The sequence below is a fragment of the Artibeus jamaicensis genome, unplaced genomic scaffold (genome assembly GCF_021234435.1).
Source record: "Artibeus jamaicensis isolate MK-2021 breed Jamaican fruit bat unplaced genomic scaffold, CSHL_Jam_final scaffold_916, whole genome shotgun sequence".
In the NCBI taxonomy this organism is placed as follows: domain Eukaryota; kingdom Metazoa; phylum Chordata; class Mammalia; order Chiroptera; family Phyllostomidae; genus Artibeus; species Artibeus jamaicensis.
This window is the reverse complement of record NW_026522059.1, coordinates 13,650,051-13,794,229: the sequence shown is the minus strand read 5'-3', so window position 1 is coordinate 13,794,229 and position 144,179 is coordinate 13,650,051. Positions and strand designations below refer to the sequence as shown.

Below are 144,179 nucleotides of genomic sequence, written 5' to 3'. Positions count from 1 at the left end.
AGAAACGAAAGAAATTATGGCAGAAAAAAGGCTGAAGCTTTAGAAGGAAGTACATAAAAATAGCTGCTACCATCACACCAGCTTGGGGTCAGTGTCTCTGCAGGGTAGAACTTTTAGTAGAAGTGATTGAGAGAAAACTGGGCATATGAAGAATATGCAGAATTTCCTTGTTGGTGGAGAGGTAGGAAGAGAGATATATAGGAAAATCCTAGACTTTGATGATAAATTTTTTACCATGAGGACCTGGTTCATCCATAGGTTGCTAATGGTAGATGTCCCCAACAGGCATTAATGTGCATTAAAAACAACCTGCTTGGTTGTTTTTTTATTAAGTTATTCTAATAGGAGAGGAGAATTGAACCACATGAGAAGCAAAGAGTGCTTCTTGGTACATCTCCAAAGAGGAAGCTTTCTCAGCATGGCACAGAGTGAATTTGCCCATCGTAGACCTCAGAAGATCCAATGAAGCTATGGCACACTTAGGGTTCCAGCTTTGGTATCCAGAGGGGAGCCTTGGAGTATTCACAACCAATAGCTCTGGAATCTAGGACCAAGGGAAAGAGGTAGCATTGTAGTTCTTAAAGAAACAGGAAGTAGCACACGTGACCTTGGCACTCCTTCCTTAACAGACAGCACCATCATCCAAAGTGACTAAGAGGACATACAGAACACCCTCAGGGACTCCCAGAGATGACCCGGTGAGCTCAAGTTCCCGAAGGGCAGTGGGGCACCAGAGATATCTGAACCTTACAGTCAATGTGACTCCATTAGCAACTCGCAGACTGGTGTGGCCTAGACAATGTGGGCCACAGAGGGAGCACGTGTACTGAGAAACTTTATGTCTCTGCCGGAAAGAACATTATGTTTCCATAGAGGAAGTTGAACTAAGAAACATAAAAGGAACTTGAAAATTATGCCCATGTTTCATATCACACAGAAGTACATTGAAGGTGAGTGTTGTCGAGGGAGAATAAGACAAAGGGTCCGTGCGTGTGTGTTTTCTGATGTAAGTGATTCAAGTATTCCACTTTCCCCCATGTTATCTTCTTCCTTTAGTTTTATTCCTATTCAGTTTGATTCCATAGCATGCCACACTAATATCCTAAACTCCCTTGCTCTTTTGGCTTCTCATTGCACTTCAGTGACAAATAGTCAACCAATAGCCAGGAATCCAGCTACCCTTTGCTTCTGTGACTCTACCTGGGTAGGTAAATACTGCTGGGGAAAAACACATTATTGGGCAAATGGGCACCACTGTGACTTTGTGTTCAGCTTTCTCAACTGAGCCCTTAGCAGGGACTGAATGGCCTGCACTATTATTATTATTTTTTAAAGGACTTTTTTTTAAAGATTTTATTTATTTATTTTTAGAGGGGAAGGAGAGAGGGAGAGAAACATCAATGTATGGTTGCCTTTCATGCATCCCCTGCTGGGAACTGGCCTGCAGGGAACCAGCATGCAACCCAGGCATGTGCCCTGACTGGGAATCGAACTGCGATCCTCTGGTTCACAGACCTGTGCTTAATCCACTGAGCTACGCCAGCCAGGGCTGCACTATTATTATAGTCATTGTGTGCATCCCCTTGTTACAGTAATTCTGTTTCTGCACTTCTCAGACATTTCATGTCTCCTTATGCCCACTCTCTCTCAGCAGAGCACCTCAAACAATCCCCCAAATTCTCAGAAAAGTAGAAGCCATTAGATGAAATTTGCCTCAACTTCTGATCTTGAAATCTATAAAAATAATCAAATCTACTCCAAAATCTTACCATTTGATCATTATTATGACTTTCTCAGAAACCTAACATGTTTAGTTATTGTATCTCTTCTCCATCATCTGTCAAATATATACACATGTTCTTTGCATGTATTTGTATACATGCATGTATAAATGTATGTATGTATGTATTCTCCCTCATGACTAACTACCATGCCAGTTACTATACTAACTTCTTTTTGACAACAAAATTTCACAGATTGTCTATATTCACTTTTCATTCACCGCTTAGCTTTCTGCTTCTACCATCCCACTGAAATCGTTCCTGGCAGGCCACAGATAATTTAAACATTACTAAAAATATACTTTTAAAAGTAAACCTTCCTAAGCCAACATTTTGTCTGACCTCTTAGTCCCAGTGAACAGCGAGGATTTTTCTTTTTTGAAAACAATTGTTTTCTTTGGCTTCCTTGATCTTCCCTTCTCTTGATTTTTTCCTTCTATTTCTCTGGCCTCACTGGTCTTCACATGGATCACACTCCTCCAACTGGTGATGTGGTATTGGGGTCCCTTGGGGCTTTGTCTAGCGCGGTCTTCCTGAGCCATCACAACACTCTCAGAACTCCCCTTACTCCTCGTGACTCCCACCCAGATCCGTGTCTGAGCCCATGACTTACCGAGCTGTCTGCTCACACAAGCACCTACAACCGGGCTTTCCCAAAGGATTCCTGCACATCCTGTTTCTCCTGGGCAAGCCAGAGAATATGTATGCATTTGTCCTCCATCCCCGCCTTCCCTCATCCCTTCGCGCAGGGAGTCAGTCATCCAGCCCCTGGTGGAAACCGTGTAGTACTCGTCTCCTAGGTCTTCTGGGTAGAATAATGTAATGACAATGCATTATCCTTCTGATTGGTCTTCTGCATCTAACATTGCCACTCCCCTCATAGCAGCCAGTAGGATCTCTTTAAAACCTTGATTGTGATTAATGAAACTGTTCTGTTACAGCCCTTTGACAACTTATTATTTTTAAGATTAAGTCCAAAATCCTTAATAATTTTTAAGACCGCGTAAGAATCAACACAGACCTACTTCCTGCTCTTTTCATCTGATTGTCTTCTCAGCCCTATGGTGCTCTCTCGAGACCCTTTGAACACACAATGCATGTTTTCCTGAGTCAACACACAGGCGGTTGCTCCTCTTCTCCGTATTGACATCCTCTTCACCTTCCAAATGATCTCCACTCAGGGAAGTCTCCCTGGCCATCCCCACTCCCCCGGATCACAACTTATGTACCTATGTATCCTGGTGCATGATCAGAGCTCAAAAATATTTGTTTACTGACTTTCTAATCCACTCTTGGTTCCTCAGGCCTGAAAGCTACTAAACTTTGATGTGACTCAGGAGCAAGCAAGGACTCCTCACCCTAGCTTGTGTCCTCGGTCAGCCATACCCAAGGGAGATATCGCAGGTGGAAGTGCAAAGCTCCATTCCACCCAGCTGTCAAAAGAGGCCCATGGTAATTTGCAATATGGCCAATTGCTGTCAAAATGCTCAGCTTCTCCTTCTACTGTGATGTGGTAGCTAGGCAACCTCAATAACATTTGGATTCCAACCCACAAGCATCTCACTCACTCCAACGTGGAATAAAATGTCAAAAGCAGTCGGTTTCCCTTGAGAGACACTCTCTTAAAGCCATGGGTATGGGCCAAATGTCTGCAAAGAAATTTTATAACTGCCTAGATTTTAAGTGTGCACAGGTGTGTTTTATTGACTTAATTATGTAACATCATATACCTGATACAATATGTGAAAGCATTATATTTTCCTACTGTAAAATGAAGTCCATGTGTAAATAATTACCCTGTTGGTATAGCATTTATTTGAAAAACGGACTGTATATTGCAACATTGTAAATTTAGCAAAACAAGCAGATATTTCAACAGGACTTTTCCAAGCATAAAATCCTTGCTGGAAGATTTGTCCTGTAAATAACAAACTTAAATGAAGTAATAAATCAAATGTCTTGTGTATACACACTTTGACTGAAGAAAAAGGCCTCAGCAAATAACCTTGCCACATAGTGATTTTAAGATAGTAGCAACTATTGCAACAGGCTTATTTCAGACAGATCTTTATCTTTTCACAAATCTAAATTAGCTGGAGATTGGACATTTCCACTAAGGGAGTCCTTGAATGTCACCAGCACTAATATGATTGAGTTATTATAGATTTTAAAGATGAGAAATGGCAACTTAATGTTCTCCCCCCTCAAAATTCTCTAGTGTGAAGTGATTAAGTGCTTCCTTTTATTTTTTTTGACTTGTAAATGTATATTTAAAACTGTAATGAGAAAGTGTTACGCCTAATGATATCCATTCCCTGGTCCAAATAGTGTTTTAATACATAATTAAAAATTCCCATTTGGAGAATTGCAATGATATGGTTGGTGCAGCTGGATGAATATGGAGGATTCATTTTTCTCTAGTTATTTATTAAGCAACCTTGGTAAACAACTAATTTTCTATTTCTCAATTATAACCTCATTCTAACTTTCCTCAAAACTTTTGATTAATACCAAATAAGTGTTTTATTTCTAACAATATAATAATATTTTGTTCCTTCCTAAATCTATCCATCAATTAAAACAAAACAATCTCATTGTCTTATATGATTATCCTTAGCATCTAATGGATTTTTAGCCCGGGATTTGTTCAATGAAGCAAACACATTGCTATAAATGTAATGATTATATATTTCTCAGATCACATAAAATATACTTCCATACTGTATATATAAATATCTAAAAATATAATAAAATATCTTAAAATATAATAAAGTATCCAAATATTTAGAAATAAATTTAACTTCTTAAAATTCTTCTCCAATTTATTTATGCAAACTTCACAAACAAAAGTTCCACTTCGTTCTGGCATACACTTCAGCTGGTTGTCAAATACAGGTATTTTGCTAAATCAGTTGAACGTAGATAAGTAGCACGAGTTAAATTACCAGATGGAAATCGAGGCACATCTATCAGTTATCACACAGCAGAATCCTGTCCAAGTAAAGTTGGTTGCCAAGTAATTGAGCAACTGCCTAAGTGCATTTCAGGCTTTGATTTCTGAGCAATTGTCAAGAAGCTCAGTCCTGGACCAATTATACAGTATCATGACTGGGAAACAGTAAAACTCATTAAGAGGACGTTTTACTGTCATTTGTAAGATATCTCAGTCAGCTCACTCAAGGACAGACAAGGCGTTTGCTGAAGTAGCTGTATTGTACTAGACAGCAGATAGTCACAAGAAACGGGAATAGATGTTGGCTTTCCTGTGTACTACTCCTGTGTAATCATTTACTATTCCAGTCATTTAATGTTCCAGCCTCAATTTTACAATCCTTCAAAGAAAAGGACTGTAGTACCCACTTCAAAGGATTGCAGTAATACTCATGTACAATGGTAAGGGAAGGTTCTCTGTCTAAAGGACTACTCATCTAAAAGATGATGGTTATTATTCTCCAAACGATAGTCCTTGATATAATGTTAGTGAATTTATAACCTTGACTGTTGAGTTCTAAAGGCCCACTGAAAGACTCTATAACCTTTTCTTCTTGATTGTAGGTAGAATGAATCAATATATAGAGAACATCTGAGAACTGTTAACATAGTAATCTGGAGCGGGGTAGGTTTATGTCCAACCTTTGAACACTTACATATCATCTACAGCAGACTAAACTACGCGATATTAAATACATTGGACAATTTTCTTTTATGCTCACAGGTTTGCTTCCTTCATGTAAGAGATGGATCCTGAAATATTAAATACAAAGGGGCACATATTTAACTATTAATATTTTTGGAAAAGGTTGTTACTTAGATTTAAAAATGCTATGGTAAGCCCTGGCTGGTGTAGCTCAGTGGATTGAGCGCGGGCTTGTGAACCAGACAATCGCGGTTCGATTCCCAGTCAGGGCACATGCCTGGGTTGCAGGCTAGTTCCCTGCAGGCCAATTCCCAGCAGGGGACGCATGAAAGGCAACCATACATTGATGTTTCTCTCCCTCTCTCCTTCCCTTCCCCTCTACAGATAAATAAATAAAATCTTTAAAAAAAATAAAAATAAAAATAAAAATGCTATGGTAAATCTTTTGCAAGAGAAATAATCCTTCTGGCAGAAAAATAATGATCTTGCAAATTTGAATTTTTATATGCCTAGTATTCTAAAAGTGGGAATATAACTTCATCAGGATCTTCTTCTGGACTTGGGAGCCTCATTCATCAACTAGAAGAAGGCCAGCGTTGGATCCAGAGACAATACAAATGAAGAATTACAACCTGTCATTTGAAAACTCTCTTACCAAAATCATTGTCTTGGGCAGGGTAACACTGTCCATACCCACACCACCCATTCAACAGCACCTCTCCCTTCTGCAAGTGGGGTTGCACGCACCCATTAATTGGAGTTCTGGCCTCTGTGTATCAGTACCTGAACCCAGACCATCAGCATCTGTATAATAGACACTGCCTCTTAATAACTCATCCTACCCTGTTTGCTCTATCAGAATCCAGTCGCAGACTCTGGCTTTTGACTCCTTTATGTGTATGTGTGTTTGTTATTTTTGTCGCTTACTCTCTGATTGTGCCCCTAGGGGTTAGAAGATTTATATGGATGGCCTCTTAGTTCCCAATTTTTCTTTGTCCCTATCCTCAGTCTCTGACCATTAAGTTCATCTTAGAGCCAGGTAAAAGCAACATCCACTCCTGAATCAGCCCTAACTCTAGGCTCTCTTATTTGTTCAGATACTAGAATCTCCTGTTGGCCCTGGAGTAAGGATTTACGGGGTCTTGATTTTTTTGTGAAGAATTTTCTAAGTCAGGTTTTCTTCTAGTTAAAAGTGACAGCAAGCCAACAAGAAAACTGGCTGAGCCATAGTTTTCTCAGCTAGAAAAGTAGCTGAGCCATAAAAAAAGGAGGGGGGATTTATTGGAAGGCTTGAAACCGCAAGAAGAGTAAATATGGCCCAGAAAAATACTGTATGTCTTCTATGCACACGTTGGCTTCGTTTTCTTAGGACGGGTTTTCCCACCAGCAGTAAATACAGAATCTGGCAGCAGCTCCCTCTTCAGTCTCTCATTATCATCGCCAGGAAATGACTGACTCCTGCTGGCTCTTTTTCCAAGTTAAAAAACGAGAGAGAAGATGTCCAGTTGATCCCGTTTGAGTGAAGAGTTCATTCCTGGACCAATCAGCTAAGGTCAGACAGTGAGCTGTCACTCTGGACTTATTTATTCCCCTCAGATACTAAGTGTGGCCAGGACTTATAGGAAGTGGAAGCTCCCATTGAAACTAGGTGGCTAAAATGAAAAAAAAAAAAAATTTCCCAGAAGTATGGAGTAAGAGTGGTGAAACAATTTCCAGAAGATGGGAAGGATGACTGGCCGGGCAGAGTGATGACTGTTCATTGGAGTATTGATCTTGTTGGCCTATTTCCCTTTGACCTTTTGGTTTTCCTGTTTTCCTCATTAACCCGTTCTTTTTGGTTCTTATTTTTAAAAATTTAATATCAAGGTGACTAATAGATAGTAAAAGCAAATTAATTTTTAAAAAGATTTGTAGAAGAATGAACACTTTTTGAACTGGCCACATTTCAGAAATATCTTGTATAATCTTTTCTTTCTTCCCCTAAACACCCCTGAAATGAACTATCTTAATTTCCTGATTAAAAAAATCAACACTTGGTAATAATGAATAACCTCTTCGAGATGATAGAATTAGCAAGGCCTAAGCTAAAACTGAAGACCTGTGTCTATTCCATTGGAAAAGGGAAAATGCAGTGGAGTTGGCAGTTTTAATTCACGATGACGATTGTAAGGAAGTAGCTCATCTTTACACCCCAACCCCACGAAAGAGATTTACTGCTCTGCAGGGACCCCATCCAAGAGCAACTCAGGCCATATTACTGGATTGTTAGTACAAGAAATTTAAATAAAGAATTGTTCTCCTTTCTTCCTGGGAAGATCTGTTTTACTAACCATCATAATATTAAGATGGAAAGTTGAGATTAGGGTGTAGATCTGGAGAAATAAGGCCAAGGAGACAAGGTGTCCTCCTGACAATAGCCTGTCTGAAAAGGATTTCTCATCACCTTGTGTGATAGAAAGACTATATCAATACTTGGAGTTAAGTCTTTAAAAAATAAACAGAATGATCCTTGCTAGAGCATCCTCTTGGTATAATGCATTTTGAATAGGAGGCGGTAGCCAGCTGTTAGAGAATTCCTGGGACTTGGGTTCTTGTCAAATACAATTGCAACACCAATAAGAACAGACAAAATATGCCACATATACAGGCATGAAAGCTGAGAATATAGTCACTCTGTATTCACAGAACACAGCTGAAGTCCTTCCTTGTATCTGATTTTGTTGTATGGGCGAACAGAGATGTGTCCCTTGCCTCAAACTCACAGTCATGTGGATGTGCTTTGATGTATTCCTGAGTTCAAAACTGTAAATGAATTCTCAAGATAATTTTGTGGTGTGAGTACCAAGTATGTGGAGTGCTAGGCATAGATTACAGGCCACCCTTGCAATGGGTTTAGACAGCCATGAACATCACTTCCATGTCACAGGTGAAGGAACCATCTGAGAGACTGAAAGACACATACGATGAGTAACTGGCCAGGCCAGCACTCGAGGCCACCTGCCCAGCTCTGGAGCTCACCTATTATCCCACCCTTCCATGCTCCCCTCCCTGAACTGCAGCTGGAGATGAAGTCTTGTCTTTCCGGTTCCCCTCCTCTCACCTCACATGTAGAGCAGAGGCCTGGGAAATAAATCTGGACGTGTGTTTACTGATCCAAGCGTTGACAGCAAGTAGAATTAATTTGCTTTTGACACTTCACTCCATATTTATTCAAGCTTATATTTAATTCATGATAAAATTGTAGAAGAGCAGAGCCTGGAAATTTGAGATAAAATTAGAAATGTTTGCCTACCTAATTTTCAAGCCTGAAATTACAACCAAATCCAAAGAGTCAATTTGGTTACTAAAAGAGTTATAAGATAGAAAAATATCGCTCAATTGAACAGTGATATGCAAAGAAATGGCTTTGACGTAAGAACAACTTCTTGATTTTAGTCTTTTATTCTTGGGTACACTCTATTTTAATGAGAACAGAGAGCGTTCATCCACCCAGCACCAGCATAGCCAAAAACTAGTCACTGAGAATTGCAGTGAAGAACTATTGGCTATTTTATTCAGTATTATGAAGGGTGTCATCAAGAAGAATGGGATGCTAAGGCCTAGAGGCCAACCCCCCCGATGGCAAGTAGGTTACAGATGGTATAGGGTAAAATCACAAGACACTGTGGATTAGAAGGTTTGAGGTCTGCTGGGAGCTGATTGGTCGCAAGCAAGGTAAGACTAATGTATCATTTCTTCAGGTCTTAAGGGCAGATCTGAGATCTTTTCCTGAATGTTTCTGTGCAGTCTCAAGGGCAAGTAGCCAGGGAATCCTTCTACCCTACAGCTCAGGAGCTGAAACATAATTTAGGTCAAGAAGTTATCTTCAGCCTGCCAGAGCTCTAGACCCTGTGACCCTGGGTTTGGGCTACTGTGCCCTGCTTCCTCCAGGACTGCTAATTATTTGGTTAAGGGCCAAGTCTAGGAGGAATATAGACAGAAAGCCAGGGGGGAGATAGAGAGAGAGAGAGAAAAGAGAGTAGAGATGATTTCTAGAACTATGATTTAAAACTAAATTTAATCAAAGTCTTAAAAACTCTTGGTTTCATGGGAACTTCTCAACTTCCTTTTACTATATGAACTCTCAACTTTTTCTCTTTTCTTCAGAAAGTCTGATGTTCCCTGGTAGTGTTTTCGATTTGCAAACCCTAAAACACTTGAATACAACTATCATCTTCAATTTTAGCAAAGCCTCCTGATTCACTTCTGCTTGGCCGACAACATATTATACCACCTACTTGGATTATTTACCTTTTATACAAAGTGAGTCTGTGTAACCTTCAGTAGTTTCAAAAGAATTAATTCTTTCCTCAAATATTAAGATTTCCCACTCTCTAAGTGAATGCAGGGCTGATTTTGAAAGTGGTATATGAACAACAGCAGCATTTCCAAAACATGCTTGCCTGTGGGACAGCCGTACCTTGAGGTGATTACTTTAAGTGACAATACTCATTAACCTGGATATATCCTTGGATACTTACTTAAAATAAAAATTTGCAGGAATACAGAGAGAAGCTACTATAATTTACTTTTATTTGTATTCTTATGCCTTAGTCATTAATTTGCTCATTAATTCAATACATGTTTATTGTTTTTATATTAGCATCTGAGCTGTGTGCTGAGAACAGAACAGAAAATAACTAACAACTCATGCCACAGGTAATTCAAAGCCTGATAGTTTTACTTGAATAGTTTGCAGATTTATATAAATATACATGTGAATTAAAGTGACTTAAACCACATTTCTGGCAAAAAAAAATTACCTACCATCCTTGATTCTCCTGTATAGTCTAAGAAGCTTTAATTCTCCAATGAAAGAAAATAATAGAAAGGGAAGATGAAAAAGTGTTTCCCACATATTATGTATTCAAACCAGAGAGAATGTCAGGGCCAATCCCTGCCACAGCCCCTCAGTGTATATAGCAGCAAGTGCTCAAGGGGGGTCAAAATAAAAACACCCGAATGGCTCATGCCTAACTGGGCCTGACTCTTCAAAGAGCTATTGAGGGGGATCATCTTTGTCACAGATTCTTTTTTTTTTTGAGCAACCACGTTTATCAAATTCTGAGTATCCTTCCAGCATGCAGCCTATCTATACATTCCATTCCCTTCCAAACTTATTCTTTTGTTTTAGAGAAAGCCACACCATGTGGGATGGTCTATTCTAACCCCATATATTGGGCTGATGTTTAAGATCTTCACGCACTGCTTCAGCTTGGTCAATGGCGATAGTAAGCATAGCTATGCTGAAAATTAACCTCCAAATTTTAGAGGCTTAACCCAAAAAGGTTCATTGTATGTCAGCGGAAGGCTTCCTTTCACCTGGTAATTTAAAGACTGTACAATATGGGTGTCAGTGGCATATAGATGGTACACATACTGGGGGACATTTAAGAAAAGGTAAAGAAAATAATCACAAGATGGCAATAGGGTGAGGGAAACCACAAAAATATTGCAGTAGCTCAGGGGTAGTAACAGTTGGCTGAACCCTAAGACCTGAAGGGGTTAAAGGTGGGAGAAGCTATTGGAATTTGGAGAGAGAGTGTGGAGATGGCTACCTATTAGGATCTGTGACATATGTTCAAGAGGCGCTGAGCTAGCCTCCAGCAACTTCCCAGGGAAGAAGTCGGTAATAAATAATTTGACCTCACAGTGTTCCCCTCTTCAGTTCCCTAGGGGGTGCTCTGTAAGCACAGCATGAAGCCAAAGAGAAAGGGTAGCGATTATATTGAGTAGCAGTTACAGACCAGTCTCCTTGTTGCAGGGCAAGGTAGATGAGAGACGGGAGGGGTGGGGGGGAGTCTGGAGGGGCAAATAAAAATAGTGCTGGAAACTGAGCTGACCAAGGCTCTGCTGTCACCTCTTGGTGGCACATGTTCTTTGTGCCACAGGCATATTCTTTGAAGCAGGGACTGAGAATCCAACTCTACACTGACTCCCCTATATTCATCACAGTGCCTGGTATATGACAGGGGCTCTAGAAATACATGTTACATGTCCATTGAGTTAATTATTTGGGGCTTTTGCTTAAAGAAAGGCACGGAGCACCTACACAATAAATATTTATCAAATTCACTCATTCAAGTGAATTTCCGAGCATGGACTTTGTCCACAGAAGCACACCCCGACTAAGCTCCATTCACAATTCCAACCTGCAAGTATAATAAATGTGCACAGGTAGCCCTTTCGACTTTCAATGTGCTCCAGAAGAAGAGGCTGCATAATAACAATCATTCAACAGCTCTAGTTATTTGCAGTGGCTATCCATGTGTCTTGTAAATAGCTGGCTTTCAACAAGTACTGCTGTTGACAAAATTGAATTGAAAGTTGCATTTAACTTACACAGAGTTACACGTATAGTTAATGTGGATCCCCAGTGCCCCTCACCATCTGTCTCATTTCTGTAGTGATAAGGCAGGAAATTGCAAGTGGGCATCGCAATGAGGTCTGAACGCCAGTGCTCCCCGCAATGATAAAAAGGATATTACGCCGTGGTAAAGCACACTGCAGGAGATAAGATATTGCAGATTCCCTCACCTCTGCCGTTTTCCATTTTCCATGTAAACATGCTCTCTTGCTGCTTAGAATCTCAGCTAAATACACCAGAATAAAACATCTTAGACAGTTACATCTTCAAATGTTGACGATGTGAAACATACCAGAATCATTAATTTAGTCTCAGCAGGCTAAACCAACAGCTGCCATTATAAGAAAAACCCCAGGTTCTCAGCTCGTTGCAAGTAAGGCAGCGATATATCTACCGTCATCATTATCCAAAACTCACCTGACATAGTTTTGCTAAACTTGTTCAATTTTACAAAATGAGAGATCTCAGGAAACTGTCTTCAATATACAAATATAAAAACTTGTTTATGATAAGCCAGATGTAAAAAGGCAACCACCATGTGGTTAAGACTTGTTTGTAAAATCTAAAAAGTCATCGCCACAGCACCAGAGAGTAGAATGGTAGTAACTGGGGTTGAGGGCGGTTGAGGAGATGAAACGCTGGTCGAGGGGCACAAACCTCCAGTCATAACATGAATGTGTCCTACAAATCTCATGTACAGTGTGATAACTAGAGTTAATAATACTGTATGTTATTGAAATTTGCTAGGAGAGTAGATCTTACGGGTTCCTACCACAAAAATAAAAACAAATAACCATATGAAGTGATGATCACCTTTTTCATTTTATTTTTTCAATTTTTATTGTAGTTCTTCCATGATCACTTACTCTCCTTGTGCTCCCCTCCCCGCTACAATCACCCCACTGGTGTCCATGTCCATGTGTCCCTTTTCTCTTTGCTCAATCCCTCCACCGACTAGTCTTCCCTCCCCTTAGCTGCCATCTTGCTTATTTTGATTGAGGTTATCTTTTCACAGCTGCACACATACCGAATCATTACACTGTACACCTTAAAAATATACAATTTTATTTTTAAATATTTTATTTATTTATCTTTAGAAGGGAAGGGAAGAAGAGAGGGAGAGAAACATCAATGTATGGTTGCCTCTCATGGTCCCTCCTGGGAACTGGCCTGCAACCCAGGCATGTGCCCTGACTGGGAATTGTACCGCGATACTCTGGTTCACAGACCTGTGCTCAATTCACTGAGCTACACCAGCCAGGGCTAAAATATATAATTTTAATTGTCAGTTATACCTTAATAAGCCTGGGGAGAAAACAAACCTTTCGAGGGAAACTATTCTAAAAAAAAATCATCTTGATAAGGAAACAATAATAGTTTGAATTTGTTAGTTTCACCCAAGTATTATTAGTGCACCAAAGAAGCTGTGCATACAATTACTCTGTTTTCAGACAGACCCATTCTCTTCACCCCTTGTTTCCTTGTGTCCCTCTGAATCGTTTAAACCTACAGGCCTTGCCAAATGTCAGTTTTCTGATATTTGAAAACTATCACTGACTATCAGTTAGTGATAAGTATTAGCTCCCATGCTTGCAGAAAACAGGACTTACTACTTCCTTTCATGAAACTTGAGGTATTAATGCTCCCCAGCCCACACACGTTTCTCATGCGTTACCCTGAGCTGCTAATACCTCTACCAGACTGGTTTCTCAAAGGGGGTGGAGGGCGGGGTTTGGAATCGCCCTGAGTTTAAATCTCAGCACCACCACCAGCAAGTGACATGGCCCTGGACAAGCTACTTAAACTGTCTCAATTTCCTTGTCTGTAAAGTGAGAATAAAATAGCATCGACTAATAGGGCTATTGCAAAACACTTATATGGTGAGATCCAGACTCCTGTTCTTTGTCTTATAACACTGAGTTTGCTCACATTCAGTAATTCAGAGTAGCTATTGTATTTACAGGGAACGAAGTTACCAGAAAAATAAATGGCTTCCAGCAGGGGGCGCCTCACCCACATCATCTTCACAGCTTCCATGCTTAATTAGGGAGCTGAAGAGGCGGGGATGAGGTTCAGGACCAGCCCCTGACACTTAAAAAACTCTTCTCTATAAATGTTTTTATTCAACACACTTTTATGAAGAACCTACTAGGATGAATCATATGAAATCGCTGATGGTCTACCATGGGTAATTGCTCACATTTGAGTATAATATCGTGCCCCAGACAAAGGTTAAGGAAGCCAAGATGAACAAGACAGATGTGGACTCCATCCTCACAAAGCTGATGATCAGGTGGTGAGGAGGAAGTCAAACGACATACTAAGGGGGAAAAGGAAGTGAAGAGGGTTCTGGCAGCAAACAGCATCGACCCATGAACTAACCCAAAGGACAAGAGGCTGGGAGTGTTCAGAAAAAAAATCTCTCTTCATGGAAACCAAATGAATGGGTCATAGTGGTTAGAGGGTGTACTACTGTAACAAACGACCACAAATTGGGTGATTTAAAACAACACATATTTATTCTCTTACAGTTCTGGAGGTAAGAAGTCCAAAATCAGGTTTATTAGGCAAAATCAAGGTTTAGAAAAAGTCAAGCTCCCTCCAGGTAACAATACCATCAGATCAAGTTCACAGCATATTGTGGCTCAAACCTGAAAAAGTGGCATTTCATTCAGCAGAAAATACCACTAAGTGAGAAGCTCAAAAGAACCCCTTGATAAATGACTAACATAAGACATTGAAACTGCTCTCAGATATGATAACATTATTAATCATTGTTATTGTGAGTATTCATCGGGAGCCTAACAGCAAAATTGAGTAGAAGGTCCAGAGATTTCCCATGTGCTCCTTTGCCCACACAGGCGTGGCCTTTCTCACTACCAACATTCCCCACCAGAGTTGCACATTTGTTATGATGGAGGGACCCACAATGACACAGCATTGTCACCCAGAGTCCACAGTTTACATTAGTGAGTGTCTCTTTCAAATTATGGGTTCTACAGCAGCTAATATATAGTAGATTCTTAGTAAACACATGTTGCATTAAAAATACAAGGTTTTTGACTTGATCTGCCACACTACTTCTTGGGCACAGCTAAAGAGGGACATCGTGCCAAGGGAGTTTGTTATTGGTGTTTGTTTTTCTTGAAGGTAGAAGAGACCTGAGCAAATTTGAATCCTAATTGGACAAAAGAACTACGAAAGGGTAAAAGTCAAGATGCGCAGGAGAGGGACATCTGATGAAGTAAGGTGTCTTGGGAGAGGCCTGCTGGGGGAATGCTGAGGCTGCAGGAATGAATTGACCTTCAGGACAAAAGTCACTGTGCTGGCGGTAGAGACAGGGTGGATACACACATCAGAAAAGGATGGGCGTGGCAGTGGTTAAGGGGCTTGAGAGAGACATTGTGGAGCTTTCGGATGCAATGCACTGTATCATCCACGTGATAAAGCTGTTCCTTCACATCCTCCAAGGATCTTGGTGTCAAAAGAGGGAGACTAATTTTTCAATAACCCAACAGACTATCACACTCTCGGCTTCAAAAAGGCTGAATGGACTGAATGGATATGAACTCGCATAGAAGAGTGTCAACCTTTTCTTTGGCGATGTTTTTCCTTCACATACAAGAACTCCAGGATATAAGCGAAATGGGTGGGTCTGCACAGAACCCTGGAAACGGAACATTTCACTGACATTAATAATAAGAATAACATTAAGTGGTTACCTACCACTTACTTACTGCTTGTTATGTGCTAGTATAATGTTAATATTTCACTGTATTATCCCATTTGAGCTTCATGAAAACCTCTAACATTCTGAGTCATTTTAACATTTTTTATAATTTCAATAAGCTTTTATAAAAGCAGATGCACACATACGTCCTTGAATATGTAAGTGTGACTTTCTAATGGCACTTCATCACCTTATAAAGGCTTTGTTTTTGGCATCTGCACAACTTTAAATTGTTTTATTCAAGGGTTACTGATGCTCCAAGATGTGTTTTATTATCACCAAAATTGCTTTGGATTATTGTTCTTGTTGTTGGAAAACATTTCTCTCAATGTCAGTTTATTCTTTAATTAATTTAACAAGTGTTTGCTTGTTAAATTAATAAAAGCAAACTGGGATATGGGGTGGACTGGAGACTTCTTCAACATCCACACAGTTTTGTGGGGGGAAAATAGTAGTATACAGATAATTACTGCACAGTGTGATTTTTCTGCAATAGAAATAAATACTGGAAACTACAGAAGCATATGATAAAGAAGATAGCCCAGTAGTAAGAGATTCAGGGAAGACTTCCTGGAAGAAGTGACTTCCAAACTAGGATGTAAAACATAAGTAGGGCTGTGGAAGGAGAAAAATAAGACAGGACTGGTGAACATAATTTATAAAAACCCAGAGAGATCATGGGATACTATTGGATCCTTAAATGGTTTAGTTCGGCTTCAGGCTAGTATGGGAGTGGTAAGGAAGTGAATGAGGAGGCCACACACTATGCTAATGGTAGATCGTGACCATTTATCCATCATATTAAAGAATTTGGATTTTATCCTCGGGGTGCTGGCATGTGTCAGAGAGAATATGGATCACTGAGGGTTATAACCAATGGAATGACATCAACAGAACTTCATTTTACAGTGGGAAAGTTATCTTCATCAATACCCCCTTGTAAGCCCACCCTAAATACCATATTATGTAAGTAAAGACAGTGTACTTGCTTTGCAAACACAGCTTCTAAACCGTTCTCCTATCTCTCCACACCTGCTGCCGTTGCACACAAATGCACCCTTCCCACCAGCCTGCCATCTGCTCCCAGAAGAAACTCCATTCACAATGGAAATAAGGTCAAGGGATCACAAACAGAAACTGACTAGGATTTCTTTTTAAGCAGTAAGTTATTTTAGTTCAAAATAGAAAGTTACCCACCATCCTGTCCTAACAGGAATTTCCCGCTGCTGAAAGCCACCTCTGAAAGGAACCAACAATTTCAATACACTTTTCCCTGTCCCTGGCAAATTCCCAACCCTGGGTCAGTTTTTCAGTCTTTCTCTCCTACTCCTCACTTCCCTTTCAAGCTACATAAACCCCTGATCTTTACTGGTTCTCATTCTTCCTGGTCTCCTGCCCCCGCTGAAAGTAAATATGGAAGATCATTATCGAAAAGAAGAAAAAGAAGCTAGTATTTACGCAGCACTGATTAAGGCATGTTAGGTATTTCCTGATACCTTGCCTACATTCATTGATCGTGTCCTTATGTCGACCCTGTGGGGCAGGTGAAATCCCTGTTCTGCACCGGAGACATTGAGTCTCAAGGTGATTCATTTCTCCTGCCTCTGTGCCAGGCACTGGGGCACTGGGCTAGGAGTTCAGGGTCACAGGGCGTGGTTGGGGAGGAATTCCAGGGCAGATTCTTTTGGCTCACGCCTTCCCACCTACATCATAAAACAGGGCTTGGTCCCTGTTATCAAGGTCTTTTGTTATTGGTGCCAGCACTCACCCAGTTTGCCGAGTTTCTGGTTCCCTGGTTTTCCCTGCTTGTGATGCTCTCAGTGTATGACTACCTGCCCTTTGAGGCTTCGGAATCCTCATATCACTTCCCCCTCGGGTGCCTGAAGCCTCCTGATTGCTGGCGGCTCACCTGGACCTACCCCCTTTCCTCTCTGGTCTGTGCCCAGCTCCAAGCCCCACTCTGCACCCCCCAAATCCCTCTCTGCCAAGCATAGGCCTAGATCTTTCTATTTTCCAAGCACCTGTAGGACTCTCCAACCCAAGGCTGCCAACCTATTTTTATCACATCCTTCAGTAAAAGATCTTTACACACTGCTGTTTCCTGCATCTCCTACCATTGCACATTTAAAAAAAATTGAGTTACTTTTCCAAATTCAGTCATAAAGAGCTGCACAATGAAGTAGTAATGCTCTTTGGTATTGATCTAATTAAATTCAGTTACTTCTTACAGACTAAATGCAAATGAGCAAATCTGGTCATAGAACATTGCTAGGAAATCACAAAGCTGTGAGATATCTGAGTGGCCATTTAGCCTATTTTTAACCTTCAGGTAGAAATATGGCTCAAGTTTACAGGAGAGATTGAGAGAGAAAGAATGGCATTGATACATTTTTTTGAACTTCAGGGGATGATCTAGTTAGGATATTCTTTACCTAGAGCCATTCATACTGGAGCTTAGCAGGTTTAAGAAAGAGTCTTAGCTACACAGAAAACAGGGTTTGATTAATTTTTATAAAGGGAGTCTTTCCAACAGCAGTTACCCAACTTGTAAAAATCAGTATGTAGTAGCCCAAACTCAGGACATAGTTCTGGTTGGCATTTAAAGAAATGCATAGATGAATTTTTAACTAATAATAATAATGTATTTTGTGATCCAAGGCAAGATACCAATGATCAAATCTCATGCCTCAAGCTACAAAGTAATTAGTGCAGCGTTCCTTTACCTGTGTTTCAGGAGAGGGGGTGGGGAGAGAGAGAAAGAGATTGAGAACCTTGATGCGCACTGGGCGAACCCATCCTCCCTCCCTGGAACCTTGACTCACTCGGATTTCCCAACCACACTGCCCTGATTTTGAAGCCAAGGTGATATAGCTTAGCCACAATATATAAAGCTCTGATTTCTGCCAATCCTTTCAAAGTCTCCCCTTTATTTGCCAAGATTAATCTCCTCTGTCTAAATAAAATAGAAGTATTATTTTGCTAGTTAATATAAAGAAAAGAACTCAATGCCTGCGTTAATACATGACTTGTTTTAAGCAAGAGAAGCCTGGTGCAGAGGCTCTTGTTTAAAACTGATTATAATAACTTCACAGCAGTGCAGGCACCATGCCAGGTGGCACTGATTTATACCCCATGTTTAACTTAGATTTGTTATATCAATCATGGTAATTCAACACACAGCGAGTTCATTGGATTTCTTTTTATTTCTTAAGATTGCATTAAAACTACAATACTAGAGCAAAATACAGGTGCAAAAACTGTAGTGTTGGGGTTTTAATTTGACAGTCATAGATTTAAGTGATGACTTTCCTATTGCTAGTTGCATGGTATCAAATAAGTGATTTAATCTGAGTTTCTGCTGCAAAAAATTAAAATAGAAAATATTCAAAAAGCAAAAAGAGGACACTGACTACATAGTGTTATTGGGATAATTTAAAGAGATAATAGGCAATATCCTGAATATAATAGGCATTTTCAACAAACGATATTATATTCCTGTAACTAATATAATGTTTTTCTTATCTTTGCACTTGGATTTAGAAATTAAGAGAAATTCATATACTGTTTTTACATAAAATACACATTTTGGTGAGTAGCATATTCAATAAATAGGAACCTTGACATAGAAATTCAAGACTGGGTGCCCTTATCATTTTGTAGTTACTTAAAAATTAGACATTCTTACACCATTGAAATCAGAATCCTTGGCTGAAAGTAAGGTTTCTAAGTTCTTATAAATCAAAGGGAGTTCAGAGAATCAGCAGCAGTAGTGGCATCTAGCAGCTTGTGAAAATTTTAGAATCTCAGGATTTCCTAGACAACTGAATCAGAAAAAGCATTTAACAGAATCTTCAGGTGATTCACATGAAGGTTTGAGTAGGATGGTTCTCAGACTTTAGCATGGCACGTACCTGGAGAACTTGCTAAAATGCAGAGTCGGCCCCAACCCCAGAGCCTCTGATTTAGTAAGTCTAGAGTGGGCCTAAGATTTTGCATGGCTAACAAGATGATGCTGATGTTGCTAGTCCATGGACCACACTTTGATAGTGACTAGGGCATTCAGCGGGGACTATGGAAGGGTCATATTTTAACAGTGAGACTAAGTAGACCTAGTGTAAAGACTACCCTGGACCTACTCTAACAAGTTTTAAGAATAGGACTCGGAAGTGTCAAGTCAACCTGCAAGTAACCAAACTACCTGCCACCAAAAACACCCAACATTCTTTAAAGGAAAACAACAAAATCCAAACAGTCAACAATGTAACATTCAAAATGTTGATCACCTAATCAAAAATTACTAGCCATGCCAAGAAGCAGAAAAATGTGACCCACAAGCAGGAGTTGATCAACAGAAACAAACACAGCAACGAAAGACATGATGGATTTAGCAGATAAGAGCATGACAACAGCTATTGTATGTATACAGGTTTCATATGCTCAAGTATTTAAAGAAAAACACAAACCTAAAAGGAGAAAAATGAAAAATATACTAAAAAACTAAATGGAATTTCTAGAGATGAAAGTTACAAATAAAAAATTTACTGTATGAAATTAACATCACATGTATATCTAAGAGAATTAAAAGTATATCCACATAAAAACCTGTATACAAATTTCCAAAGGAACATTAATAGACAAAAAGCAGAAGCAATTCAGATGTCTATCAACTGAATGGATAAATAAAATATGGCGTGACTACACATGAATAGTATTCACTCATAAAAACAAATGAAGTATTGATACAATATGCTACCCATGATTGAACCTTTAAAATATTGTGGTAAATAAAAGAAGCTAGTCCCAAAGCCTGTGTTATATGATTCTATTTGTGTTGAATTTCCAGGATAAGACATTTAATAGAGACATAAAGTAGAATTATGATTGTCTGGAGATGGGAAGTTAAGCTTCAGAGAAAATGAAGAATGTTTGCTAATGGATATGGAATTTTTTGTGGAGGTGATGAAAAGGGTCTAAAAGTAATCATGAGGATGGTTAGATAACTCATTGAATATACAAAAAACATTGCTTTGGATGCTTTAAGTAGGTGAAATGGATGATATATGAATTATATTTTAATAATGTTATTACAAATAGAAAAGAAAAAAGTTAGAATTGGATCTTACACCTAGGAGATTATGAATGATCTTGGCTTGAACAATTTTGGTCTGAGTTGGGAGATAAAATAGAAGCCATGTTATGTTGCATGTTGTGAAAAAAAAGGTGGGTAGAGGAAGTGGTAATATGTAAACAATGACTAGAGACCTCTCTCTTAGGCCTAGCTGTAAAGGGTCAAAAACACAATGTGCTGGACAGGAGTTCATGCAAAATGAAATGAGGGAACAGGAGGTGAATAAAAAGGAAAGACACGAAGTTGGGGTGGGAGAGAGAGTGACTGCCTTCTCTGCCCAAGGTTTGAGAAGAGACTGATCTTAGAGAAACAAAAGGGATGAACTTCCTTATGAGATCACTCTTCAATTGATAAACAAAGAAAGACATAGGAACAAACACTCTGCCCTTCAGTTACCCACTTAGGGTAGCAGCTTGGCCGTCTGGCTGAGAAGACATTGCTCAGAGATCTCTAAACCTCTCCAACATTTTCATTCTAACCTAGGGTGGTGGTGGTAGTAGTGGTGGTGGTGATATGTGTGTATGTAGGTGGGGGGAGACTGTCCTTCTTAATGAGAAAGTAATGGTTCCCACAAAGAAACCTGACCGTTCTGAAGGCACAGCATCTATGGGGGATGATCAAGTCAAATCAGAGATTTGAAAACAAGAGTTACAAACTTAACTGCCTGCAAGGTCCAGGCAGTTAATAATAATAATACCCAATGTTTTTTTGAGCACATATTATGTGCAGGCACCGGACTAAACATTTTATATTTGTCAATTTAATTCTCACAACAGCTGAATGAGGTAGGTATTCTTGACCTACTTGACAAGTACAAAGAATATCAAAGTACACAGAGGTAAAGAAAATCACCAAGGACTCAGGGTTAACAAACTGGTAGAGCTTGTTTTTGCAGCCAGAAGACTGACTGAGCGCACATGCTCTGAAGCATGAAGTTATACTGTCTTTCTTTATAGGGATATGAGCAACGCAATGGGGTGGGCCTACAGGGACAGAAGAGAACACACTGGAGGGAGCAGCTGAATGGCCAACCCATTCCTAACACGCCAAAGTGTGGGCTCCGTGTTCTCAGATCACAAGATGTTTTCAAAATGGAAGGTAATATCTGAACTTGTAAACAAAATCTAACAACTTATAAACACAGACAATTTACTTTTAAAAGTCTATATATTCATGGCAAACATGTCCCCAGGCCAAGTACGGCTCACAACGAGCCAGAGCATGTCCTCTGCTTTAAAGGGACCTATAGGCTGCTAAGGTGTCCAAGAGGAAGAGACGTACATACAAATTATGAAGTTTGATAACTTCAGAAGTTCTGTGTATCTACAAATGGCATTTTAAATGTACAGTGTAAAGGGGAGATATACACATATCTAGAAATAAGCAATCACACAAATATGCATCAAGAAGAAAGTTAGGTGGTAACAGTCCAAAAGCAAAGTAGAAGAGAGGGCAGGCATTCTGTTATTGCAGAATAACAACCACCATAGAAGTGCTGAGCTACGGTCATTGACAAAGGCAATCGGGATCTCTAGCTGTAAAATGCCTGTCCCACTTACATCAGGCCTCCTGGACTCGGTGAGATATAAACTGGCAAGGGGCAAATCTGTCACTATCGCACAAGATCATTGGAAGAAAAAATGAAGAGCAGATAGGTGTTGGCCCAATGCACCTGATACAAATAGGTGTGGGCCTAAATCCATCCTTAAAATATATCACTCAAAAACTGTCAGACTTCTTCTTAGGCAGATACACCCATCAAATGTAAACAGCTCCAAAAGCTCTCACCTCCAAATAGCTTAAAAGTAATGTTTTCTTACTAAAGGCTGAACATTTTTCATCTGGTTATTAGACCATTTCGTTCTTATTTTATGAATCATTTCTTCTTACTCTTTGCCACTTAACTATTTAAAATACAATTTTGATTATTAAGTTAGCAATTTTTGGAAAGCATTTTGATCTATGTATCAAGACAGTTTCACATCTTTCTGCTTGATAATATCACTTTTAGAAATATATGCTAAGAAATTAACTTGAAAGGCAAAAAATGTTTTATGAGCAAAGATGTCCAAAATAAGAGATATTTATAATAGTGCAACACTAAAAACAGCCTACAAACCCACCAAAAAGTAATCTCTTATGAGTTTTTTTAATAGTATAGGAAATGCTTATGATATCTCATAAAAAAGAAGGCTATAAGTTGTTTAGATGCTATTATTCCCACTATGCAAATATGCATAGAAAAATGACTAGAATACAAAAATACATGTATTGGCTGATACAGTGATGAATCATTTTCTTCTACCCTAATGTGTTTTCTATATTTCAGCCAATGAATAGATATCATTTTTAATCACACACTTTCTATCATGAAACCCAAAATGTCATCATTAGAAACACATTCCTCTAGATCTTGAAGAATTTGACTGCAAAGGCTCATGTAAAGGTGACTTGATGGTCTCGGATGGATGCCTGAATGACAGAAGAGCTAAGTGGAAGGTGGTTGCTGGCAGGTAGGTTACAGAATGCTTGTCCTAGAAGACATATCCATTGAGAATCTTATTTGCAATTGAGAGAAATTCTCTCATGTTAAACATAAAATAGTATTCTTAAAGGCTATTGAGTTGCTCGGGGAATCTCCAGGAGAACCCAAGAATAAAGGTGGGAAGCAGTGCACCTCAAAATAACACCAGAAGTCATTCCCAATCCTGCTGAAGACACGGTTGCTGCCTCCACTGGGCTGGGCCATGCATTTCACTCCACGGGTAATAGAAGCTGCTCCTACAGCCACTGTCACCACAGCTACAGAAAGTTTCTCAATGTTTATGCTACACAGATGGTCGCCCTCATCAGCACAGACTCTGTGTGGTCTCAGCTTCATTTCGACACTGGCTTCCGTGTCAAAGCCTGAAGTGGGCACCTGTGATACACTCTACATAACATACCCAATCTAAACTGCAGGGGAAATCAGAGAGGATCTAGCAGCCTTAGCTTCTGCACTGGGAGGTAGGTCTTCCTCAAGGTGTGGAGGAGGCCCTGAATTTAGAAAGGAGATTCTTGTACTACTGACAAAAATGATGACAAATGCTCACTAGAAAGTATGCATCACTCTGGATTTCCGAGGGAGCGGCTCCATTGTGTGCCCTGGAGAGCCCACATATGTCTGTATAGGCAATGGCTGGAGTCACAGCTTTTCTGCATCTTGGAAGAACTTGAGATTCTCTAGAAACACAAGAAAACAAAGGTCTCTAAGAAGCAACTAGAAAGCGATCAACCAGTTGCCCATCTGTCTCTCTTCTTTGCATCCTGGATTTCCAATCAACTATGGGGCTTTTCTCCACCCTCCTCAGAAGCTGGTAGAGATGTGGAATATAAACTATCTTAGCTGGCATCTAGCACGGGCTGCTCAGCAACAGGGCAGCCCACAGCTTGGGTTTCGTTCATCTGGCTCCTTTTGTTTCCATGCCACCCTTTTTGGTGTGTGGGACATGGACCTGGGAGCTGGCACCTTTGGTGTCCTCTCCTGACTGCTCTCTGTATAAACAATACACTGTCTAAACCTGAAAGTGGTCCACTGTGTCTCCACCGGTCAAATCGTCCAGGATTCGGCCTTGGCTTCACTTTGTCTTAGATGTATGTCCAACCCACCTGCTCAAACAGAAGGAAATGTATTGACCCATGGAACTGAAAACTGGCCTCAGGAGCTCAGACAAAATGATTGTGATGCAGTCTTTCTTCTCATTACAGGCTCAGTTTACCTCTCTGTTTGGCTTTCCACACTACCAGCTCCACAGGTTACTTGCTGGAGTGACCAGGTTCACAAAACCCTTAGGACTAACAATCCAGCAGAATCACAGGTTCTCTCTCCCAAACAAGTCAGCAGCAGCCATGGGACTGAATCTCCCAGGACTGGTTTGGTTTGTGATTAGAACGTGGAGCTCATCCATGGCTCTGCTCTGTTCTTACCCTTGGAGGCAAGGATGGAATTACCCACCCAAGCTTCCTGAACTAAGATAGGGGAGTTGTGGCTTATTCAAGGAAATGTAAAATCTTAAGAAAGCCAGAAAACACTGACTTTGTGATCATTCCAGTATCAGGCCAATGTACCAGTCACTCCATGAGGCACATCTAAGAGCCTACCTGGTGCAGTTAAATGGGTAGACACTTGAGAAACCAGGAAGAAAACATGCACCAGATAAACATTTGTGTGAGATGCATTATTATCTATGCGTACTTGGAACCTCGGTTAAACGCAGATTCTGATTCAATAAGTCTGAGGTAAGGCCAGAGATTCTGCATTTCTAACAAGCTCCCGGGCAATGCTGTGGCCACTTGCCCACACTGGTAACAAGAATCTTGGAGGCAGAAACTTACGGTGGTCTAGGCACAGCTGCCCAGGTTGTGTAAATCCAACCCTGCTTTTCGTTGTTGCTGGTTTTGCTCTCTATGCCTGGAAGCACACATCTAATTGGTCAAACTTGGATTGTATGTTTACCCCTAAGCCAAGGAACACTGACCTTTGCACTGCTGGCAGAAAGCAGTTCCCAAAAAGCAAAATTAAGCTGCTGTTACCGTGAGAAAGGGCAATGAATGCCACATGGTCCTGCAGGGACACGGGTAGGCAGGCACACAGCTGGCATCTGAAAACAGATGGCCAAAGTCAGAACACTTCCACAGCTACCCAGGAATTCCTTATCTAGAGTGATGTATCTAAATCAACACTGTGCAACCCGTTCATGGCCTATTTTATAACACTCCTGCCTGCGCTGAAAAAACGAAGGGCAGAAACGGATGTGAAAGTAGTCAGCAACCATTACAACACAGGCCCTAGGGCGGGACCAAAGGTATCAACCCACGCAAGAGTCCGCTGCTATCACATTATTCACTGGGTTGCCCTTCCAGCCTCGGTCCCTGTCTGGGAGAAACTGTCTGCTGCCCCAAGGGAGCTCTCTTTTATTCTCACAAGGCCAAGTTGTCTTTTGTTCCAGTAAAGAAACTCTTGCTGCCAGGTCAATCCTGCGCTACACTTCCTACCACTGACTCCCATCTGTTCATCAAAGCCCATGACCCCCATCTGGCAGAACTGCTAAAACAACCCAAACGACACAGTAATAGTGACACTGAAGCGTGGCCGTTCTGTGAGTGTGGGCGCTGTGTAGGTGCTGCTGTAAGAGTGTACATGCAGCAAGGATCTCGCCTACTGCGCCGTGTAGGGTTTAGTGCTGGCCCACACAGCTCAGCTGGAACTCCACCTCCTGGAGTCCTTTACCTGTACAGTTCTAGGTCAAGTCTGGCCACAGGAAAGATTGGCTGAGATCTGAGAGGTGGAAGCAAAGTGGCTACCCTTATGCTCTGGTCATCATTGGCTACAGCTGATAAGGGACAGGTCTGAGGTGCTGGTGGGTTGCAGTCTATTCTTGAATTTCCCCGGTTCGTGCCCAGTTCTCCTCCCAACTTCTGAACCTGCTGACCAAATGTGACTGAAGACTAAGGTGGCCAGATTCAGCAAATTAAAATACAGGGACACTGAGCTAAATTTAGATTTCAGATAAGCAGTATTAAAAACAAAACAAAAAAACATAAGTATGCCCCATGGAATATTTGGGATATACTTATACCAAAAAAATGATGTGTTATTTCTTTGAAGTTCAAATTAACTCAACATCCCGCAGTTTATCTGGTAATCGGCCCCAGGCCTAACTCAAGGGTTTTTTCTGAGAATTCACAGAGGCCGCAGGCACGAAGAGCGTTGCATAGACCTTTACAGAAGCTGGGTGAACCTGGCATCTGGAAACCCCCATCCGTTCCCCTGTGTCAAGGGTGCCAGTTAACATTCTTCTGCTCTTTTCAGACCTTTATTTCCCCAGATTCCTCCCATAGCTGTGTAAGGTTAAATTTCCACAGTGCGTTCACCATTCCACAACATGCATAGGTTTCTACTCCTTGATTAAATGCCAACACTCATTCTCACTTTAGGAGAAGGGTACTGTTACTATTTCTATTTCACAGGAAAACAGACTTTGACACAAAGAGGTTTCTACAAAATCCTGGAACTACATCGTCATATAAACAAAAAGTAATGAGTGAAATTGCTTCTTTAGATGATATTGGTGACAGAAAAAAAGAGAAAGACAGAGCTCATTAATGTTCGGATGAGGATGCATTCGAACAGAGAAGGTTAATCAATTCTCCGTGTGGGAGGGTTCCTGAGGTGGTTGAAGGCTATGAAACAAATTCAATGTTTAGACAAAAATGATAGGTAATTCCACTTCATGAGTACACTAATTATTGTAATAAAATATGTTTAATTAAAGAGAAGCCTGCTTTTTAATGACCACACAGACCATGCACTGGTTGGGAAAACCCCAAAGACAGCGGAAGACAGTGCAATAGAGGCTGCGGGGAAGGTTCACAGACAGAGGACAGGTACGTGTGTTTCTTATGGCATTGAGACAACCCACTTGCCCTCGGACCACCCACTTCGCTTGCCTCTTCCTGGCCAAATGGTGGACGGAGGCAGTGATGTTCCGGGGCCAGCCTGTACCAGCTCATGAGAGCTGACTGTCCAATTTTTGAGAAACCTTCAGACTGCTTTTTAAACAGAGCCATCAATAAAATTCCCATAATATAAACTTACAAGTAGGGAAAGTATACTACAGTAAAGGTAAAATCTACTTGACAGTTCCTAATTATTTTGCCAGTTTCCTGTTATCCGTGCTCTTGAGGTTACCTACATCTGCCAGATCTGTACAGGGGAGATGTTTCTGTGCACCTCTTCAGAACTCCACTTCCAGCGACTTCACATTGATAGTGGAAATTGACCACAGTGGAAATATCTGCACCACGGAAATTGTCATGTGCTACAAATGAGAGCTCGCTTCCACGTTATGTGGTTATCAACCATTTAGCAGCTGGATGGAGGCCGTGCTGGGTCTTGAGACACCACCCTCGGTATGGAGGGAGGCACTGGAGCTCTGGCTGTTCTGTGGAGCAGAGGGACGTGATAACAAGTGAGTCTGCAGAAGGAGCCACGCAGGTGTCATTCTGTGGAAGCTAGGCAGACAGAAATTGAATTTCTGGCTAGAAGCAGTTAAGATCATAGAAAAACAAGCAAAGCAAGGAGGTCTAAAGAACTGACTTGGTGGGGAAACCACAAAATGTTACTGAACTAAGGAGACTCGCAGGTGTTGTGAGGCGCAGCGTAGGCATGGACAGGGAAGAAGCATTTGAAGGCAGGGACTCTGATTTCCAAGGACTGGGGTGTAGCCGGCTACCATGGAGCTTGCTCCTTTGTTTGGAGGTAAGTCTGCAGGGTATCATTCCTGGTCACATTCATCCTAGTTTCTCACTGACACGTAGCTCAGATCTTCCAACAGATTGGGGGGAATGTCACAGAGGAGTTCCCCAACACACTATTAGCCTCTATTAGAAGGAAAGTTCAAGGATTTCCTTTTAAGCAGAAAGGTTTTCTGCTCCTGTTTCCCAGACTTCTAGAATATCTCATCCTCCTAACAGAACAATTATTAACAAATTAATGACCCTTTTATGAACACCTGGAACAAGAATGAAACATTTCTTTTTTTATTCCCACTCTTTTGATGCTAAGGGAATCTTGAATATGTTCAGAGGGGGGAAAGATTGAGTGTAAAGTAGAAATTAAAAATTGAGGAGAGAGGAGGGAAAATTAATGGGTTAATTTCCTAAGGGAAGAACAAAGGGGAAATAATGAAAAGCTGAGATGGAGCTCAACTTTGGACGAGGAAAGAAACACCTCTTAGGAAACAGGAAGGAGCAGATTAGTGTGATGACGCAGAGAAATTTAAACGTGGAGTTTATTCCGCCAGCTGATATTACTGGAGCTCCTATTACGAAATGTGAATAAATCTCAGGCAACTCCCTGCCATGTGTGAGAGAGAGCGGAGGAGGGAGAGAGGAAAGTGTGATTTCCAGCACGGCTCTCCCCAAAATTACCTTCTCCCCAAAACCTTGTTCCTGAGCTATCTGTATTCCTGATTATATAAATGAAGGGCTTATAGATTATCTGATCTCTTCTTAATCAGCCCACTTTAAAACTTCTGGGGGTCTGATTCACAGCTCACACTGCTATTGGCTATCTATCATCTCTTACTGCCTCTACTGAACTTTTCAATTTAATATCCTGCTGCACACCACTAGGGAAGGGATAGGAAACAAGTGAGAACGCAATTGCATTTTAGTAAAATAGATGTTCTGTGCAGAGTAAGCACATTGGACGATGAAAACACATTGGGTGGGAGGGGACCTGACAAGCTCTTCAATGAGCAGAGAAAGCTGCCATACAGAGGTTCCATTGGAGGGAGGAGAATGTGTAAAGGTCTGGAGGCAGGAGAGTTATTGGAATCGTAGATGGGTTAACACAACTCTGTGAGCTATGCCCTAGACATACCTTGAATGCCTAGGCATGCGTTCCAGGGTGTTTGAAGTTGATCCTGAGAACAGTAAGTGGAAGAGAGGCGGTAATCAATTTTGTGTTTTGAAATCATTTTGATGGCAGACTAGAGAATACAATGGAAGGCAACCAAACTGCTGGAGGACACATTGTGGGAAGGGTGGTATCTCAAGATGGACTGGAATAGTGGGAATGGAGAGAGTGGATCTATCCTTGGCAATAAGAGGACAGAACTGCCAGACATGATAACTGAGTAAATATGTCCATAAGAGGAGCTGCCAAGAGAAATGCCCACGTGCTTATTTTGGATAACTTGGTGGATGCTCCTGTTTTCAATGGAACAAGTCTTACTGGTTCGATGTCCTAAAATGTCTTGTAAAGTAAAAGAAAGTAGGGAAGGTTGGAATTGTTTAGATTTGCTTTCTTTCACTGGACACACTGTCTACTTGTGCCAGGCATAAAAATGGGAAAAGTGAAAGAAGCTATGAAATGTGAGAGAAAAGAAATTAAGGAAGGGCAGGTGGAGGAAAATGACACCTGGGAATCCCTAAGGTGCCGCCAAGGTTAGATAATATGACTTAATAGTAGAAACAAGAGTCCTGATTATGATACTCTTGCAGCACCCCTGAACAATGTGAGAGCAGAATTCAAGACAGCAGACACAGACAGTGGGTTGAACCCAAGCTGAAGAATACATGGGGCAGGGTGGGTAAGTTCATAGTCAAGTACAGGACGGGAGGCAACACTTGGGACTAATACCAGCATCCATAAAATGCCTTCCCATCGGCATAGCATGAGTAGGGAAGCCAGAAAAGCTAGGATGGGGCCAATGAGAAAACGAGGAAAGACTAAAAGGCTGGAGCTCAGGTCTGAGAGTGAAGGAGAGTTAGGTGAATAGGATGTAGTCATCAGGTCAGCGTTGAAGAGAATGGCAATAGCAAAATCCCAAGTAAAAGGGTGGTTCCAGATGTTGTGAGGCAATATTACTGAGGTGTCATGAATTTGAACACTGATATTCCAAAAAATGGAGTCTGAGCGGCATCGTGAGCAAGGTAAGAGTCATGCTGGAGGTCAGTAACCATGGGAACAGGATGAAGACAGAGTGGAAAGGTGAAACTGTTCAAAGCTCAAGGTCCTTTGTGTAGGGGAAGACCTAGTGGGGGAGCAGAGTGGGAAGGAGTACATTTCTTCCTTTGATTCCAGAGCTGTGGCCTTTATTAGAAGTCAAGTGATATTATTAAGAGAAAACAAGTTTGAGTAGTGATCACAAGAGGAAAACTATTCCATGGAGGAATTAGTTTACAAGTGAATAATACATTACAATAACAGAAGGAGACTTAATGACAATTATGTTCACTCTACCCATCACTGCAGATGCAGGCAGAGGAGGGAAGGCAGGATGGCTGAGGGTGACCGGGGACACATGGTACACCAGGGAGCACGTTGGAAGGGACACAGTGAAAAATTTTCTCCTTGGTGGCAATTTTTAAAATATTGACCATTGATGCTCTTCTGGGTCATTAGCACTTCTAAAAACTCCAAAGTTATTTGCAATTTATTCACTAAAATTTTGGAGCGGGGACATTGTAGCTACTGAGCATCTGCAACAAGAATTTTTTGTAGAGGTCCTCCCTTTTGAACATTCTTTGTTTTTTGTTTTTTATCCTCACCCAAGGGGATGCTTATTGATTTTAGAGGGAGGGGGAGGGAGGGAAAGAGGAAGAGGTATATCTGTGAGAGAAACATCAATGAGTTGTGTCCAGTATGTGCCCCAACCAGGGACCAACCCTGCCACCGAGGCATGTGCCTTGGCTAAGCATTGAACCTGCGACCTTTTGGTTTATGAAACAATGCTCCAGCCAACTGAGCCACACCTGCCTTTCAACGTTCTTTGGGTGTTTCATGAGAAATGTTAGGTAGAAAGTAAAATAAAATAGAACAGACGGAAAGATTATTTCCTACCAGTTGGGTCTGAATACAGAGAGGGTTTACTGATGAAACAAATCAGTTCAGAAAACTTTACATTTCCTATTAAATAAAAACCACACATTAAATATTAGAAAGAGATGACTAAGAGGTGGAAAAGATGGGAAGGTGTAGCGTCAAAAGGTTTCACCCACACCCTGTCTGTGGTTGTCACCCGGACGCTGCCACCACACCTATGAGTTTCACTTATAAAATAATAAAGAGGTAGAACGACTAAAATCTGCTGACTGGTGCATAGTGGTAAACAGTCCCGAAAAGGCTAAACCTGACTGACAGGATCAGTGTTTCAACTTGGAGAATGTCTGATGAAGTCAACTAATACTTTTCCAGCTTGGTCTACAGGTGTGTGCGAGCGTGTATCTACCTTCAGCTGATCTCTGAGAATGTTCTCATCTCCTTTAGTTCTCGGACAAAATGTTGACATTAAAACCAAAGATGGAAAAGGGGATAAACTTGGACAGGGAATTCAAAGCACACATAGACTTTGTAAATTTATTTGTTTATTATTTAACTTTCAGTATTCCTTTGCATTGATTTCAGGAGTACGCCATAGTGGTTAGACAGTCATATACTTTACAAAGTGTTCCTGTTAATATTCCCAGTGCCCACCTGGCACCATCCATAGTTACTGCAATATTATCAACTATATTCCTTATGCTGTACTGTATTTACATCCCCGTGACTATTTTGTAACTACCAATTTGTACTTCTTAAACCCTTCACTTTTTCCACCCAGTCCCCAACCCCTGCCCCTCTGACAATCACCAATGGGGTCACACTAAAAACCCCTCATAAGTGAAATTAATGATTAACGTTTTGTATGGAAAATATAACCTCCACATCATAGGTACACAAAAACGTGACGTGTATGTGTAAAAATTCAAAAAACTAGCAGTCATCATTCTAGTTATCATTTAAGAAGCACTTAGTATGCGCTACACTCTTCTCAGGTTGCATCACTGTAATCCGGGCGTCCTTACCAGGTCAACACCCTCATCCCCGTTTCTCTGATGAGCACAGCGCACCGCCAGCGCGCAGAGCAGCAGGTTGCCTGCCCAGCATCCTCGCCAACAGGTGCTGGGGCCGAGCCATCCGACTGCTACGCGCGACACCGTCCTGATGAGATCTGAACCTTACCACTGGAGTCCCACTTAGAGCAGATCCACTCCAGCTTTTAGGTGTGACTGGTGACCTTGATTTTACCTTCTGACTCACAGCACCAAGATCAGTTTGCAGTTAAATTGAAGAAAGTAGAGTAGGGGAGCTGTGAGGGTGAGGGAAGACAAGTGGAGGAGAACAGGTGGGGACTAGGAAGAGGCACAGAAGGAATAAGTAACTAGCACAGCCGTGGGGCTGGGCGTTGAGAGGATCCAGGAAGGCAGGGCGCTGGTCCACAGAGGGGACACGAAAGCGGAGCAGGTAGGATCACGCCAGGTGCAGGCCGCACCTGTGCACGTGACCCACGAGGGCGCAGGGGCGGAGGCGCGCTCACCTGGGTCCACGTGATGGGGCGGGACCCGCGCACCCCGGGTTGTGCAGTCAGTCACGCCCCCTCCCGCGCGGCGCGCCGAACGCCGGGACCCGAGCTCCCCGGCGCGGCTGGAGCCCGGGAGGTGGAGGCGGGCGGACGGAGGTGGCGGCGCGCGGAGACGCAGCAGCGGCAGCGGCAGCATGTCGGTCGGCGGAGCGCCTGTCGTGCCGCCCCCGAACCCCGCCGTGTCCTTCCCGGCGCCTCGGGTCACCCTGCCAGCCGGTCCCGACATCCTGCGGACCTATTCGGGCGCCTTCGTCTGCCTGGAGATTGTAAGTGGGGCAACCTCGGCGAGGGTCGCGCCTGGGAAGCGAGGACAGGCAGCGGCATCCTTGGCCCGGTGCCGTCTCCCTCTACGCTTTCCCAAGCTCCCTTCCCTTTAATTTGGCTTTTCCGTGCGCGCCTCCCAGGCTCCCTTAGGAGCCCAGCGCGGCAGAGAGCTGGGCGGCGGCACTTGCGCCCGGGCCCGCTCTCCTGGCACCTGTTAACGCTGGCACCTGCGCCCCCGCGGGCAATAGAAATGGCCCCGAGAGAGCGAGAGGGCCGTCCGGCGGGACAGAGGTTCGGGGACTTCGGGAGAAGAGTGCTGGGTTTGAGGGAGCCGTCAGAGACCTCCGGGGGCTTGGCCAGAGGCCGCGCTTGGCTAGAGCCAGAGCAGGCGTTCTCGGCCTCGCCTGTTGCTAACCTGCCATTTTGTTGGGTGGTGCGAAGGTATAGCCGATGACTGGTGACCAGGAGGCCACCACGCTGTGGAACGCGGGCTGGAGGTAACAGTAAGAAAAGGCTGAAGACCTGGGCATTCCCCCCGCTTGCCACTATGAGTGCCCCTCGGATTGGGGAGAGGAGCGGGGCTCCCGAGGCAGGGCAGAGAGAAAGTGAAGTAGGTGAGGTGCCCTTGGCAGTTTCTAATCAAGTGGGCGTGGGAATGGGCACGGAAAGGTACGAACGGGGCTGTCACCTTCCTCGGCCTGCCTTTGCGCCTTCTTCTTTGGTTTACCTATCTCGGCACACTTTGTAGCGCCCGAGTGAAGGTGAGGTCACCTGGCCAGCAGTGATGCCGGCTTAAGCTGGAGACTGGAACTTTTTTCAGAGGAACTTCACGGAGTTGGGAGCTTTTTGAAGCTCCTTGTGGGCCAGGGGGAGATTTGCAAACATAAATTGGGCAACCCGAAGTTGCATCATGCCCTGAGAACTACAAATAGAGTGAAAATGTCAGCGCCTCCGCGGGCTGGTTTTGTTTGCTCCGTTTGGGTTTTTCATCTCTCTCCCCTCACCCCCTCCTTTTGAGTTTGCATAACCTGGATTTGGGTCGCTTCGGTTTCCCTTTTGTGCTTGTGGGGCTGGAACACCTTGTGAGCATTGGTTTTCTGCCCTATTATGCTAAGGTGGCCAGGGCACCCTAAGTTAGGTTTAGCTCAGATTTGAATCTGAAAAAGGAGATAAGTGAGTTCCATCAGTAATCGGATCGTGACTGCGAGGCTAGGAGGGGCTGCTTTGAGTCGGAGCCCTGCTCAGAAGCGTGGAAATGCTTCAGATGAGGCGTAGGCATCCATGTGAGAAGCGTGGGGGGTGGATGGCACCCGGCCCACTGCACTGCTGCCGAACGTTGAGAACAGTGAAGATCTGGGGAGGGAGATTGTATAGGTGCTGGGCTACTTCGGTTCTGTGTTCCCCAAACTCCAGCTGTCTACCTGCTTCTTTCAGAACTTTTTGCCCCATCCACATGCTGCTTGTACTAGAATTTACAGACTGTTCAATTAAATAGATTTATTTTCTAAACTTCTGTGCCTACCTTAGCCTCATCCTAAGTAATAATATATGTGAATTTTCAAATTCGATATGTTGGTTACATTTTTCTAGCATTTATTCAAGTATCTATGTATGTATATATGTTTCTTTACATATATACATACACAGAACTACTGGACTGGCCAAAAAATTCATTTAGTTTTTTGCATACAATGGCTCTAGTAGTGCTTAATTGTCTTTAACTGCATTAGAAACAATTATTAGATTGTATTGTGACAGTTGTCATATCAGTATGCATATTTTAAAAACTTGTCAAAATTGGTGAATTTTTGTACAGCCATTTTAATATTGAAGATGGAAGGAAATATTCAACATTTTCAGCATGTTATACTTTATTATTTCATAGAAAGGTAAAAATACAGCTAAAATGCAAAAAAAGATTTGTGCAGTGAGTGGAGAAGGTGCTGTGACTGATTGGATGTGTTAAAAGAGGTTTGCGAAATTTCTTGGTACAGTTGACATTTTGGCCAAATAATCCTCTGCTGTGGGGCTGTCTTATGCATTGGAAGATGTTTAGCAGCACCCTGGCCTCTACCCACTAAAAGCCAATAGCGGGAGATAGCTGACATACTCAAAATATCCAAATCAATACAATTATTGGTGAAAATGAAAAACGTGTCTTTTATTTTACAGAAAAACCTCAGTAGACTTTTTGGCCGACCCAATATATATGTGCACATATGCAAAAAGGCTCACACATGTGTCATCGAATCAAACCCCATCACGGGAACCACCTGTGGACATGTGATGCTTCCGGAAAGCCTAATTCTGAGGGGAAAGAGCGGAAACTGAGTTCATCTATTTCCCTTCTTCACACCCCTGTCTCTTTATTTAGCTAGCCCAGTGGTTAGTGCTCATCTCTTGCGGTACTTAATTACTTGGGCAGCTTTTTAAAATGCTGTTGCCAGCCCAGACTAATTAAATCAGACTCTCTGGGGGAGCGCCCAGAGTCTACTAGGTTTTCTAAAAGCTCCCAGAGGTTCTAACATGCAGTCAAGGTTGGGAACCACTGAGGGAGGCCTTCCTCTGGGTTCTGTGGACAAGACAGCTCCCTCTGGTAGATGTGAGTTCTCTCCCTCTCTTGTAGAACTTCTATCACTCTCCATCCTGGGAGGGACCCCAGACTCACACGAGTATTCAGTTTATCGCTCTTATCTCTTTATTTCCTCTGGCTCCTCACCCCCGAACACATGGCAGACACTTCTCTAGCTAGAACAAAATCCCTTCTAAATGCCATTTCAGTTCCTTTTCACTGTGGCCAAACATCTTGATAGGTTTAAATCTTAGGCCTCCCAACCATACATTGATGTTTCTCTCCCTCTCTCCTTCCCTTCCCCTCTAAAGATAAATAAATAAAATCTTTAAAAATAAATAAATAAATCTTAGGCCTCTGTTACCCCTTTTCCTTGAGTATCAACCTCTCTCCTTCCCCGTACTTCACCCCCCAAAAGTAAAAGGACAGTAATAGTGCAATGGAACTAGTGGCTTTGGAGAAACAAGAGACCACACTGGGAACCACCTCTGGCTCGAGAGAGATCATTCTATCTACCATGCCCACCCTGAGCAGACGCACAGATATGAACTACATTGGCTCTTTTGGAAGCATGTTTGGTCCCTGCTTTCTTCATTTCCCTCTAGTTTTCCAATTCCATCTCCCGTAACCCCTCTTTAGAAATTCCTCCAGATAGAAATTAAATGTGAGATTTGCCCCGTGTAGGTGGTCTCCCTTTTATGGACCCATAATGCTAGCCTTTTTCCGTGTTTCTGGGTATTTCCGAATTTCTTCTTGATTTTAGCCTTCTTTTCAAATTCATTTGTCCTTGTAATTTCTCTGTTTATGTCCTGTGGCTGTCTAAAACTTGACAGGCGAAAACAGCGTCTGACCAAGGTGGCCTGGCCTGTCAAGGGTTCAGGGAGCTAATGAAACCGGGGTCTTGGAGTTCAGTCCTCACAGCACTTTGTTCGAAGGACTCAATTCCTAACTCCCTTACTGCGCCCCATTCACAATCTCTCAGGGGGCAGCTGTTTATTGGGAGGTGTTTTGAATGATAAAATAGTGCCTGCCTCGCAGCACCAAGTAGAGCCACTCAGGGTGCTGGCCTGATGGGTGGAAAAGGTGCAGCAGCCTCACATGCACGGGGTGGGCGGCTTTCTGAAGCAGGTGTGTGCTCCACACCCAGGTACCAAAGTTGTCGGCCCCTCGTTTTTCTATTCAGCTGTATTCACCAATGCATGGTTGCCACAGCGAGTTTGATACTGAGTTAGTTTTGCAGAGTGAAGCCTTTTTGTTGAGAATGAGCAAAATCACTGTAACAAGTTACTTTTCAATCTCTCAGTGTTTCCTGAACTAATGTTTTCTAAGTCACCCATCAGGTATTTATTGAGTAACTACTGTGTAAGAGGCAGTGTTCTGGGAACAAGTTTGTTAGGGCTACTTCCCTCATGTCAAAGAGCTTGTAACCTGGTTGAGAGGGTATGTGTAGAAACAGCTACCATCCAGGGAAGGAAGATGTGAGCATGGAAAGTGAACTGCAGCTGCTGCCTTTTCCTGGCCAGTCTCTTTATAAGAAAATGACACTGGAGCAGCTGTGCCACTAGGCTGAACGAGATATTTTGGTCCCTGTCCTCCAGGAGCCCATCTTGTGTAATGCACAAGAAAGATCCAACATAACAGCATTAAACACGAAAAAGAACAAAGGTCATTATTGAGTTCAGTGTTTCACAGTTTCAATGTTTAGAAACCCATTTACATTCCCTGAGATACTCATTAACGTTCTCTTTATCAGAGATATTTTAGGACTCTTGTTCACATGCTTCTAACTGTAGTGTTTTGGATGCCGCAGCCCTTTCTATTTATTCAACAAATAATTAAGAATCTGGTATGTATCAGGCTTTATTTTATGCCCTGGGAATAGGATCATTAACATAGCTCCTGTCCATAAAAGAAATTCCTGTACAGTGAAGTATATAAAGTCAAGAAAGAATTACAGTGCTGTGGTTGAAGTGATACAACTGGGTTATGAAAAGCACTTGTTGGAAGACGGGGTAGAGTACCTGTGGCCAGGTACTGGCCCTGTAGGGGCGCCAGCACAGGCAGCTTCGCTGAATGATGACATCTGAGTTAGTCTTGATGGAAGGGAAGACGTCCAACAGGCAGTGGGAAAGAGAATCCCAGAGAAAAAGGTGGGCATGCACAGAGCCCAGTGATGAGAAGGGCCATGGCGTGAAGGTTCTGACAGTGGTTAGGGCTTTCTGTTTGTTCGTTTCCACATGACTTGTGGGAAGGTGGCAGAAAAAAGAAGGAAAAGCAGAGACAGTTCAAACTGTGATTTGCCGAGGAACGATAGGCCAAGGCACAGAATGTACTCTGTCTGTGATGGGGAGCTGCTGAAGGACGGGGATAAACTTGATGGGACTTGTGTCTCAGAGATCTCTGAGAGGTGCAATTTGTGTACAAAACAGACGGAAGGCAGTGAGATCAGTTAAGGGGCTTATTGCAGTGGTTTGGATGAGGGTGGTGAGACCCAGAAGTAGGATGAAGGACAGAAGCAGAGAAGAGAGACAGATTGGAGGCTCGAGAGGTCTAGCACATATGTGAACTTTATCTAGCAAAAAGGAAAAAGGACTCATGGACATGGGTGGCAGTGTGGTGATTGTGAGACGAGAGGAATGTAAGGAGAATAAATGGCCATGGAAAAATATAATTTAAAAAGTATGACATGTCCTGAAATGAGACTACACCAAACGGAAATATAAACTGTAACTCAGAAGAATTATGCCAGAAAAGCAAATGCTAATGAAAGGATGATGGGGAGACAGGGGCTATGGAGCAGGCACGTGCGTTCATGCAGGTCAGTCAGTGGAAGGGATTTCAGGTTATTTCCAACCCAAAACCTTGATGTTAGTTGGATCAACCCGCAAATGTTCAGATCCATGGAGATTTCTTTTCTTGCCCAGAAAATCGATTTTCGGTTGCAAAGGGAAATTGTGTGCTCGCCGCGGTGAAGCAGGACTGGTCATGGGTATGTTCCCTCCCTACAAGGGTTTTAATGCTGTGGGTCAGATTTTTCCTTTGCCTCTGAGTTACAAATCTGTATCCCTGTGAAGCAGAGTCTTTAGAACTTCAGAAGAAAAAATAAACCCATGCCCCTGCCAGTGATCATTTTCATCATTCACTGGCCCCGACTGCCAGCCCAGTAAGAAATATGAAGAACCGAAGTATGGAAAACTTTAAACCAAGTTGCTGAAAACCTTGACCTTGAGCTCCCAAGCAAAAGATCAAGGAGAGGAGATTTGTTCTTCAGAGCTCGATAGGAATGTGGCACCTGGTGGTAGGGGCCGTGGACGTGGCATATCTGCACTAATGTGGACGAATAGAAAAGACAGACCGCCGCGACCCGGGATGTGAACTAGGCTGGTGTGCTCAACGTCGCACACCTACGGCACTCAATGGCCGCCCTTCAACTGCTCTGCAGGGCAAATGGCGCAGTGTGTGGAATGCCCTAGAGAAACTGGCTGGGGTGGAGAAGGGTGGCCCTCGTACGTCCTGCCTGCCTCTTAAAGTGCCACGATGCTTCTCCAGGAATCGGTAGTTCGACTTGGTTTCCTGTGTCCTATTCTGTATGAAAAGGGCCATGTTCTTTCATAGCTGCCATGTATTACATTCTTAACATTTTGTGTAGTAGGAAGGAGGGAGATAAAAAGGAAGGAAAAAGGCCTATCCGCACAGTTCTTGCTGATGCCAGGGCCCTGGCGTGCAAGGGCATTTTCAATTTACAAGCTGACCGATTACCCACAAATATAAAAGAGAGGATTTTAGAAATCAATGAAAATTACAAACAAGAATAAAAGGGGGCCTGAGCATATTTTTGTCCTGTAATATGTGTTTGGTGTTTCAGGGTGAACATCAGCTATTTGAGAAACCAAAATGGAAGCTTGGGTCACGTGGGGAGAAAGAAAGTATAATTCTGTATAGCATCCTCAAACCTATTTCTGAAGCTTTCACTTCTTTTGCATTAGGGTACCTTGTATCTAGGCCTCTTTTATTATCATCTCTCTTTGCTTCCCAAAACTTACATTGTTTTTCTTTCCCTGATTTAAAAAAACAAAAGGAAAAAAATCCTTGCCAACTTGTACCTCTAATTGAGACCTGTGCTGGGACTAGCCCAGGTCCAGTTTGAATGAGAGCGTTGTAGGGGGAACAGTGGGGATCGATGGGGGAAACAGGAGGGGTGTGTCTTGGGGGGTGAGGCACAAGATAAACACCACCTCATTCAAAAGCTTCAGTGGCAATTGCGGCAGAATAAGTAACCTGAACAAATTTGGGGCTCAAAGAAGGTTGGAAATGAGGTGTCATGAGCTAGAGCTAGACTAGCAAAAGGTGCCAACTTCCCCATAATTTTCCACTCTAGTCTTCTGAGGCCTTGTGTTGAGTGGTAGGCGTTGCCAATAATAACTTGAAAATTGAGAAGTACATGTTCCTGCTTCACGAGATTCTTGCCCGTTTTTGAACACCCACCATGTACTAGGCTGCAGACAGCAGCATGTTCCTAGCATCCCAGCCTGCACTTCTGGAGCATTTCCTCTAGAACCGTTCATGACACATGTTGGTAGGGTTCCCATTCATTTCAAGGAGAATGCAGTGGAGCGTCTTTTGTAGAAAGAACTGTCCTGGGTTCCAAGCATTCAGAGGTGTTTAAGACAAGGTCGCTCACTCTGGTGTGAGAGTCCAGTGGGCAAAACACACCTGTGTACCCAGGGTTTCAAACCAGCTACTGTAAGCAAGCAGGATACGTGCATCCTTAACCATGGCAGCGCCGAGGGATGGCACCCAGCAGGGAAGTCTATGGGGAGTAACAGACTTGTATCTTTTTGGAATCTGTAAAGTTCAGCTACCCAGCAGAAATTCTGATGGCAGCATGACCAGTGTAATGGACTCAGTGTGCAAGGGATAAGAAACAGAGGCCAGAGTACACACACACACACACACACACACACACACACACATACACAATATATGTATGGAAGGAGCATTGCAGGGGACAAGGTGAGCTTGGAGAGCTCTGTTACTACCTGACCATAGTCACATGGTGAATAAATTTACTTTTATGGGCTACCTTGTAAACGCATCTGTCCCTTGTTGTATCTGTTGACTAAAGTATATCCCCAGTTTTTGAAAAAAAAATTTGTTGAGCTTTGGCCAAGTGGCTTAGTTAGTTGGAGCATCATCCCATATACCAAAGGGCTGCAGGTTCAATTCCCAGTCAGGGCACATACCTAGGTTGTGTGTTCTGTCCCCAGTTGGGGTGTGTACGGGAGGCAACCGATAGATGTTTCTCTCTGTCTCTGTTCTCTTTCTCCCTTCCTTCCTTCTCTCCAAAATCAATAAAAATATACATCCGCAAGTGAGGATTTAAAAAAACTGTTGAAATGCAAGTTGTGCTTTAAGTAGAGGTCATTGTAGGTGAGCTCTTTCCTAGGGGATCAATTGCTGAACATATTAAATTGTTCCTTAACCATGTTGTTTCATTTACAGCTACCCAATAGATAAGCACCCATTAAAATGGGAGGGGTTATCAAGTCAATAATTATTCTGAACTTTGGCGGGGGGCGAGGGCGGGCACAGATTCCCTTGTGATTCTGATGGAAGTTTTGGACTGTGTCCTAAGAGAAATGATTATGTACTTACCTACCCAATCAGATATTTCAGGGACCAGCCCTCTCTCTGTTCCCACCAAGCCAATCTATGGCCAAAGAGTCAAACCTTGCTCTGTAATAAACACTAAACTTTGAAGCGGGCCATAATAACATACAATTAAGACCAACTGCTCTAGAAGACAATTGCCAGGTTCAAATCCCAGGTCTAACATTTATAAATTGTGTCACTTAGGGCAAGTTATTAATGGCTCTCTATCTCAATCAACTCATCTATAAAATGGAAATAGTAATATTCTCAGCTTTTGTGAGGCTTAGATTGGTACAAATAACATAGTTAGAATAGCACTGGGAACATAAGAGCTCAATAAATGCTAGCTAATATTTTTATTATCTTTATTAGCTCTACCCTCTTACTCAAACTAACTCTCTAAACCAGACTGGGAGATAATATTTCTTTCCTCTGGACTTGATGGTTTGTTGATTTTCACTGCTATAAAGTGATGCAATATACAGTCTATAAATAGAATGAGAATTGGAAAGAGAGGGTTATGAGTTATATACAGGAAGTTCTAAATAATGCATCATTTTTCCTTAGGGGCCGTTGAACGTCCTTTAGACCTTCACATTCACCCACCTTCTCCTGTTCTCCTTCTCAACACTGACTGAAAATAGGTCAGAGTTCGAATCAGCCTGTTTACTTAGTGAATAATAAGAGTATGTTAAGACAATGTCAAATGGGTTTAGAAATTATCGGCTAAGATGTCGGAGGGCATATTTATAAGCGGGCTATTAGGAAATAAGTGACATTTGAAAAGAAAAAGGGAATTTGCAAAGAGAATCCTCTGGGGACGTAAGAATGCCGTCCAAATAAGAGACAAGTGAAGAAGTCCGCTGTTCCTGCAGCCAGAATTACAAGAGTTGCTGTTTCTTTGACACCCTGCTCTCCCGCGGGGTCATGGGTTTTTACCAGCCCATGGTTTCTAGTGAAAACATGGAATGCTCCAGGTCCGAGGGCTCAGTTCAGTGCCAGGCATGGACGGGTACTTCCACGGTTTTCCTGTGGGAAGGCCTCCACCAAGCCTCCGCCTCTGGCCTGCAGGGGCCAAACTACAGGGAGAAGTTTGTGGTCAGCCACCAAGAGGCAGTTAGTTGTTTTAGCGATGCACCGCGACGTAGTAACTGCAACTCAGGCTGTATTCGAGCGCTTGAGGTGTGTGCCAGGGACACAGAAAGTGGAGCTCGGAGAATGGGGGGAACCGTCACAGGGAGGGCCGAAAGCTGCTGCTAGGAAATGTTTGCTTTTGCTTTTGCATTACCTGGCAGTCGGGTTGTCTTTCGTTAGAGCCGGAGGAGCAGAGTCCTGGGCCCCGACTTAGGACCAGAGAGAAACTGCAAAATGCAATACATTTGGTGTGAGCTGGTGGGCGTTAGCTAAACTTGCTGTGCTAATCATTTCACGGTGTGTGTAAGTCAAGTCCTTAGGCTCTGCCCTTTGAACTTACCATCAGGGCTGTGTGTCCGTTGTATCTCAGTAACACTGGAAAGGACAGGCTTTGGAAAATGGGATACATTTGGAAGTTTTAGCATAATCAGACATTTGGGGATGCCAGAGAGCAACGGAAGCCTGTGATAGACAAAAAATCAGAATGTGGGTTTAGATCCCAGAGGAGAAGAGCCTGCCGACCATGGATTTCTGCCCACCTTTCTCCGCGCGTTTTCCCTGCAGTTGCTATGACATCTTATCAGCTGCTGTCCCTCAGATTTTAACCACGTTTGTGCTGTGCCGTTCAGCTCTGAAAACAAGGCTCCCTCCAGAATCACGTCTGCTCAACAGGCTACCGGTAGTGACAGTGTATGTGGTAACACTCTGAGCTTGACAATGCCCAGAATTAGGTGAAGAGAGTATACTGGGTATTGGAAATGTGAGTCAAAGAATTTGTAAAATTGGAGCCAGATGGGGAAGCTTGGGGGGAAAAGGTAGCTTTTGGCCAAAGGAAATCATGAGGTAGGGAAGGAATAATTGTGTGGAGGCCCTACTGTCACTGGTGAGGGAGGTGGCTCTCCAAATCAGGCTTTATCGTGTCCTCCGGCCCTTCCCCCAGCTTCCAGGGCTACTGGGGTGAGCAGGACTTAAATCTGAATTTCCCTGGCTCTCTGAGCTAGACATGTTGTTTGTTCATATGCCTTCCTCCCCACCTACCTGGTCAACACACACTGCAGATGCGTGGTGAGAGGGGGGGATGGATCTGCTCTCTTTTCACAGAAACACTGAGCTTCCTTTTCAGGCCTTTGAGGTGCTGAAAAGGCTGTCATTTTGAGTGTGACAAGAACAGTTAATGTGCACCACATCACTTCAGCATCCCTGTGAAAGCCTGCCTCCAGCCCCGCCTCCTCTGCCCGCTGCCCAGACTCCTCCCAGGATGCTTCCTCTCCCTGGCAGCCTCCCGGCGGCGCACACAGTGCTGAGCTCTTTAAATAGCACTGTCCGCAATCTGCTCCTGCATCAGATTCGGTGGTGTCTATGTCGCTCTTATTTAGAGCTCCTGGAGACGGAGCCTTGCCTTTTTTTCCCTTTCTTTTCTTTTTATCTCCTTTTCTGGAGTACCCTTCCATAGTGCCTGGCAGTAGATTTGAGGCTGGCCTGTCCGAGACCCAGTCCAGGCTTATGAAATATATTGTTTCATTCCAAGAGATCGCATACTCTCTTTTTCAGAGGTGTCAGTTTATCACAGTTCCTATATCATATAATTATGTTATCTGTTGGAGTCTGCCTGCTCCTAATAAACAATGGCCCATTGTCTTTATTGCCCTTAGTACTCGTAACTTCTCAATAAGTGACTCTTGTGTTAATACATAGCTGTTAATGCTGCCTGTTTCTTAAACAGTATTTAAAGGAATATAGGTTATTTGTAGTGGAAGAAAAGGCTACCAGGAAGAAGAGGCCAAGGGGAAAAAAAGAAGATTTGGAGACCTTATCACCGTAAGGTCTTCATACAGTTAAATATTTATTAAACAGTATGAAAGCATAGACAATATTTTATCTGGATCACTATTTTTTCATACCTTCTAATAATGTTGTGGTTACATTTTTTTCATATGCATACATATTCATGACTTATATTTATTTCATAAAACCTTCTGGGCTGATTGATTGTTAATGTTTGATTTGAAATTAGGACTTGAGATATACCACCACAATTATAAATTTATTAGGTTGGTGCTTTAGTTTTCATTGCTCAAGTGATAATTTATTATGCTTTCCAAAATGTTTTTCAAAGTAAGAATGAATTATATAACTGGGCCTTTTTTTTTTTAGAAACTGAAATTAAAGACTTATGTCTTTAATTTTCCGCAGCTTGTGCAATTGGGATATTTTCTAGATACTTAAGGAGCAAGAGGCACATAATTACTGGTTTCTAATACCTGCGGCTCCAGCTGTTCTCACATGTGCACTAGGAGTTTGTTCACTCGCTAAGCATGTATGTGACAGCCTTCTGCGTGCCAGATATACAAGCTTTTGTGATGTCACCTGTGTGTGTAAGAGGGGACCGGTGGAGGAGGTGGGGTTGATTCCCACCTGCCTGTAGGTGCCTTCAGGACAGATATATAGCCCAGGTGTTTGTGTCTCCAGATCAGCACAGTGGCTGACGGATAGTGAGGAAGGGATTATCATGCAGTTGAATAGAAGGCTTCGGGTGCAGAGACACTGGAGGCAGCATGCCAGGGACTGAGAGCCAGGGACAGTCGGTTACAGTGTCTCTCATCCATGTAACATATCCGCAGTGAGGAGGGGTAGTACCCCAAGGAGGAGGGGTTCCTGAGTGTGGGGTGGAACTTGGGAAAGACTTTTTGGACCATGGGCTGTCCAGGAAGAACTGTGAATGGGAGTTTCTCAAATACACACGATGGAGGGAGAGGCGTTCTTTCCCAGCATATGTCAGGCCACTCAGACACAGAAGAGCTTTATCTTTGGACTGTGGATTTTTTTTCTATACCATAAAGTGTGAGACACTTAATGGCAAGAGACAAGGCTGCAAAAGGCAGGTTAGATCATAAAGACAGGGCCCACGTGCCACGCAAAGACGTGCCTTCATGGCCTCAGTGGTGGAGACCGCTCTCGTTAGGTTCATGACGTTCCCCCACCACGTTCTCTCACTCCTGCTCACCCACCTCATAAATCAGGGTGTTTCCCGTAACTTTGGCTGCCATGCCCCACATCAGGGCAGTCGCCAGCTACCGTCCTGTCTACTACTTAAATTTCTGACAGATCTATTCACGTCTCTGTGCTCAGGGCTGTGAGCCTAGTTTATATTCAGTTGTTACAATAGTGTCCTCTGTGGTCCCCAGCTCCAGTCGTGCCACACTCTAGCCAGAGAGAAACGTCTCAATGCACACCTGGTCGTGTTAGGCTACCCACGATGATCTGTGGCCTCCTGTTGCCTTTGGGTGAAGTTCACTCCTTGACCTGACCTTCAGCTCAGTCTCCAGCTCCTCCAGGCTCTCTGTCAGCTCCCGCCCCGTCATCCCCAGCCCCGCCTCCTGCCCTGTAAGAGCCTTCTCCTCACCCTGCCACTCCCCCAGCCCTGCCCTCTGGGTTGTTGCTTACAGAGACTGTTTTCTGACTTCTCAAATCTGGATTCAGAGCCCCCATTGTGTGGGCCTGCAACACTCAGTATTTGCCTGAGTAGGACAAGCATGAAGCAGCATTTTCATCCCCTGCTTAACCATCTCCTTGCTATGAGAGACTGTGAGTTCTGTGATGGTGGAAGCCAAGTGTAGCTTGTTTACCATTTTATTCCTGGAAGCTGGCACAGTGCCTGACAGGCAGTCGGTGTGTACTGAATTAGATCTATGAATATCTAAAGTACCTACTTCCACGCCCTGCACGTAGAAGAGGATCAATGAATGATGGTAGATTTTACTGGCCACTGTCATACACAACAGCTGAAACTTTTATTCTACATAAGTAGTAATTTCACAGGTACAAGTAGGTCATGATCAGAACTGAAACGTGGCCATGAGAAGCGACAAGCTAGAAAGTGATGGCTGATCTTCGCTGATAAACATTGAGACCTGGTGAGAGCAGAAGCCACTGTGCATTGGTTTGAAGAGTAACACTGTCAAGAGGTGGAGACCAAGCAGAGAAGAATTTGTGGAAAAGGTTAACTGAGAAGGAAAACGCTAGAGAGGGCAGTAATCCGGGAGGCAGCAAGGTCGGAGGAAAATATTTTTAGATGATGAAAGAATACTGGACCTGTTCACGGGCTGAGGACAAGAGTCCTGCCTGAAGGCAGGTACAGAAACAGGTGTGGAGCTGGATGAGGCTTGTGAGTAAAAGCCCCGGACTGGCACCTGAGGGAGGAAGACACCTCACTTCACGATAAAGAAAAGAGGGTGTTGAGGCTGTAGGACCGTGTGCAGGGGTCTAATACTCGTACGTTCAGTTCTGCTGCACAAACTTACTGCCATCTTTCTTTTTACCCTTAGCTGTTCGGGGGACTCGTCTGGATTTTGGTTGCCTCCTCCAACGTTCCTCTACCTCTGCTCCAAGGATGGGTCATGTTCGTGTCTGTGACAGCTTTTACCCTTTCCCTCCTCTTCCTGGGGGTGTTCCTCTCTGGCATGGTGACTCAGATCGATGCCAACTGGAACTTCTTGGTAAGAAATTTTTTTAAGTCTTCTGCAGGAAAATGTGGGAAACTTATAAATATGTCATTCTGTCCTGAAATGCCCGAGCTTCATTCTGTCTGTCACTTCTGCCGGGAGAGATGAGGTCAGACCACAGCGTCCGCTGTTGCTGCCTTGCTGGACAGCAGAGTCCCAGTTTGTGCGATTCCTGTGTTGACAGAGCTGAGCAATCTTTCTGATACTCCTTTATGAGCTGGGTGACCTTTACTCAAAGACTGTCTTAGTTCATACAACCAACGAATTGCATTATAGTTATTGAACTATTGAACAGATGCCTTTGATTGATGGATGGATCCTGTGACATCCAGGGTCTGTCCAGAAGGTGTCCAGCCATGTAATATGAAAAATAGTGATATTTCTTGAAAAAGATACAAGAAACATTGTACCTAGGACAATGACACCTCATTCTCCTTCAAAGTAGGTAGCTTGGGACCCCACATGGTTCTCCCAGTTGCCATCAACTGCTCTGTCATATCTGCCTGAATCTCATGGATGGTCTGAAATCTCTTTCTTTTCAAAGGTGATTTTAGTTTTGGGAAAAGCCAGAAGTCACAGGGCACCAAACCTGGACCATAGTGGGGTTGAGTGCCTGATGTTTCACCAAAAAACTCCACGTGATACATGAGCAGGTGCATTGTCATGATGAAGCTGCCAATCACCAGTAGCTGCGGCCTCTGACTCATCCAAATAGTTTCTGTGGAGGAATGTTCAAGCTTAATGCAAAATTTGATGCAGATTCATTGCTCTACTCACTTAGTCATTTTGAATGTGATGGCCACACAGTGCACATGCTCATTCAACAGCATCTACTGCCCCACTGACCAGTGCAGTGAAGTTGTCATAGTTCACACATGCGCATTCCAGTCCACTCTCCTTGGCTGCCAGGTTACATCGATGTCGTGCAAACCATTCTCATTATGTTAACAACAGCTGGGCTTTTTCTGGATAGATGTTGTATATCTTGATACTTTCCACTGATTTCTGTTTCTGATATTAAATACATATATTCTTTTCAGAAAACAGATGGCTATATAGTCTACTCCCCAAATATTTAGAAAAGAAAAAAGATGTTTTATATTTACAGGCACACCTTGGAGAGATTGTGGGTTCGGTTCCAGATGACCACAATACAGTGAATATCACAGTAAAGCAGGTCATGTACAAGTTTTTGGTTTCCCAGTGCACATAAAAGTTATGTTTACCCTCTACTGTAGTCTATTAAGTGTGCAATAGCATTAAGTCTAAGAAGAAAATGTACATATCCTAATTTAAAAATGCTTTATTGCTAAAAAATGCTAGGGTTTTTAATTGGCCTTAATTTGCACATTGTGGTGTCTCAGGGAGAAGGGGGGCAGGAGGGTAGGAAGAGAGTCGGAAACGGCCGGGCCGAGCGCATGACAGTTATTCCGCGTGCCATCTTATATGGCTGCAGTTTAAGACACCCTGAAACTTTTACAACAGTAGCATCAAGAAGCACTGATCACAGGTCACCATAGCAAATATAATAATGATGGAAATGTTTGAACTATCGTGAGAATTACTGCAATGTGAGAGGGAGAGGAAAAGTCAGCCAATGCTGTTGGAAAACGGCGCCAAAATGCTCGATCAACCCAGGGCTGCCACCGTCTTCAATTTGTAAGGCACACAATCTCCTGGAAGCACACTAAAGCAAAAGCACAGTAAAATGAGGCATCACCTGCGTTTTCAATTGCTAAATGATCAAGAATTGGCAAGTTCTAAGAAATGAATTTGCAACCAGTGCAATTCTTAAAATGATGACGCCGTTCAGTTGTATCAAGTTATTTCCCTTTTCCCATGTAACAGGCTGTGATTGTTCATTCTCTGGGCCTGTCTCAGAATGGCCCTGTGGAGCGTGAGTTCCAATCCATGGTGCACAGTGCTCTAACCAAGTTCATGACCAACGCCCCTTTGGTTTCAACCACACATTGGTGTTCAGAAATTTAAGTCGGGCCTCAAGTATGGTAGCATTTTACTCAGCAACCTCAGAACAGCTATTAGAGGAATGTTATTCCTTTGTGTCTTATTGATAGAGCACGAGGAGGACTGTCTTCCCAAATGTTTTCAGCAGTCACGCCTGGTGAATGTGGCTGCCTGCATGAGTCCAGCCAGGGGCAAATGGGGGGTATAAAGCTAAGGGGTGGGGGGCGGTGCAGAGATTGCCGTGCAGACTTCAAGGTTAGGTCTGCTTTGCTTGATAAGGCAAAATAGTGAACCTCTATACATTTCTGTTTCTTCCTCTGTAAAATGATAATAATTGTACCTACCTTGCCAGATGCTGTTAAGGAATAATGAAGTTAATATATTATAAAGTGCTCAGCTTTGTGTCTGATTCATAGGCAGTTATCAGTAATCACCATCATTCCTTAGACATGCCGAGGCTGGCGGTAGGAATCTTTGAAAGTCCTTCAGTGTGTTAGGTTGCCGATACAGTCTGCTCTTACCTTTTTGTCATGATTTCTCATTAATGATGACAAAATAGTTGCAGTAATTGGTCAAGTAAAGAAAATCGAAGATCTGTATTTAAGTTACAGATAGCCTAATCTCTGCTTTCTAAATGCCTGGCTTTCCCATAATATATATGAATGAATCAGTCAGTCCCTAATATTGATAAGCACCATCAGACTATTTTAGTATCAGGCTCAAATATGGTACTTGACAGGATGTACCAGTATAGCCCTGCTGGTGCTTTGGTGCTAGTTAATATACAGTCACTGCCCCAGCCTATGCCTCCTCCCAAGGGCTGTGGCCTCCATCACCCTGGCCCTTCCTCTGGGGCCTTCCTGGATCTCCTCATAGCCCAGCAACTGAACAGTTAATGGTAGAGAAGTAGCGAGTCTCCAGGATCCTTCAGGGCCCAGCCTTCTTTCTAAATGTCTGAAGCACATTCCTCATTGATATTTGAATATTTTTCCAATACTTCTGGTTTCATTAGACATATGTCCCTACTGTTTTTTTTCCTTTTTGTTCATATTGAGTCTTACTATTGGTATTGAGAACAGTCATTCATATTCTTTTTGATTCATTAGGTTTCCCATGAAATTAGAAAAACCTACCAATCTGTTCCATAAGTCACCTGCAAAGTTCATCCTGTGAGTTTGTTTTCCTTTTTAGCTGGAATACTCCACTCTGACAGAGAGGAAAATGGGAATGGCAACACACAACCCAGTGCTTGTCACCTCACAGGTTCATGATATGGGAGGCATACTTATTTTTTCTTTCTTGTTTTTATTATTGTTTAAGCTGTTACCTAGTTGTTCCCACTTTTCTGCCTTTCCCCCTCCCCAATTTCACCCTCTCCTCACTCCAAGTCAACCCCACATTGCTGTCCGTGTGCAGGGGTTGTGCATAAATGTTCTCTGGTTAATCCCTTCACCATCTTTCATCTCATCACCCCCTCCTTTCCCTCAGCTATCAATTTGTCCTGTGTATCTAAGCTTCTGTCATTACCTTGTTCCTTAGTTTATTGTGGTCATCACATTCCACACTGACTGGCCTACTTCACTTATCATAGTTTTCTCCAGGTCCATCAATATTGTTGCAAAGTGTAAGAGGTTCTTCATTTTTATAGCTGTGTAGTATTTCATTCTATAATTGTACCACAGCTTTTTTATCCACTTATCCACTGATGAGCGCTTAAACTGCTGCCAAATCTTGGCTATTGTAAATAGCGCTGCTATAATCATAGGGATGCATATATTTTTTGTATTGGTGTTTCAAGATCCTTGGAGTATATTTCTAGAGGTGGAAGGACAAAAGGGAGTACCATTTTTAATTTTTTAAGGATACTCCACATTGTTTTCCACAATGGCTGCACCAATCTGCATTCCCACCAGCAATGGGCCAGGGAGGGTTCTCTTTTCTCCACATCCTGGTCAGTGCTTGTTGTCTGTTTATTTACTGGTGGTAGCAATTATGAAAGGTATAAGATGATATCTCATTAAGGTTTTAATTTGCATTTCTCTGATGATGAATGATGTTGAACATTTTTTCACATGTCTCTGAGCCCTCTGTATGTCCTCTTTGGAGAAGTGTCTATTCGGGTCTTTTGCCCATTTCTGAATTGGATTTGTTTGTCTCCCTGTTGTTGAGTTGTATTAGTTCTTAGTGTATTTTAGAGATTAAGCCCTTGTCAGATGTATCATTGGCGAAATGTTCTCCCATGTAGTGGGTTCCCTATTCATCTTGCTGATGGTTTCTTTAGCTGTACGAAAGCTTTTAAATTTGCTGTAGTCCCATTTGTTTATTTTCTGCTTTGTTTCCAGTGCCTCAGAAAATCATCAAAAACATTTCTGTATTGAATATTTGCGATTTTACTCCCTATGTTTTCTTCCAGGATTTTTATGATCCGTGACTTACATGTAAGTCTTTTATCCATTTTGAGTTTATTTTTGTGTATGTTGTAAGTTGGTGATCTATTTTTTTCTTGCTTTCTTTCTTCCCCTCCCTCCCTTCCTTCCTTCCTTCCTTCCATTTTCCCAACACCATTTATTGGAGAGTGTCTTTGCTTCATTGTATGCTCTTGCCACCTTTGTCAGATATCAATTGCTCATATAGGCATGGTTTATTTCTTGGGCTTCCTGTTCTGTTCCATTGATGGATAGGCATACTTTCTAAGAGCCAACTCTTTTAAGGAGTTTGCTTAAGTGCTTGCCATGTTTGGAAATGGCTCCTTTCTTCTTGTCTTTGAGATTTTCTCCATACTCCACATTTTTGACCACCTGGTTGCTTTCAATAGGTTCTGTAATGTATCTCATGTACTCGCAGCTGGAAAAAAATTTGAGCCATGTGTATCATAGTGTTGTCACCAGATGGTGACAGTTCTGAATTGCTACATTCTGAAATTGTTAGATTTAATTGTTGAAAAAATAATTGTTTCCCCCTGCAGTAATGGTTTAATGTTGCCTGTATACTATTCATGAAGGAAACAAGAGTGCATTTTGATAAAGAATTAATCTTCTAGAAGTACTTATAATGGATATTAACTACAATATTTCTAGGTTCTGGCTTTCACTGATTGTGATATTAAATTAAGATGCTTGGTAAATGATATTTGTATGTTTTCCCAAGATTTCTAGTGTTGGTAGAAATGGTGAAATAAAAATATAATATGTAATTTAAAGAACTGGACTCTGGAACCAAAGAGACCTATGTGGGCTTGAGTTCTCCCTTCCAAAGTTCATCTTTGTTTGGCGTTGAGACACTCAACTAAAAAAATTGCAAAGAAGAAATTTCTTGTTTGTAAAATGGGGATAATAAATGGTGGTTGTAAGGATGAATGATAATGAATGTGAAGTACCTAGTATATGGGAACTGTTTTAAAAAAGTTCAAATCAGTGTGTTGATGATATATTAATTTAGGTAAGATAATGTGAATTTTAGTAGAGTTATGCTTTACGTTAATACTAGCAAGATATGAAATAATCTAACAGTTGAGTTCCATATGAACATTTCCTATAATTTTTGTAGAAATACGTAAATTTATTATTTGTTTTTTAGAATGTTTGGGGATATGTTATTGAATTCTATGACTTTATAGGTCTTCTGTATCTTTCAGTGCATGGTGTGAGAATCTAATGGATAAAAATAATGATTGCTAAAAAATGAAATAAGTATAAAATATGTGTGTATATTATTACATAACTATATAAGATGCTACAGTAATATAGCTATTGTATAATAGCTATAATAGAAGTATATAGTTTAAATTCTATTTTACTTTAAGGACAGCATATGTCATTCCTTCTTATATTCTGTTCATTAGTAATGATCTTGATGGCACCTTAATGTAAATTAAATTCTATACTTCATTATAAGACTCAGTAGACAGAAGGTTTGCTACCACATCAATTACATTGGGCCAGTCAATTTTCATTTGGATTCTAATAGCTTGGCATTGCTAAAACACCCAGAAGAAATGGCTAATGTAGCTCAAGTTTGATGAAATGTTCTTATCTTCCAGAACTTCAACTTCGTCATTTGAAATATGGAAACAGAAAAAGTATGTGTTATTAGTTTTCATTGTAAACATCCGTCTTTCCCTCCACTTTCAGGATTTTGCGTACCATTTCACAGTGTTCGTATTCTACTTCGGAGCCTTTCTGCTGGAAGCAGCAGCCACATCCCTGCATGATCTGCACTGCAACACAACCCTGGCGGTGCAGCCGCTCTTGAGCGACAACCAGTACAACATAAATGTTGCTGCTACGGTGAGTGTTTGACGCTGATGCTGCACCAGCACTCCCCTTCCACTGTCAAGGTCTCCAAGTACTTCCTGAGGCCACAGTAGTTTTCTGTAGTAATAGCTGTCAGCATTAAACATATAGTAGCTACATGTCTGTACAGTAACCTTATGAGCAAAGTCCTGTCACTGCCCCTGATGTTGTGGATGGCGACACTGAAGCACAGATGGCATTCATGTAAGATTATAGCACTCCATGGCAGTTGTTGGCCTTCCACAACAAAGTCTACTTTGTAAGAAGAATTAATTGTGCCTTTTACTTCTTGTAACTTCAGACTCGGTAAGGGAGATGTGTTCTTCAATCCCTACTTGTAATTCATTTGGGTTCAGTGAATATTTACTGAGAGCCTACCAGGAGGCAGGTAATTTGCTGGGTGCCAGGACAGGGATGAATGAGGTACAGTTCTTGCCATGGAGGGAAGTCCATGGTCGTGGGACGGTAACCAGGCCATTACAATAGATGGTATAGGGATGAAATGCCTTCCGTGGGGGAATTTTTGAATTTTTTTCTTTCTTTACTCATAGACCTAAGTGAGTTTATTATTTTTGTATTGACATAGCCAATTTGAATGAATGATATAGTATTTCTGTTCTTATAGAAGGTGTCAGACATCTAAATTATTCCCTGAAATCTCTTCATATTGAGTATGACTGAAGAGCAAGTTGTTGATTCTGATGGTTTTACACAGATAGCATATAAATATCCAGGACTTACCTGGAGGCATTAAAATATATCTGGACTAATGCTGTCTAGTAGAACTTTCTAAATTAGAAATGTTCTATAGATTCACTGTCTGATATGGTTGCTACTCATGAGTTTATTTATTTATTTTGATTAGTTTAAGTCTAAGCAGCCATGTGTGGTCAGTAGCTGTTCTACTGGACAGCACAGGTCTGGAGTCCAGGTCCTGAAGGGTAGAGGACTGATGATTCCAAGACCTACTGCTGTTAAATTTCACAAGCCTCTGTTAAGACTGTCAGAATCCACTCGTGGTCTACAATGAGTTGGACTGAAGGTGAGATTACAATGGAAAGGAGGCGTATTTCTAGCTTTGAAAGGCTGACAGATCAGTGAGCCTTTCTTTTATGAGAAATGTAACTGTCGTGCTTAAAGAAATCTTACTTAAAACCCAGGAAGTGTGGACAGAAAAAGCATTCATGTCCTAGTGGGAGGGGGGAAAAAGGGTCTTGAACGATACCCAGCCTTCCTCCCTAGAAAGCCACCTCTAACCACCTCATCGCCTCTGAGGTGCTTTCATGGAATCCTTGCAATTCAAAGATCACAGTTAGGAAGCCACTGGTTTTAACAGTTTTACAAAGTGAAGTTCAGGGACTTAAGAATTGACTTTTTTCCCATTGAGTGTCCTTTGTATTCATCATCCATTCCCAAAAGGATTTTTGCTACTTTCATCCCCTCCTTTCCAAAGGTGCAGGCTAGATCCCCATGACAACTCTCGGATCCATGAAGTAGCCCCATGCTGATTGATTTATAGTTACCCTAAGATCCTACTTTCATAAGAATAATAGGTGCTCAAGTACTTCACTGGTAGAGGTCATTGATTTTTCACTAATATGTCCTCTCCCTGAGAGCTCAGTTTGCAGTGTTTTCCATGGGGCAATCCTGTTCTGGCTGCCCCTTCTCTGTGACTTTGTCCTTGTCCTCCCCTTTCTCGGTCTGCCTAAGTGAAGTCGCCTTAGTAAACCTCTACATGCTTCAAGTTCTACATTAAGTCTCATTTCACCCAAATACTCCAGTGGAATGTTTCTGCGTTTTAATAACATTTAAATGTATGAGCTATTAATTTGTGACATCATATTGAATCCCTCTGTTTTGAGAGGAAAATTCCTTTTCACTAATAATAGATATCAAAGGTGGTCACTCTCACAGAGCAATATCTATATTGGAGGTGGATCAGAGAGGCAACCAGAAGAGGAAGGGTGGGGAGAGTAGCAGAAGGGTAATTATACTGGAAAAGTGTTCTTTAGGTTAATCTGATATTCCTTCTCAGAGCTGAAGTTTTCTAGTAAAAGACCCCTGCACTTAATAATTCTTTGTCATATTTAATTGCTTTGTCTCATAGTTTGTATAGACCATAAACCACCATATTGGCAGGACAGTATCTACTGTGCATTTATATACACCAAATGTCCTTACTGGTGCTAAAGAAATCCTCGTTGAATACTAAGGACAGTAATTCACAGCTGAGTGCAGACTTGAGGACTGTCTCCCCTGTCAACCTGGTGACTCATTTCTATAGGTTTTCTTGGATCACAGAAACTATCAGCTCCCTCTCCAAGTCCTAATAATTGCATTTTCCTTGGCTGTGAGATCAACGTGTGAATAGACATCTCATAATGAGCTTTTGAATACCATTGGGGGTGTCACAAATATTTAACAGTAAGTACAGTATGTGAACAAATGCTCAACCCAAAGCTATCTACACATGAGCAAATCATTAGGGGCTAGAAACTTTAAAAGAAGGCTTAGTGATTCAAGGGGATAAAACAGTGGTACAAATCACCAAAAAAGAGAGATGAATATGAACATTTTCATAAGGATTGAAGTATCTTTAGGTAGGTTGGTCAGTCTTCACATGATTGTTTGCAAGAACAAGTATTTTCTTAAAATCAGTGTTGTAAATCTGATGAGAATCTGTGTTTCTTTTTCCATAGATTTTTGCCTTTGTGACGACAGCTTGTTATGGGTGCAGTTTGGGTCTGGCTTTACGAAGATGGCGACCGTAACACTCCTTAAACACTAACTGTCCATGGGTCAGTTTCATGTGTCTAGTTCGTATGTCTCATCAATTTGGGTACCATTTTATCCAAATGTAACACCATTCCCAAAGCAATTTGTTTAGTATATAGAGATAATCTAAGTCCAGTTTTGGTTTATTTCAAGGATAGAATTTTAATGTTATTATGCTCTTAAACAGAGGAATGGCCCTTAATTTTACATCACTATCTTTTCTTCTTTTTATTTCTTTTTTTAAAGAAATTTTTCTTTTATAGCCATAAAATACACAGATTTTTTTATGAAAAGGGATATCTTTTTTGTTTAGTTGCTAAGTCATGTGAGGCTTAATTTTAGTGGGTAACTAAAACTCCCTAAAATGAAACACATTTCAAATAGGTCTCATGCTGAACTCTATTTTTTAGTTTAGTAAACAGAGATTGGCATCTTTTTTCTATAAAGGCCCAAAGGGTAAATATTTTAGACTTTGTGGGCTACCTAGTCTCTGTCACAACTACTAACCTCTGCTGTTACTACGTGAAAGCAGCCATAGATAATATGTAAATGAATGAGTGTGGCTGTGTTCCAATAAAACTTTATTTATAAAAGCAGGCAACAGGCTAGATTTGGCCTGTGGACTACTAGCTATTGTTGGCCGACTTCTGGTGTAAAACCTTAGTTATGCATCTGTTTATTATTGTACTGAACCAGAAAGGTATAAAGCTAATTAGACAAGGCACATCATATTTAGTCTCCTTATGCAATAACCACATTATCTTTGTGCTGCTGGTCAAATGCTTACCCTTGAAGGGGCGTACACTTTCTCCAGCTAATTCAAGCAGCGTCTTGAGTATAGGAAAAAGTAATTGATGGCATGACCCGAGTTGCTTAATCAGACTTGGGGTCTCCAAACACCTGAGCAGAACTCTCCTCTGGCGTCCTCACGATGAGCTCTCCAGAGACCATCAGCCACTACTGGAAGTGGCGTCCAGCTCCTTGTGTCTTGCTTTGGATTTATTTATGCTTCAGAATACAGCTCTTTGCCTGGTGCATGAATATATGAATATTTTTATGTGGATATGTGAGGCTTTACCAAACAGAGCTCTCCGAAGAGTTAACTTTTTACTTCTAATTATTTTACATCACTTTCTGAGTTAAATTTGAATAGATTATTAAATGTAACTTAACACTGTAGAGTCTTACATGTTTTATAATAGCCCTGAGATCTATGTCATTTCTGCATTAGAGACAGATACACAAAGTCAGTTTTAAAAGAACAGCCATCACAAAAACTCTGCATGGCTGAATAGCACAGGAAAGTATTTTAACCCCATAGAGAGACCGTGGTTGTGGAAAGGTGCCAAAACGGCTTGCGTGGGAGAAGTCAGTCCTGGCTCCCACCGCACTGTTCAAACAAGGTCCTCATCTCTTGCCCTGGCAGGGCTGCCTCTGAGAAAAGAGGGCTTCTGACTGAGTCTGGTTGTGATGTCATTATAGTCACAGAAGACGTGGTTCAGTGTGAGGCCAGGGGTTGTCAGTCTTAGGACAGCATACTCATGTTGTATCCTTTCTATAATATCCTCCTTCCTGGGTTTTTCTAGCTCTACACCACCTACTTAAACCGGTATTATGAATTGTATATTACTAAGTCATAAATGTGCCATATGGATATATAGTCCATTCGAGTTGAAATTGTTTAAAGTTAGTCTACTAGGTTTAGTTGTGAGATTTTATTTTTGTTTCCAAGGTATAAGAGGTCCGTGCTTGGTGGCATTGCATTAAATAATCTCCAGGAACTGCTTTGATGGCACTTTTGTAAACAGATGGCTTCTCGATCATTCAAAACCATGCCTAAAACTCATCTAACTGTGAAGACTCGGATTGGTAGACTGATCATGTTCTAGGTTCGTGAGTTGAGTGACAAAGCACTTAACAAAAATTATGGCATTCGAGAATTTTTTATATATCTTAGCTATAAAATGAGAAAGTGTTGGTTGGTTTTAAAATCTGGTAACTCCATGATGAAAAGAAATTTACTTCATAAGTGTTATGACTCTAATAAAGTATTCATTTGGTAATCTTTTGGGTCATCTGTTTTTTTATTCAATTCACTTTGAAATTCAGCTAAAGGTTTTTAAACTTGACAGATTTGAAACTTCTAGTCTCATAATATATAAAAGGGGTCTGCTTTAAACATTTCAATGTAGAAGACAGTCTCAGGAAATGTCACTAAATCTTTTTTTCTTTAATGAAGGTCAAAGGGCGGGAAGCCTTTGGAAGTAATATTATGAAGGAAGTTTCAGTTATATTCTATTTCATTTAAAAAGCATTTATATGATGCTTAATATATGCCTGGCGGTGTTCTAAGCATTTTTTCAAATATTAGCTCACTTAATCCTCCTCATAGCAACTCTGTGGGGCAGAGTCTATCATCTGTCCTGTTTTAGAGATGACAGAAGTGAAGTACAGACCCTCGGAAACATCCAGGGTCATGTACCTAGCGAGTGGGAAAGCTGATGTTAAACGTCACCGGTCTGGCTCCGAAGTCCAAGCTTAATGACTATGTAGCCTTCAGTTTTTTGCAGATTGTACATATTTTATATATCCAAAACTATGACCCCTTTCCCCCCAAAGAAGTTTTTAGCAAAATGTTTAGTAACATAATTGCATATGGTAGATGTCATCTTTTAGGACTCTTTCTTGTCATGACCAAGGACTCGCCTTCTTCCACTGTGTTCCTTGGCAGTTTAGCGAGGAGTACGCACCATCAGTGGGTAAGGAATTCTTTCTCGTCCCGTCTCCTTTGCTTGATAAGCATCCTTAAAATCCAATCCCATTGGCATTCCACTGGCTCCTGCTGATATGGACTAGTTACCTTTTTGCAGCTGATTTGGGGTATAATCTCTTTCTTCTTTATGAGACCCAACATGAATTCAGCAGGGCTGTGCTGAGGTTTAACCATAGTCATCAGCCTGGCATCCACGAGAAAGGAGGGGCCATGTCCTAAGGAGAGCCTTCTGTTGCCTTCCTGAAAGAGAGGTCTCATGTGGGGAGAGGACCTTAATAAGGAGGAATGAGACTCCTCTGGCTGAAAGAGTCAGAATTCTGGAGAGCCAGCATCTTGGGGGCATCCACTTAGACATCCCCATTCCAGGTCTCAGAGTCCCAGATGCTGTTCTCACCAGGGCGTTGGATTTTACATCACACCTTTGCCTTAGGCATTCTACTGTCTTTGAAGTTCAGTAAACCTATCAGATCTTTTTTTTTTAATTAAATTTTATTTAGTTACTTTTCAAGTACATTTTTTTTTATCTATTTCTCCCATCCCACCCCACTCCCCCCCCCGCCCAGTCTCCCCCTCCCCCCCCCCCAGTCCTCATTCCTGTGTCTTTCATACTTGTTCCTCAAAATCCCTCCCCCTTTTTCCCCTTAAATTCCCTTCCCTCTCCCCTCTGGTCGCTGCCCACTTGTTCTCTATTTCAGTGTCTTTGTTTTTATTCTGTTTGCTTGTTTGTTTTATTCTTTAGCTTCCTGTCAAAGGTGAGATCATATGGTATTTGTCCTTCAATGCCTGGCCTACTTCACTCAGCATAATGCTTTCCAGTTCCATCCATGTTGTTGCAAAAGGTAGTAGCTCCTATCAGATCTTGAGATGCTCCTTCACTGTGTTTCTCTCCCACTAAAGAAGATAAGCGTCCTTTTTGTAAACCACGCAATAGGTCCTCTGCCTATTGTTACACCTGGTTTTAACTCTGTTAGCATCCCTCAGTTTCTGGTGATCGATACAGGACATTGATTGAACTAATCATCTTTTGCCGTTGTTTGTAATTCAGTGAGTGAATTCCTTTGTTTTCAAAGAGGAAATCATCACACGGGCCTGAGTGTTCCCCTCCACCAGGGACATTCTCCTGAGTTATTTACACGATAAGGTATTTGTGCTTCCTGTTTTATCAGCGCTGCTATTATTACAAAACTTAATATAAATGTATAATTTTGCTTGCAAACCAGAAACAGTATTTCACTCCCAAGTATCACACTAAATTGGCTTAGATTCCAATAACTAATCCTAACTTTTTTTTCAGTCCAGAGAATTGAGTTAGATTTGGTTCTAGAAAGAGAATACAGATTACTTGCTAAAATAAAGAGTTCCCTCCCCCAGCTAGCCCAAAATCTTTAACAATTCCACTTTACCTGGAACCATTCAGTTTTGACATTAATTACAGTGTTTGTTCATTTTGTCTTAATAGTAAGTACTCTTACTTTGATAAATCATTAAAGTCCTCTTCCTGCTTCTTTCTTCTTTCTTTTCCACTTTTGAATCTGTGGTTCATTTCAGGTAAGTCTGAAATGTCAGACATGGGTATTTAAATTGTTCAAGTATCTTATGTGGTTAATTAGGGGAAATGCAAATAAGTTGTTAGTGTATTAAGTGCGTTCACTCATTTTTCCAAAACTGTACAGTGTAGTCACATACACACACTCATTTTTTGGTCATTTGTGTAAATAGAAAAGTACCAAGATTAATGTAAGAGACCTTTCATTTATCTACTTATTCAACAAATATTTACTGAATTTTTTATGTCAGCCATGGTTCTAAGTGCTACGGGGACAGACGGTGACGAGAGCTCTGTCCCTCATAGGGCTTACATTTTGCTGTGCAAGAGGCAATAAGCAAACGCAAAGTACATGTACGAAATGTTACATACTCATGAGTGCTAGGGAGGAAAATGAAGCTGAGAGTCAGGGGAAACAGAGTTATACTTTTAAAATAAGCTGCGTAGAGAAAGCCCCACTTTGAGGAATGAGCGGAGGCCTGAGGCTGAGGGAGGGGAGTGAGTGTCCAAGGGAAACCGCCTCAGGGATTTGAATGTAAAGCTCAGTATCAGCTTGTAGCTTTGCATCATACAAATAATGATGAATTCCACACCAGTGGAGATTCTTAATATAGAAGGAGAATTCTTGGGTGGTGGTTGACTTCACGGCTTTTAAAGCTTTAACACATCATTAAGAAATGCCCAAAGGGTGACTTCACCATGAAGGTCAAATCAACCACCAAGTGAACTTCTCTGGTAGAAGTTCTATGTTATTCCTAGGCGAAGTAAGACTCTTTCCAATTCAAAAATATATATGGAAACCCATTTCAGTACAAACCCAGGCACTGTACTGCAGATGATGGGTAAGACCCAGCAACTTTGTCCAGAAGGGAGGGGATGTACAAATAAACATACAATGCACACATAAAAAGCTAATTTTTGAAATAAGCGCAGGGTGTTCTGGAAGCACAGGGAAAGCCTAACCTGGTCGTGAAGGGGAGGCATGTTGGAACGCTTCCTGGTGGAAGGGACACGTGGGACACCTTAAGGGTGAGTTAGAGCCAGTCAAGAAAATATGAAGACGATAGGCGCCCCAGGTAGAGGAACCCACTTGTTTCAAGGCCTAGCAGAGAAAGAGGCTGTGTCCCAGGAGGCTCTGTGTGGCTTCAGCTTGGAGTGGGAGACGGTGAGGAAGGTAGTGGTGATGCTGGACTTGCGAGCAGGGTCCCCATAGGTAGGGCCTTCTGCCTTGCGCCAGGGGGTTTGGGCCCCGTCCTTAGGGGCTCACGGCCGTGCGGAACCAACTAGCACCCGCCCAACTGTCTTCCCATCGATTCTCTCTCTTCACTTACAGATTGTTTGTTCTGCCTCGAATGAGTGAATTTCTCCAGTTGTCCTGAGTTTGTCCAGATGGGGTGACTATATTACTTTAGTCTGAGAATGTTGTGCTTCCACTCAGGACCATACAGCCATTCATGCTCAGGCGATCAGGCAGCAGGTCCTCTTTTAAATCCACCTTCCATTCTCTTTCTACCACTGCATCATCATAATTCCCTGATTAGCTGCCAGGTGTCCTGTGACCTGCATTCTAACATGGCACCCCACCTGGCCCCTAACTCACTTTTTTAAAAAGATTTATATTTATTTTTATAGATGGGGGAAGGGAGGGAGAAAAAGAAGGAGAGAAACATCAATGTGTGGTTGCCTCTCAGGCACCCGCAACCAGGGACCTGGCCTGCAATCAAGGCATCTGCCCTGACTGAGAATCGAACCAGGGACCTTTTGGTTTGCAGGCCCGCGCTCAATCCACTGAGCTACACCAGCCAGGGCCCTAACTCTCACTTTTATTTCTGAAATGGAGAATGGCCAGAAATCCTTCTTCTTTTTCAATTTTTGCTGACAGTTTCAAGCACAAACGCACACATTGGAGGTGTGATGCAGCCATGTGCCAAGTCATCATCCATCCAACTGCTGGAGCGATGCTAGAAGACAGGTGCACCAATATGGGTGCTGACCAACTGTCCCCCGGCAGTGACAAAGCCCTGGAGGAGTACTTTATCTTTGCCCGGCCGTTTGAATATGGGTTTTTTTTCCTTCAGTCTGAATAGAGCACAGCATAGACTAAAAGATACAGCTACATAATGACTATCACAAAATTTCCTATTTGTAGTAAATTCAAATCACTTCTGACATTTCATGCTATCTGTGGGACACTTGATCTGAAGACATTTTTCATGAAGAATTTGCTGCAAAACAGCCACGGCAAAAACATTCATTTGTGTGTGGTGTGGCTCTCAGTCAGGAAAAACATGTACAAGGCTATTGATTTACAAACTCGGGAGTTCCCAGGGTGAAATCTGAAACTGGCCCCCCTACATGGAGGGCAAGGGGGGAGAACAGAGAAAGAGGCAGATTGCTCCAGATGGTTGGGCCGTTGGCAGGTTTAATAAGCAAAGAAACTCACATACAAGGCTCGTCTTGGGGGGAAATAAGACAAGTAGATTTTTTCACCTGCCCCCCAGATTCTCAAAAGGTCCTACAGCGACCTTACCTGGGTTTTGTCGTGTATAGTAGCCAGATGGTCTCAAGAATTCCTTACTTCCTTAGGACTATGTCCTTGAAACATCTCCTAGTGTAGGAAGAGTGGGCAGAGCATATATTCCAAGGGTGGGGGTAAGGTGGGGAGCCTCTGATTTCCCAGATACAGCTTGCAAGCCAGCCAAGGTTCCTCTCAATGACCTCCCCCAACGAAGAGATCTGGGGTGATCACTATAATTCTGCTCTCTGAATATGAGATGTGCAAATGTCAGGGAATAATTCGGTGGCTTCTCTGTGAATGGAGTTTTGAACTATGGCTCCCCATCTTTTGATTGTAAAACAGTTAACCACCGACATTTATTGATGCTAGCCACTGATCTACAAATATTAAACATCACATTTAATCTTCTCAACAACCCACGACATACTCTTAGGGTCACCCTGTGTACACTGAAATTCGGGGACTTCTGTAGAGTTACGTAGCCAGGAACTCAGCCACATTTCAAACCCAAGCCATATAGTCCAAGAAGCCCAGGAGTACTGGTATCCAAAATGTATTTAAAGATTGTAATTCTGAACCCAAGGCAAGTAGTTGAGTAGATTGGCAGTTTTTCTGCTTTTATCATAGTCATTCATTTGGCCTATAAACACTGGAGAAATGCTCTAGTATTTTACAATGAAACACAAAACATTTTCCAAGGATCTTCAGCTACCTCAGTTTTTGCACTTCAACCTGATATCAGCCTTTTCATCTGGCACTGGGGTCCATCAAAGGGCCTGGGTTATGAAGTGTATAAATGAATGAGAACACACGCAATAGTAACATCCTAGCTTCCACTGAGTCCTGTTCTACGGTTTAGAGGGCCTGAGAAAACCTGTCCAGAGCTCACCCGTGCTCTGGTCCCTCACAGTTAGATAGCTGTGGGGCCCGCCTATTGATCCAATGACCCTAAACCAAGACTTCAGTCCAACTTTGGGATCCTTTGTTTATAGAATTTGTTTTGTCTGGGTTTATGTGTATACTGCAGAGTCACAAGTAGGAATTTTTTGTCTATTGTTTTTCTGTCTTGGTCACTTGGTACTTTCCATTTTCATGAAATTCATTGTGGCCAAAGAGCTCTAAAACCATTTTCATCTTTTATTTTGGCTGTTCTTCTATTCAACCAGGAGAGGGCAGTCCAAGTACACTTTAGGTAACTGGTAAGCAGAGATGGAATGAAACAGGAGACTTCAGAAAGATTTTCCGTTTTAATATGATGTACTCTTGAGTCTCTGCCTTCAGGGTAACATGTAAAATTCAAGTTTAAGGCCATTGTAGCATGCCATTCCAAGTGGAGAGCTATGGCCCCTTTTAGGGCACTAGCAACACCTGATCACACATAAAAGCATGGATAGCATAATTGTAATAACGATGCCTATTTCCATTGGGGGAGGGGGGAACTACAAACAGCAGGGCCTGTCCTGTCCTTGAGACACTCACTCTCTTACAATTAAAAGTCATCTTTTCAACACCTTTCAATAGTTTTCACTGTTAATCAAAATACCATTTTGGAAAATACTTGCCAGGCTCCCCTTGCACACCTTGGCCATTCCTTCCTTCTAAGGTTGTGCGCTGCCCTTTCCCTTAAAACCTTGGCAGTGACTGAATTACTAATAACCACACACAAAGACTATTGTGCATTTTATGCAATGATTCAAATTTTTTAAAGTGCTGCATATTGCACTGAACTGCCTATTTCTGTCTTCTCCTTGAGAACAGTCACAGTTACCATCACAACCAGCTTGGTCAGGTGGTGTCTTGAAAAGGGCACAGAGTTTGGAGCCAGAGGGAACTTGTTTCATATTTTGGCTCAGTCATGAGATTTGGGGTAAATGTTTTCATTGCCGGGTCAGGGTTTTCCAGTCTGGAAGATGAGCGATGCTCCCATGTTACTGAGCAAGAAGAATCGAAGCCCGAGCTTCTCTCACTCTTGTATGTGTTCCTGCTATTTTGACGACATTACCAAAGTGCTGGCCAGCGACTTCCCTGCAAAGGGCAGTACAGCCTTTGCTTCTTCGCTCTGGTGGCACAGACATGAACCCCTATAAATGTGGTGTTTATTAAACCTCTCAGTGTTCAGTGTTAAGGAGGAAAATTCACATTTTCTTTCCATTCAAACACACAGGAAGTCATATATCTCAAATTTTCTCTTTTATATAAAATCCCCTTTTTCTGTATGCCTTCTTTCCACTCAGGCACACCAACACCAGAGATAGTAAGAAACAGTAACACCCTCAATACTTTACTTGTAGTTGACTCTGTGTATATTGTAATAATTACCTCTTAGAAAAGAGGTAATTACCTCTTAGAAAAGAGGTAATTATTAATTACCTAATTTGGTCTTCGAGAATCAATATTTTCAGTAAATACCACAAAATAATTAAAGTCTTTCTTATGTGCTTTGCATATTGCACTGTCTTGTATGTGTAACTTGCATGCAGAAATTGAACTGTCAATTTAAAGAAAACACTTTCACAAATATAATTTGTTATTTACAACAGGCTTCTATAAAGGTAGCTAAAGCTGATGCTAACATACGACACCATTAGCTATAGATAGACCTCATAAGACAGATTTTCAGATCCCCGGTTCAGTATCTTTCTATAGAACAGCATCATCTTTCTAGACCAATTTCATGCAATTTAAACAAGGCTACATTTATAACAGATGAACAGGTGAACCAACCACACCTCTCCCCAGCAAGGGGCTGGTGTAACGTCCTTCACCTCCTTTAACACTATACAGCGGAGCGGGTTTGCCGCACACCATCCAACCCCAGAGGTAACCAAGGAGCTTCACAAATTCTGTGGGATGGGATAGAGTTCACCTCTGGGGAGACCCCAGCAGCTAAAACAATGCTAATCTTTGACCTTCAAGCTAGTAACACCTGTGAGTAGCCACTGGAAGTCACAATGAAACTTAGCCAGACTGAAGGACCGTGTATATGCATGACCATTTGGGTGATAAGACCAGGGCTTAGTCATTGCAAAGACCTGAGTTATAACTACGGATCTAGTTTCTCAATATGGGTACTTGGAATTCATGTGTTGGTTAGCACACTCTTTATCCTCAGGGAATCCCAAAGTATAAAGGGTGACACTAACGTACTGCACAGGCACTGCTAACTACTAAGGGTTTGCTAACAAGAGTGTCAGAAAGGGGTGATATGTATTTATAAACTTGTGCCACAATAACACCAAGAGCCGACTGTAGGTCAGGGTGGTATGGGAGGAGTTTTCGTATATTGTTTCATTCAGCCTTTATGACAACTGGGTGAGATAAGAACTGTCATTATTAACCCAGCGCTGATAAGAAAGAGAAGGCTCAAGGAGGGCCCCTTGCATGAGCCACAGGCTTTCATGGGGAGATAATGAGAAAATGAGGTCACAGTGAAGCACAGGAACAAATTATAGCAGGCTTCAGATGATAAGCTATGTGTTTAATATTTTATTCTGTAAGGAACACTGAAATGCAAAGAAGTGTTTTAATAGGATTATTCCAGTTGCAATGTGTAGAGACAAATGGAAGGAGAAGAGACTGAGGGTCGCCTGCGAACTAGAACTCTGTGTGTGTGTGTTCATTCATTCCTTCATCCAACAAAACTTTATTGAAGGCCGTTATGGGTCTCTGCTCACAAAAAGCTGACAACCCTATGAAAGAAATAGGCACCATAAAGTATGTTACAATCAGATCGTGAACAGAGAGCTCTAGGTGTGCAGGGGCAGACACTGATCCCAGGTGCCCATGATCAGAACTTGGAAGAGCAGGTGTCTAGTCTGAGCCGAAACCACAAATATAAATTAATGAGGCACTTGAGAGGAGGAGCAGTTTTAGAAAGTGGTGATACTATGTGCAACGAGACAACATGGCTTGAGCATGTTGGAAGGACCATAAATAGTTCCCCTGACTGGGGCACAGGGTGGGACCTGCAATAGAGCCTAGAAATCAGAGGCTAGGTCAGTGAAGTAGAATCTTTCTGGAAAGGAGTTTTGGACTTGATCTTGAGAGTGAGGAAAGCCATGAGGTTTGAAGCAGCATCATGACTTTGATCAGATTTTTGCTTGAGGGAAATTTCTCTGATACTGATGAAAAAGACTGGGCTGTCGGGGGTGGTAATGGACACAGAGAAGCCAGGAGGCCACTGAGCAATGCGGGCCAGAGATGATGAAGTTCAGAATTAGGATAGTGGCAGAGCAAACGATGGAGAAAAAGAAACAAGAGGATAAACAAGTTTAATTGATGGAACTGAATAATCCGGGATTGTCTCGAGCTTTGTAAACTGCGTCTGAGGGTTTTGTCCCTTTGTTTCATTTTGTTTTTTTCAAAAATCTGACCAGAACTAATAGGAGACTCTTTTAAATCTTTATTTATCTCTCAATGTAAATATTCATATGTTTTCCAGCAGAAATATTGATGTAGATGATTACAGGGTGCTCCCTTGTACCCGACTTTTGGTAACATATGATACATGTTCAGTATTTCTTTTTCAAACAACCGAAAAGATTGAATTCCAAAACATGCATGACTTCAAGGATTTTAAGTGAGAGTTTATGCACACCTAGAATTATAGCCCTTTAATAGGATACCTCAGAAAATACACATTTTTTTTCTGGATTAGGCACTGCTGATGGGAGCCATATATAATATTTATTTTAAGTGTGAAACTCTCTGGCAGCAACCAAGTTACTGCACCAAACAACAGTCTATTTATCCCTCTCTATGGCAACTATCGCCACCGCTCCAGCGCACTCCGCCACGGAGTACTGAGCAGAGCTGAGCAGAGGCCGGAGGGTGCGCCCCTCAGCTTGCAGGCAGAGCGCCTGTCCCGGAGCCGACCTCGCTCCCCTGGGCATTCCCTTTGCTTCCTGCGCTCCCTTGGCTGCCCTGCACCTGGGCCTACTTCCGTTTTCTTTTCCATGAAGTCTTAGGCCAGGAGACTTCCCATTCTTATTTGGCAAGCCCCAGATCATTACATTACCATTTTAGGGCTGGAAGGGAACTCAGAGAGAGCATTGAGTTCCGTCCCTTCCTTTTGCAAATGAGGATACTGGAGCGTAAAGCAACTGAAGGGACTTGGCGCTGTCAGCTAGGTAATTTATGACGAAGCTAGGATGTTAATCTACCCTGCTACTTCCCTTTCTGAACATCAGGTGAATGGGTGCAGCGGTCATATGGTAGACGTTATTGTCTGGCTTTGTTTATTTCATGGATTGTTTGCTTTCCTATTCGATTTTTCTTTTGGAATATCACTTCCCCATTTTTATCTCTGCGGTTCAGGCAAAATTCATTCAAATCCCTAGTTCCACGGGTAGCGTGTAACTAGAGCCTGGCCAATCAGAGAATCATGTCCTTCCAGCACAGTAATTGGCTCAGAAATGAACTCCTGACTCTGTCCATCGGAAATTTGGGCACAATTACTGAGACAGGGCCTGTGCCCCTGTCCCTAGCCCCCCATTGAACTTCAGTAGAATCTAGAAGTGCGTGGCTTCCAGTTACTTAAACCCAACTTATGTGAAATGAAGAGGTGAAGTCAAAACTCAGAGAGGGAAAGACCAGAAGTCCTGATGACATTGAGTCTTAAACTCTCCCATCCCTGACAGATCCTTCACTTGACTTTTTCAGTCCCATTATCAATTAAGTTATTCGTTAAGCCTTCTCCTGGTGTATGTGTCACTTGTCCAACTGCCTTAACCAATAAAAGGAACTTTTATAAAGTCTCTTCAAACACAGTCAGTTTTCAATTTGATGATTTTTTTCCCTAAAGGTCTGGTATTTCTAGAATCTCAGAAATTCAATAACGTGCTGAAATGAGTCGAAGTGAGGAAATATGCATTGTGAAATTCTTGTGTCTCAGTAATATGCTATAGCTTTCTACTCTATAAAAAGAGACCATTGCTCATTTTACCAAAGCCTGACTTTCTCATTAAATCATAGATGTGTGAATCTATTAGCTTAATTTGAAACTTACACTAACATCATAACTTTTTAGGTTTGTGAACTGAACTCTAGCATCGGACTTTTCCTTTCATTTGTGTTTATAAGATCGTAATTTCCTGTTCTTCAGAACAAAGCGAGTTTAAAGGGTTTTTTAAGTCAAATAGTTGTTTTTTTAAAATAAATAAGTCTCAAGAGGTTTCTTAAACTTCAAACCACTGAACAAATGACATGGTAATGAGCTAAATGTAAATGATACAGAACCTTCCAGATTAAATTTGCCTCTCAGTCCACATAAATTTATAAACCAAAGGGAAATTTTTTAATTTGTACAAAAATCCCATGAGAGAATGGGTAATACTTAACATGTTGGTCTATGCTAAATTGGGCCCTTTTATTGACTGGTTACCTTGTTTACATATGGAAAGTGTCTTCCCATGGCCTCCCCAACAGGGGGTTCTCCTGAGTAAAGTCACTAGAGGAAGGTCTGAGACAGAGCAGACCCCTCACGTACCCCAGCTCAGGTGAGGCGAGCCAAAGCAGACAAGGCAGCTAGCTGCAAGTGTAGGAGGAAAGGACACAGTGGCTTAAGGACATCAACAGTGATGGAGTATGTCCATGTTCTTTTGAAGGAAGACTTCACTCCTTTCATTCAGTTTCCAAATCACCCTCCTGCTCTTTTCTGCTCCCATTCCCGGTTTTGACCAGCTGCTTCTCCAGAGTTGCTCCATGCCGCTCTCCTCTTCTGTAGTCCTTTAGGTAAATATCCTGCCCCCTGCTGCATCTCCAACTTGTCCAGCTCCTCAGTACCACAGGGCCTTTGCACAAGCAACCCCTGCTTGCCTAAAAGGCTCTTTCCACAGCTCTTTGGGAATCAGTCTGTATGATTCACCCAGAGGACTGCCCCTGCTCATTCTATCTTACACAGCCAACACCCCATGATTCTCTCACTTCATCCTGCTACCCTCTCACAGAGCTGTTACAGTGATATCTCTTATTTCTTTATGTTTCTGTCTGTCTCTCCATGTTAGAGTATAAGCAGTTAAGGTTCAAAGCTGACTTTTTTTGTTTGTTTCTTTACTGCTGTGTCTCTAGAGCCTTGAATAGGACTTGCACTCTGTAGTACAGACAATAAATATTTATGGAATGAATGGCAAGGTGAAGGGTGAAATTACTCAAAGATGCTCCTTTTTGTCTTTTTCAATAAGATTTTACCTTTACCTAAAGAATTATTTATTGAAAGGGATGATTAATGTGCTTAAATATTAGCTATCCCAGCTAGGGTTGGAAGAAGGCTTTTTTTATTTGTTTAGCTTCCATTAACTTCCATGAAGGACAGCAGCCCGCCCGTGACTTCAAAGCCACAGCCTGACCTGGGAGAATGAATACAGCACCATGAGTCATCCCACCATGAACACATACTATTTAATTATCCCTACAAATTAGAAAGACTCAAATATCCAAAAGTCTAGGCGACTAGAATGAATTCTGTGATATTTCCCCCGTGGACTTTCACCTAAAGGTGAACCAGTAGCACAGGGAACTGCTAGGGTTCAGGACAAGCATCAATGGCCAGAGAAGTGACTCAGTAATGATGGAAGATGGGAGAGGTATCCATCAGGCTACCTGCTGTCATAGAGAGGTCAATTATTAAAATATATACTAACTGATCTTACATTTATGTATACTCACAAAGTCAGTTCACCATAAGCCATAATGCATTATTTAATTTGACTTTATAACAATGCAGAGGATAGGCATAATAGGTATTTCATATCCCCAAACCAGGTATGTGATAAGACCACAAAGAGTCTACTTAGAGACCAGAATACTAATGGTATCTGGAAGCCAAGTGAAAAAAAAAAGCTTCAGAGGAAGGGATAATAAGGAGCTTTTCTTTGTATTTCTCATATAAATAAAACTATACAAACCAATAACTTATTGTGTATAAAATGTATGCCAAGTTTGGTGATGTGTGCATGTAAGACAAAAATCTCCTGACCAGGAGGGGTCAATCTAGTTGCTAAAATCAAGCATGCATGCATAAGATGGGTTGATAACAGAACAGAACTGCATACTATAGAAAGAAATTCAGATCTTTGGTGATACAGCAGTTGGGGAGGTTGGGGAGGAGGGTACCACCTCTGAGCTAGGGAGGGAAGGAAAGCACTCTTTGGAGAAGAAGACAGAGATTCAGCTCAGCAGACTCAACTCAGACCCAGAGGCTTGATGGTAAAGTCTCAGCATAAACAAATCCAGTGACAAGGGGGACATTCAGCCATGCTCAGGAAAGGAAAAGACTTGGACAAAGGATCTATTGATGGAGAGGAACTGGGTTACAAAGGAGCTGGAAGCCAAACTACAGAGGTCGAGGTGTCATTAGAGGTATATGTGTACACAGCAAAGAAAGGAAAAAGTGAGGAAAAAAAGATGTTAAAAAGAAATGAAGATGTACAAGAAGGACAGAGAGAAAAAAAAGAGGTGTTCATGGGGGGTGAAGCCAATTTCCTTTTTTAAAGTCATCTCTCTTCAAAGAAACTATATTTTCTAAACCAAACACAGTGGGACAGGTGACTGAATTGTTGTAGGGAATTTTGCATACGCAGCTACTCTGTCTATAGATCACACTGCTTATATGCATGGCCTTAAAGACGAGCTTGTAGATTAAATCCTGGTGGACTTTTCACTGTCGTTGTTGTCTTAAAGGATACATGCATCCTTCAAGCAACTATATACATCTTAAGCAGTTTCCAATAAATGAGGATCTTCTTGGAGATATCCATCTGGTACCTGGGAATAAGGGAATGAGGAGTGAGGATAGAGGGGCCAGGATTAGGGAATAGTACTAATACCACTTTATTCAGCAGAATGGAGAACTGGCCATGGAAGGTGGACCTGGTGAATCTTCTCATGCTGTGGAGACGAGGGGCTTGGTTGGCAGAAGGGAAAACAGCCATAGAGGGCCTTTTGGGGTGGGTGCTCGGTGCTCTAAACAATTTGCTCTTTAGTGTCTTCAAAGAATCCAGTGAAGAATTTTTATATCCACTATTTTACAAATGAATGAAAAACCATTAAGCCCTCTGTCCCAGCCCTCATGTGAAATGGTAAGCCCACTCTGATGCCCAGGACTTGAAGAATCCACTCCTTTCTGTTCTCTCCCCACTGCTCATTTCACCTCCCATCATCTGCCCAACCCTCTCTCAGCGCTTGCCAAGATTTCTACCACTGCCCCCCAAATGTTGTCCCTGACTGTGATCCTGTCCCCCCTAGAATCTATTCTCTATCTTGCCACCAGAGTGTGGTGACAAAACCAGAAATCGGATCAATTCACAGTCCTCTGAAACCCTTCCAGGACAACGTGTTTTCCTCTGACCAAAAGGCCCACTTCCTTAGCATTGGCTAGAAGTGGGCCAACCATGTGATATTTCATCCAACCATAAAATATGGCACTTTTGAGAGTGAAAGGAGAAACTATTAAAACTAACCTGAGACAAAATGAACCAGGACTGCCCCACATAAATAGGGACACGTCATAACTGTGACAGAGTCTTTGGAGGGCTGTTCTTAACTCTCCGGTCTCACCTTTACCAAGTTCCTCATGTCCTTCTAGCACACTGGCTGCACTAAGCTACTGGGAATCTCCTCTCTACCATGTTTTTTTCTCTCCAAGGGAGAAAAGTGTGTCTGGGACACATTTTCCCATCATCTCATGTCCTGTCACCAATGTTTTTGTCACCCAGCTAATTCCTAATGTCCTTTGGAACCCAGATCTGAGTTTACTTCCTCTGAGAATTTTCCCCAACTTCTCAAGGCTAGATCCAATGCTGCTTTTATGGGTTCCTTTTCACCATGCCCATGCCCCTCAAATTACATTTAATAGACTGAACCATAATTGTCTGTTTTCTGGTATATCTTACCTTCTAATTGGATACTCCTTTAGGCCATCTTTACATATTATAATATTATACATCTAGCACATGGTTTTATTTCTAGCAGGCATTTACATAGAGAAATTTAATAAGCATATATTGACATACATATGGATGAATAAATGAAAGGATAAATAAATAGAAGATATTTTCCAAACTTATAAATCGCTAGTATGATTCAGTCTTCATGCTCTTCAAGGTAATGATTTCCTAGCCTGGCTAAGCATCTGACTCACAAAATGGGATATCAGATATTGGAGCTACAGACTCTTTATTTTTTTGTAAGATTTTATTTGTTAATCTTTAGAGGGGAAGGGAAGGAGAGAGGGAGAGAAACATCAATGTATGGTTGCCTTCGTGTGTCCCCTGCTGGGAACTGACCTGCAGGGAACCGGCCTGCAACCCAGGCATGTGCCCTGACTGGGAGTCGAACCACAATTGTCTGGTTTGCAGGCCCTCGCTCAATCCACTGAGCTACACCAGCCAGAGCCAGAGTCTTTATTTTTGACAAGATTGCTGGGCAATTCTTATGCAGCCCCAGTCCAGTTGATCTAGGTTTAAGAAACTACAAATCTGCAATGATCATCTTGCAGATTTTGTTCATTCCTGTGCACTTTGTTCTGGTAGAGAAAAATATTAACCCTCCATCTGAAAATTAGAAGATATTTGCCTTGCAGCTGATAGGTTGCAATAGCTGTAGTTACAGAATCCTTGGATTTTCAGAAGAGTTCAGGGGTAAGTCTATTCTGAAATGTAGCCCAGGGCTCCTACTCTGGATATCCATCTCTTCAATCTGGAGCTAGCTCCTGCTGGCTCACTTCTTCGGTCCACATTTTTAAGATAAGAATGATTTCTTAGAATAAGCCAGCAACTAGAAGTGAGAAGGCAGGAGTTCTCCTTGGGGACTACATTGCTGATTTTTTTTTTCATTGCCACATCTCCTATCTTTAACATTTGAAAAAGACTGACCGGACTGAAAAGTTTTAAATTTATGGCAGGTTCCTGCGGATTTTTCAGTGTGGCCTGATCCAATTATTCCCTTTGAAGTGGTGCCTATGATACAATACACTTCACCAAAGAAAAGAAAAGAAAAATAGCCTGTCTCCTTGAGAGCAAGAACAGACGTCTGGCAAACACTTGTTGAAAGCCTACTTGTGGAGAGCAAGTAATCAACAATCCATAACCTGCCTCCACGGCTCAGCCACCCACAGCTGGGAGACAAGCTGGGCAGAGACCTCCCTGCTGCCTTCTCAGAATCGTTAGCCTCTCCTGCATCGACCTGCAGGTAAGAAATCTCAAAAAAGGGACAGCGTTTGGAACTCTCAAGAAAGGCAGGAAAATGAAGATTAGAAGACAGACTCCACCAGTTTATCGTAAGAGTTGGATGAAACACTCAAGTTCTGGGCTCAATAACTGATCCCTTCATGAAAATAAGTCTTACAGCACTTGCCCAACATGCCAGGTCTAATTAGCATAATTCAATGCCATAACGTGGTTGGCATTCCTTGGCGAAAGCTGCTATCTAAAAGGTCCAGTTACCAGCCTACACTTGTATTGTTCTTGGGATTACAATTTAGAGATTAAAATTTAGACGAGACATTTAAAAAATTTTTTTATCAGGGCTAAGGATAAGTAAATACTCCCTAAGGCTTTGGTGATTCATGCACTGACACTTGGATGTATCGTGAATGAGGATAAGCACAGGCTTGTATCTCCGTACAGCAGGAACCTGCTCCTCTATAAATCAGAGGGCAACTGAAAAATAAGTAACTGTACATCAGAGCAGGAAAAAGCATGGATGAAAGCGAGAAAAACAAGACGACTGTATTTAAGGAGAAAACGTAGACTACAAAGGAGAAAAACTGATGCAGAGAATCTGAAGGAGAATATAGGTATTTGAAGATATCAGACATAAAGAAAATTCGTATTCATTAGTCCACTTAAAAAGATTTAAGGGCATGTATTTTCTTTAACTTTTTATTTTGAAGTAATTTCAGATTTACAGAATAGTTGCAGAAATAGTAGAGCAAGTGTTCCCTAATGTTAGTTAATATTTTATATTACAATAGCATACTCACTTAAACCAGGAAATCGTCATTGATACAATACTGTTAATTAGCCGGCAAGTTTTATTTAAATGTCACTAATTTTCCCATTTTGTCTTTTTTCCGCTGCAAGATCCAATTTGGGATTCCACATTGAATATTTTTGTCATGTGCAAGTCTCCTAAAATATGTGACCATTCCTGAGTCTTTCTTTTATTACCTTGCCACTTTCAGAGTACTCGTCATTTATTTTGTAAAACAGCCTTCCATCTGACTTTGCTGTTTCCTCGTGTGAGGTGGCAGAGATTAAGAGAATTTATTTCGGACGAGAACATCACCGAGATGATGCTGCAGCCTTCTCAGTGCCTCAGGTTAGGGGCACCTTGTGCTGATATGTCTGATTACAGGGGACGTAAACTTCAATCACCTGGGGACCATGGTGTTACTCAGGGTTTTTCACTGTAAAGTTACTTCTTTTTCCTAATTGTAATTAGTGCGTATCTTATGAAGGAAAGGTGTGAGACCATGACAATATATTTTCTTTAAAAAAACTATGTGTTTAGAGCAGTTTTAGGGTCACAGAAAAATGAAAAGGTGCAGGGGTTTGTGTAAACCCCACCCCTGTGTCCCCCCTCAGCGTGGTACATCCGTTACAATCAGTGAACCTACAGACACATCACTAGCACCCAAGGTGTATAGTTCACAATGTGGTTGGTTCACTCTTGGTGTTGCACATTCTGTGGGTCTGGACGACACTGGAACGGCATGTGCTTACCACTGCGGTATCACTCAGAGTGTGTCAGTGCCTACAAACCCACTGTATTCCACTCCTTGCCTCTCACCCCTGGCAACCACTGATCTTACTGTCTCCATAGTTTGACTTTTTCCAGAATGTCATATGATTGGAATCATACAGTATATCGCCATTTTATACTAGCTTCTTCTGCTTAGTAATGTGCATTTAAGTTTCCTCTGTCTCTTTTTTATGACCTGGTAGCTCTTTTTTTTTTTTAGCACTGAATGATTTTTCATTGTCTGGGTATACCACATTTCTTTATCCATTCACCTACTAAAGGACATCTTGGTAGCTTCTGAGTTTTAACAATTGTGAATAAAACTGCTGGAAAATAGCCATGTGCAGGTGTTTGTCCCCGGCCTCTGATGTTTTTTTCTCTGCCTTTCCACATGGCTTTGGTCTCCTTCAAATGCCAACCTCTTTGTTTACCCTAAACACACCCTTGCCTTACTCTTTGTGTTTCCCACTAAGTATGATTAATCTCAGTTTTCAATTAACTCCTTTTTGAAAATCTATTTTCTTATTTATGAAATGTAAACACCATGTATTAATTCCACAAATATTTTTGAAGCTTGTGCTACATTTCTTTTTTTATTATTATTAATTTTATTTAGTTATTTTTCAAGTACAGTTTTTTTGTCTATTTCTCCCATCCCAGCCTCCCCCGCCCCGTGCTCCCCACCTCCCTCCCATTTCCACCCCCCTTAGTTCTCATCCCTGTGTCCTTCCTATTTGTTCCTCCAAATCCCTCCCCCTTTTTCCCCTTAACTTCCCTTCCCTCTCCCCTCTGGTCACTGTCCCCTTGTTCTCTATTTCAGTGTCTTTGGTTTTTTTTTCTGCTTGCTTGTTTGTTTTGTTGTTTAGCTTCCTCTTAAAGGTGAGATCATATGGTATTTGTCTTTCAACACCTGGCCTATTTCACTCAGCATAATGCTTTCCAGTTCCATCCATGTTGTTGCAGAGGGTGGTAGCTCCTTCTTTCTCTCTGCTGCATAGAATTCCATTGTGTATATGTACCACAATTTTTTGATCCATTCATTTACTGATGGGCACCTAGGTTGCTTCCAACTCTTGGCTATTGTAAATTGTGCTGCTATGAACATTGTGGTGCATAGGTTCTTTGATATTGATGTTTTAGGATTCTTAGGATATAATCCTAGCAGTGGAATTGCTGGGTCAAAAGGCAGGTCGATTTTTATTTTTCTGAGAAAATTCCATACTGTTTTCCATAATGGTTGTACCAGTCTGCACTCCCACCAACAGTGAACTAAGGACCCCTTTTCCCCACAACCTCTCCAACATTTGTTGTTTGTTGCTTTGTTTATGATAGCCATCCTGACTGGTGTAAAGTGGTATCTCATTGTGGTTTTAATTTGCATCTCTCTGATAGTTAACAATATTGAGCATCTCTTCATGTGTCTCTGGATGTTCTGTATGTCCTCCTTGGAGAAGTGTTTGTTCAAGTCCTTTTCCCATTTTTTAATTGGGTTGGGTGTCTTCTTAGAGTGGAGTCGTGTAAGTTCTTCATATATTTTGGAGATTAAACCTTTGTCTAAGGTATCATTGGCAAATATGTTTTCCCATACAGTTGTTTGTCCTGCTAATTTAACACTGTTTTCTTTAGCCACGCAGAAGCTTTTTATTTTGATGAGGTCCCATTTGTTTACATGTGCTACATTTCTGATCATTTTCTGGGTGCTAGACTGTAACAGTGATCAGTGTCCTGCCCTCCGAGAGATAACATTCGGTTTAATAGCCAGTCAGCCAACATCAGAGTGCAACAAAGATAATTCAATTTTGTTTCATTCCAAATAAAACAAACAACAGGGCATAATCTGGAGGGAAATTGTCCATCTTGCTTATATTACTAAGATTTTTTTTGCTAAATCTCTGTAATATGAATTTCAACAATAAGCAAGTTTTCATGGGCAGAGAATCACCAAAGTGGAGACATTGAACTCCTATGGGCATGTTTACATTTTCCACTCTGCTTCCAACATATGAAGCGGCGGTGACACTTACTTGTTTTCTTTAGTCATTCTTCCTGTATATTCATGTCTCCATGTGGAACTTCATTTCATGTCTCCTTTGAACACCAGCCAAAATTCGCAGAACACTGTGAGTCTCTTCTACGATGAGCTCACAGAGAATGGTTGCTGCATTGGGAAGGAGTAGCCACCCACCCAGGCCTCCACGTGGGTGGAACCCAAACTCACCGAAGGCTCCAGAGGACAAATGAGAAATGCCATGAGAGTGGACACACCACGAACAGAGCCCAACCTAGGGCCACGTGTGTGATAGAAACTCACATCTTGTTCAAACAGGTGGAAGGACAGACTTTCTAATTTTATGAAGCTATTCACCACAATATACTCGTTTACATAGATGATCCATGTAGAAAATTCTACCTAAAAGATCAACAAGTTACATGTGTAACATTGAACCTTAGAATCTTAGAATCATTGCAACACAGTGCACCATGGATGCTACAGATCCAAAAATAAAAAGCATGAATCCTTCATGCTACATGCCTGCCAAACTGTCCTCTAGATCAGCGGTCTGCAGCCTTTTTGTAACCAGGGACCATCCTTGTGGAAGACAACTTTTCCATGGGGTATGGTTTCAGGATGGTTCAAGGGCATTACATTCAGGCTCAGCTCCTGCTGTACAGCCTGATTCCTAACAGGCAGAGACTGGTACCAGTTTGAGGCCAGAGGTTAGGGACACCCACTCTAGGCCATGTTTATACATCTATGGTGCCAAAGCACTCATGGCTTTTTCATCTAAAGACACTTCAAGCTGTTAAAATGCTCTTACTCTGTGAAATTCAAATGTCTCTAAGTCTCTTACAGAAAACTTTCTGGGTATCAATTTTCATTCACACAAAACCATGACAACTCAAGCCCTCACATTAGAAACTTGGAAGGTTCAGTTTTCCTCCAGTATCCTCAGGGCCACTTTGTGGGTCCAGTGGTCTCCTGGACCCTCTCATTCTGGATTCCTGCTCACGTGGAATGCACCATCCAGGTCTTTTATCTGATTTCCAGAGACAGCTGTCCACTTGTCACATTGTGTGCCCCAAGTACTGATGGCCTTGCCCAGAGTTCATCCCTCAAAGCACCAAGTAGTCAAACCTGTTTATGAAACTTTTTATTGCAAACTGGTAAGGTCACTGAGTAGACTGATCACTAGATATTTCCGTTATAAAACACATGGTCATCTTCAATGCAGACACCTGATTTCTCATTGGCCATTCTTCTCTCCAGTCTCTGGTCCACCACCATGTATCCCACCTGCTCTGTCAGGCCATTTCCCCCCTTTTTCTTTCTACCAACCCAGAATGTCCAGGGCTGCTGTCTAAACAGAGTCAGTCCTATCTTATTTTATTATGGAGAGAAATGTATTTTCTAGCTTCTCCTACCCAGACTAATTTGGGGTGGGGGATTATATTTATATAATAAGATTGTATTATAGGGAATTTTTGTATGCAAAAAGAGCAATCTTTTCACTTAACTCTCCTTGGTTCTTAAGGTAGCCAGTTCAACTTCTACCTCCCTCTAAAATATCACGAATTTCTTCCCTAAATCCTTATACTGACCTGAAATGTGTCATCTTAGTGTTTCTATCTGTTGACTTTAATTCTTTCATTCAGTGATAGTTATTGATTTTTTTTCCATGTGCCAGGTATTAAGGGACCCAATTTCTGCCCTCAGTGATACAGAGACAGTGCAAAGGCAATGCACTATAACAATTGCTCTATAACGCTATAACAATTGCTCTTCCAGCGCTAAGTACAGTGTTTATGGGTGACATAAACTTGGAGCGTACGCTGGGTTGCATTGTGTCCCTCCCTTCCCCCCCCCAAAAAAAAAAAGATACAGCCAAGTCCTAACCAATAGTACCTGTGAATGTAGCATTTGGAAAGAGAGTCTTTATAAATGTAATGAAGCTGAGGATATTAAAGCGAGGTCATTATCCTGGGTTGACAGTGAGCCCTAAAGTAGATGTCTGGTGTCTTTATAAAAGAGAAAGGGCAACCACAGGAACACAGGCAAGAACGGCATGAGTCGATGAAGCGGAATTTGGCCAAGGAATTCCAGGAGCCACCAGAACCTGGAACGAGCAGGGAGGCGTCCCTCTAGACACTCTGGAAGGCGTTCACCCCTTCTGACTCCTTGTTTTCAAACTTCTGACCTCCAGTGAGAAAATACGTTTTCTGTTACTTTAGGCCATCACATTTGTGGTAATTAGTTGCAGCAGCCCTAGGAAACCAATATAAAGGGCTGTCCAAATTTATCTCAGAAATAAGATGTTAAGTGAAGAAAAATCAATGTGAGCAGGCTAGTGAATGGATAAGAGGGATTACAGAGTGTCCTGACTCCGAGAACAGTGCATGTTTAATACGACTGTGTCAGGTGATGATTGCTCCTGTTTTTCTATTTCCTGCAAAAGCAGGATTAGTTGTGGAGGTGACTCACAGCCAATGAAAGGGACCATCTACCAAATGGGTCTTGAATACATAATGTGCCCATATGTTCATACAATACGAGCAATATTAGTTATGAATTATCTGATTTAGTATTAGTATCTAAATATTCACTTTCAAATATAGGTAGACATTTAAAATGTGACTTGAAGTAGAAAATAATCTCCTACGTGCTTTGTTTTTTGCTGCAAGGCTGTCCAGAAGAGAAGCTTACTGACTTGGGGCTCACTTCACCACCCACAGCACTTACAATGACAAAGCTCAGAGGAGACTTGCTCCCTCCTCCTGTGACCATTGAGAGCAAGAATCCACTTAATATTGCAAAGGCAGAGTGTATTGACCTTCACTGAGTGGTCTCAGAAATTGCCCTGTACAATAACATTCATTCCAAATGCATGTTTGGTGACCCCACACCACATATTTCATGAACTTGGGTGGGTCTGCAATGTAACGTGGCCTGCACTGTGCTAAGTAGCCAGGAAGAAGCAAGATTCCTGACAAGGAAGTTAATGTGCTTAGTTAACATACTAAGTACTCTATGAAATCCTGAAATACGTTTAAGATTTTTATGTTTAAGATTAAATCTTTACTCCCAGGCCCCAGTGCTGTGGGGGTTGGTCATCAAGTATATATTAAAAATGACTATATCAAATAAATGTTTATTATTTTTCCAAAAAATATTAAACTGTGTTTAAAATTAAAATATGATTACCTGGGGAGGAAAAAGGGAGCCCGGAGAAATGTCCTGTGTCTAGCTGAAGTCCCAGTCCATTTCACTACAGAAGTACTTTCGTGCAGTCCAGTGACAAGAAAAAAAAACCCTCTGAATTCACGGCATGGTGCATGCCAGATGAAGAAGGAATGTCAAACTGTGAGAAAGCAATCTGGTGCAGCGGTAGGAGCAATAACGATAATGAAAAGAACCAGTGTAGGAAGGTGGAGGGGGACCACCGAGAGAGCCCTGTGGAGGGCCTGGCCTGGGGTAGACGGAGAGAGGTTACTTCCTCCCAGTCATTGGAGGGACAGAGAGATGGGATAACTGTCTCTTCACGTATTTCCTTTTGTCTCCATTGTGAGATTGAATAAATCTGAATCCGCGTTCCTGTCTTTAAGAACTGGTCATTTCCCATTCATCCTCACACCTAGGAAATAGCCTCAAAAGGCTCCAAATCCCAGTTCTTGTCTTTCCTGCCCTCTGTTCAGGCAAAATCTTTGCTCAGCTCCTCAACCTCTGCTGCTCTGAATTTACAAATGCCTTGAAAGAAAAGTGATGCCTGACACGGTGCTCTCTGCCCTTCCTTTCTCCCGTGGATACGTGTCCACGGATCCTGGGTGTCTTTGTAGCTCTCAGAGAGCTTCAAAGGTTATTTTTCTTTCTTTCTTTTTCTCTTTTGAGCTATTTTGGTTGTTCTCAGAGAAAGTTTGATCTCGTACAGATAATTAGCTCATGGAAGTCTAACTGTATTTTTTTCACCGATGTTTCATATAATTCTCTCTACATGCACTCTTATCATCGATACCTAAAGATTCTCATCCGGGATCATGTATACTTTCAAAAGCCCCATGGGAGACTTATGACACCACTCCCCATCATCACCCTCCGCCCATTGTAGTCACAGGTTCAGAGACTCCCCAAGAACGAAACTTGCAGTCAGACTTCGGCAGAGGCTGAAGGAATACCCCTCACAGCCCCTTCTCAACCACTTCGACCTTCTCTTTAGCACCTGCACATCTTCGAATCACACTTGCCTCAAGAATAATTACTTCCCTGTAACACCAGGCTCAAAAACAGCCCCTAAAATGCCAGAGAATTTTGTCACTAAATAATTTATTCTTTTTGTTTCCCCCAAATCTTTAGAAGTTTCACATTTCCCTGTGTAATTCATACATTGACGCATTTGCCTCAGGTTTTTTGCTAGGTGAAGATAAAATCGATATTCTCGGGTTTGCATGAACACACCCCACGGGTGTCCTGGAGCTTGCGTGCGCTGCTCTCCGTAGCACCTGACAGGTGACTGTAAGTGTAGCTGTCAGGTGTTCAGAAGGGAAGAAAGCAGCCGCAGGAAGAGGCCAAATAGTCGGTTACACAGTGAGAAAATAAGCCTCTCATCTAAACAATAAAAATTGCAAACATTACATAATTTCTAGCTTCCCCAAATGTTTCTGAGAAACTACAAAAGAATTATTGGAAAATATGGACTTCTTTAACACTGAAAAATATCCTCCTGAGCCTTATCCAAAGTAAATACCTACACTCTCCTAAACTGTACACCTGCGCTTTCTTGACAGTGCAAGAAGCTAAGAACAAGGCAAAGCAAAGCAATCATCCCCCTCAGAGCAGTGCTGTTTTGGAGGGCTCCGTTCAGCTCAGGGCCAGTGTGGAGTACCATCCCCTGGAATGAAAACGTAGACCCATTTTTTAAGGTTTAAATGAACCAATGACAGCATCCACGGAGCTGAGCCTGTTTTCTAAGGAAAAAGAAATTATACCATGTTGACTTAAATTTCATAGTGCAACACAGAAAGAAGCCTTTCAACAGAAAGCCTGAAATACAAAGCAGCCATGAAAAATATCTGTGAAATTTTCTCTCAAAATAATCTGTATTTCTTTTTCATAAAACTGCATATCTCACAGAAAATCTAGACGAGGCCATGACCGTAACTGGGATTGTATTACTGGAAAATGTCTTTACTTTTATTAATATAGTTAGGACATCTCTATTTCCCAGTTTCCTACAGCAAACATTATTTTACATTTGTAATGAGAAAAGTTACATTAAAAAGCCTTTAAAAGCTTTGAGCTGCCCCCTTTGGCTCCTTGCTAACCGTTCCTGTTGGGTGCGAGTGAGCTTGGCGAGCTGACTGAGAGAAGCCATTTATCACCCAGTTATCATTTGAAGCTACTCCATCATGCCCTGCTTCACACTGATGGGACATCCACTGTGAGTTAATTGCTTGTCCAAAACTTAAAAATATGTGATAACCTCACCCATCAGCAGGGTTGCTTTCTCATCTCTTGAAGCAGAAATGAACTTGGACTCCAGCCTACTGGACTCCGAGCAACAGAAAAAAGTCCAAGAAGTCAGTTCTTTGCTTTGTCATCATTGTAGAAAATAGCTTATTCTAAAATGTTCCACGTGCATATTATTCATAGTGTGGATTCATCTGGAATCAGTCTATACATAGGAGCCAACTGGATGATTTAAACCCACGGGTACCAGGCAAAAATATCTTCCCAATAGCTTATCATTCATCTTAGCCATTCTCTTATATTATTTTAGAGTATCTCCTAGCTAAAATTCAGTAATACAAGGTCTTGTGCATATAAAGGCTTTACATACATTAATCTCACTTCTCTTTGCACACACACACAAAAACAACCTGTGAAATCTGGCACTTGTTATCATTGCCATTTTTAGTAAGGTTTTCGAGAATTAAAGAGATTAAGTAATTACCCAAGCCACAGGGTTAGTGAATGTCTCTGAAAATCAAAATTTAGGCCTGGCCTGATTTTCACACTGCACGCTCATAACCATTTTTGCTAGACTGGCTCCTACCATGGACTCTAGGAAATTTCAGGAAAGGCAGTAGGTGTGTGAACTACTGAATAACCATGGCAAGTTACCTAGCCTCTCTGAGGCTGAGCTCCCTTAGTTATGACATTGGCAATGTAACAGTACTTATTTCAAAGGGCTGTTGTGAAAATTAAAAGGCAATAATGCACAGAAAGTATATGTGACACAGCCAGCACTCAGAATGCACAAAATAAATGTAAGGTACTGCAATGTGCTGTGAATATTAGCTCCTTAATCCATTCTTACCACTTGCCATTGAACAGCTCTAACAAAATACCTTTAAGTATTAGAGAGAGCTAGTGGCTGTTAATCCATTCAGGGCCAACCTATAATTAATCCCATGTAAAACCTTGAGCACAGTTAACCAGACTTCTCTCTTCTTTACAGTTTCTATCAGGTCTTGAAGGAACATGGGAAGCTTCATCATACTCTTTATCAAAGTCTAGACACAGTCTGTCAAGGCCATTTATCTTCATGATATTCCTAACTAGTCAAGAAAACGCATTAAAAGTAAAGTAAGAAGAAAAAAAAACATGAGTATAGCTTGCTCTGTGTAGGGTGGAAAGATATTCCAGATTTCCCTAAACGAATATATCCAAAGCTAATTAATCCCATAGCCTTGCTTAGAAATCGGTGTCACATTGAATGATATTACTGTTACCCAGGCACTCATACTAGAACCAGGGAAGTCATAAAGTCTGCTTTTTGTTATTTATTTTCACAGCAACACTTAAGTTAGTTTGAATGAATAACTGGGGACTATAAACTAGCCAATACAACACATAAAACCGGCCATCATAGCAATGCATGAATTTCCTACTGTTCCACATTTATGTGAACACTGGAAATTGTCAGATCAAGGGAATATGTACAGGAATGGAGCTTAATGGTGTTGAACGAGGCTGAAAGAATTATGTTGATATCATTCATTGATGTGGAGGAACTAAGTAGAATCTGGATTCGGTGTACTACCTCTAAAGTCACGGACTGGCTTTATCACTTTGCTTGGTTGCTTGATGCAACCTGGACCCAAAGCTTATATTACATGAAGTAAAATTTAAATGCCAGAATATTGTTAAATATTATAAAATAAGATATCTCGAGATTTGGAATGCTTTGGAATGCTGAAGCTGATTTTTCAAGTAAAATCTGCTCATCTACCTCTTCACAGCCTTCCTCCAGTGGGTTCAGAGAACTCTCCCTTCGGCAAGGTCGTGAGAAATCCATTTCTGCAGAAGCTTCAACATCCATGAAGGGCTCTTCTCTGCAGCATAGGAATGTGGGAGCTGCTACCATCAAACTGCTCCTTGATTTCAATCAATTCTATCTTTGTTGATATGATTGTAATTCATTTTTATTGTACTTTCTGCAATTTGAATCAATTTGAGATTGAAAATTTTTTTAAGAGGGCCTTCCTTCTCAGATGGTTTGAGAAGCAACTATTGTAAATACCTGTACAGTGATCCTTCCAGGGTACCTCCATGATACTAAGCATGCAAAATAACAATTATCTAACATGTAATGGACTTGGTGGACTTGTCTTCAGTATACAAGAAAACTATAAGAATTTTATACCAATTATCTTTTCCTTTTATACTTCAATAAATATAAACTGTAATATAAATACACAGTGAATTTTGTTAATATGTTTAGGGTATATACTTGAAAGCAAATAACACTTAACAAATTTTTAATATATTAAAGGACAATTTAAACTGCTTAGGAATAATTAAAAGAGTTGCTGGAGTGAATATTGATGTTAAAAAAGAGTGAGATGAAATTTATAGTCACAGATGACCTTTACTGGTGAATGAAGATTAACTAGAGGAAGCTGGTGAAAAAAACTAGCATACAGGTAAATATCTGGGTTGTGCAGACCACTTATTGGCACCCAATACTTCTAAAACAAACGACCATCTAAAACTATAGACAAGGCACCAGAATGGGTCTCATTACTAATCTCTCTGAAGTCCTTTGGTTGCAATTATACAGCTCCTGATAGTGTTAGATGGTACATGACCTCACCTTCTGAAAATATGATGTGCCTATTTGGGTCATCATCATATTCATAAGCAACAGCAATACATCTTTCAGCATTATCTAAAATTTCTTTTAAAGATTTTCCATCCACTATTTCACTGAGAAAGACCGATTTGACCTTACTATTATTAAAAACTGCTTTGATCCATAATCAGTATTGCCCTTAGATATCAGCAAACTTACCCTGGGCTTAGCTCTGGTCCTCCTCTGGCCAGCTCCCTCTTCAAAGAGCAGTTATTCTAGAGATCAAGTGGGTGTGACCACCCAGTAACTCTGGCCCTCTCTTAGACCAAAATCTGGGTGCCTAAGACCCTGGGATTTCTCGTCCTGATGAACAAAAACTTGTTTCCAAGGTCTACACAGGCCTTTCTCCAAACTGATCCTACAAAAGTTGGCTGACATGTGAAGGGCAGCCACCCCTCACTCTTTGCTGAGCCTGGGCCTGGGAAGGAGTCAACGAATAGAGCTTTGAAGTAGGACTGGAGTGTTCACACTCTGGGGTGCAAGGCCCCTCACAGCGTGTGATGGAGCTGGTCATGGGGAGTCTTGCTGGGCTGAGGCCTGGACCTTCCCTTTCACTTTACCCCAGGCTCTGCGAGTGTTGGGCTGGGCCTGCCAAAGATCCTACATTATAAAATCTTAGTTTCTCAAATTTCTGAAACCATCCCTGACTTGCTTTGAAACTCAACTCCCGTACCTCATCATTTCTTTTCAGCGCCTTCTTAGATCTTTAAAGATGGCTAGTGCCTTCTGCTCTCTCAACATGGTGCTAAATAACATCTCATGCTGAGTACAGTTCTCAATCCATTACATAAGGCTTTTCTCTAGTTATTAAAAAATATCATGCTGTACTTGACAGTGAAGCTCTCCAGCATCAACAATGCTTCCATGATATTTATTTTCTTATCATATGAGCAATAGAGGCAGACCTGGATGGCCAGGCCTTACATATTTAATGCCTCACTGTGCTCCACACACCTCATCACCTCCAGCATTTTTGTGACGTGCATGGGCTTTCCTAGACAATTCCTTTATTCATTGTTTTTTCCTAACTCTTTTTAAAAACACTTTTATTTAATAATGTGACGATGATAGCAAAGATTCACAAAATGGCTAAAAACAGGAGTGTGAGACGTCATCCTAACCGAACAAAGTAGGTAAAGCAGCCGTGCCTTCTGCATCCTCTAGTCCAGGTTCCAGTCCAAGTGCTTTTTGCTGGCACACCCATGCAGACCTGTTAGCATGGGTTTCAACTAAAGTAGTACATTTAGGGTGGATGGTTTACAAGTAGTTATAGTGATTATTTGGATAGTGAGCATTCACCTCATGAGGGAGACCTGTACTTCCCTCACAAATTCACTCTCCGTGTTGCCAAAGGCATTTGTTCCCAACATAAATGCTATTCTTTTTTTAAATTTTTATTTAGTTATTTTTCGAGTAAAGTTTTCTGTCTGTTTCTCCCATCCCAGCCCACCCCACCCCGTGATCCCCACCTCCCTCCCATTTCCACTCCCCTTAGTTCTTGTCCCTGTGTCCTTCATACTTGTTCCTCCCTCTTTAAAACCATGACTAGGTCCCACAAGTTATGAAAGAAATTGAATCATGGATGTACCAGTTAAGGCCACTCATAACATCATCTCAACCTACCTCTCCCACCTCATCCTACCTCCATCCATTATACGTGAAACCACGCAAAGTAACAACTCACACACACTGACTCCTCTGTTTGGGATACCCTTCTCCATTTGGTACTACGCTGTCCTCACACCTCTAATGCTTCCTCTCTCATCCTCACGCAGCAGATAACTTTGCTGTCTACTTCACCAGAAGTCATCAGAAGATAACATGCACACACTCTCATCATCATAATTACATGTCCCTCAGCCTCTGTGCCTATAAACCCCACCTTCTTCTGCGTTACTCTAGATAAACTGTCCGTGCTTCCCTGTAAGGCCAGCCCCTGTATGTTTGTGCTGGATCCTTACATTCTCTTTGACTCAAGGCCAACTACATGGAGATTTGCCTTCAAGAAAAGCCTTGCTGTTCAGTTACAGGGAGGAAAATTGAATGTTAGATTTCAACTTCAGTCTTCGGACCTATCTTAGCTTTCAAGGTAAGATTCTAGCTTCCTGCATAGCCTCCAGCTAATGACAGACCATTAAGGAGCTACTAGCATCTGTGCTTTTCTTCCCAACATTCCTTCCTTTAATAGGAAGTTTTTGCTGAAAAATTTCATCTTGCTTTATCTGCATCTCTCCCTACCTGACACCTTTTATTCCACAGGTGTCAGGTCTAGACTGAGGTCTGGATGCTTGCGCTACCTGATCTTATTTCTTCCTCCTTTATCTTTTTTGCATACCTTAAAAGGAACCTCTTGTACTCCTAACTCCATCTAGTTATCTGCTTCCTGAAGGGCCAGCACTACCAAATACTCAGAAAAGTTTTAGAACCAGATCTGAGGACTGAATCCCTCACCACCCAGCTGCCAATAAGGACACCATTGTCAGAGCCTGGCCAGGATATCTTCTGGGAAGTAAAAGACAAATGGTTGCAATCTGCACCATCTATAAATAAGAAGCAACTTCTTTGGGTCCTGAGGAAAAAAAACACATTTTATACCCAAGAATACTGGTTGATGTGAAAAGGAGCCACCTGTGGGTGGGACCCAAAGTATAAATGGGCTGTGCAGTAGGTTCTTTCTGTGGTATAAGCACTCCCACCACTTGGGCCATATGTTCTAGTAGTGAAGGTGTCAGTAGCACAAAAAAAAAGCTACAATACAGAGTTTATGGTGGACCACTGGGGCTACTACAAAATGGGTTTCTGAAATTCAATTCAGGGCCATGCCACATTCATGGGAGATTTATTTCCCTTTTGAGGACAGCTCCAAGGAGTTACTGAACCCGGGTAGAGACGGAATACTTGACCATGGGATATCAAGTAACTGTGCCAGAACTTGTCATCAAGAGCTGAGTTATGTTGGAAACATCAAGTCATAAAATCAAGCTGGCCCAGCAGCAATCCATGCTAAAATTAAAATGGCATAGACACCCCATTATTCAGCACGAGCAGGACCAGAGGACATACATAAGCTTCAGGATCAAGCATCAGAGACCCCCACATCACCATGGTGGTCACACACCCCCAATCAGCTCACACCAATGGACATATTGAGAAGTAGGTAGGGGTGTTTACAAAACTAGAAGGAGAAAGAAACAGCCTGCACTTCACTTATGAATAGTTTAGTATATGGATGCAAGCCAACATTGAATAGTGTTGTATAACAGCCACACTCAAAAATCACCTTGAAAGATAGTGGAAAGGGGAAAAAAATTCTAATGGACAGAAACTTAAAGGATACAGGTAGTTTATCTACTTTCAATGGAAATATAAGTGGCCTAAGGTGGAATATATCTGGAACCTATGGCAGTGATGCATGGCCTAGGTCAGGGGCCTGGAAATGTTAAAAAAATGGAAAGACTGGAGACAAAACAATTCAGGTGTATGCTAACACACATATGGGAGTGAGCGCCATATCTGAAGATATTCACATCACATGTGAGCACCTGCCAGAGGGCACCCACCATTGAAGAGACACGAAATAACCAAGCAAACAACTGGCTTGGCCAGTTGACATTAGCCAGTGCTGTCACCAGGCAATGTTGTCACCAGCTACCCTTGAATTGGCATGATGGTTCCATGAACAAAGTGGCTACAACAACAAACGTGATGACTATATATGGACTCCCTCTTACTGATGCCTCTGAATGTCTAACTTTTAGCAATAGAGCCTGAAAATATGTCCCAGAATGGCACTATTCTTTAAGGAAACAGACTGGCCATATATCACTACATTAGACCACTATGAATCTCATGTCTGCTGTGCATCTAGTTGCGTCTGCCTCATGAGAATAATGTCTTCTGTTTCTCTTGCAGTATGAATGCCTTGGAAAACTCTAACCAGGAACCCACTAGAAAAAGGGGATGGAGGAAATGTAGCTTCTGTGTTGTAGATGAGACCTTAGAAGGTGGTGGTGATGAGGTCAAATTCACAACAGATACCCATGTGTCTGTTGTCAACCTGATATTCATACAACACTCCTATTGTCTACAATTAATCTTCTAAGTTAAGACAACAATAATACATAATGAGAATGCTGATGACTGACTTTATAACAATCTTAAAGTATGGCATGTGTATTAATGAGGGGGAAAGAGGAATTTGATCTAGACAAAATAATTGATGGGTTCCAGATGTTCTTACTTTGTCACGTTGGAATAAACTGGGTATCTTTAGAAGAGGCAGGAAAGCTTAGGAGTTGAAAACATAGACCTAGAAGCCAGACTGTTTGAGTTTAATCCTCTTTCTCCTCCTTACAAGCTTATGAACTGGGTGAATTATTTAGCCTTGTGGTTCCTTACCTCCTTTGTAAAATGAAAATTATAGCATTGCTGACTTCAAATGGTCATTGAAATAATAAACTGTCCAAGAATGCTAAACCACCTAGATCAGTGCCTGCCTCATACGTACTCCATAAGTTTGGCTGTGATTACTCATATCCTGAGGACAATTGATAGTGGTGCTTACAGGCCAAAGAGATCCAATGACCTCTCATAATGTCTTTTAATGCAGACTTTCCAAGATTTTGTGATTCAACAGTTGCTGAACTTGCCCAGTCCTACAAGTGTCACCCCTTCTGCCTCATTCTCATCCTCATTGACCTCTCCATAAACAGAATGTTCTTAGAAACACGTGGGTACCATCACTGACTCAGGCTATACTCTGCCACCATCACCCTGTCCTCCTTCACCATCCATCAATCTGTATGACCCAGTTACCTTCTAATCAGTCTACCTTATTCTCTTCTCTTTCTTCCATTTCCCAAACCAAAAATTCATGCCTTTTCTGGACTTGGGGATTCTTTCCTAAGTCTTCTTCTTAGATAGTAAGTACCTCTGGTTTGGTCCAGGGAAGAGTAACATCAAGCATACTCCAGGGATTGAAATTTCAAAGGCTCAAGCATAGTGCCAGCTTCCCAATTTGGAGCTCAGAGGATCACAAGTTCCGTAGTTGGTGCACACTCAGCACTTTGCCTCCTTGCATTACTGGTGCACATCAGATTTAACCTCTGTTAAGGACACAGCTTGTGTTTTACTCATCTTTGTATCTTTCTTAGTATCTGGCACAATGATTTTGCTCAATAAGGGATTGGTAAACGGAAATAAATAAAATAAAATGGAACTCAATGTTCTTGGAAACTCATGAGTAGTTTAATTGCCTAGCAATGAGGTTATTTTCTGAGGTTATTTTCTTTTTATTTGAATGATATTTATTATGTTTCAATATAGAAAAATTTTAAGTATGATGAAAATTATAGTATCAATTCAGAGATAGCCACCATTATCACTTCCTTTGCATTTTACTCTAATATGTGTGGATACATTTTTGCTTAGAGATTACTACCTTTTTTGTATGCTTAGAGATTTTTTAACTGAATTTGTTTTTTATTATTTACACTAACAAATAGTCTTTGATACATCAGAGCTAACATCTTTAATTTGATAAAGGCTAAATGTGAAAATCTTACTGTGACTCTCATATAATTAAACAAATGTCAGATGAATTATTTTTAATCTAAAACAAGGCAATAATTTCAGTAACATTTATTTACTTATTCATTCATTGGCTTTTCAACAAGTAGTTATAAGAACCCTTCTCTATTCCACAAACAGTCATACACATTGAGGACATAGCAGTAAGAAAAGCAGCAAGCAAGAACAAAAATGCTTGCCCTAACAGATGTCATATTCTGGTGGGGAAACAGAGAAGTAAATAAAATATATTGATATATGTCACAGATTGTGTTAAATATAAAACAATGAAGATGGTTAGAAAGTGCTTCCATAGCTGTGCAGTGTCCATTTTTAAATGTCCTGAGAAGGGGATATCTAAGCAAAGACTTGAAAGAAGTAAGGGAATGAGTCAGGCAGATATTTGAGATAAGAGCACTCCAAGAAGACATAAAATTAAATGTAAGACAAAGCTTTGACTCGTGGGAGGCAAGTAAGGGGCTGAGGTCACAAAATTTAAGGAAGCATCCACTCTCAGCTCATGTCCATGCTGTTGATCCTGGAAAGGCCTTGAAGCAAACTGTGCCTGGCAAGTTTCAGGATTCATAGGTGTTCCTTGTCCCTGGAGCAAAGGGACGACTGCGAAAGGCATCCCAGGCATTGCAAAAATGTTGGCTTTGATATGAGTTGGGTGGACAGCCATTGTAGGGTTTTGAGCTGAGGCGTGCTATAAAAGAAAAGAAAAAGAAATAAAGACATAAAGAATAACACAAGACCGTCTTAAATTAAAACATTATTTGCAGAGAATATAATTAACATAGGAAACCTAAACAATTTAACAGAAAAGAAAAAGCAGCTAGTTACATACAAAGGAGTCCCCATTAGACTATTAGCTGATTTTTCAACAGAAATATTTCAGGACAAAAAGGAATAGCACAATGTATTCAAAGTGATGAAAGGTAAAACAATGAATAACACTCTACTCATAAAGGTTATCATTCAGAATTGATGGAGAGATAATTTCCCAGACAAGCTTTTGCTAAGGGAATTTATCACCACTAAACCAGCATTTCAAGAAGTGTTCGATGAGCTTCCTTAAGTGGAAAAGAAAAGGACAAAATTAAAACATAAGAAAATGTAGACAATTAAACAATCTTACCAATAAAGGCAAACACTTAGTAAAAGTAGTAGATTGACCAATTATAAAAATAATACTAAGGTTAAAAGCATTATGCTGAGTGAAATAGGCCAGGTGCTGAAAGACAAATACCATATGATCTCACCTTTAACAGGAAGCTAAACAACAAAACAAACAAGCAAGCAGAAAAAAAAACAAAGACACTGAAATAGAGAACAAGGGGACAGTGACCAGATGGGAGAGGGAAGGGAATTTAAAGGGAAAAAAGGGGAGGGATTTGGAGGAACAAATATGAAGGATCCAGGGACAAGAACTAAGGGGGGTGAAAATGGGAGGGAGGTGGGGAGCACAGGGTGGGTGAGGCTTGGATGGGAGAAATAGACAAAAAACTGTACTTGAAAAATAACTAAATAAAATTAATTTAAAAAAGACAAAAATATCAAGGTCATGTGTAAATACAATAATAAATGAAAGGGTACATACACATACAAAATGTAAAATATGATGACAAAAACACAACTGAGGGTTGACTAAAATTGTAGTGCTTTTAGAATGCATTCAAACTTAAGCAACCATCAATTTTAAACAGAACAACAAAGAAGGAGCTCCTACCCCTTGCAACAGCATGGATGGAACTGGAAAGCATTATGCTGAGTGAAATAGGCCAGGTGTTGAAACACAGATACCATATGATCTCACCTTTAACAGGAACCTAAACAACAAAATAAACAAGCAAGCAAAATATAACCAAAGGCACTGAAATAGACAACAGGCTGACAGGGACCAGAGGGAAGAGGGGAGGGAATTTCAGGGGAAAAAGGGAAGAATTGATAGGAAATAGTATAAAGGACACATGGACAACAACTAAGGGAGGTGGAAATGGTAGGGAGGTGGGGAGCACTTGGGGGGGTGGGCTGGGATGGGAGTAAAAGACAGAAAACTGTACTTGAACAACAATTAAATTTTAAAAAAGAAAATGAAAATAAATAGAACAACAAACAAATAAAAAGAAAGGCATGCCAACAAACCACTATAGAAAACCGTCAATGCACAAGAGAATAAGAAAAGAACCATAAAATAATCAGAAAACAACTTATAAAACGACAATAACTACATACCTTTCGATAATTACTTTAAATGTAAGTGGACTAAGTGCTCCAGTCAAAATACATAGGGTGGCTGAATAGATAAAAAGGAAGACCCATACATGTGCTGCCCGTAAGAGCCTCTCTCTCTCTCTCCACCCCTCCCTGTGACCCTGTGTGGCCCTGGGAGTGCCTCCAGGACTAGTGAGTAATGAATTTTGTTTTTATTTTTATCAAAGTTCCCTGACAGTTGTTGCTGAAGTGTGTGTTGCAATCATGGTAAGAACCACAAGGGTTGGTCCAGTCTCAATATTGGTTCTGGTCTGAGAAATGTTGGGGTCAGGGGGGCTTTCCACAAACTTTACAGGTTCAGGTGAGTGTCCCCAGTCATGCCTAGCTGATAGCATCACTGTCTATAGGCTGAGATGACATGAACCAAGGATAATGCCTTATTTGGCATGAATATGGGAAAAGGAAACTCACCCGCAGAAAGAAGTGTGGGCTAGTGCACAGATAATTGGCTTCATTGAAATAGAAGAATTTAAAGTATCTAATGTCATTAAGTGTTAGGAACCTCCTGATAATATACCCCAGAGAGGATTATCCATAAGTCTATAAAGAGGCATATCTCAGAATGATCATCTCAGCATTGTGCATGCAGATGGGGGATTCATGACAACCTAGGTATGCATCTATGGAATGATAGATAAGTAGAAAGTGATCAGTGTACTCAGTGGGTTAGTAAGCAGCTATCACAAGCAACACAGAATACAAACACACAAAACAAATGTTGATGGAAAAAGAACTGAAATTAATAAGATATAAAGTATCCGGTATTTATGCAAATGTAAAATACCTATATACACAACACTACATTTATTCTGTAAAGAACCATATATCTTTAAGAACATTTGGGTCATCGCCCATGCATGGGAGAAGAAAATGGAGAGACATCAGTGATAATGAAAAAATAATAAAAGAAAATAAGAGTAGGGATTGCAACTAATGATGACTTCGAACCTGTAGGAAATATGATTGACTCAATGCTTTATACTTGAGGTCTAGAAAAAAAATTAAATAAAAAATAGATAAAATCAGGGAGAAGACTAGGTCATGCTCGTTTGCTATGATACATGAGATCCTTCTGCACTGAGTAAGACTTGAGAGACCATTTGTATCATTTTCCACTAATGGGATGAAGCCAAACACCTGCAGATCCAGTAAATTCAGACCAACTAGGCTCAGGGGAGCTGGTTTCGCATCATCTGTCAACACAGACATCAAAGAGAGGTGGGAAATCACAATCACATGTCTTGGGCTGCAAGCCCTGGCTACGACTCCCCAAACACCAATCATAGAAATTCCGAGTGTTCTTAGAACCCTCAGTCAGCATCTGTTAATTGTTTAGAGCTCCATATTCTACCCTGGAGGCCTATTGATGTTTCAAGTTTAGTTAACGAGAGAACCAAAAGGATAGACAGGTAAGTTAAAAGCATGGAGCCCCTGAGCAAATGTTCTGTCCCAAGAATCCACAGTGTGGTGTGCAGAAAGCTACAAAATCTGACTTTTTATAGCTGATTTTAATCCAATAAAGTTTAATTAGGACCCCAGAGAGGAATTTGTGGAGAAATGAAATCCTGCTTAAAATAATGAAAACAGAAAATCTTTAAAAACTGAAATGAGCAAAAAAATGAAATTTTCAAACACAGGATACAGTTAGGTTCCTATTCCTGTGAACCTTTCTAGTAAAATCAGTTGTTATGAAGAGTTAGGGATGGTATGAAAGGTTTTTATTGCTACATAACACTTTCTGCACTATAAGCTCCTTATAACATGGCAACTACATTGTTCCATGATACATGTTATGTGTTTCTACACATGCACACACACTCAGAGAATATACAGTATTGGAGGTGAGGTAATAAACAGTAAGATGTTGGCTCAAAGACTGTCAAATGGTGTTATATCTTTCATCTCCATAGAGCTCTCTCCAGCTTTGTAAGCTCTGGGACATTTTGTTTCCTAATTTTTATTTGAAAATTAATTCAATGTACAATATTTTTCAGCAAAAAAAGCAATGTACAAAAAGAGCTGGTGTACACTGCCACTACAAGGAGCAAACAGAAAATACTAGAAAAGAGGAAAAATAAATGATTTACTGATTCTATTTTACTGCACTCAAACTAGACATGCAGCTGGCATTCACTCCAAAATAAAAGGAAATGAGGCTGGGACTGAAATAAAACCACACATGAATGTCTACATTCAAAAACCAATGAATGTCTACATCACTGAAATTTGTAATCAGACATGCAGATTTACCCAACAATAAAACCAATGAATGTCTACATCACTGAAATTTGCATGCAGATCTACTCAACTTAAAAAGCCACTTCCTCCCAGGGGTATAGGGCCCACTGGGGAAAATTCAGGGTGTCCAAGTCAAATAACATGGATGAGAACAGAAAGCTGTCTCTTTGTAGATCTATAAACCACAGAACATGACATCAGTGAAATTGGTTATCTTGGGAAGTGGCCACCTACTTGTCCCTGTGTGCTTTAACTTCTACATGAAGAGGAATAAGAGATTGAATCTATTATTTAGTATGTGTCCTTTATAGTTCCCTATGTATTTGTGTGTAAACAGTATACAGCTGTCTTTATTGAATGTTGGGTAAGGAATGTCAACAAATGTTTATGTCATCTTTGTAAAACCCTTAGCTGAAAACCTATTGCTCTGTATTTAACCATATACTTCACTGATAAGTAGAATCAATACTCTGGTATTCAAAGAGAGAGACATGTATCACTCATTAGATCCAAGATTCTGTTCCAAAAAGACATATTTCTATGTCTGAGGAATATGAAGTTTCTGCTAGGAACTTCATATTCCTTATGCCCAGAGAGAAGATACCAAGGAGCATGCTACACTTAGGATTCTTGCCTTTCTTCTCTGAGTTTCCTCAGAGCTTCTCTGAATCATCAAACCACAGATAACTTGCAGACCCATGAGAATGAAAATTACTTTTTTCAAAATTGTTTATTACACAGCAAAAGACAATTCACATATTACATAGCTTGTAAGTTTCAAATACTCAAAACCTCCCAAAACACATCTCTTTGACAGCTGGGACCTGAGGCTTCTGTAGGGTTACTGCAGCTAAACATAACACTGTGGTGATAGAGAACTCTGCCTCCTACCTGCCTTCAACAGTCAAACTAGGTTCTTCCCACACCACCACGAGGGTGAAGGAAAGAAGAGAGTAGCATTCAACTGCTTAAGGAGTTAAATGAGCATAGTAGTTCCTGAGGGTGTGTCTCATTATTCTATGATACTCGGTTTTTGACAGTTTGCTATAGTCATGAGAATTGGAACCCTATAGGCACTAATTTTCTGCATGCCTCCTCTAATGGAGAGAAAGCACAAAGTCCTCTTCATAAATGAGGCCCCTTGCAAAATCTGCTCTAAACAAAAGAAAATATAAGTTCCCAGGATTTCATCACCAATAGTCAACACAGAAACATGAAGACTCAGGGGCTGTGATAGGAAGTGGAGATGGTTCCCATTAGTGCTACATCTGAGAACAGCATGAAGGTTACCATGAGGTTGGAGTCTTGGGGAGAGAACAGTGCTCGCCAGAGATTAAAATCCACCCTCTGGGACCAAAACCATATATGTTTTCTTTACCACTACTGAAGCCGGGTTGGCCGGGAATTTAGCTCTAGAAGAGCTAAACAGCTAAGCTGTTTTATGGATTAGGTGAGTCTTCTCACCTCTCTGAGTTACATCACCTTCAACTGTAGTTTAGGATTAATACCCTATCCATATTGGACTGACAACTGAGGCAAATAAGATTCTATTTTTTTAAATATATTTTGTCACTTATGCTATTATAGTTGTCCCATTTTTTTCTTCCTTTATTTCCCTCAACCCTGTACCCCACTCCCACCATCATCCCCCCACCTTAGTTCATGCCCAAACGAAATTTTAGAAGACAGATTTGAAAACAGGAAGGAACTTCACACATTAAGTGAAACAGAATAGTAATGATCAGGACATTTTATATTGTACCTATCCCTCCAGCGTTCTATATTTAAACTCATAGGTTTATAGTTAAATACTAACTCCTGTTAGTATTTTGAGGGAAATTTTTTCTTACTGAAAAAATAAATATTAATAAATAAAAATTAAAACACATATATTAAAAAGAGGAATCAACCCATGTGATCGAACAGTTGAAATGCATCTAGTGGGATTGATTGATCCTGGTCTTCTCCACTTTATTTGTGTCAGTCCATGACTGGTGCAGGACTGTGTTTGTGAGCCAACGCCATAAAATTCAACTTGGTTTCACTTCTATTTTTAATGTAATTCAAGTGTCTTTCAACAAAGATTTATTTCTAAGCCAGCTCTTTCACATCCCATTAGGTTAGTGTATTTTATATGCATGAAAATCCAATTTGATTTGATGTTGATGTCAGCCATTCGGTGAGTAGGAGACAGAAAAGATCTGTTAAAGATAAAAACTGCCAAAGAGGAGACAGACCTAATTTTTGAGATTTAGCTATAAACAGCACTCTTTTTCCATTATCAAATTCATTAGAATTTCTAGAGGGCTGCTGAAGACCAGGCCTGTGTCCTACTTAAATTCCAACCTTTTCCCTGCTTGACATCATTCTCTTAGACTATGCTGTGCCCCACACCCCAAACGCTGCACCAGCTGCCACAATTGAGGCACACATTAATAAAAATGCATGGAATATTTCTATACAACCCCAAATTTAAAATCTTCCAGGTCCTTCTAAACTCTTTCCATTGTGATTCTGCTTCTGCTTTTGTTAGAATCTGGCTCCTTAAATCCATTGTTTGGTTGTACAATAATATAGGAGTTTGGTTTTGGAATATATAAGAAAGACCAGAATTTGTCTATACACCATACTTGTGTTTTCATCTCTGTCTGCTTGTTCAATACCACATATACTCCCCAATATTCCAAGCTATAGGTCAGGACATGGTCATAAAATATTGAGAAAAAGCTGGAAAGAACAGAAATGGATTTCAAGATGACAAAAATAAACATTTACTGAAAGATCAGCACATGCCAAGTACTTAACTGGGCAGTTTGTCTCCATGTGCTCCAATAATTCCTCATAATCATCCTCTAAGTTGGAAGTCATCCCCATTTCATGAGGACATAGGGGCTCACAGAGGCTGTGTCAGTTGTCCAAGGTGATTATATGGCCACTGAATGGCAAAGCAAGTATTCAAAATCTAGGTGTTTTACTTCTGATCTCATGTTCTTTCAATCTAACTCTCTTCCTTCAATGGTCAGTAGTTCAGATTGAATGGTATAGTGATTAGAAGTTTCCATGAAAACAACCATAAATAGAAATTGAGAGAAAAAATATTTTAACCATTGGCACCTTAAATCCACTTGGAGAGTTTTCTTCGCAGAAAGGTACTGCAACCAGCCACTTAAGCTGGGGAAGGTGAGAACATGATGGTTTGATTGGGAGAAGGAGAAGCTTCACTGCTCTGATTAAGAAGCAAACAAGATTTGGAGTTAGAATAAATAAAGAAGATGGAAGAAGAACAGAGTAGAGGGAGGGAGCTGGATAACACTGCAGTGGCCTGCAGGTGGTAAAGAAATGCTGCCCGTGAGAAATCTCCAATAGCAAATTTCCTGGAAGATTTTTTTATAACAAAGAATTGCCTAAACTCAGTGGTCAAGTGATTCCTATGAATCTCTACTGAAGTGTCCTTTATCATCCCAAACTTTTGGTACAATTTACTCTACCCACAACAACTCTTCTATGAAAAGCAAAAGGGATTCTGTTCCACATCTACATCAGCAAAGGGTAGTGGGAGGAATAAAACTTGGAACAGAGAGAGCACAGGAAATCAGGAATAGGGATGCCCGTGTGATGTAGGGACACCACTGTGTATGCCATGGGTATGGAATTGATTATGAGTTAGCTTATTATAAATATCAGGGTAGTCACACACCCTGAGTAATGCTAGACCAGCTACATCACATTGTCTCCTAACACTGTCACATATCAGCCCTCTCAGCCCACCAGGTGTGTGTTAGTAAAGGAAATGTCTAGAAAGTCATTAACATCATCCCCCTTTAATAACCTCTGACACATAGTAGTGAAAAGAAAAATGGAAACAAAATTCTTCCTCACACACCCGCTATCTGTTGATGTCACAATCTGCCTTTTATTTCAAAGAACCAAAGGAAACTAGGAGAATCTTCTTAGATAAAAAGCTGGGAGCCATGGTCTAGGAAGTCTAGAGTTCAGTCAGATGTTGTGCTGTGTACCATCAATGGCGTTACCATTGCTAAGTTACAGCCCCTTTGCAAAAGGCCATCCACATTACTCCTTGTGCCAGATAGTCTTATGGTATAATTTCTGCATAGTATTGCTCCTCTGATACACCTCTACACACTATAAGGATTCCTGGCCATGTAGCTTACTTATAGAACCCCCATTATAACAATAATAATAGATTTGAAAAGAAATATATCTAGTTCAATCTTTCAACAATTGCAAGAATTCTTTCTCTAACAGTCCCAGTGGGATTGTTATTCATCCTTTCAAACACATCCCATGACAAGGACGTTTCAAAAGGGAATTCTTTCTATCTCTGGATAACATGAACCATTAGAAAATATTTTCTAATATGAAACTAAATTATACTTCCCGTCCGAGATTAGGGCAGGTATCTGGAACAGCGTAGGTGGTATTCTTCCTCCATCTCTCTGTCATTCCATTATTTAATGACAACTCTTGTGTATCTACTTAAGTCGTTCTAAATGTACTCACTTCTTTTCATTGTTTCCAGATGTTTTTTTCATACCAGGAACCACTTCTGCCAGAGTTCCTCAAAAATGTGTAGTGTGCAGAAGGGAACCCTGTGTTCCAGATGTGTTCCCAACTGAACAAACTTCAGGGATACTTTCATGTCCTTCTTCTACAAATGAGTCCTTAATAAAACAAGCCAAGATGACTTTAGCTTTTCAAGATATTACTTCAAGTTCAAATCATACCGTGGTTGCCAGTGCCTTATCATTCAAACTGATTTTCTTCTGATGTCTTTGACCCTATATTTTCTATATACATTTTTTACCCATTTGAAATGTTTAACAAGTCACCGGATAATATGTCTCATTCAATAATATGAGCAGCAGAGCTTATCATAGCACTTCATAATACCAGTATAACACAGAAGGGTCAAATATTATGTAGCTAATAGAATTTTGCAAATTTTGTGAGGTATTATATTTAGTCTCAAGGCTTCAACCAAGTCATGGAGATCACAGGGTTAAAGTCGACTCAGAGAAATTTTCACATGGACAGATTTTACAAAATTGTATATGTCTAATCAATATGATATATTATTGATTCTATGCTTAATTTTGCTCCCTTGTTTAACATGATAATTTACTTAACAAAAGGTCAAGGAAATAAGATCCTAGCACTATCTTATCTGAGAACTTTGACTCTTCCTTAGAGATTATTAGTCTAATACCATAATAAGTGTGGTAGCATGTTTGGAAGGTCCCAAGTTCACTCAATTTCTATAAGAAAAGATTTATTATCAGAGGGTTATTAGGAAGAAAAATCTATAGAATTATTAAGAAAATAATTAGGAAATATAGAAAATGCTATTATCCAAAAATGTCAAAACATGTATTAGAAGACAGTAGAAGAAATGAGAAATATGAGCTTCTCTGAGTTTGTTTCTAATACTGCTTTAATTTTAAACCTCTTTAAAAACACTAATGAGTCACTATACCTCTTTCCATTAACACTATGCTTTTTTAAAATATTATCTCAAAACAAGACCTACTTCTCTGTTATAAATGTTAAAATAACTTCTACAGTATCTCTTTCAAATAATCATCTAGATTCTGCTTAAAAGACCCAATGGTAGGAAACTCACAGATTTTAAGTCATTGCAATACTCTTAGAAAGCTATTGGTGTATTGTTAAACTTAGAAAGTAAAATATAGAATTGGGTCTGACCCTTACAGCCACCATAGAAATTGTGTGTCCACATGAATGAAGACTGAGAGAGACCAGGGGCCACTGAAAGGAACAGTGGAACCATACGTAAAATAATATTAAAAAATTCTATTTAGAATTGATGATGTTCACTATGGAGGAGAAAAATGGTACTCTCTACAGTAAACTAAAACTTTATCTCCCTGTACTTTCAGTGCCTAAAACTTTACTTAGCACATAACACTCAATAAATATTTTGTGGTGTTCATGATCTTCCTGTTAGTATTATATCAGACCATCGAGACTTCACGCAACAGGTGTATTTCCTCTTCCACACTGCAGATACGATGTCCTCTGATGATGTCCCTTGTCTAGGACGAGTTTGTTCTGGTTCATTCAATATTTCTTAGAATAATATATTTTATTGCACACCCCCTGCCCCACCAGTAGGTGTCACTCAAAAGGCCAGGAGGGGAATCAGTGTGGAGGGGAGGGCAGTGGCAGGGAAGAGAAGCTGAATTTTCCTGCCATTCGTCTGACTTGCTTTCTCAGAACCTCCTGATAGTCTTTTTATAGCATCGTTCTTCCAGATGCATCCCCAAAATGAATTCAGCAAATCAGTCCTTTGGAGCCCCACCCTTTCTCCCCCAATTAGAATGAAACAGGGAGATAGCTTAAAGATTGAGAGATGTATCCAAGAATACAGTTTAGAAAGGCAAAAACTGAAAGAAAAACACTTTGAGCTAAATTTCAAACTCCAAAAGCCTGGCACCCTCACTATCTGAGGGTAAATTCTTTAATGGCTGCTTTAAGGAATCTGGAATTTCACCAAGACATAAATGGACTCATACCTATTTTTGAAGAGAATATTGATCTTGGATCAGCAATAAATTCCTGTAATATCTCTCTTCAGTAAAAAGCCAAGACAATTCTAGCCCATTTCTTTTTGTCTTGAAAACGTTATGCCAAAACGATCATTTTGTTGGCTGCATACATTCTGATTTATATTCAATGAGAGTTGTAAAAGGCTTTTATAGAGGAGACAGCCGAGTGACATTTTCCTATAAATCACGACCATTTTTACTGCCTCAAAGTTCAAGGGCTGAACTTCAAATGTAACCGTGCTGTAAACTCTGTGGATGGAACCACATTCTTGCTGAATGAGAAGCATGTTTCCCCTCGCACGGTGAGCGACTGCACATTCCTATCAGTCTCTGGCAGATGACAGCATTGCAGAAACCCAGGAAACTGTGCTTAGCTCTCATGGAGCAGCCCCAGAAATGCAGGTCACTTGGGTCACCTGCATTTGAATGTAGCCTTGCTTCCAGCTTCATCAGTCACTCTATTGGTGCTGATGCTGTGTGTTGAGCTAAAATAAACTAGGCATTCGAGGTAACCAGACTGAGGCAAGAATGAAGTGAAGCTAATTTCGGCACTAATCGGTCTTGTGGATCAGAAACGTAACCCTACGAAAAGGAATCATGCTGCCTTCCACATGCATCCTCATGAGAATTTCTTTGGCCCTGAAAGTGCCATCTTTGTGCATTACTCTCCTCACCCCTCCAGGGACCACACCTGGTTATAGTCCAAGGTAACACTCTTATGAGAAAGTCATGTAAAGCCGAGGGAAGACAAAGGTGCCAGGGATTAGAAGCTCTGAATTTTCTTTCAACCTGTCTTAGTCAAAAGAGCCTCTTGGGTTAGGCAGAAAGGTGGCTTATGTGATTTTGAAGAAGACAGTAAGCTTCATGCCTAGATTCCTGATCTGTGTGTAACATGTTCTAGTCACAAATACAGGTGGAAAAGTGAATTCTGCTCTGTGACATTTGGCAAATTATTTAATATATTCTATACTTTTGTTCTTTCACCATTGAAATGATCATGACTCCTTTTACCACATGGAAAAATGTGGGGAATGAAACACATACATATTTTATATCACATTCTGCATATTGTAAGCCCTTATGCTCAACAATTATGATTAAAGAAGCAAATGGTATATTAGGAAGAAAAATTATTTATGTGGTAAAAACATTTTTCCTTTCCAGAGGGAATAACTGATCATTTCAAACTCTCCCCTCTCTCTTTCAACTCCTGCTAAGATTTTTTAAAATTTTTCAGACCACAGAACTCAAGTATGCAAAAAATGTAAGTATTTTTCCTAGTTTTCATCCAAAACTCCTATGGCACATAGAGAAGAAATTGGATTCTGCAATTTCAAGGAAAATTCAGTCTCTACAGGGTTTCTCAGTCAATGTAGGATTCAATATCTGCCCCCCTTTGGGGTGGCCTCCAAGAACAAGAGGCCATCGGAATAACTTAACATTTAGAGTAAAACACCTGGTATTCAGTCATTAGCTTCACCTGCTGACTTCCACTGGGGTTTACAAAGCCCCATTTGATCTGCAGCTTCCTTGGACATCCTTGGCTGTCCTTAGCATCGTTGCTCTCATTTATGTCCGGTCCTTGTCATCCATTCACTGCTTTTGTCGTGATGACTGCAGTGGCCTCATCGCACAGCTGGATTTTCTATCACAGCACACTGCCCTACAGAGAATTCGGCAGAATTGCCTGATTTCTCTCTGCCCTGCTCCCCATGGAGCCAACGGTCCTCTACTGTTTCTGTGCCATAATTGCTTGGAAAAGTATCTGCCAGTCTGCTCATTCCCAGGGTTCAATGGGGAAAATCAAGGTATTGTCCCTTTATTTGAAGATGCCCCAAATTAATGGGAGGTCTATCATTCCCTTCCAGGGGGGATTATGACTAATCCCAGGAGAAGGGAAGAGGCAGAGCCCCTCTGAAAACCATTAGCATCACACGAATTTGCTTCCTTTCAGAGTCTCCCTTGCCTTCCCTACCTCATGGAATTCTTTCAAGTTCAAAGATATTAGTGCACATTCATTTTTGAAATTTGAAAGTCATGAATTTTATACATTGATCTCTGTTTCATTGTGACATTTCTTGCTTGAGGAAAAGAAAGCTTAGGTCAGATTTTCAGGGCAACCCCATGACGCTCTCAGGCCACCTCTTTGTCACCAAGGAAACAGAGGCATCAGAGAAGAGTGAATGGTATTGCCCTGTAGTCACCGAACTCAAGACACTTCACGCATCTGCACCCATGCTTAGCATCTTTTTTTCTGGCTTGACTAAGTTTCTCTCATCCTATGAGAGACCAGCCCCAAATCCTCTGGGAGCTGGCTTCATTTCCTTCTCAGGGTCTTCTCGCTGAGTAATTCTTTTTGCTTCGAAAGCAGCATTCAGCCAACTTTTTCTCTAAAGGCCCAGACAGTAAACACTTCAGAATTTGCCGGCCATACACTCCCTGTTATGACCTCTGAACTCTGCTGTTGCAGCAGCAGACAACGCACAAATCAACAGGCGAGGCTGTGTTCCGACAAAAGTTTACTTAGAGACACTAACGCTTGAATTTTGTGTAATCTTTAAAAGTCACTCAATAGTACTATTTAAAAAACGTTGACTATTTACAAATGTGAAAACTATTCTTAGGTCATAGGGCATCAGCAGTCCACAAAAATAGATAACAGGTAAGTCAGACCTGGCCCAGGGGCGTAGTTTGCCAGTTCCCGCACCCACGATATATCTCTCCCTATTTATCAGATTATTGACAACCAGTTTATTTATTCTAGTGTCTTACATATTTTTTAAATGTTTATCTTCTCTCTATTCAAGTCTTTCTCATGGCTGTTATTTCTCTATTGACCTTCACAGCACAATTTCTTAAAATTTTCTAAATAGTTATCACATGTATTCATCTCTCAATTATTTTTCATATCATTTTAATGCAGCTTTCATCCACCACTTTAATAAAATATAAAATAAATAATTTTTTTAAATCCTTCTCATGCAAAGGTCACTAATTATCTCCATGTTTTTAACTCTAACAATATTTTCCAGCCTACATTCTATCCACTTTCTTAGCAGTTTCAACACAGCTGACTACTCCTTCCTTGAAACATTCTTGCTTACGTGACATTTAGTCCATCTGCCTCATCGGTCATTCCTTCTCAGCCTTTGCAGGAGACCCCTCTACTGAGGCCACAATTCTTAGGCATTCTGTCCCACTTTCCTTCTCTCTCCAAGTGTCCTCACAGCCTGAGCCCAAATGTCTACCCCTTCTGCCCAGATCATTCCTCTGAGTTGCAGACTCCTGTAACCAATTATACACTTGGTATGGCCCTGCACATGTCTAAGAGGCATCTCACAGTTGACCAGGCCAAACAGAACTACTGATTTCTGCCTGTGCACAAGTCCCATTTTTTCACCAGCCTTCCCCAGTTAATGGCACCACCATCTACTTAGATACTCAGGTCATCTTTGACCTTGATTTCTCTTGTCCCCTCACCTACCACGTGCTAATAATCAATAAGTGCTGTCAGTTCTGCTCTTAAATATACCTTAAACCCACTTCTTTTTCATTTCCACTGGGGACTCTCACCCCAGCCACCACCGTGCTTAACTAAATTACTGAAATGATCTCTTACCAGTCTCCTATCTTCTCCCTGCTTTCCTATATTCTCTCTACACAGAATTAAAAGTTACATTTTTGATACCTGAACTAAATCATATCACACATACCCTTTAAAGCCCCCTACCCCATGGCTGCCCATTGCCCCATGATACTAAATCCAAACTGCCTCCCGTGGTCTACAACATCTTGCAAGCCTGCTCTATCCTCATTTCAGAGTGGCCTCTGTCAGGTCCTCAATTACAGCAAGCTCTTTCTGATCTCAGGGCCTCTTATGGTGTCTTCTGTGCTAAGGACACTCTTTCTATGGCTAATGTTGGACTTGAGGCCTTCCATGGACCCAACGCAAAGGAACCTTCCATGCTGACAGTTACTTACTAATCTAGCCTAGCTCTTATTACCAGAGTATCTACTTATTATAGATGAAATTAATGATTCTCTACTTACTGTTCTTTTTATTTACTTTTTCTCTCGTGAGTTCCATGAGGTCAGGGGTCACATCTGTCTTGTTCACTATTGTACGCACAACGATTTGCGTAATGTCTGAGAATGTATTGGACAGTCAGCAAATGAACATGTATGCTCATTAAAGAATAAAAAAAGGTAAGTTCTAGAATGTTTTATGTAACAGACTACCAGATCTAATCTAATCCTATCATTTTACAGATAAGTAAACTTAACTCAGAGTGTCGTGGAGGAATTGAATAAAATCATAGCTTAAATGAGGCTGGAATCCACTTCTTTCCTTCCCCGCCCAGGGTGCTGGTTCTTCATCACAGAAGGCAAGACCAAGAGATCATGGGAGTAATCTTTGTTCTACGTTTCATTTATTTTTCTTTATTAAGGTCAATGTTTTCAATCTTTAAACAAGTTCCTAGAGGATGGGGATAGCCCTTTTAATTTGCCTAATGCAGCAAAAAGAATATAGCTGTGAAATTTTTCCAGACATTTTGTTTATAGCCGTAAAGGCAATGTCCAATAAAATTTAAATTGAATATAACCTACTCTTAATATTTCAAACCATCGTTGGTTCATGTTTTCCATATAAAATCGGCAGTTTCATCTTCGCATTTTGCATTTCCATCCTCTTTTTCCACCAGCAAGTGGTCTGGCTCTCCCCGGAGTGTGGCAGCCAGATGACAAACACTCTTCCAAGTAACCCCAGGAGCGGCTTCTCCTTCTGCACCAGAGTCAGGCAGCCAGCTCAGGGAGTGGAAAAAGCAGGGGTTAGAAACCGGGCGCCCTACTTTACAACCCTGGCTCTGCTGCTAATTCCATGTCACTCTGGACAATTTGCTTAAACACCCTGGCCCCAGTCCCCTGATTTGTAGAATGAAAAATTCAGAATCAAACTTTTCCCAAGTTTCCAGCTGGCTCTAACCTTCAGTGGTTCTAATTTCCACACGTAAAATAAAACTTTGCACCACAAAAGCAATTCATCTTATCTGCCTCTCTTTATCTCCCATTTCATATCTTGTTTGATTGCTTTCTTTAGAAGATGAGCTTTTTAAGGAAACTTAGGATTCCTGAAAATCTTAGGAACCTTTAGAATCTCAGCATTCTAAGAATGCTGAGATTCTAAACGTAAAGAATCTCTTCTCAAAATCCAAATCACTCCTAAAAATAGCCAATTCCACTTTATGGATCCACTCCAGCCTCCTCAAGGTAATGCCTTAAGCAAGAAAATTCTTGATGTCATGAGGATGGATGACCCACTACACAGCTTCAGCACATGCTCTGCCTTTCTCCCCAGGAATGGCAATTTCTGAATATTTCTGGAAAATTCCTAAGAAATCTTTCTGGAGCCCTGAAGTCTGTTCTTTCACTGCCAATGGCAGTCACATATGTATTTAAACATCCAAGAAGAACAAATGCTTTTTCCTAAGATATTCGACTCCCTGCTTAAATTGAGAGTGCCAAAATTACATACTAATCATCTTTATGTCAAGGGCCACAGTCTAGATGGGCTGCCACAGAATTGTGTCATTCATTTACATATTTAACGAATGTGGTTTTTCTTTTCATAAATTACTATGTATCAGGCATTGTGTTATGTGCTGGAGACCTAGACATGGGTAAAGCATTAATCAATGCCCTCAGAAAACTTGGTCTCCTGGATTGTAACTAAGTTCAAAGGAATAACTGCTACATTTCCTTCTGCAGACTTCATGACTATTTTGAATGATGTATTGAGGGTCAGTGAGTCTGGATGGCATCACAGCATTTTCAGTACTGGAGCCTCTAAAAGAGTTGATCCAGCAATCTGCTTTGTGAGAATTGTAAGAAGGGTTCAAGGCAGGAAGGTGAAAGTGGTAATTTCCCTTTTGTGGTACTGGAGTGTCTATAAAGAAGCTGGACATGTGTGGATGGAGTCCAAGACCCTATGATCTCAAGTCTCAAGTTAAGGTCCCAGGCCAAGGGCGTACATTCTATTCCAGGTCTTGTATGAACTGTATTAATGGAGATTTGCTGAAAAGCTACTGCCTCCTCTTCTTATCCCAACTCTTGAAGTCCTGCTGGGGTAGATTCATGCTTTTCCATAGTGGAAATTCTTTACAAAATCAAAGGAGCTCCTTAGCTTAGCTTAGGGTGACCTAGCTCCCAGCAGAGGCAGAAAGACTGAGATCCATACCAGGTTTTCCTTCCCACCAGCTAGCACGGTCTCAAGGCACCACCGAAAGCCTGAGTGGTGTTATTATCTCTGTAGGTAATTTTGAAAGGAGGTTGCTTTTGCTTTGATTTTGTAGAATTTGTATCTCAGTGTATGATGCTTTTCAGTGCCTTCATTGTTTAACTATAGCGCAGAGCCAGAAGTTATGCTAAACATAAGGATGACCATAGCAGTAACAAAACTAACATTTACTGAGCATTTACTAGATATGATACATGGTGTTTAGTTGCTTAAGTACTTCTTCTTCTTTAATTTTCCCTATATCCTTATGAGGCAGGTGCTAACACAATGACCTCTCACTTTACAGATAAATAAACCGAGGCATAAAGAGAGTTTAAATAATTCGTTCTGTGCCACAGAATTAGTAAATGGTAATAGGAGATTTTAACTGGCAATCCACTTGGCCATAGCCCACATGTTTCCTACTAAGCTATATTTCTTTAAATTATATATATATAGCTTATATATAATTTGTATATAATTAAATTATGTATGTAGTTTAATATATGATTATATAATTCAATAATTATATATAAGTTATGCACATAATTAAATTATATATATAATATTCAGTATCAATTAATGTAGATGCTAAGTAGTTAGAAACATTAGCGTTAAGTTAAAATTAGATTGTTTTTAATAAACGGAACCAAAACTTCAGATAAAAACAATGCTAGTAAGAAATAAGAGGTTTCAAGTATGTCACACCTTACAGTGGGTCACTGTGAGTCTTTCCTCTTCCAACCTTCTGCAGCCTCTGGTTATGAATTGATTATTCCTGATGTTCAAAGAAAGGAGTTTAGATGAGACAGAGTAAATGAATCAGAGTTCAGTGCCTCATCCAGTTATTTTATCTCAAAGTTCATCTCTTGCTCTCTTCCAGTGAGCTAGCCATTATTTCAGGCAGTCCTGCTGAACTCATCATCTCAGTTCTATGTCTATCATTCTACCTTCTAGAACACCTTCCACAGAGTGTTTGGCTATTTGAATTATGATTGTTAAGTCCCATTACTAGCCTCAACATCTTCTCTAAACCAACATGCAGGAGTGGCTTAATTTGCACATTTGGACAGATAAATGGGTGGAGATATCGGAGTCAACATGCACACTAATCCCATCTCCAGCAGCACATGATTTTAACAAGCTTGTGCACAGCCTCTTTCATGAAGGAAGTGAACAGCAGCAATCCGAGGGCCAGCAATCACAGAAATGTTGTTCCCAGGGATCAAAGATAAGAACCGTAAGCTCTCAGGCTCCATGCTACTTGCTCCTACAGCAAACCTTACAGTCTCCTAACACTTGAAGATTTAAACTCTGGCTGGAAGCTCTGACCTCAAAGCAATTCTTGGTTCTTTTTAGAATGCCAATCTAGCCAGTCTCTGAAGAGAGAAGCAGAGCACATTACACCTGAGGGACCATGAATGAACCATCACAGTCATCCATCTAGTGCTGTGGGCACTGAGGCCTTTTATTCATGCCCCCAAAATATATAAATGTGTGTATAATATGTGCATCACTCAGAAGATTCAACTTAGACTGAATTAATTTTATATTGAATGTTTTTGTCCACATGCATATAATGAGAATAATTTGAAATGGCTACCTGTGGTTGGTTTCCACTTATTGCATCAAAGACAGTGGAGTCACTACAAGGTCTGACTCCCTGTAGCTTTTCCATCCTTCCATCTTCTTCCTGCCAATTCATGTCCATTACTTTTTCCAAGCCCATTCTTTAGCATTTATGTTTACAGTTTGCTCCATATCCAAGTTTTTATGCACTATCTAAATTTTATAATTATATTGTATAGAAATTTCTAGTTTGTCTCTTTTGGAGCACAAGACAGACATTTTATTGACTATTTATTGAAGGACTAGATACTTGCTACATATTCAGTGAGTTGAATGAGATCAACCAAATGCTGAGAACATAAAGGCTGTGACCACAAAACTTTGACCTGTGTATGTAAAGTTGAACTTTTGATCCACAGCACATGCAACATAAATACCTGGGTATAACCTGATGTTATAAAGACCCATTAGCTGATGCTGTTCAAATTTTAAAAATAAATGGTAAAATGAGGGGAAATAGAGCCTTTCCCAACCTGTGGATGGGAAACATGAGGCAGAGTGCAGTAGTGATTTGACTGCGCTTTTTCCACTTCATTTTATTGCCTCTTAAAAGTGACTGAAACATCCATGAAATAACTTTATGCTGATTCACTCAAAAACTCCAAGTCAAGCCATTGTGATTTCTCATTTCTATTTTGCGACAAAGTATTTTTGTGTCTGCAAGTAAAGTATAAGTGTAAAATCGATTAGGAGGGATGGAGACGACTGCAAGTCTGGGTCAGAGGGAATTTTTCACCCTGACTGCAAGGTAAATTCATTACTCCTTAATGAGGTGTCTTTCTTTGTTTCAACCTTCAAATTTAATACTTACAAAAAAAGAAAATGGTTTTGGATATAAAATCATATTCAACACACCATAAAGCTGAGGGATGAGAAAGACGAGGCAAGAAAAATTAATATTTATGGTTGCTTAATAGATGTTTTTTAGAAATTCAGAACCGATGATTTCAAAGACTGACTTCTGTTTAAGTTACAGAAAATAAGTGGAAAATCTTGGGCGGGGGGGTTGGTAGGGCTATGCCCAAGCTACTCAAATGCTAGGCAAACAGACACAGCAAGTTGCTATCTAGCATATTTTCTGACTTTTCTGGGAATTGGTGCTCTCACCCAGAGCAGAGTAGTATAAGAAATCTACATAATAGTCTATGATTTTTGATCTATTGAGATAGGCTCAGTAATGACTCCCAGAAGGTGTGTACATCAGAATCCCCAGAACCTGTGATTATATTACTTTTTCTGATAAAAAGGACTTTGGACATATTTTTAAGTTAAGGATCTTGAGATGGGGAGATTATTTTGGATTACAGCATAGGCTCAATATAATCAAAATGGTCCTTATAAGAAGGAAGCAGGAAGACTAAAGGGAGAAGGTGGTATGAGAACAGAAACAGAGATGCAAGTGACAAGGACACGAGCCAAGGAATGCTAGCAGCCTCTGGAAGCTGGAGGAGGCAAGGAGTGCATTCTTCTTACAGCTCTTAAAACCAACCTGCCCAGCTGACACCGTAATTGTGACCCCATTACACTCCTTTCAAACTTCTGGCCTCCAGAACTGGAAGAAAGCAAATTTGTGTTGTTTTAAACACTGAGTTCATGGTAACTCATTACAGCAGCAACAGGAAACTGGTACACCACAGGAAAAAAATCTCTACTGAAAGTCAATACACCTGTCTTCTAGTTCCAGCTTTGTCACCCAGTTATTTATGTGGCCTTGGATTAATCATGTCATTTCTCTGTGTTGGGGTTTTCTCAGAAATATAATGGGCGAGGTGGGAGGTGGAGAGATCAAAGCAGAGCTTAAAAATGGGTGAGCTAACATTTCGATTTGGCCTGGTAGGTGTGTTTTTCTGCAAAGTGTTTAAAATTATGGACTAGTCAAAAAATTATTGGAATATTTTATATTTAAAAACCAGCATCATTTGGAAATGTGAAAGACTTGGCAAAACCGAGCTATATCCTTCATGGTGGATGTAAGGCCAGCACTATGGCTCAACACTGCCCCTCTGGTGGCAGGGAGTACTTTCTAGTTTGCCACAGTCCCAACCTATGTGGTCTCACACAATTTTGCTAGCCGTTCTGACCCAACGATTCCAAATTCTGGGAGTTCGTGCTTACCACCTCTGGGCAGGATGATTAGTATCAACAGTCAGAGATGGTAAGAAAATGCAGCTCATATGGAGATGCTCTGTGGTGGTAGGCACAGTTCCAAAATGACCCCCAGATTTTCCCAGTATCCCAATCTGCAGGTCTCAGGACTGTGGCTGTGTTTAGATATCGTGCCTACGATTGGCAACAAAGGAAATTTTTAGATGTATTTAGAGGTCATAATCAGTGGACTTTGAGTTGGTCAAAAGAAAAATCATCCCAATGGGCCCAGTCTAATCACATGACTCTTTTAAAACCAGAGTTTTTCTCTAGATGGCAGCAGAAGGCAAAGCAAAAAGAAAAAAAGAGCAGAGACCAGCCCAGGAGCAGAAAAAAAGACGTGATGCGCTGTTGTTGGCTTTGAAAATGAAAAGGAGCACATGCAGGGAGCAGAGACCAGCCCTGAAGATCTGCAAGTGACCACAACTGAGAGTCAGCGAAGAACAGGCACCTCAGTTTTACAGCTGCAAGGAGCTGGATTCTGCCAACACAACCTGAATGACCTTGAAAATGGATCCTTTCCCACCACCTCCAGATAAAAACCCAACGCAGCTAATATGTTTATTTCTGCCTTCTGAGACCCTGGGCAGAGAACCCAGTTCTGCTCCCCTGGGTTTCCAATCTACAGAACTTGAGCTAATAAGTGAGTGTAGTTTCAAACTGCTAAATTTCTGGTGATAAGTTATGGCAGCCATAGAAAACTAACTTATTTTAGAAGTTCCACTAATATAAGAGAAATTGACTTGATTTACCCTTGTTTCCCAAATGGAGAAGGGCTCTGCCATGTGGAGGGTCAGACCTCTCCCAAAATGCCTCTCCGAGTGGAATCTCTTACCCTAGAGAATTTACCATATTCTAGAATTTGAATTCTCAAATATGTGGGCTCATAAACATATTTTCCTTCAAATACCCTAATAGATCTCATGGAAGACTCACATTAACTAAGCTCATGATACTGATGTATAAAACCAATGTCACGCAATGATTCAAGTGACCTATGTAGCACCCAAGAGAGCTAAAATGCAAATGTTGGCAAGGCCACTGCAGTCATTTGGAAAATAGAACTATAATTTTGCTTACAAACAATACCTCGATACATGTTTTCACAGCCAAAGCTTTGGATAAATTATTATAAATTCCTTGAATTGAAGTTCCTGGGACAATGTATAAGTACATATTTAAGGCTTTTAATGCATATGGCACATTTCTTTCTGGAAAGATGGTACCCACATACAATCCCACACACAGCATATACAAGTGTTTCTTTTCCCAAATCTTTATCAACATGTTTGATCATTTTTTAGCATTTGCCAACCAAAAATGTAAATACTATATTTCTTTGTTTTAATTGACAATTTTTAAACTATTGAGAATCACTATTTCTTTCATATCTTTATTGGTAACTTGCCTTTAAAAAAAAGTGTTCATGTTCTTTGTGCAATTTTCTATTGATTTTTTTCAACATTTCATGTTAGTTTATTGGAGTCTCACATGTTAAAATATTAACAGTCACATATTTTGCAAATATTATTATAATTTGTTCTTTTCCCCTTTGGTTCATTCTGCTTTCTAAATTAGGGAATGTTTCCTTATTTTTATAAAGCTAAATTTTTATCAAATCTTAGGAAATGTTGTTCCAAGGTCATATTACCTATTTCCCTCCCAAATTTGATGGATTTACTTTAAATGTTTAATCCATCCGGAATTCATTTTGCCATGTGGTATTAGGTGTTTTCCAAATTGTTATCCAGTTGCACCAACACCATTTAAAGAATAAGTTGAGAACATCTTCAGGTCTACTATTACAGAATTCATGCAAAAAGAATGAATAACATTTGAGTATTTCCCCCCTATAGTGCCTCCTTCATTCTCATGTGCCCAATATCCTCAAATATTCTCTCTCACCTACTAAAAACTGCTCCCAAGGAAAAGTATTATAAACTCATTTTCAATACTGTCTCCAAGTATTGAACACCCTCTATAGGTCAGGCTCTAAGCTAGACATATGAAGATGCAGGACTGAATCAGCCACAGACCCCCTCTCCAGGAAGTATACATAGTGTAATAGTGAGACACAACTAGAAGCAGCAAGAGATTTCAGGGGCAATAATAATATTACTACTTACAACAGTTTATTGAGCCCTTATCACATGCCTTTCACTGAACTCAGTATTTCACACTCACCTCATTTCACCCCCTAGGACAATGTAGGCAGGCACTACTTTAACTCTCACTTTTCACCACTCTCCATTTACAAGTGATTAAAGGAGCCCATGTTTCAAATGTTGGGACTGACCATGACGATGCCATTTTCATCCAAGCCAGCAGTCCTGCAGAAAGTATAAAACAGAGCCACACAAAGAAACTTGTTGGAGTAAATAGAGTGAGAGAAGAGATCTGTAGGTCATCACTACTGATAAACTTTAGCTTTGCATGACCTGCAGAGGTTAAATGCTGGACAACTACGCAGCACTCAGTGGGGCAGCCATTTTGCTCCAAAGGTCAGGAGCCACTACAGCTTCCATGTGTTGTGTCTGACTATTGCTCATCCTGTTGGCATAAAGCAGCAGCAAGGTCTACAGGTTCTCCTTCAGCTACTTTGGGTTCAATGCCAGTAGGTGTGTAACTAACTCCATGGCACCAGCTCCTTCTATTTCACCAGCTTTGTCATTGTTAGAGGCAGTGAGGGACTGATGTATGTTCCAGTTGGTCTTCACTCTGCCCCACTTCATGTCTGGCTTCTTGACTACCAGACCCACAAGCCTACAATGACTTCAGGCCTATGCTTCCATGTCTTTGACGGTACCTAGAACCACATAAAGTTGAATCCCCATCATCAATCTCTTATTCCATATCAATCATAGTGATTCTGTTTCTCTGCTAGAACACTAACTGATACAATAGGATTTAATGTTAAATAACAAATATAGGCTCATCATAGTCTCTGGGAAGGAAGAAGAGTGGATTAGCTGTAGTCCACCAAGATCTTCAATGTCATTTATGTAATGAATTATACATTTTAAAAAATGTATTTGCTACAGTAAATTATAAAACCTTTTGTTTTATAAAATTGTATATGTTGTAATAAAATATAAAATTGTAAATTCATTAGGCTGATTGTTGAGTACACAATGACTGAATGAACAAATATGTGACATTGGCCAAGTTATTCAATAAATTTCTCCATCTGTACAATAATAGGATTAAATTATATTTATGTACCTTTCATGTCTAAAATTCTTGAACTCCATGAGTACAATCTACTGATTCATAACATATCAGGAAATAAAATCCCTTCTTTCAAATAGTCGAAGGCCATCATGGAAGAGGGTGGCCTGCTGCAGTCTATGTTGGTTTTGAGAGTAATGAGTTATATTCAACATGAAAAATAATTTCCCAGCAGTTAAAATTGCCCATCAAAGGAAGAAGATGACCTTAGAAGTAATGTGTTCTCCCTTCTTGAAATAATCCAGGCAAAAACAGATGATTTTTTAAATCATGGGGCTACCAAAGAACTCACCATCTTGGGAGAGTGTTCAGACCCTCTAATGTCTCCCTGAACTTGAAATTGCTATGCTTTTTGTATAAATATTTTCCACTTATAATATTAGCTTAGCTGGTTATAAAAGAATAGTCCAGGTCCAATTTTATTTCAGTTATAGCCAATATAGCATTACAGTTTGTAATAGTTGATCAAGACATAAGAAATTTCTTGCTTGTTAATTTGAACATGTAGCCAGGAATAAATAGCACACAGTATGTGTAATGAATTCTTTAAAAAGTTTTATTGGAATAATTCTTAGATCTCTTACATGGGAATGAAAAAAATAAGAAATGTAAATGAGTGTGATGTCAGACTAATGAAGCAAGTCTCTAGAGATCCTTGGAAGTTAAAATAATTTTAAAATTTGTCATGATTGAATTATAAAATAAATGAAAACCAGCAGGGTTAAATATGTGGTTGGTGAGAGCAGGAAAAGAAAGTTTTTTGGATATCCGTGATAGGGAGCAAGCAAGTTCAGGTTCACCTCCAGGACAAGCAGGAATTTTCTTCCAGATTTTTGTCTTTCAGCATTTACTCTGTACTGGCACTGAGTTCGTCACCGGAAGTACAAAGGCTAAGAAAAAACATTAATTGCTTAAAAGCTTATGCTTTCAAGGGAGGAGCAGACATATACAACTGAGTGCTAACAATAATAATAATAATAGTACAGTAATAATAGCTCAAACTAACTGAGCACTAACCAGGTGCCAGATGCTACTCTAAGCATTTTATGTATATTAACTCATTTCATTCTCATGCCAACCCCATGAGGGAGGAACTTTTATAACGCTTATTTCATAGATCCTGTTAGTGAGGCACAGATGGGTTAAGCAGCTTACTCAGGTCACATGGGCTGTAAGCGGCAGGCCCGATTCAAACCCAAGCAGCTCTAGATGCGGAGTCCGCGCTCCTCACAATACACCTTGCTGCTCCTCTCAGTGTGATGGTGTTTCAGGGCAAAGAAGCCTAGAGATTGCTACTTCAAAGATCTTTACTAGTAATCTTATTGTTGTTTTAACAATCTGTTGTTTAAAAGCTCTGAAAATAGAGATTTTCAGTACATAGTAAGAAGACAACACAGACATTTCATACAATTTAACACAGATTAAGGCATTGACATGTATGTATCTGATAGTTCAGGCCCCAAGAGACTTAGCAATGGCAAAATTCAGGTGCATAATCCATTTCAACTTTAGGTTTCAAATACTTATTTAATGACAAAATAGACCAAGCATTGCTTAGGGAAGCAATAAAAATAATAGAACTTCTTTTTTAAATTTTATGTATTTATTTTTAGAGAGAGGGAAAGGGAGGGAGAAAGAAAGGAAGAGAAGCATCCATGTGTGGTTGTCTCTCACATGGCCCCCACTGGGGACCTGGCCCACAACCCAGGTACATGCCCTGACTGGGAATCAAACCAGCAATCCTTTAGTTTGCAGCCCCAGCTCAATCCACTGAGCCATGCCAGCCAGGGCAATAACAGAATTTCTTGACCTTGGGAAGTTTAAAATCTAGTAAGTAAGATGAGCCAAGTACATAAAAAATCATAGTATAGAGCAGGTTGAGATAAATGCCATCAGTGGAGTACAAAGTACTAGAGAATTCCAGAGGAAATAAATTTTTCTTCAGCATAAATATCAGGGAAGTCTTCCTTGAGGAGGCGACATCTTGAAGTCTCGAGTGCTAGCTAGGGCCTTGATAGGTGACAACAAATAGAAGGTTAAAGGCATCCTGGCAATGAAAATAGTGGAGTAAAAAACAGAGTAGAACGCAAGACATAGTAATGAATTGGTCATGCAGATCATTTGGAGAAAGTTGAAGACGTGGATAGAAAGGTGGGTTGGACTACTGTGGAGTGATTGCCAGAAAGATAACTCTGAATTTTCATTATAAAAGTCTCATTTACTGGGGTCAGGTTGTATTTAAGCCTATGCTAGTCTATCATATTCCTACCGTTTTTATTTAGCCCTCCTTCCTTCCTTCCTTCCTTCCTTCCTTCCTTCCTTCCTTCCTTCCTTCCTTCCTTCCTTCCTTCCTCCCTTCCTTCCTTCCAAGAACCTAGAGTGGCTAGCTAACAAAGCCATAAATACCACAATTGAAACCTTGTACAGTGTTTATCTATTTTTTCTTGTAAAACATACATAAAAATATCTCCCTGACATTTTTATATCAAAGCTAAGAACAGAACTCTAAAAGTGTATTATGCATGTGGGTAAGATATTAAAATAATTATATAATCAAAAATAGGTTGCCACCTTAGAATGTGGTCATTTGCTTAATAAATCATTACTGGGAACTATAACTACACACACATTGTGTAAGAAGGTCTAAAATTCTGAGCTAAGTCAAAATATATGCCCTCCAGGTGCTCACAAAGTGTGGGGTAAATACACAGAAATGAGTTATCAAAGTGTCAAAATAAGAAAGACTCACCGTTTGGGTGACCTGTGAATACAAGAGCAATTTGCTAGGTGGACACAGGGAGATGGGCTTCTTTGCAAAGATAACAACATGTACAGAAACACAGGAAGGAAGCCCTAGCTTATTTGAAGAACAGTAAGAAGTAACTGGGGCACAGAATGCTGGAAGGAAAGTGGCAAAAAATATGCCTGTGAGGGGAAAACGAAGCCAGCATGCCAAAGGCCCGGACAGCAGGCAAAGAAAAGATAGTGAGCTTTGCCCTGGAGGCCAATGGAAGCCAGTGAAAGAAAGGACAGACTGATTTAATTCGGTTTTTAGGTAGTTAACTGGGCTGGCAACATGGAAGACAGACTAAACAAGGGAGAAATTTCAGTGGTACAAAGTCAAGTGAGGAGGTTGCTGAAATAGTCTAGTCCAGTGATTTTTTAACCAGTGTTCTGCAAGAGGAACACTGGTGTGGTGCAGGAATTTTTAAAACATGCAATGCCTATTTCGTGGGTGACACTTACCTCTTTGCCCTTAGGTTGTCAAATAAAAAAATGACAAATTGCCAACACAACAATCCTGTTCAGTGTGAATGAATCTAAATTATACCTATGGGTTTTTTTTTTCTTTGTCAGATTGGCAAAAAAATACGTGTTTCTTTTGGTTCACTGCAGAATTTTAGTAATTAGTTTATGTGTGCCATGAGATGAGAAAAGGGTGAACATCACTAGTCTAGACCATAGATAACAAGCTCTAGAATCTTTAAATGCAAATCAACAAACATTTATTTTAAACTAGTAAACATTCCGTAGTGTTAAGAAAATAAATGGGGAGGTTGGGACTAATCCACGGGAACCAATGGGGAATCAGGTAAGCAAGCTGGAATGGGAGAACGGGGACATTTTTGAGGTTTCCAGAGTGGGACAATGGCCATCAGTAAGTACCACTTCACACAGTTTTTTCCCACTTTACATTAAGGTTTCGTTTATCTAAGTTTTCTTTTTCTCTCTGAAAATTCAATGTTCTTGCTACCCTTATGGTGTTTCTTGCCCTACAATGTAGGGGTTGTTGTAATAAGGTAAGTAAAAGATTAAAAAAAGAATAAAACTAAGTAATAGGACTGCAGATATAAAGAAAAGGACAGAGCCCTATAATTTAAAAATGGGAACTGTGAAAATTAGAGGAAACAATTTAGTGTGCTTTCAAGATTTCTAAGGTGGTTGAGTGTGTTGATGGTAGTCATTTCATCTAAGTAAACATTAATGCAGAAGCAACTTTGGAGTGGGAAGAAAAATATTATTTCAACTGAGGTCAGAGCGACCTTGAGACAATTGTGGAGCACCGTGGTACCTAGGAGACAGAAATATAAACAGCTAGATATAAATTGGACTTCCTCGCTTGGATCAAATCAATGAAGGAGAGTCTAAGAGGGAGTGAGATAAAAATTCTAAGAAATGCAATCATTGACAAAACTGCTGCAAAAAAGTTATATCTGTAAAGATGAACAAGTACATAGAGAGACAGGAAAAAAATAGGAATAAGAAAGCCAAGGAGGAGAAATTTCAAGAAAGAAGGGGAAGCCAACAGTGCCTGGTGCTTTGAAGCATCCATCAGTAAAAACTAAGGAGGTTTGCGGGGTTATGGTGGTTCCAGGTTTTCCCCTGGCTTTCTAAGAACCCCTGCTGGGGAGCACTGGCCTGAGGATACCTTGGGCCCAGAGAAAACGTGGTAACCGATGGTAACCTCAAGTAGAGATGATTCATTCTTCCAAGAATTGTGGTTAAGAAAGGAGGTAAGGAGAGAACCGGAATAGCTAGACCGAGGCAGAAGATTCAGTTCACAAGAGAATAACAGATACACTGCTTGGAAGTCAAAATGATTTCTGCCCTTTTATTCCTTGAAGCTGTTTCTGAAGTGTTTTTTATTGAGCTTAGGAATTTCTTAAGTGAACGTTTCTGTAAAATTTCCATGACACCCAACCATCATCATTTCAATGAATATAAATTAATATAAAAATGTCTTCTCATTGATTTCCACATGACCGTATTTACTAGGATCCTGGAAATTGTGTTTATTTGTATTTAGGCAACATATTTTGAATTTATTTATTTATATGAAATTTTTTCTTCAGAATATTGTTAAATTAAAAATCCAGAAACCAACAATAATAACAAAAACCAACATTTTGGAGCATTTATACTATGCCAGGCACTGTTCTGGGTTTATCTTATTTGCCTTTCTCTCTCCTCCCAAGAATGTATGAGGTGGGGCCTGCTTTTTATCTGCATTTCACAGGGGCCCACAGGGACACTCCCTTCCCAACACCACACACTTAGTAAGTGGCAGATCTGGTTCCATCCCAGCAGCAGCTGAGCCATTTTGCCTCTTCATCATAAATTGTACCTGTCATTACAAAAAAGAGACATCTCTGGTAATGGCCTCTCATCACCCCACTTCTGTCTTCACTAACTTTCAGGAGCTTAAGTCTGCCTCCCGACTTCAATGTAAACAACAAAAAAGAATAGCTAAGTCATTCATGCCATTATACCAGTATTCAGACCCATTCGAACATGGATATGTTTATCCCTTTGTTTAAGAAGGTTCCTTAGCTACTTCAGCTCATTGTCCAGCTGGGAACTGAGGATGGATCCAACTGGCATGAAAATGCCGTGACCACCAAGCAAGCCACCGGGCCGGGCGTGTGACGGGGAGATTTGAAAATGGTTTCTGATTGTCAAAGTTAGGACTGCAGTCCAGAGGGAAGCAAAATTTATTTCGCGTGACAACCATCATGAGATCTGTACAAAAACACTGTGGAGAACAAAACTCTGCCTTCGAAATTGGGATCCGAATGTTGAGAACGCCTCGATAAGAAGGATAAAATAAAGGAGAGCTGCTTCTCTCCACTCCCGAGACAGGGGCAGGCCGCAGTTTGCAGCCTGATTGTGCGCATATTTTTTCCATTTCCTTTTTATGAGACACACAGTTAGCAACAATAACATAAAGCTTAAAACTAAATGAAGAAACCTGAAGCCAAAAGTCTCCAGTGGAACTGGAAAAATGCACAGAAAAACTGATGTGTGGATATTACGACACCAGAGGGAGTCAGTGGATTTCTGAGTGCCCCGTAATTCTACATGTACAGCGTGTTAAGAAACAGGGCGTTTCTATCATCCACCATTCATGGGCCAGTCCAAGTGATTCTTAAACCTGACCTTGAATTAGCATTGAACAAGATTTAATCTAAATATACGTTAGCTCCTTCTCATTGAGTGTTTAGAAATTAGTAAATTAAGGAATTTTCATACTGTTAATCCAAAGAATAACATATCTGCTTGGTGTGCCTTCTTAGTTGACCTTTTTGGAGACACATCTAAGTATCCTAATTGGAAAAAAAAGAAATAATACTTGTTATGAGCCTTTAGGAGTCTTAAAATACACTAGAAGTTTGACATATGCTCTCTCAGTATTCCCCACTGTGTCTTACCCTGGAAGATGCTGTAATTGCCAATTTTCAAACCAACAAAACAACAGCAAACAAGCTCAGAGTTAAATAACTAGTCCAATTTCACGGAGCTAGCAAGTGGCAGAGCTGACATTGGAACTCAGTGCTGTTGGGTTCCAAAATTGCTTCCATTTCAAATGTTCCCCTGTGTGTAATCAAAACCATGATCTTTCAAATTTGGGATATAATAGAGATGTAGAAAAGAAATAATAGATATTAAATAGCAGACAGTTGGACTCAGCTTTAAAATAAGCTGGTTAATAACAGATTTCTGTAATGTTTTTATTTTATATTAAAAGTAAAATGAGTCATAGAATGAAACTAATTTCTTTGTAAAAATATAATTTGCCCAGAAATAGCCCACAAGAATCAAAGCATAATAATTAAGAGCCACTAATTTTCCAAAACACTATATTGTCCTAGAGTTTGTTTTATACTGGAAAAAATGAACCTGTGTATACTTACTAGCATAGCATCCACTGATTAGTCTAGTAATGAAATTCCCAGGTAAAATGTTAAAAGAATAATTCTATTCCTATGAATACATTTTTAACATAAGGTGGACAAATCTCATTCTCAATGAAAATTGTCTTGTCAGTTAAGATTGGATATTGCAAGTAATAAAACACCAACTTTAACTTGTTCCAACAATAAATGGAATGTGGTAGTTCACATGATAGAAAAGACCAGAAATACAACTAGGTTCATGCAGGATTGCATGCAGGGTCTCAAAAACATCATAGCACCCAGAACTTCACTCTAAAATATCTCTGCATTCTGTTCTCTGCCTGATCCTCAGCTTCCCCCTGAAGGCCCTTTCTTCAGAGCTGTCTTTGGAATAGCCATGGCTTCCATAGATTCAGAGCTCATGACCTCACCTCATACTCTTTTGGAGAAACATGATGATCTCCTCTCACAGTTTCCACAAGGGAGAGAAAAAGTCCCCAAAGCATTGAACATTTCATTAGCTCTGGTTGGACACCCTGACCTGCTGTGATCAGGGGTGTGCAATGTGGTGTTGACAGAAGTGTCCAGGGTTGCTACCCTGTAAATGAGGTAGATGTCTCACTCAAAACACCTGGACTCAGAATCGGGATGGGCTAGTTTCTCAAAAGAAAACTCAGGATACAATTAACATGGGACAAGGGTGTTCAGTGTTTTCCAAATTACAAATGCCCAATATAAATTGAGAGATTTCTGGGCAAGAGAATGACATGAACACAGGCAATCTCACACACTAAAATAATGTCCATAACAACTATCAAATTAGTAATTACATTCAGTAATAGGTGTCAAGTCAAAAGCTGAACACTGTACATGTTTTACTTAATTAAACTCTTACAATGACCTATCAAGTAGGTGTTATTATTAGGCTTACATTTTACAGATGAGGGAATTGAGACCCAAAATACTATTTAAGTAATTTTTCCAATATTAAAAAGGACAAAAGCTTGAATCGTCTCTGTAAGCTACAGAAGAGTGCCATCTAGAGGACAGAAAACTGGAAGGAAGTTCCTAGACACAACACAGATAAAGCCAGGTTTATTCAACAAATACTGATTGAGCCCTTACTACAGTGTAGGCATTGGGATGGGCACTAGACGCACTGTGCTAGGTGCTGAGTTAAAGAAAAGCTAACCTGTCCCTGTAGCCTGGAAGCAGTATGTCCAATCTGGACTTTTCAGGGTCCCTCACACGCCAATACTCTCATACCTCAGGGCCTTGCTACATGCTATCCTTTCCACTTTCTCTCTACCCTTAACTCTCCTCCCTGCACATACCTCCTTCTCCTTACTATGCGTGGTCTATCGTTGTCATCAGCTAATGCGTGAACTCTTTGCGCCTCTGTCAGTTTGAAGATGAGTACCACCATAAATTCAAGATCTTTAATCCCAGCAGGGCTCTCAGTTCTACCTAGGATCATATTAAATCTCTCTACTCAGTTTTCCTCTTTCTGCAAATTCAAACCTTTTCCAGTCTCCTCAAATCTTTGAGTCTCCCACTTCCTTATTCTCAGCTGTCTACCTCATCTATTGTACTTCTTCATGAGAAAATAAAAATCCTTAGGCAGGAACTTTTTCAGGTATACCTCTAGCCCTGACCCTAGCCCAATCCAATACAGTAGGTCCTCAAAATCTTCTTTTTTGCCATAAAACTTCTCCCTGACTCGTAAATACACAGTATTTATTTTGTAAGCACTGCTGAATTTTTTTCTCTTTTTTCCATCTCCACCGCCAGATTCTGGTCCAGTCCATCAACATCTCTTATCTAAACAACTGCTATGGCCTTGTAAGTAGTCTGCCCACATACCCTCTTCCTCCATCCAGTCAACTCCCAAGTCAGATTATTTGTCAATCATTTAACTCCACTACTTTGAAATTTTTCATGGTTTTCCTTTGTTCAAAAGTAAACAGCTTCAGTGGAGACTTCAGTGGAGACTGCTAGGTTCTAACTCTGTGGACAGCCTCACTTCACAGTGGTCTCTCCATTGCTCATTGTCCTTTAGCAGACCCTAGAACTCATCAGGTCTTCTCTAGTTGGAGCCTTCATTCATTCTGCTAGCTCTTCCCAACACACCCATCCACTCTTTCAACCGACCAATGTCTCCTCATCCTTCAGCTTTGGCATTAAATGGCATTTACAATTACAACAGGCTTCCTTTATTCTCTAAGATCTGCCTGCCCCTAATTAGACTGTAAGATGAATGGGTTAGTGGCCATGTTTTCATCATCACTGTACTCGGTGTCTGGCACCTGGTAGAAGAATCGGTAAGTATTCATCAAATACAGGTGTGGCCAAAGTACAGCTCCAGGGTACGCTACATGCATACAGAGGAATTCCAAAAGAAGTCAACACCGCAGAAACAATAAAAGGAATAAAATACTAGAAGAAAACTTTTCAGGCATTGAGTAAGTCTGAACGCACGAAAATGTTGTTACAGAACAAAAGGCACAGAGACCAACAGTCTGATGTTGCATCCGAGCAAACAGAAATTGTTAAAAAGTTTACCTTCCAGTGAAGAAAAATATAACTTGTTTCAGTAGTAATGATACAGGGTGCAGCCAAGGGGAGGCCCCCCAAAAAGATTTGGAATGGTGTCCAGAATTCAAAGTGTATAGGAATATTGGAGAGACATATAAGATGTCCTCCCTGCCCCCCCAGGGGGAAGAGACAAATAGAGCCAGGGCCATTGAGAGCTATTTTGCATAGCAACAGTTTTGCAGCTAACCTCTGGAATGATTATTTAACATATCTATAACCTTTAACTGATTTCATAGATATGTTAAATAGCTTTGGCCAAGTTCTGAGCTGGGGAGAAGGGAGTGGCTTTGACCCAAGATGTAACTAGGGGCTGAGCTTGGGAGTGAGTGTGCCTGCGTGAGAGCTTGGAAAAGATGGGCTCCAGGACATGAGGTGATAACTGCCCAGGTGAAAGGGAAAACCACGCAGCTTTGCCAGAATAGAGATCCCTGCAGCCAGGTGAAGAAGAAAGCCACAGGCTTTTGGTGGAGTGAGAACCCCTGCAGCTTTGGTAGAAGAGGCCCACGCGGCTTTGGGGTCCCCCCTTTGGCTGCGTGGCCTGGAAAGCAGGAGAGACTTTGACTGGAACTGGGTACAAAGAACTCTTGCCAGTGGACCATGAGAGGGTGCCACAGTACTTTGGATTAACTAGAGATCCTGCACAGTGACACAGCTGATGGTGCCAGCGGCCTGAAATACAAATGTGTGTTCTTTTCCTGATTTACGGTACCTGGAGTTGGGACAGTGGGAGAAGGGAGCGCTGTATGGGTGTAGGTGTATACCCTAAAGGACTTTGATATTTTAGTGGAGGCATTAGGCCTGAAAAACATTAAATAAACATTTTGTTTCCTTTTCACAAATCTCTGGCATTGGGAGATGTCTTTCCAATTGGCGGCAGACAGAAGAGCCCAGTAAATTTTAGTATTCCGTCCTTGGGAGGGGCCCCTGTTCTTTAGCAGTTTTTGGCATCCCTAGGTGGGCCAAATGTTGCCCCCTCCCTCGGACCTCTTGTTCGGTAACAGTAACTTCTCTAAAAGACAATTAAGTAACATCTCAAAATACTGAGAAACAATAATGTACAGGTGACTTTCTAATGGATCATGTGGTACAGTGGTTATGAGGATGGACTCCAGAACTAAACTACCTGGTTTCAGATCTGACTCTACTTAGCAGGGGTTTAACCTTTGGCAAGTTACTTCAGCTCCCTGTGCTTTGGTCATACCATCTTCAAAATAGGGGTGATGGTAAGTGCTATCTCAGAGAAGAATTGAATGAGTCAATATGTGGTTAGTGTTTGTAACAGCTCTACTGAAATATGTTACAATCTAAAATTAAAGTTCTGCTATGCCCAGCCAAGTTGTCCTTCAGCTGCAAAGGACTTTTTCATGCACAAAGGTTCTTCAGCAAATATACAACTTACCTGTCCCTGTAGAAAACAAAGAAATGAATCAAAGTGAAGAAAGCAAAAAAAGGGAAGTCAAGGCATAGAAGAATTGGAAGTCATCATTGAAGTTATCATTAGAGACAATGTTATGTAAATAGCTATTTTAAATATGACTATAGAATGCAAATATGCAAGTTGACTTATAATTAAATGCTTATAATATAAAATTTCTATAAAAACACAATTTAAGACTAGTAATAAGGTATATTCCCAATCTCATTAGGAGAAAACAACTAGTACTCATTCTTTAGCTAAGTAATATAAAATAGACATTTTCACTTAAAGATAATGACTAGTAAAATAAAAATGAATTATTTAGCCTCTAAATCACTTGGGAAAGGGTGAGGTTAAAATTAACCAAACAACAAAAAAACTCATTTAGAGAAAACAAAAACAAAGGGGAAAAAGTAAGATATCACAAATAGCAAACATAAAACAAGTTAAAAGAAGCAAGAACAATCTTGTCAATTTTAACGCTAAATATAAATGTGTTAAAATACTGGAGTCTATGGATACATTAATGAAAATAATTAAACTACAATGCCATTACTGGATGTTTTTTTAAATATAGAATTATATGCACGTAACACAAAATGACACGGGAAGTTTAAAAAAATCAATGAATCATCAAGGCTATATCAGAAAAACAAAAATGAAAGTTGAAATATGTCAGACAAAATAGAATCTAAGTAGAAATTATTTAAGGATGCAACAGGAAATATTTTATATTAATTTTTTGTTTTTTAATATGTTATAAAAATAATTCATGTACTCTGGACTTTTAATATGTTAAAAACAGTTATAAATGCACAAAGAATATGAATACATAAATTTCACTAAAAATATCAGCATAATCCTTCCCCATAAATTAAAAATATGTAAAGAATTATTGATTTGGTGGAGTTTAATAATATATGTAATAATGTTAATTAAATACATGTATATATATACATTATTATAACCATAGAAAATATTTTAAATTCTATGAAACATTTATAAAAATTACAATGATGTTTTTCAAACTTTGGAGAACAAATAATTTCCAGGCAAAAGAAACTCTTCCAACATAAGTGAAAGAAAGGAAAATTTCTAATTCATTTTCATAAGCTAACATCGAATCTTAAAGACTAATCCTAAAAAGCTATAAATTCACTTCATTTATGAATCTGAACATACAAATCCTAAACAGAAACTAATAAATGAACTTAGCAATAAATACAATAACCAACTCATTATTTTCTATAACACAAAGATGGTTTAATATTAAGAATTCTATTCATATAAAATATAAATAGTTCAATGAAAAAATCTACATAACTTCTATGTATTTACATAATAAAATGTTTATTAAGTAAAACTCAATAAATTGAGTAAAACTCAATAAACAGTACTGATTTTAAAGTTTCTCTCCAAAGCAATAGTTAACAAGACCTTTATTGATAAAATACTAGAATTATCATAAAAATGAGGAAGAAAACAAAGACATCTGCTACCATCCCAATTATTAATGTTATTTTGAAAGTTCATAGAAATGCAATAAAGCAAGAAAGAAATAATAAATAAAATGTTCAAAAATATAAGCTATAAATTATTAGTATTTGTAACTAGTACCATTGTCTGGCTAAAACTGCAAGATTATAAATGTAGAAAAGAAAGTGGAACTAGTGATAAATTTCAGTAAAATAATCATGTAAGGTATATAACAAATAAATGTTTTAGACAATATTGTCAAAACAGTAACCACAACGAAATACTTAAGAACAAATTTAACAAGCTAAAACACAATTTCCATGAGGAAAATGTTAATCTTGCAAAAGGGCTTTTCAAAAATTAAATAATATTGTGTTCTCAAGTGGAGGAAAAACACAACAACAATAAAAGTAATTAGCTTTTTTTTTTAAGTGCTTCTTCAAAGCCAGAGTCTCCTAAACAAGCATAAGTATTGCCCTGACTGGTTTGGCTCAGTGGTGGCCCTTGCCCCAGGGACAGAAAGGCCTCTGGTTCAATTCCCGGTCAGGGCATGGGCCTGGGTTGAAGGCCAGATCCCCAGCTGGGGCTGTGGAGAGGCAACTGATACAGGTTTCTTTCTCGCTCTTTCTTCCTCCCTTCCCCTCTCTCTAAACAAATAAATAAATAAAATCTTTTCTTAAAAAGTGTAAGTACTACCCCATCTAATCATCATAAAAAAATCCCTTGAGGCAATTCAGTAAGTATTTCCATTTTGAAAATGACTAAGTACTTTTTTTTCACGTGTACACAAAATACTTAGGAAGCCAGATCTTATTCTTATCCCAAAGGGGATAGCACTAAAAATTATATACTTTGTTTCACCTCCCACCACTGCTTCTTCTCTGCCCTTTGTTGTTTCTGGAAAAGCAAAACATCAAGGGATCTGTCAGAAAAACAAGAGGGTGTGATTGAAATTAGCCGTATAACTGAACACCAGGTAGGGCTGGCTTGCCTAACCTATAATGGGAATTACCTTGTCTTCTACCAACTCCCTGCAGCCCCAGAAAAGGGACATATAAAGGAAATTCAGAAAAGACCAACAAAGTTATTAAGGAGCTGTGAGGCTGATTTACGAGGCACATTACGAGAGCTAAGTACATGCGGCTTGGCTACACCATGACTGAAGACTCAGTGAATGTCTACAAGTTTACAGAGAGTGTAATCACAGAGGAGAGGTGAGGATGGAGTTGGCCTGGAGGTGATAATAGTGCAGTCACTGCCTTTTATTTGCTTTGTTTTTAACAGGGGGTTCTGCGCTTCACATTCCTCTTGCCTGCTACAGAAGTAAGCACCAGTGTATTTTTTAACATTTTATATAATGAAAAGAAGATAAAAACAGCAACTGGAATGCTTTATAAAATTTTACATTCGGAATGTAGGGATTTCTCTAAATGTCTTCTGGATGAGAATCTTGACCGAGAAGTAATAAGAATATAAACCAATTCACAGCCTATATGAGGCAGAGAGGGAGAAGTGAGTCTCTGGGGCCACATCTGGGCAAGGGAAATGGAGGAAAGGGAAAAGGCGGCCCAACCAAGGTACTGGCACCTCGTAACCGGAGGAATTTGCCATCTTGCTTGGTAGCCAAGGTCGGCAGTTCATGAAGTCTCTAGAGGGGTGTCCCCTGACTCCCCAGAGACCTCCTCGGACACATGGTTGATTTTACACGGGGGGATCAGCAGCCTGAATGCTCTCCTTTAGACTCTTAGTACCCAGAGAGACTGAGAGAAGGTACATGTCAGAGGCGGATGGGTGACATCCACTTTCACCCTCTCCTCCTGCTGAGGAACAAAGCAGCCTCCATTCCCTTTTTACCTCATCATATGCAGAGCAGTACAAATTCAAGGTGAGGTTTGCAGTATCTCAGAAGACCCAAGAACAACCCGCCATTTGTCCATCTCTACAGTTGGTGTTGGGGTGTTATAGAAAACATGACACACTCCCTGTCCTCCAGGGCTCCGGGCCAGGAAGGAAGATGGGTACGGAAACACACACATGATCATTATTCAATGAACTGAGGGATATGAGAGAAAAGCAAGAGGTGACAGACATGCCATGCCTGGGACAAAATCTGTCCCAGGATAGTGGGCTCAAGAGAAGACGTCCCAGAGTCAGCAAAGCATGATCTAGCAGAACTATTTTCAAGTGCCTTCACTGTCCATTTCCAATTACGTCATCAAGGAAACCTTTACCCAGGAGCATGTACAGCTGACCGAAGAGGGTTTAAGTACTGTTTTACATGCTTGCTTTCTTCTCAAAGAATAATTCTTTACCAGGGAACTATCCTTCCTCCAAATATGTGGTGTCGGCTAATCTCCATATTTCACCTGTCTTGTCTCCTCCAATTGGCCCAGGGTCTCAGTTGAAGGCATCTTTCCTGAAACTTTCCAAATTCAGCCTAAGAGAAAGGGATATACCTTCTGCGGTGATAAGATCATAATGTAAAAGATTGGGGAGAATTTAAGAATGTCATTTCCTATATATGGAAGGAGCTTCTCTGCAGTAGAACAGACCAAAGTCGACACATAAACACTGAAGATAATACAGAAAGATGGAGACACATCAAAATTACAACTAAAGTGTAGAACAACCATTACTCAGAATCGTCAGGAATTGAGTTGATAGGAAGTCTGACAACTATGGAATTAAAGAAACTGCATTCATTCAGGCTGGTAGGAGGGGCAATGATGTGGAATGGGCTGGTCCCACATTCACATGTGCTGGTTAAAAATTTGGAAGGGATATCTTAAGAGTAAGGACTCCCAGCCCCATACCTGGCCCCCTAGCCCAGGGTTCCAGTGCCGGAAACATAAATCCCCATGACTTCTGACTGCAAACACCACTGGGGGTTGAGTCAGTAGAAGGAACTTTTGGAGTCCCAAGCAGTTCCTCTTAAAGAACCCCCCCCCACAGACTTACTCAGACTCACTCCCTCTGAGTTCCAGCACCAGAGTAGCAGCTCAAAAGGCACCAGTAGCACACGGGGAGGAACTAAAGTGGCCGGCATCCAGGCAAGAGGTGGGGGCACAGCTTTCTCTCAGACAGAAAGGGAGGCAGAGGCCATTGTTCCTTCTCTGAGCCCTCCCCCAACACAGCCACAGAGCCAGAAAGTAAGCACCATATCTGAGACTCCGCTAACCTGGCTAACATTGTTTGCCCTGCACTGGAGATCCCCTGAGACTCTATCCCACTCAAATTATGGGCCCACCCAAGCTCTTAACAGAGACTTTTCAATATGAATGGCTTTTTTGGCTCATGCTTCACAACTTCATAAATCTTCTCAAACAACAACTGGCCTCAGTGAGTCCCCAGCCCCCATATCTCTTGCTAAGTGGCCCCAGGCCCAGCACTAGCAGCAGAAGCCAAGATTCACAGCTTAGCTTTGCCTGGGAATCTCCAAGCCCAGTACAAATAGCAGCCATCTCAGATTGTTTTATAGCTCATGCAGGGCAGACCTAAGCAAAACACAGCTGGGGGCTGATCTTAGGAAACCCGAGAGCCTGCACACCTAGTGACAGCTACAGACCAGGTTAAGCACCACCACCCTGCCTCTGCATGATTGATCATTTGTGAAGGGAGGGGGTGGTGGTCAGTGTCACAGCCAGTCCTTGCAGCTGACTGGCCAGGGTAAATCCTTCCCATTCACCTACAAACAGCAATCAAGTCTCGAGAGGCTACAAGAGGTGGGCGTACCCAGCCCACATGAAGAGCGCACCTTAAGTACCCAGCTTGGGTGATAGGGGAGTCTGTGCCACTGGAACCTACAAGACATCTACTAAATAGGTCACAGGACCAAGACAGGGAGTCATAGCAGCTCTACCTAATGCATAGAAACAAACAGAGGGAGGCTGCCAAAATGAGGAGACTAAGAAACATGGTCCAAATGAAAGAACAGTTTAAAACTTCAAAAAGAGAACTGAACAAAAAGGAGATAACCAATCTATCAAATACAGAGTTCAAAATATTGGTTATAAAAATGCTCAAGAAACTCAGTGAGGTGAATTTCAACAGCATGAAAAAAACCCAGCCAGAAACAAAGGATTCACTAATTGAAATAAAGAACAATTTACAGGGAAACAAAAATAGAATGGATAAAGTTGAGAATCAAATCAATGATTTGGAACATAAAGAAGCAAAACACAACCAATCAGAACAACAAGAAAAAAGAATTAAAAAAAAAACAATTGTATAAATAGCCTCTGAGACGACTTCAAGAGGTCGAACATTCGCATCATAGGAATGCCAGAAGGAGAAGAAGAAGAGCAACAAATTGGAAATCTATTTGAAAAAAATAAAGAAAGGAAATTTCCCTAATTTGGTGAAGGAAATAGACACGCAAGTCCAGGAAGCACAGAGAGTCTCAAACAAGATGTATACAGAGGCCCACTCCAAGACACGTCATACTTAAAATGTCAAAGTTTAAAGATAAAGAGAGAATGTTAGAAGCAGCAAGAAAAAAGAAGTTACTTACATACAGGGGAGTTCCCATAAGATCATCAGCTGATTTCTCAAAAGAAACTTCACAGGCTAGAAAGGATTGGCAAGAAATATTCAAAGTCATGAAAATCAGGGACCTACAGCTAACATTACTCTACCCAGGAAAGGTATCATTTAGAATCAAAGGGCAGATAAAGTACTCCCCAGACAAGAAAAAAATAAAGGAGTTCATCATCACAAATTATTACCTGAAATGTTAAAGGGACTTATTTAAGACAAAGATGATCAAAACTAGGAACAATAAAATGGCAATAAATACCTTTCTATCAACAATAGAATCTAAAAACAAACTAAACAAATAAGGACAGAGACAGAGTCATGGATACAGAGAGTGTTTTGATGGTTACCAGATTGGGAGAGGGGTGTGGGAGACTGGGTGAAGAGGTGAGTGGATTAAGAAGTACAAATTGGTAGTTACAGAACAGCCATGGGGAGGTGAAAAAATATAGAAAACAGAGTGGCCAAAGAACTTATACATATGACCCATGGACATGAACAATGGTGTGGGGATTGCCTGAGGAAGTGGGGAGCGTTGGGTGGAGAGGGGCAAAGGCGGAAAAATCACTACAACTGTAATAGCATAGTCAATAAAATATAATTTAAAAAAAAGAAAGATGGAGTCCTGATCACTTTGAGACCCTGATTCCAGTGCCCTCTGAGGCCCAGCAGCCCCGTTCCTGTTTGTCACTATGTGAACACCACTGCTTCTTTCCAAGAAAGTCTTCTCGCTGAAAATTGTCCGTTTTCTACCACTTGCAATCAAGAGGCCTGAGTAGCAGCTCACATCAGCAGTGACTCTTTGACTCTTTCATCCTTACCCTGAAGTTACATTTCTCTTCTCAGCCTCCCCTTCCCGAGAAGAGTCAGCCCAACCTCAGTGCTGCCAATTTCTCCTTGTTCTGTCTATTCATACTTTGAAACCTTGGCCAATATTCTTACTTCCCCATCAACTGCTTCCAGCGGCTCCATACGTAGGTTTTCCAAAGCCAGTTTCCATTTAAAGGTAAATTAATGTGCTATCTACCTCCAGCCACCACCAGAGACTTCAGCTGATGGGGGAAAGGGTGGAACCTAGGAAAATACAGTTTACACAAAATACACCCTGGTGCATTCTCGTGGGCAGTCAGGTGGAGCATCACTACCCAGGTGACCCATGAAAGCCCATCAGCTTGAAGAGCAGAGAGCAGAGGAGTGACCTAGACATGGCACAAATTAACTAACTGTTCAATTGCCTGTCACACTTTGATCACCGCTCTGTCTGGTGGACCTCAAAGAAAGCAGAATGACTAGAGGCTTGGAAGAATGTCATCGAAGTTCCAAGCTGCTCTATAGAACTATCCTGAAGGGGCTTGCAATGATTTCATTGCTAAGGTGGCAAGAATTTCAGGGGCAGACCTGGCTCCTTACACAAACTGCCATTGATTTAACTTCATACGGGAGTCAGACGAAGTAGAAGCAATTTGTTTATTTTTTAAGGTTTAGCATTACATCACAAGCTTGTATAATTTTTCTTATAAAATGTCTTTTCAAGGCGGGTATCCTCAAAGGAGCTGGGCATAATTATCCCAAAGGCACCAGCAAAGATGAAATACAGGTTGTTTTTTTTTTTAATCCAGCAGCCAATGTCCCCTTTGGAGCAGTAGGAGGGCTCTCCTTGTCCTGAGAGATGGCCAGTGTTCTGACAGGGCATGCAGGGTGGAAAAGGAATTCGGTTGCCTAAATAAAGCAAGCACCTTCCTCACTCCTTCCTTGGTGACTGAGGTTTTGACAGTGGCTGAGCCGAACCTTATAAACTCTCAAAGCCTCCCATACTTTCAACCACGATCCAACAGGTGTTTCTAGGCTTTTATCCAGCAGGAAGAAAGTTTTTATTTACCTCAAGCTCTTGTGTTTTTATCTTATTAATGTCTTGCTCCTACTTCTATCAAAACTGCGGAATTGGGGGTTTAAGAATCAGTGGGGCTTGGAACGAGTTAGTCAAACAACCTTTGCCATTTGGCCAATAGCACCCCGCATCCAGACATTGCTTTTTCTTTTCTTTTTTTTTTTTTCTAATTTTCTTTTCTGCCCCCCCTTCTCTTCTTTCTCAGTTCCTCCACTTCTCCCTCCCCTCTCTCAACATATTCAAAGAGTGCCCGAAACGGGTGACAAACTTGCATGTGCTTCCCTTATGACTAAACCCCTGGGCCTCTCGCCAACGTCCCACAGATGGCCCCAAACTTCAGGCACCCCTTTAGGAGAGCTCCTCATTTACAGCCCTGCTCGTCTGCCAGGGCGGAGAAGTGTGGTGGGGAGTGGCGGTGTCTTAGTCCTGGGGGAAGTCAAAGCAGCTTCCAGGAGGAAACCGGGCGTTTCCTTCCCAAGCGCTCTAGCGAGTTCTGGGTCCTGGCCTGGGGACTCCACCCAGCCCCTCCCCGCGCTCTGGGACAAGCCAGTCGCCACACACAGGCACTCGCAGGCCCTGGTGCCGCGCCCTAAGGAGAGCGGCACCCACGGCCAATTGCCATGGAAACCCCGGGGTTCATTCCATTCCCCACCCAGCTGACCCCCCCTTCTCCAAGTGCTGCGGCCAACCGGCTTGTGCGCGTCCCTGGAGCGCACTATAAAACCGGTGGCGCTGAGTAAGGGAGGCGATCTGCGGACCTGGAGAGAGGCGATCGGAACCAATTCAACGTGTAGAAGGTCTCCTTTTGTAAAAGCAGGAGGAAAAAGCCGCAGCATGCAGAGTGGGTCAGTCATGAGTCTCAGCCTGCCCACCCAGTGTCTTTGCCTGGCTTTCCTGCTCCTCCATCTCCTGGGACAGGTAAGTGGCACATCTCTTAGGTGCCCCTGGTTACTTTGCCTTCCTGGGTTGCCCAGGCTGGGTCCCCGGGCCATTCCGCCTTCGACTAATCCTGCTGAGAGTTTTCTCCTTCTTGTCTCTCCCGTCTCCAGGTCTCTGCCACACAGCGCTGCCCCAACCCATGCCCAGTCCGGTGCCCCGAGACGCCGCCGACGTGCGCCCCGGGGGTGAGAGCGGTGCTGGACGACTGTTCGTGCTGTCTGGTGTGTGCCCGCCAGCGGGGCGACAGCTGCTCGGAGATGGAGCCTTGTGAGGAGAGCCGCGGCCTCTTCTGCGACCGCAGAGCGGACCCCAGCGCCCAAACTGGAATCTGCATGGGTAATCCTGCCCACTCCCGCCGATGGACCTCTTGCCCGCTGCTGGCTGGAGCTCTCCCCTCTTTCCTCTCCTTTTCCTCCCCCTTCCCAGATGGTGATGCGCAAGTAATAACAATAATGAGGCTGCAGTAGGTGATGTTTATGGGGCACTCGCTCTGTGCCAGGCATTGCGGGGGGCAGGGGAGGATTGGGGAGAGCGCCGGAAACCAGAGGGGAGAAGCATTCAATCACCTGCACCTAGAGAAGACTCTAGATGGATGGGGGGCAGAGCAGAGTTAAGGGCCAGTAAAGTCACTTCCTTCGGACATTTCCAGGGGGCCTCTTGGGGGTGACGGAAGCGTGGGTTTCCTCACTGGCTCACATCTCCCCTGACTGCAGCCCAGCAGGTTTGTTTTCACACCTCTAATTGTCCTGTTTGAACCAAAGCCTCCCCTGGTCTCCTGGGATGGCTATGTAATCCCTGTCTAGGCTGTGAATAAAATAAAATGCAGGCAACCGACCCGTGTAGGCTGGTGACACTTAATTAATTGGGCAGCAGTTTTCCACGTGGTGCTCCATTTAGTTGGAGGCTGGCCCTGCATCCCTGAATTAGAGGCATGGAATAGCCTTTTACTTTATTCTCTGAACTAATATTGATTTTGTGTGTGTGTGTGCTAGAATGCTAAGGACTGCCAACCCTCTGCCCAATTTGACCAGTTAACCTGTTTGGAGAACATGAGAGCATTTTTTTTTCTTTTTAATTCTAAACTTCTGGGTTACGAAACTCTAAGGAGTTTCTTGCAAGCATAACTTTATCTTAGGGAACATGGCTGTGGGAGCTTAGAGTGGTCATTTCTCAGTTGTACACCTCTTCTCATTCATAAAATGAGCAGCAGGACTGGAGTGTCTTAGGTTCCTTCCTTCTCTGGGGCCCTCCTTGAGGATATCTCTCTACTGAGATAACAACCCAGACTCTCTGAACTAGAAAAAGAACAAGTCAGGCTTTGGATTGTGTGCTGCCAATCTCAAGTAGCTTCCTCAAGGCATTATGTTTTTGCTTCTCTCTCCCACCCCCTCTCTGTCCCGCTTCCCCCATATTCTAGCGATAGAGGGAGATAACTGTGTGTTCGATGGGGTCATTTACCAAAGCGGAGAGACCTTTCAGCCCAGCTGCAAGTACCAGTGCACCTGCCAAGATGGACAGATTGGCTGTGTGCCTCGCTGTGACGAGGACCTGCTTCTCCCCCAACCTGACTGCCCGGTTCCAAGAAAAGTTGAAGTGCCCGGGGAGTGCTGTGAAAAGTGGATCTGTGACGCAAATGACACAGAAGCATTAGGGGACCTGCATGCCCTTCCAGGTGAGAAACTCGGGGTAGCCGAAGGTGATCACGGCACAGGGTACCTGTGGGCAGGAAGCATGGGTGCCTTTTCAGATTTGCAATGAGAAACTGGCCTCCATTTCTGGCCAGTCCTCTGTGGATTCCAGATTGCCCGTGGAGCCCAGCACATCATGGGTCTGAATCCCAGCCAGGAGACACAGGTACGCACAGTTTCTCCTAAAGGGCGGCTGCTGAATTCAGTGCTTCCTTTTAGCAATGGGACTGATTTTGTTTTATTGCATGACTACTATTTATATTTTAGTCCACCCCACTTGACCTTTATTCACATCAGAAAAATAAAAGTAAAAAAAAAAATCACTCTTTCTTTTGTGGATTCTGTAGCTGTGTGCTCTCAAGACCAGCCTTTCTAAAGAATGCTACTTATTGTTGAACAAGTGTCACAGAACAATGTCACCTTTCCAGATGCTGTGGAAAAGGTCAAGTGGACACTTCAGGATCTTTGTTTTCCTTTTTTTTTTCTTTGTTTCATCTTATAGAAGAAATAATTCCGAGTATGGGGGTGGGACTCAAGAGCCAGTAGAGAATGTTTTAGAAGGCAATAATCAGTCATACGATATACACTGGCGGTATGCAGAGCTTTGATTTCTTAGCCAAGAGAGCAGAGAGGAAAACTGCCACATAGAAGAGAAGGTGCGTCCCAAACCATGATATGTCCTGACGCTAAGTGCTGAGACAGAACTTTTGGTGATCAAGGTCCCAGTGTCTGCATCCCACAACCCAGACCACCAGTTCTGGCTCCCTAAGGCAAAGTATGCTTTCATCACTATTTTGAGTCAGTTGGTTCTACTTATGCATCCAATTAAAGTTTTACTGTGACTCTTTTTCTACACAGGTCATGTACTGAAAACACTATAGTTTATGGAATGGTTGTCGGTGATAAACTCTTCTATATTCTTAACATCCCTAAGCTCCTTAAGGACAGGTGATCCTGAGCTTCTTAAGAACAATTAAACAGTCATTCCACAAAGATTTCCTAAAGGCTTACAATGTGCCATGCACTGTTGTAAGTGCCTAGTTGGGGGTTTACAAATACAGAGATAGGTTCTGTCCCCAAGAACACCTGAGTTTTAGGAGATGCCGAGTTGGCAGAGACCTTCCTTCTAATGATGACGAATCCTTTCCTTTGGGGTCCCCACGTTTTACTCAGCCTAGTTGTGTTTCTTTGTATTTCCTTTGTAGCCTACAGGACAGAAACCACTCTAGGAGTCGCAGTCTCTGACTCAGGTGTCAACTGCATTGAACAGACCACAGAGTGGAGCGCGTGTTCCAAGAGCTGCGGCATGGGCTTCTCCACTCAGGTCACCAACAGGAATCCCCAGTGTGAGATGGTGAAGCGGAGCCGGCTCTGCATGGTGCGGCCCTGCGAACAAGAGCCCAGGCAACCGGCAGATAAGGTAGGGGCCTGCAGAAAGCCTCCCATTACGGAAGAGGCAGCCTGGCCTCGTTGGGGTCTGGGCTTTGGAAAATCACCGCGACACTAGTCGAGTAGAAGTTGGTTCTAGCTGGGAGGAAACCTCAGAGAAAAGACAGAGAGGCTCTTGAAGTGAGTGAGGTTACCTTCTTTTTTTTTCCTCTTTAATATATTGAAATATCCCAAGCAACTCACAAGATGCTCCCAGGTAAAGAGACAGGGGCCAGTTATCGTAATGTACCCAGTTGAGAAGGGATTGGCAAATCTCATTCTGTTCCTGGAAGACAGTGGCTACTCAATTGCCAAGTATAGTTGATTTTAGAGAGGTCATTTCTTCTTCTTTTTTAGTTAAATTTATTAGGGTGACATGGGTTAATAAAATTATATAGGTTTTAGGTATACAGTTCTATTCTACATCATCTGTATATTGTATTGTATGTTTACCACCCCAAGTTAAATTTCTTGAGAGACTGACCTCCATCTCCCTAGGGGTCCTCATTTCTGACCTCAGTCTCCTTCAGCCCTTAGGTTCAATCTGTAATGAGCAACAGAGTAGGAATTACATCTGCCTTACTCACCCCCAGTCCCCGGCATCCTACCTGATCTATAGTGTGTACTTGATAGAATGCTGTTGATGAAGAAATGAATGGCTGTCTGGGAATGAGTTTCAATGTTTTAAAAAGCTCAGTGGGACTAGTATATTTGCCAGCATAAGGTTATATTTGCCAAATAAAATAGCACATTTCTTTCCTTTTTTGCTGGTATTATATCAACTCAGTGTGTTAACGCTGAGTATAAGGCATGCAGATCAGAAGCTTGGACTGGTTCCTGATGACATCATAGGCCTTATTACTAGAACCCTAGATAAAGGCAAGGCCCCCAAAATGAATTATTATATGAACCTTGTACAAACCTGAGGCCAAAATAAAACAGTGCCCAGCAATGAAAGATGTGTGCGCCTCTGCCCTGAGAAAATGCCATCTGATGCTGCAGGGTGCAACTCTGGCTTTAAATCCCAGCTTCCCACATGAACCGGCTGTGGGGTCCTGGGCAGTTTTCCTGACCTCTAAGCCTCAATTCCTCCCCCCACATAATGAGGTCATTGACAGTACCTACCTCAAAGATGTCAGGAGGATGAAATAGATACATTGACAAAGTGGTGGGCACAGATTGCTCTGCAGATGTCAGGCATCTTTGCTTAAAATTTCTATTTATTGCTAAAATAAGAGTCTCTAGTAGTTGCATTCATTATATGGCTGCTGAGCTATATGATTTTTGGAGGTCCATCCTAACTTTATGTTTCTTTTACCAATTTAGAAAGAACACCTAGAAATACCCAATCCCTAAAATTATATAAGCTTCCCAACACTTAAGGGAATTCTAACATACATGTTACATGGTCATGTGGGCTCACAAAGCAGTCTCTCTGTCTCTCTCTCTCTCTCTCTCTCACACACACACACACATACATACAAATATACACACACACAAAGGAATGTTGCTGGCCTTGTACTTTTCTGAGGGTGCCAGGAAGAATATACACTAAATAGTAAATGTGAAAAAATTAAAAACAAGAAGCCCTTAAATACTGTCAAGGGCACAGTAATTTCTTTATTAAGTAAGATTTTTCCATGTCATGCCTCTAAAATTTTGCCTATTATTTTTGAACCAAAATTTATCATTTCTCTTGCACCTAGCTTAGTACTGAGATTCTATTTACAATATTTATTCATGGTATATATACTTCCTAAGGTTTCTAGAAGTTGAGTTGGAATCTGGGCAGATAGTAGCATAGTAATCATTACTCTCTTACCCAGAGAGTCTTATATACAAGACAGTGCTTGTCACAGTGCCTACCCCGCCCCCCCGCCGGTCAGCAGCATCACGTAAGAACTTGTTGGAATGCAAATCATTAGGACCTCGGTCAGACCTCCTGAATCAGAAACTCTGGGTGCAAGGCCCAACACTCTGTTTTAGCAAAACTTCCAGATGCCTTTGATGCATAATAAAGTCTGAGAGCCACTCATTTCCGAGAACTCTAAGTCTCCTTGCTGCACAAGCTATGGACTGTGCCTAGGAAGGTCAAGAGCAGTAGAGAAATGTGCCACATGGGTAGGTAAAGAAATCTAAGTGGGAGATAAACCCATCATCGATTCCTTGCTGGATTATCAACATTGGGTTTCTCATCAACCCTCACTAATGGAATAGTCAATAAATTCTCAAGTTACTTTGCCTTTATGGAAAATAACCTGAAATTTCATTGTTTTGAACATTCGTAAGGTTATATAGTAAGTAGAAGAAATGAGCATTGCATCAGAGAAGTTCAATGACTAGATGTTTTTTCCCATTTTAGCTCTTTGAGATTTCATTTTTATCTATAAAACTTGTTCAATTGTTTTGTACAGTAACAACTGTTCCTTGTATGAGTGAATGTTGGTGATAAGCTCACATGAATTAACATTTGAAAAATATTTGAAATATTAGTAGGCTTACAATGATGCCAGATTTCTTCTCTTTCTCTTCATGACACCTGAAGAATGTATTTGGAAAAAACAACACCAAACCCCGTTACAGTGGCTTGAAAATATAGCTTTCCTAATCCGACATATATTTTTACCCTCATGTTCACCTCCAAGGTCAAAAGACAGCTGTGTACAGTTAGCCACAATTTCCACATTCTAAGCAAGAAAGAAAATAAACGGAGGCTGCAATAAAGAACTGCACCTGTCTGCAGGGCAGAGGATTTCCCAGAATCTCCTGGCTTCTGTATCATTGGCCAGAACTTTGTCAAAAGGCCACCCAAGCTCCCAGATATTCTGGGGGAAGCAAATCCTTTTAGATGATCACATTACCCAAACAAAAGTCATGTCCTGTTAGCAAAGAAGAAAGAGCAATGGCTATTGGGCAGGCAACTAGCAAGTTATTCCATACCCCCAAAGTGGTCCTCGGGAAGAACAGCAGCCATCCATACGTCACTCTCTTTCTTCTTTCCTAGAAAGGAAAGAAGTGTCTCCGCACCACGAAGTCCCTTGAAGCCATCCACCTGCAGTTCAAGAACTGCACGAGCCTGCATACCTACAAGCCCAGGTACTGCGGAGTCTGCAGTGATGGCCGCTGCTGCACCCCTCACAACACCAAAACCATCCAGGTGGAGTTCCAGTGCACCCCAGGGCACATCATCAAGAAGCCCGTGATGGTCATCGGGACCTGCACCTGTCACAACAACTGTCCTCACAACAATGAGGCGTTCCTGCAAGAGTTAAAGCCGAACGCCAGCCGAGGGAAAATCTAACCTGGGTCCCTGGAGAAGGACGCACACCTATGAGGCAAACCATAGCTACTGGGTGAGCCATCATCCAAAGTACATGAGAAAAATGACAAGAATCGTGACTTCAGCCCTGAGTCCTATGTGTTTTCTGTGGTCCTATGAGGTCAGTTACAGATGTCTTACTTTTAAATGAAAGATATGATTAACTGTAAACTTGGAATCAAGGTAAGCTCAGGATGGTGCTTAGGGATGATTTGCTGTTCTATATGTTTACTGCAGATGAAAATTTCTATCAATTGAGGAAATCAGATATATATTTGACTGTAGGGACTGCGTCACAGTACCCTTCCCCGATTTTGTTAGGTGTCAGTGCAATTTCGAGAGAATGTCACTATAACAAAGGACACAGAGAAGGTGAGGATCATAGAGATCATGTCATCATACAAATATTTTGCCACCTATGGAGGTTTGACTTGAGGGCACTCTGTTGAGCTCTTTTGGAGAAACTCAACCCTGAACTTCCAAGTCCAAGCTCCAAGGAAACATAGAGCTCTTCAACTTGAAACCCAGAGTCTGTTAGGTTGTTTTTTGTTGTTTAGTTGTATCCTAGGAAAAGAACTCTATCCATGGTAGTACAATGTCACAGTGAATTGAGTGGACTAGTGTGGTACACTGGCTTCACTTCAGACAAATCGACTCCTTTCCGATAGAAAGCAGCGGAATGCAAAACCCCGGGTCGTGCAGAGATGAGTAGGACGGCCCCCCCGCAGGTCTGTACATGCCGCTGGCTGCGAGCTCGGGAGGGTTTAACTCGGCAGAGGCAGTGCGTGCGGCAGGCATCCTCCCCGATCCTGGGTGAGTGAATGGAGGCCCGATGCACCCGGTTACAACCTGTGATGCTTTTTCAATGTGCTTGTAGTGACATTTCTCAAACTAAGACAAGACCGACCTAAGTGGGAGGGCATAATAACACAAATTTTATGGGAGTTCAGAATGTATGATAGACCTGCCCATAACTTACCCTTGGGCGCTAGTTATGCAAACTCACAACAAGACGTGTGGATACACACGCGAATCTAATTTGTCAGGCTATGAAACCGGCTGCAGACTTAAATGTATTACACATTCTCCTAATGTCACCATATGTGTTCAACTTTCCTCCTTTAAAGTATTTATAGAAATATAAATTATGCGTTTTTAAATATTCTTTTTACTTTCTCTACTTGTCAGACGACACTAAATAAATATGATCTTATCAATGTGTGACTCTGCTATTGCTTTGTGCTTGTAAGTTCTTTATTGAAAATACAACAATAAATAAAATTTGCAAATTCAGTCAGACCCCAAGCACAGTGTCCGTTGAAAGCAAAGTGGATACGTTTAAATGGACGTACGACTTCTAATCACAATGAAAACACAAAACAGCTCTTCCCAAGAGAGGGGGGGGGGTCTCTCCACCAAGGCCTCAAATGCTCTCCACAGAGTTGGCTCAAACCAACAGCTCAAGCCCTGATTGTTTTTTTCCTGGACAATCTGCTATCCACTTCTATGTATTAAACATTGAACTTCATGTTGGACCAGTCCAAACTCACCTCTCTGCTTCCGTAGTTAAAGGGCTTTCCATTCACCCAATTACCCAGATTAAAACACCAGCTTTATCTTGATCGGCCTGCCCTGGCTCCAAGCCCCAGGAGAGCCCATCTCCAGGGCAACACAGGGGAGAGCCGTGAGCAGCCGTAACGTATGCGGAGTCAGAGGTAACATAAGCTTCATGCTTTTTAGCTTCTGGCTCCTGCTGGGGGTCTATACCTATTCGTCCCTAATTTTTTTAAAGTTTTCCTCTTCCCACCTTCACTTCCTCAATCTCGGTTTCTTTCCCACCCATCTCTTTAGCTAGTTTCTATTTGCCCTTTCAGACAGATTGGAAAGCCAATGGGACTTCAGAGGAAGTTTTCAAGGGGAGCTAACATGTATCCCATACTTTGTGCTGAAAACTTGACCTCCATTATATTGTTTATTTTGCACTATAGCCTTACAAAGTAGGTTCTCCTACCCATATTACAGTTAAGAAAACTTCTTAAAATTTAAAAACAAATGGTTAGGGGGGTGGCAAGTATAAGGGGACTAAATGGTAATGAAAAGAGAACAATAGAACTTTTTAAAGGAAGTAAAGTAAAAACAAACAGTTAAAAGAAGCTGGTGGATCTAGAACTCAGGTCGAAGTACTTTGTTTCCCACATTAAGCTACAGCACGGACCCACACTGGGTTATCCACAAGACTGCCCTGCATTGTCAGTATGGCAACGTGGGAACATTCAAAGGTCCAGCAATACAGACTTATTACATAAATCCTAGTACACCTGTTAGGCTGAAACGAGCAAAGCAACCTTTATAATGAAAACATCAGAAAACATGTACCCCCCAAAAGGTAAGAACTATGAAAAGCGTGGTTTGGTTTTGTTCAAAAGTATCTATGAACATGAATGAAAAGAGAACAAAAAACTGTTATTTGTGATTGTGTCAAACTGGTCTTATTTCCCCCCCTTTTTGTGATTTTTTACTAACTTTTGATAACTGAGAATGTACTTCCTTTATAACCATGGGGAAAAAAGACTAAGGCTGAATTCACAAATGCCTTCAAGCAAAGTTCCACTCATACCTCCACTCCACTGAATTGGTGGCTCCGTCCAGCATCCAACACATTTATTAATTCATTCATCATTTTGTTTAGTCGAACAAGACTTCCTGACAGCTCCTGTGTGTCTAGCATTGTTTCAGGTCCTGGGAATACAGCCATGAAAAGAAAAAACACAATAAAATAAATAAG

At 41.2% G+C, this 144,179-nt stretch overlaps 2 protein-coding genes across 2 annotated transcripts; both read left to right on the top strand.

Moving 5' to 3' along the window:
• Positions 1–32,638: 32,638 nt before the first annotated feature.
• Positions 32,639–84,973, top strand: MAL2 (mal, T cell differentiation protein 2). The gene is made up of 5 exons (XM_053661071.1): positions 32,639–32,899; positions 46,581–46,751; positions 52,853–53,008; positions 55,714–55,812; positions 84,602–84,973. The coding sequence occupies exons 1-4, from the start codon at positions 32,768–32,770 to the stop codon at positions 55,783–55,785; spliced, it is 531 nt and encodes a 176-aa protein (XP_053517046.1). The 5' UTR covers positions 32,639–32,767; the 3' UTR covers positions 55,786–55,812; positions 84,602–84,973.
• A 49,766-nt stretch (positions 84,974–134,739) lies between these two features.
• On the top strand, positions 134,740–142,581 carry CCN3 (cellular communication network factor 3). Its single transcript, XM_037163844.2, has 5 exons — positions 134,740–134,938; positions 135,070–135,295; positions 136,377–136,631; positions 137,853–138,067; positions 141,080–142,581. Exons 1-5 carry the CDS (start codon positions 134,855–134,857, stop codon positions 141,374–141,376), a joined length of 1,077 nt encoding a protein of 358 aa, XP_037019739.2. The 5' UTR covers positions 134,740–134,854; the 3' UTR covers positions 141,377–142,581.
• Positions 142,582–144,179: the final 1,598 nt, after the last annotated feature.

What these genes read in the sequence shown, in the direction of transcription:
- MAL2 (XM_053661071.1), top strand. Translation starts at nt 32,768, where the DNA reads ATGTCGGTCGGCGGAGCGCCTGTCGTGCCGCCCCCGAACCCCGCCGTG. An exon ending in CCTTCGTCTGCCTGGAGATT is followed by an intron (nt 32,900 to 46,580) that starts GTAAGTGGGGCA and finishes TTTTACCCTTAG; the next exon opens with CTGTTCGGGGGACTCGTCTG. An exon ending in ACATAAATGTTGCTGCTACG is followed by an intron (nt 53,009 to 55,713) that starts GTGAGTGTTTGA and finishes CTTTTTCCATAG; the next exon opens with ATTTTTGCCTTTGTGACGAC.
- CCN3 (XM_037163844.2), top strand. Translation starts at nt 134,855, where the DNA reads ATGCAGAGTGGGTCAGTCATGAGTCTCAGCCTGCCCACCCAGTGTCTT. An exon ending in TCCTCCATCTCCTGGGACAG is followed by an intron (nt 134,939 to 135,069) that starts GTAAGTGGCACA and finishes TCCCGTCTCCAG; the next exon opens with GTCTCTGCCACACAGCGCTG. An exon ending in GGACCTGCATGCCCTTCCAG is followed by an intron (nt 136,632 to 137,852) that starts GTGAGAAACTCG and finishes TTTCCTTTGTAG; the next exon opens with CCTACAGGACAGAAACCACT.